This window comes from Vipera ursinii, assembly GCF_947247035.1.
Source record: "Vipera ursinii genome assembly, chromosome: 2".
Classification (NCBI taxonomy): domain Eukaryota; kingdom Metazoa; phylum Chordata; class Lepidosauria; order Squamata; family Viperidae; genus Vipera; species Vipera ursinii.
Genome location: NC_139513.1, coordinates 199,166,291 through 199,292,814, shown reverse-complemented (window position 1 = coordinate 199,292,814; position 126,524 = coordinate 199,166,291). Strand labels below are relative to the sequence as shown.

Genomic DNA, 126,524 nt, shown 5'->3' with positions numbered 1-126,524 from the left:
TGCATAGACCTTCTCGCCCTCAGGAGTTCCCCCCTCTCCTGGGTTCGTCCTGCCTTCATTACATCAAACCTCGATGACGGGCCCGACCTTTGGGCCTCTGAGAGATGGCCAGGCAGGGTCAGGGGCCTCCATTACAAGACCAACAAGAGGCCCCTGGTTAAGTTTCTTGTTAAGTTTTTTGTTGGGTTAGGGAGGGGGGCGGGAAAAGAGTATGGCTGCTCGGGGAAGGCAGGCCTTCCGAGTGCCATAACGCAGGCCAGGCTTGGTGAGAAACGAGGACCAGTCGCCGACAATATCCAAAGGTGCACTGACGAACATCCTATTCCCAGGATGGTGGGGAACGGCAGAAGGTGCACAAACAGAGGGCCGCATCATCACCGGGAGTGTCATCTCCGCTCTGTACAAGCGGTGAGACGCTCCGACCCTCTGTACTTCCCCGGAGGACCCGGGAGCGAAGGTGTGCAGCCTCCTATGCTGAGGCTGGTCTACCTGAATGCCAGGTCCGTAGCTAACAAGGCACATCTTGTTCGTGACCTAGTGGAGAGTGAGCACGCGGACCTGGCTTGCATCACGGAAACCTGGCTGGGCCAAGAGGGTGGTGTCCCTCTGGTTGACCTCTGCCCGCCAGGTTTCCAGGTGCTGCACCAGCCTCGGACCCACGGGAGGGGCGGGGGAGTGGCAGTTATCATCAGGGAATCCCTTAGCCCGCGAGAGATCACCGTCCCTCAGATGGTCGGGTGTGAGTCTCTCCTACTGAGATACGGCCCGGGAGCGCAGTTGGGCCTGCTGCTAGCATACCTACCACCTAATCGTGCAGCAGCAGCCCTGCCTGAGCTACTCGATGTCCTCTCAGGGTTGGTGGTTGAATTCCCAAGACTCATGGTCTTGGGCGACTTTAACCTACCGTCCCTGGGAGGATCGTCCGATCTGGCTCGGGAGTTCATGGCTTCCATGACGGCCATGGACCTGTCGCAAATAATTTCTGGACCGACTCATGAGAGAGGCCACACCCCAGACTTAGTGTTCTTGTCTGGACGGTGGCGCGATGATATCGGTGGGGGTGCCACGACTGTTATGCCCCTGTCATGGACCGATCATCACCTCGTGCGGCTAGACTTCCCCTTTGCCACCCCCCGCCGTGGGTGCACGGTGCCAACCAGATGGTACCGCCCTAGGCGCCTAATGGACCCTGATAGGTTCCAGGCAGCGCTGGGGGACGCACATGCACTCCCTGCTCACAGCTCGGCAGATGCCTTAGTGGAAGCCTGGGAGAAGGCAGCCACGGAGGCTCTGGACCGAGTTGCACCCATGCGGCCTCTGACCCGGCGCAGATCCCAGCGAGCCCCATGGTTCACCGCGGAGCTCCGGGAAATGAAGCGTCGGAGACGGGGCCTAGAGAGCCATTGGAGATCCAGTCGATCCGAATCCGACCGATTGCGATTAAGAAGCCTCACCAGGTCTTATCTCGCTGCGATAAGGGTGGCAAAATCCAACTACTTTTCCACCCTCATCGCGTCCGCAGATAACCGCCCGGCTGCCTTGTTCAGGGTGACTCGCTCCCTACTGAACCAAGAGGTGAGGGAGGAACCCTTGCAGGGCCGAGCCGAGGAATTCGGTCAATATCTGCTGGATAAAATTGCTCGGATCCGAACCGGCCTGGACTCCAACTGGGCTGAGTTGGAAGAACAAGGCATGGACAGTCTTGTCGACGTCACCTGGGAGGAATTTGATCCTGTGACTCCCAAGGAAGTGGACAGGATTATGAGGAGGCTGAGCTCCTCCACATGCTTACTGGACCCGTGCCCTTCATGGCTGGCATATGCAGCTCGAGAGGGGACACGAGGCTGGTTCCTGGCGGTCATCTCCGCTTCTCTGAGTGAGGGTCACTTCCCCACCGCCTTGAAGGAGGCGGTGGTGAGACCTCTCCTCAAGAAGCCCACCTTGGACCCATCCTCATTGAATAACTTTCGTCCAGTCTCCAATCTTCGCTTCCTTGCAAAGGTTGTTGAGAGCGTGGTGGCGCACCAACTCCCTCAGATCCTGGATGAAGCGGTTTATCTAGACCCGTACCAATCGGGCTTCAGGCCGGGGTACAGCACGGAGACGGCATTGGTCGCTCTGATAAATGATCTCTGGAGAGCCCGGGACAGGGGCCATTCCTCTGTCCTAGTCTTATTAGACCTCTCGGCGGCTTTCGATACCATCGACCATGGTATCTTGCTGCGACGCCTCAGGGGACTGGGAGTGGGAGGCACGGTTCTGCGCTGGTTCTCCTCCTTTCTCCAGGGTCGCTCGCAGTCGGTGTTGGCAGGAGGACAGAGGTCGACCCCGAGGCCTCTCGCTTGCGGAGTACCTCAGGGGTCGGTCCTCTCGCCTCTCCTGTTCAACATCTACATGAAACCGCTGGGCGAGATCATTCGCAGCTTTGGAGTAGGGTACCATCAGTATGCTGATGACACCCAGCTTTTCATCTCAACTCCAAACAACATCAGTGATGCCCTCGACGTGATGTCCCGCTGCCTGAAAGCGGTCCGGGAATGGATGGGGAGGAACAGGCTTCAACTGAACCCGGACAAGACTGAATGGCTGTACGTACCGGCTAGCCAGGATACTCAGAACATCCCATCCCTTAACATCGGGGACGAGTTACTACCCCCTGTTGATAGGGCCCGCAACCTGGGTGTCCTCCTTGACTCGCAGCTCTCCCTGGAAGATCACATAGGAGCTGTGACCAAGGGGGCCTTCTCCCGGGTTCGACTAGTTCGCCAATTACGGCCTTATCTGGACCTGGATGCCTTACGTACAGTCACCCATGCTCTTGTGACCTCTCGCCTAGACTACTGTAACGCTCTCTACTTGGGGCTGCCCTTGAGATCCACTCGGAAGCTTCAACTGGTGCAAAGTGCAGCGGCGCGGACACTCTTGGGAGCCTCCCGATACTCCCATATCACACCTCTCCTCCGTGCGCTGCACTGGCTTCCAGTTGCCTTCCGTGTGAAGTTCAAGGTGCTGACAATGACATACAAAGCCCTACATGGCATGGGTCCGGACTACCTGCGGGAGCACCTTCTGCCAATGTCAGCGCCCCACCGCCCTGTGCGCTCCCACAGAGAGGGCCTCCTCAGGGTGCCACCGCTCAAGGAATGTCGGCTGGTGGCCCCCAGGGGGAGGGCATTCTCAGTGGGTGCGCCAGCCCTCTGGAACAGCTTGCCAACCGAAATCCGGATGGCCCCCGACCTCCGCACCTTCCGGCGAGAATTAAAAACTTACCTGTTCCAGCAGTCCGGCCTGGCCTGATAGCTCTTATTGGGGTCCCAGTTTGTATTTTACTAGTGTTTGTTTTTCATTACGGTTCATTCTGTATGCCTATCTTATTCTGTACACCGCCCTGAGTCCCTCGGGAGAAGGGCGGTTTATAAAAACAAATAAATAAATAAATAAATAAATAAATAAAATAATCTATGAAATCTGATTATGTGACAAAACTGGTTTTGCATTAGGGAGAGGCTTGCGTTGGATGAATGTGTTTGTGCAAAGAGACCGACCTGGAAATAAAAGAGATATATTACTTATTTATTTATTTTTTATTTTAATTCCATTTATATCCCGCCCTTCTCCGAAGTCTCAGGGCGGCTTACAAGCTTAGCAGTAGCCTTCATTCTATGTATATGCCTGCTTATTAGGGCTTTCACACACACCCCAAGCGGCATTATTACAAAGTCAGCTTAATTGCCCCCAACAATCTGGGTCCTCATTTTACCTACCTGGGAAGGATGGAAGGCTGAGTCAACCTTGAGCCTGGTGGGATGCGAACCTGTGCTAATTTGCAGGCAGCTGGTGTTACTTAAGGAGGCATTAGCCCACTGCTCCACCAAGGCTCTTTTCATCAGCCAATTGGAGATAACTAGAAATGGGATGATACCATGATATTAGTAGCTGTTCGGGTTAAATTATACGATGTCATTTGGACAGATTAGGAACCTCATTCGATTACGCCATTTTTCCACCTTTCTCCAACAATGGGGAGGAAAGCAAAAGTATTATTTGTTTGAATGTCCTTGGAGCCAGAGCTTTCCAAAAGAGTGTAGCAGGAAAAGGCTGTTTCGTGGAAGATTCCATCTTAATTTAGTTTTATCTCTGAATGTTCCTCTGTGCAGAAAACAGAAACAAACACCTTTTTTTGCAAGAACATGCTTTACAATCCTTGAATATGGAGGTGTTTTGAATTTTCTGGGAGGAGAGGAAGTGTATTTCAGCTCAGCTGTGACAGAAATAAGTATGCATAGAAATTGGTTGTGCCATGAAACATAAAAAAAAACATCTCAACTCATGCTTGTTTAGCAAAGAGCCTCCTTTGTATCCTGGTTCACTGACATCTCTTACCCTCCATCCAAATGAGAACTTGTGACCTGATGCAAAAGGAGGATGAAGAATTTGGATTTTTTTGTCATACAGGTAGTCAACCCAATTTTCCGAATTTTCAAGACAATCTGAATCCAAATCAAATATACAGGCAAAGCCAATGGGAAAAACCAGATTGACTTAACCACTGTACTACTAACTTAACAGCTGCAGTGATACAGTTAACAACCGTGGCACGAAAAGTCATAAAATGGAGCAAAATTCCCTTAACAAGTGTCTCGCTTATCAACAGAAATTTTGGGCTCAGTTGTGGTCATAACCTGAGGACTACCTGTAGTCCCATTAAGTAATTACAGCTAGAATTGTAAGAGAGAGAATGAGAATGATGGGGATTGATTTGGATAAATTTCAAGCCCCTTTCTTGCAATTACGAGCCCTTGAGGCGCAGTGGTTAGATGTAGTATTGCAGACTAACTCTGCCCACAGCCTGATCTTCACGGGGCTCAAGGTTGACTTAGCCTTCCGTCCTTCTGAGGTTGGTAAAATGAGGATCTGGATTGTTGGAGGCAATGTGCCATACAGAGAGTGCTGTAAGGCACTATGAAGCGCTATATAAGTTTAAGTGCTACTGCTATTTTTTTTTATCCCTTATAGATAAAATCAAATGCAGAGATCGCTTGCTAAACGTGAGCTTGCTTTTGTAGCCATTCAATATAAAGGGTCTGGGATAACCAATATATCTACAGTACGTATCCTCTGGAATAACCAATACATCTAGACATTGATTATTGATTAATGATGCACTATCAAATTGATGTTGACTTTTAGTGACCAGATAGATAGGTTTTCTCCATGATGATCTGTCCCTAATTTGGTCCTTCAAGCCTTGCAATGGTGCACCCACCATCCATTGTCAATGAGTCCATCCAACTTGCTGCTAGTCATCTTCCCTTTACTTCCCAGCATTACAGCCTTCTCCAAAGAGTTAGGCCTTCACCTAATGTGTCCAAAGTCGGATAATTTGAATCATTTGTGGCTCAAGTGAGAACTTTGGGTTGATTTGTTCAATGATCCGTTTGTTTGCTTTCTTGGCTGTCCATGGTATTCTCAGAAGTCTTCTCCACCACCAAAGTTCAAAAACATCAATACTCCTCCTAAGTTGCTCCTTGAAACTCTAACTTCCACTTCCATGGGAGAGAATACCATGACTTGCATCATTCTGATTATAATTTGATTATACATTTTTAAAATGTACTTTAGTTACTTCTAGTACAGCTTCCCTGTTTATGAATTTTGCCCATTCCTCATTTTTGATCTTGTACCTCTAAATCCCTTTACTGCAATATTTATGTCTTTCAGCTTCCTATAAATAGTATTGTAGTATTACAGAATATGAAATTGATTTTAAACAAAATTTTCCTTTCCCCAGCAATGAAATAATTGCCTAAGAACATTATAGGAGGAAAAAATACATATGACCAAACAAATGATTTGAGTACTGATACTATATTAAAAGCATGACTCTTGCGGGAATGCTAAGTGGATAATTTTCACTTTGATCCAAGGACATCTCCAAGCTATGGAGATGTCAAAAAAAAGTCAAGACAGGGGTCATGGTGATGTGATTGAAGCTCCATCTCACATGCATGCATGGCACAAATTTGCAAGACTTCAGTCATCTTATAAGAATTTATGGTATAATGCTAGAATCTTGGAGGATATATCAAAAGTTTGGGGGCAACCTCACATTAGCTTTTGTAATATCTCAGGGTAAATCTCAGGAGATGTTTCAACAAAGGCATCTAAGCTGTTGTATAAATATTTGTGATATCTGCAGCAGAGAACGCACCAAAAAGGGAGAGCCATTTTCTTCTAGCCCTGCCAACATATAACAATATGATGAATGATTGCAGGAACTAAGATATGTCTGGTCAAACAAAGAGAAGGACTAGGGGTAATATGAAAGCAGTCTTCCAGTACTTGAGGCACTGTCACAGAGAAGAAAGTGTCAGCCTATTCTCCAAAGCACCTGAGGGCAGGACAAGAAGCAACAGTAGAAGATCATTAAAGAGAGATCCAAACTAGAGTTAAGGAGACATTTCCTGACGTGAGAACAATTAATCAGTGGAATGGCTTACGTCTGGAAGTTATGGGTGCTCCATCACTGGCGGTTTTCAAGACAAGTTTGGACAGCGATTTATCCAAAATTGTATCCTGCTTGAACAGGAAGTTTGACTAGAAGACCTCCAAGATCCCTTTCAGTCCTATTAATTCTATGGTTATGTGTGTATTCTTTGCAGAGTCACTTAGTGAGAACAATTAATCAGTGGAATGGCTTTTGTCTGGAAGTTATGGGTGCTCCATCACTGGCGGTTTTCAAGACAAGATTGGAGAGCGATTTATCCAAAATTGTATCCTGCTTGAACAGGAAGTTTGACTAGAAGACCTCCAAGATCCCTTTCAGTCCTATTAATTCTATGGTTACGTGTGTATCCTTTGCAGAGTCACTTAGTTGGTCAGAAATCACCAGTTCTCTTGGAAAAGCCTACCTTTTAGAATTATGGTCCTCCTCTCTATCTCCCTCTCGGCCTACTTCCATATAATCTTTTTCTAGAGTTATAATCTGCATTGGTGTTCCTGGGCTTGATAATTCATTTTAAAAAAATAATACCTACTTAATATATGACCGTGAAAGCTTTGCCCTAAAGCAGAACTCTACCCTGCATCACTAAAGTGGAATGGGACAACTCGCCACAGCCAACTCACCATGAGACAACTTACTGCAGTTTACTCGCCACCGAACAACTCACCAGGGGACAATTCTATAATTCAATTTAATTATTTAAAATAATGTAAAACTTTTTTGTCATTCACATTTGATTTTGTCCCTCCTTTTGCATCCTTTAATGATTCTATTCCACCATTTCTTCGATATTAGCGTAACTCTTGTCCCACAGCAAGTTGTCCCACGGTGAGTTGGCCCTGGCAACTTGTCCTAGACCCCCTCTATAAGAAGTACTTTGGAATTATTGTCATAGCAGTTCTTCTGAAGATGGAATTTAGCTTTCAGAATAAATTGCATTGGCTTTCCAAGATTACTGGAAGTTCCAAAATATTTTGAATTCATTTGTTGGATGGCGCATCTTTACTATAAGCAGTATTCTCTCTTCCGCCAGCTGTATGTAGTGATGGCCATGTGGTTTTCTGAATGCCCTTTGAGAAAATACTTCTGCCCAGATATGCTAGCTGGATGTTTAATAGTAGCAACATTGTCTGAAAAGCAAGGAGTTTTTGTGTTGTATTGCCATGTGTTTCTCTAACTACACCACAGGTCTGCAACCCGCGGCTCCGGAGCCGCATGGGGCTCTTTCAGCCGTCTCCTGCGGCTCCCAGTCCTCTGCCATGTGCAGTCCAAAAAAAAAGTGGGATTAAAAAACTTCAACCAATCAATTCAAATATGCACAGTAGGTGCATATCTCACCTTGGCTCCACTCTTCAGTCAAACCCTGTTCTGCACATGCGTGCATGTACGCACATGCGAACACATTTTTTGCGGCTCCCAGTTTTTCCTTTTGTGAGGGAACCGGTTCCGAGTGGCTCTTTCACTGTTTCAGGTTGCTGACCCCTGAACTACACATTCAAGATCTGGAATGAGACTTGAAGACAAAAACCACGAGCATTTGAGAGAAAACCAAAAAGCAACAATAGATCATTTGTTTGCTATTTACATTGATAAGATATCTATAAAAGCAGAATTTCAGGGTGCCAAACTATATAATGATGATGATGATGATGATAAAGTTGGAAGGGACCTTGGAGGTCATCTAGTCCAACCTCCTGCTCAGGCAGGAAATGTACATAATGGAAGTAGTATTTCAAATGTGTGTATATTTGTGCTCTTTCAACTTGATTTTAATATTTTGTTTTATTGTATGTTTTGCCAAAATGCGTGTGATCTTGTGCAAAAACTTATGTTGTAGGGTTTGTGAGGGTTTTTTTTCCCTAAAACTCACAATGAAATGATGAAAATGGACTAGTATTTTTTCCAGGAATCTGCATTGGATCTTTGATTTATGCTAGTTTGTGTTTGTTCAACAAGTTTGGTTGATGCTTTTGCTTATGTTCTCATCCAAGTTGGGAAACAGTGCATAATTCCCACAGTTTTATGTTTTTGCTTGAATATACTGTAGTTTTATAATCTTTTAAGTCCCTCATTTTCTTTGATCAGATCCTGAGTCCAGTAAACAAGCAACCTGAATCTGACTCACATAGTCTTCTGCTCTGATATAAACATTACATGATACTAGACATTCTCTTTTTTAAGATTCATTTGGAAGAAGTTGTTTTATCAAAGCAGTTTTGCTTTCCCTCTTTCAACAAGGAATGGGTCACATATCTATATTTGATCTTTTTTGCAGAAATTTTGATTTTATTTATGTTTTATGAGATTTGCTCTTTATATCAAACGGGTGGAAGAGATGAATCCTCCAGGCATGGACCATTGTGCTATGTAACAGAATAACCAGGTTGTGCAGTAAAAATTACTTCATTCTTTTAAAATGACCTCTTTATTTGTCTTCTGGTGAGATGCTTCCAACTGCCTCAGAATTTTTTGATTCACTTTCATATCTTTTCTCATTAAATTGATGGTGTAGGAAAGTTCTGCAGGTAGTCCTCAACTTACAACCATTATTGAACCCAAAATTTATGTTGCCAAGTGAGACATTTGTAAAGTGAGTTTCGCCCCATTTTACGACCTTTCTTGCCACAGCCGTTACGTGAATCACTGCAGTTGTGGAAATTAGTAACACAGTTGTTAAGTGAATCTGGCCTCCCCCTTGACTTTGCTTGTCAGATTGTCACAAAAGGTGGTCGCATGACCCCAAGACGCTGTGACTGTCATAAATATGAGTTGCCAGACAGTTGAATTTTGATCATGTGACCACGAGGATGCCACAACGGTCGTTTGAAAAACAGTTGTAACAGTGCTATTTTAAGTTTGAACAGTCATTAAACAAGCTGTCGAGGACCACCTGTGATATCAGGCTATATAGCTGATTGTCAACAACTTGGTTTATAGGAACAAAAGAGGAATGTATAAAGTCACACTTCAGCACTGTTTTTCAAACCATGGCTTAATGCTGGCAATGTGTGATTTATATCATTGTAAAAGCAGGAAGGATATCTGAGCATTAAACTTGTTTCGGTAATCTCACAGTCTCCTGAGTGAAGGAAAGGTAGAACTTGCTGAAATTAAGCTGATTTATAGATTCTACATCTAAATGTTACCCATCCAGTGTGGTAGACAATTAACTTAATTCTCTCTCCAAAATTCAGAAAATTTACTTTGAAGTTCAATATACTTCAATAGAGGTTTCTAAATTATTTGTATGATTAATCATTCCACTTTTTATAATAAATGCTTAACAAGGGTAAAAAAGCCAAAACAAAATCTATTTTCTCTTATCGTTTTGTTTTGTTTTCAGGAGGCAAATAAATCAGAAACCTGATTTATACTTTGCACTACACTATGCAATATGTATGCGTGATCTATCTATTACAGGGCTTAGACAACATAGCAAATGACAAACGAGGTTGCCCAATATCCCTAAGCTACACTTACTAGGATTGGTATTACCTGCGATTCTCTAGGATTGCATGGTCATTCTGGGACAAACCTAGATATGCTGAAGGTGAGACTTTAAAAGAAGCAAATTCACACATTGAAACTGAATGAGTAACCAAATGATAAGTAATGAACAGCCAAGAAAATGAAAGATAGATGTGCATGTTTCTCCTGAGGGGTGTGTGGAAGTATTGGATGTTTTAAGACCAGAGATTTGCAGCACTAATTTCTCATGGAAAATATTAGTAGACATTGCCCTCCTGCTTTCAAGCACATTTTTCTTAATCTTTGTTAAGGAATTTGGTGTGCAGAGGTCAATACACAGTTCAGGTTACAACAGTAGTAAACCAACAGCAGAGCAAAAACAGTAACAGTAGAGATCAGTGAATTCAGAGAGAGAGAGAAGCTACGTTCCTAGCTTCCTCTTATGGCTATGAGAACACTTACACACCCATTGGCCAATTAACTTCTTAAAGCCATAGCATTATGGTTAATATATTTTCAACCCAACATTGTAGGCTAGCACCATATGCCTAACATTCTCCCCTTTGGGTAGAATAATATATAACTCTTACAATCTTATGCACATTCTTTCACAATTAGTATTGTGTTTCACAGCACTTTGTACCTTCGTAAAATGGTCTGCAATATTTACATCAGATGAACAATACTCTAGCTGTATTAATTTATCTTTGACACATTGTCTGACATTTAAATAACGAAGATCAGTATGTTTAGATCTTGTTCTTACTGCAGCATTATTAGCCATCTTTATCGCAGCTTGATTGTCCTCATACACAATAAATGGATCATTTACATTTAAACCCATATCTAACAATAATTGTTTGTACACTAGCAGTTCTGTACATAACACTGATAGACATGAAAATTCAGCCTCCATTGTAGACAAGCTTATGTGTTTTTGTCTGATAGATTTCCATCCAATCAAAGAATCACCCAACATTATAGCCAACCCTGAAGTAGATTTACGAGTGTTTGTATCAGAGGCAAAACTCGCATCTGCATATGCAGTAAGGATTAACTCACGATTTGGCTCTAAATATAACAGTAGTGAATAGTTTGCTTCAAATACCTTAATACTCGTTTAGCTGATTGCCAATGTCTAACAGTAGGATTATTGTTGTACCTGGCTAATTGATTTACACAGTAAGAAATATCAGGTCTAGTCCAATTACTCAAATACATAAGACTTCCTATCAAAAATTGGTACATAGTCTTATCAAATATAGGACTCTCAACATAAGTGTCCTTAAAATCCATAGCCATCGGAGTTTTTGCTGGTTTACACATTTCCATATTGTATCTCTTTAATAACTGAGATATCTTACTGGCTTGTGACACCTTAAAACCCCTATTTGTTTTCACAATATCTAACCCCAAATAGTGGCTTATTTCCCCAAGATTTCTAATTGTGAATTTATTTTCCAATCTTGAAATGATAGTTTGTGCTTCTAACTCAGTTTTTGTTATTATTGCAATATCATCTGTGAATAATAAAAGAAAAGATAATGCTCCGTTGTGTTCTCTTCTAAACAAACAAGGATGGCTACAAAACCTATTGCACTTAACTCATTAACTATACATTTGTTCCACTCATAGCCTGATTGTTTCAATCCATAGAGGCTTTTCTTTAACTCCCAACAATCATGGTTTCTATCACTGGTCAATCCTGGTGGTATTCTTAAATAAATAGTATGTTGCAATGGAGCATGTAGATATGCAGTTTCAACATCTACATGATTAACCATATATTAGTTTTTAGCCGCCCATACTAAAGCTGCTCTTAAAGTAGTTGCTCTCAGACTGGGTGCAAACACCTCGTCATAATCCTCAGTAGTTTGGGCAAAACCTTGTGCAACCAAACGTGCCTTATAGGTTATAGTTCCATCTATACCCTTCTTTAACTTATATAACCATTTGCAACCTATAGCTTGCTCACCAGGTGGCAGTTTTGCTTTCACATAAACCTTAAGATCCTGCAAAGAATTCAACTCCCTGTTCATTGCAGCTTTCCATGATGCCTGTTCCTTTTCAGGATACATCCTGATCTCATCATAGTTAGAAGGTACTGAACTAACTTGACATATTACACTAGCTTCATAGTGATCAGGTGGATGTCTGATGCGTGTTGAACGCCAAGGAATTACAGGGTTTTGAATGTCTGACTCCTTTCCTTCCTCTGATTCATCCTTAATCTCCCCTATCTCCTCTTCATCTTTTATATTTACAGGAGATGTATTATCATTACAAGTTACGTTATCATGGGAGTCCTCAAACACTAGAGGATCAGTATTAACAGTTACTTGCTCTAACCTATCCCAACCAACATGCTCAAGGAATTTTGCATTAGCACTGTTATATACATTAGTTGTGCCTCGTTCCCAGAAACGATAGGATCTATGGTTAGCTTCATAACCTACGAAGTATAATTGCCTAGCCCTATGTTGGCCTTTACTCCTGAGTTGTGCAGGAATGTGGACCCAAGCTGGGGTGCCAAACGTGTGCAGGTAATCAAGGTTTGGTCTTCTACCATGCCATATAGTATATGGTATTTTACCAGTAGAAGTATTAACAACTATATTCAGAACATGGTTTGCACCTTTTGCTGCCTCCCCCTACAGTCTATCTGTTAAGCCAGAATCTCTTAACATGGTTCTCATCATGGCTCGTAATGTTTGCCCACGTCTCTCAACAAATGCATTATGTTGAGGCCTATAAGGCGCTGAACGTTTATGCTCAATGCCAGCAGATTCTAGCATATCAACAAAACGCTTGTTTGTAAATTCAGTACCATTATCAGTAATTATGCACTGAACCTTTCTCTTTGTTTTTCTCTCCACGAACTTCAGCCAGTTTGCAAATTGTTGGAAAGTGTCTGCCTTTGACTTAAGCAGATAACAAAAACCATAACGAGAGTAGTGGTCCAGGATACTTAAAATATAACATGACCCTCCTAAACTTGGTTTCATGGGTCCAATTAAGTCAGCAAACACAACTTCCAAAGGTACAGTTGTTTTGAAGCTGTTTATCCTGTTTGCAGGAGTTGCCTTACTCTTTTCCTGATTACAGGCATTGCAATTCAAATACTTACTACATGGCTTCAGTTTAAGTCCTTGTACTAACTCAACTGTTTTACGTAGTGAGTTAAAGTTTACATGCCCTAACCGCCTATGCAATAAATGTATACATTCATCATGTGGCTTCTTGTTCTCACATATTGAGTTAGCTTTAACTGAACTAACCTGGTTACTTGTGAGAACGAATAAACCATTTTTCAAATTAGCAGTTACACAGGTTCCATTCCTCTCAATAGTGCATTGCTCCCCTCTGAATGTTACCACAAACCCAACCTTAACCAATTCCCTTACAGATAACAGGTTGAATCTTAGTTTAGGTATATATAACATAGGTAACTATTCATCAATGCATGGACAATAGGAATAATCTTCACCAGAGGCCTTCATCTTCCAACCGTTTGCCAGTGAAACATATTGGTTGCTGTTTTTCATATTAATAAACCTCTCTTTCTCTTTAGTAATGCATTGTGAAGCCCCACTATCAACAACCCACAATTCATTGTTTCTGGATGTTGGTTCACCAGAAATAGCCAAACCAATGCCCTTCTTAGCCTTCCCACTGCTATTTACATTCTGTTTTCTACCCTTTCTACAGAATTTGGCTATATGCCCTCTAGCCCCACAAGAATAACATTTCTTGACGTTGTAAGCAGTGGTGAATTGCTGCTCCTCTTATAGCTGTGTCTCTCTCAGCTGGTCTCTGATACGCCCCCTTCAGGCCTCTTCCAGCAGTTTCCCAGTAATGTTAGTCAACGTCAGTTCCTCTCTGGTCAGGACTTCCAAAGAAGAAACATACTCATCATAACTCTCATCCAAAGATGACAGAATAATGTAGACCTGATGCAACTCTGAAAAAATCAGCTCCTTTTCATGAAGCTCTTGAAAAGTTGCCTTCATGTAATTTAAATGGGTCAGCATATCTCCATTCTTCTGCAGACGAGCCCTAAACAGCTTATGTGTAAGGTGTATATGTGCACCCACACTGTCTCAAACATAAAGCCTTCGCAAAACATCCCAACACCTAGCAGCAGACTCCTCACCACGAATATGGACAAGCTGCTGGTCATTCAGTGTAAGTCCAATAATGCAAAGAGCTTTCTCATTGCTACGTTTAAAGTTGTCTAACTTCTTTGCAATGTATGGCAGTGAAAGCTGGACCATAAGAAAGGCTGAGCGCCAAAGAATTGAAGCCTTTGAACTATGGTGCTGGAGAAGACTCCTGCGAGTCCCTTGGACTGCAAGGCGATCAAACCGGTCAGTCCTAGAGGAGATCAACCCTGACTGCTCTTTAGAAGGCCAGATCCTGAAGCTAAAACTCAAATACTTTGGCCATCTAATGAGAAGGAAGGACTCACTGGAGAAGAGCCTAATGCTGGGAAAGATTGAGGGCAATAGAAGAAGGGGACGACAGAGAATGAGGTGGCTGGATGGAGTCACTGAAGCAGTAGGCGTGAGCTTAAATGGACTCCAGAAAATGGTAGAGGACAGGAAGGCCTGGAGGAACATTGTCCATAGGGTCGCGATGGGTTGGACACGACTTCGCAACTAACAACAACAACAACAACTTCTTTGCATCCTCTTCATCATCTGGATCCCAAGCAGTAGTATCTGGTGGGTTATTTACAACAGACCATAGTCCTTCCTTGCGCAAAAGCAAGCAGCATTTCGTGGACCAGGAAACATAGTTTGTCCCATCCAACCGGGTTATCCAGGAGATGCCTGACAACACTTCCTGTGCCATTTTACACCAAAATAGCTAACACAAACTCAGCTAGGATACTGTGTGTACTAACTCTCAGTACAGGCCTGGGCCCATAACCAGTGTTAAGGAATTTGGTGTGCAGAGGTCAATACACAGTTCAGGTTACAACAGTAGTAAACCAACAGCAGAGCAAAAACAGTAACAGTAGAGATCAGTGAATTCAGAGAGAGAGAGAAGCTAAGTTCCTAGCTTCCTCTTATGGCTATGAGAACACTTACACACCCATTGGCCAATTAACTTCTTAAAGCCATAGCATTATGGTTAATATATTTTCAACCCAACATTGTAGGCTAGCACCATATGCCTAACAATCTTCAAAACCAGAAACCTGTTCTGTCTAGCTATCTACCCATCTCCAGATGAAAGCTCAAACAGTCCAAGTATTTTGTGTTGATGCCAAGTTCTGCACTCCCACAGAATTAAAGCATACCTCTAGCTATCCGTAGGAATAGTTCCACTTTTCAAGAACAGTTTTATTCTACTGTAGGGATGCAGAATATTCAAATAATGCATCGATGTTCCATTTTTTTCATTGCTTAAATCTATTTTATATGTGGTATTGTAGATAATAGAGTTTGCAATGAATAATTTTGAAGATCTGGTATCACTTTAGTTCAGCTTTTGATTTCCTGAAGTTGCATGAAATCAACTGTGATACTTTAATATTCTCAAGCTGTACATACTAAAATCTTTTAGGGTTTTGAATACGCAAATGAAGATGTTTCCAGTGTAATCAGAAATAAATAGTGACATGGTTTCACACGTAGCTGTAAGTTGTAACATAATTTGGTTTGTGGCTTAAACTTGTCTTTTGCATTGTAGCCTTAAGCTGCTTGTCTCCTTTGTTGAAATGAAGAGTTCAGAAATTTTCTGCCTGGATTTTAAGCTTTGGCAATAATTTTGGCCGTGTGTTCTCTCTAAATAGCAGTTGCCACAGTCCCTGATTGGTTGATTTCCCTGGTTCTCTACTTCTTTAATAAAAGCCAGTTGCTTTCGTTTCCATGGGTGGTCTTCGGGAAATGGGGCTTTTATTGATAGAACTTTTTTTTTAATGAACCCACCTCCACTCACTGTGCCTGATATTTTCCCATCCAATGCATTTACCGGCAGAATGGTAGAAAAACAACACTATCCAGGTAGTCCTTGATGTACAACCATCTGTTTAGCAACTGTTTGAAATTACAGTGGCAATGAAAAAAAAGTGACTTACCAGTGTTCCTCATTGATAAGACCAGACCTTCTGGTTACAACTGTCATAGCATCCCCACAGTGACATGATCAAAATTGGCAACTGGCATCTAGACAATTGGCAGCATCGTGGGGGTGGGGGTGGTTTCATCTGATTGCCATCTGCAAACTTCCCAGCAGGCTTCCGATGGAGGAAGCTGGACTTGCTTAACGACCGCCTGATTCACTTAACAACTGTAGTGATTCACTGAACAGTGGTAAAAAAGGATCATGAAATCAGGCACAACTCACGTTAACAACTGCCTTGCTTAGCAACCAACATTCTGATCTCAATTGTGGGAAACTGGCAGAATACTTGTCAGTTTCATCTAGTTTAAAACCAAAACAAGGAAGGTCCACTTGTTGGTGATCCAGCCATGTTTCTTAAATAAAGAACTAGGTCTGGGATAGTGGTCCTCTTCAGCTATTGCTTGTCTTAAGAACTGGTACACTGGCTTCATGTGCAGATAGAATGAGATTTAGAGTACCACTTACTAGAGAAGTAACCTGAGATAACAAAAAATATATATGTTCTAGTGTATTTTTCTCATCAGATTCAGGTATCCTGAAAATGGCTTGTGAAGGGCAGCAGCAGCAGAATGACCAGGAGAGGGCAGTTCTGTGTAATGACCAAGAGGAAGACAGACATTGTGTAGAATCAGATCGCTGTTCCTCAACCACAGTGACTTTCAGATCTACGTACTCTAACTCCCAGAATTCCCCAGCCAGTCCTAACTGGTGAATTCTGGGAGTTAAAGCCCACATACGTGAAGATTACTGAGGTTGAGAAACACTGCTCTAGAGAAACTATGTGGATAGAACATCACTTTTGAAGTGATACGGAAAATATTATTGCCAGTGCTTTTTTTGTAAAAGAAAAAGGTGCCGGAACTCACACACGTCATACAACCTGCCTTGCCTACCCTACAAAGTTCCATCCAAAAAAGGTGCCGGAACTCCGTTCTGAGCGTTGTATGACAAAAAAAAAGCCCTGATTATTGCAACCGACTCCTTGTTGGGACAGAGGTGAGCTTAGGATGATTCTATTGGCTCAAGAGCTGTAAAATGTGATGGCTGAAATGTTGCCCATTGGCAATTGTGCAGAATGACCCTAAGGTATGTATCAACCTATCCTTACTCCTTTTAATATTAACTGAACTAGGACATGACTAGTTAAACAAAAATGCTGATGATCAGTGTTTTAAAACATTGTGAGGTCAATGTTCCTGTATCTGTGAAGGATAGGCTTATTTTTATCCAGAACAACTTAAAATAAATCAATAACCACACTCGATTTAGCACGTGCAGTTTAAACATTTTATTGCTTCAAACAGAATTTATCACTGAATGGGCAAAATGCAACACTCCCCCCCAATTGTTTTCCATTCACATATTGTTCCAAAACAATATCATTTTATTTATTTTTTTTAAAAAAACCTATGACACTTTAAAACATATGTGTCCAGCAGAAGATTCTCTGAGCATGTTTAGGCTGTTTGTTTCTAAAAATACCCTGGAGGGGACCTTGTATCTCTGAATGCCTCATCAGAGGTGATCATTGCCCCAGGTTTCAAAGGGAAAAACAAGAAGCTATAAGTTAAGTTGAGACCAGGTTGATGTAGTGCAGGGGTGTCCCACCTTGGCAACTTTAAGACTAGCAGCTTGAAAACATGCAAATGCAAGGAGATAAATAGGTACCACTTTGCTGGGAAGGTAACAGTGTTCCATGCACAGTGGCGCAGTCATGCTGGCCACATGACCATGGAAGTATCTTCAGACAATGCTGGCTCCCTTGGCTAACAGGGGAAATCTCTATAAGTTAGGTTGAGATGCTGGCTGGGGAATTCTGGGAGTTGAAGTCTACAAGTCTTAAAAAGTTCCCAAGGTTGGACACCCCGATGAAGGGGTTAAAAAAAATGGGAAACCATGAGTACTAGTCCTGCTTTTAGGCACAAAACCAGCTGAGTGACCTTGGGCCAATCTCTCTTTTTCAAGGCAAGGACAAACCACTTCTGAAAAAACCTTGCCAAGAAAATTCCAGGTACTTGCCCAGACAAGTTGCCAGGAGTCAACCCTGACTGGAAGCACAAAAAAGAAAAGAAAAAAGTTAAATTGTCCTTTACAGGTAGCCCTCGACTTACAACGGTTCATTTAATGACCGTTCAAAGTCACAATAACAACAGCACTTAGAATTATATACATCTTCACAGTGTATTACAGCTCTCTCTAAGGATAAGCGGTTTACAGAGTCAGCACATTGCCCCTAACAATCTGTGTCCTTGTTTTAATGACCTCAGAAGGATGGAAGGCTGAGTCGACCTTGGCAGTGAAAAATTAACTTATGACCATTTTTCACACTTATGACCCTTGCAGCATTCCTATGGTCACATGATCAAAATTCAGATGCTGGGCAACTAGTTTCATATTTATGACGGTTGCAGTGTCCCGGGGTCACGCAATCAGCTTTTGCGACCTTCTGACAAGCAAAGTCAATGGGGAAGCCGGATTCATTTAACGACCCTGTTACTAACCTAACGACTGCAACGATTCACTTAACAACAGTGGCAAAAAAGTTGTACAATGGGGCAGAATTCACTTAATCCATGTTTCACTTAGCAACAGGGGACACCTGCTGCCGGCATCAAGCTCCCTTCGTCCTGTGCGCTCCCACAGGGAGGGCCTTCTCAGGGTACTGCTGGTTAAGGAATGCCGGTGGGTTATTCCCAGGGGAAGGGCGTTCTCTGTGGGCGCGCCGGCCCTCTGGAACCAACTCCCCATGGAACTTAAGACTGCCCCCCCCAACCTTTGCTCATTTCGCCGGGACCTGAAAACTTGGCTCTTTCGAGCTGTCTGGCCCAGGCTGAGGGGTTTATAATTTTTTGGGTTTAGTTTAAATTCTGGGGACCTCATTTAATTAATTTTAATCTGATTTTAATTTTTGTATCTCTGTTTTTCACTTTCCTTGTAAACCGCCCAGAGTCCTACGGGAATAGGTAAAGGGTAAAGGTTCCCCTGCACATGCGTGCTAGTCGTTTCCGGCTCTAGGGGCCGGTGCTCATCTCCATTTCAAAGCCGAAGAGCCAGCGCTTGTCCGAGAACATCTCCGTGGTCATGTGGCCGGCATGACTAGACGCCAAAGGCGCACAGAACGCTGTTACCTTCCCACCGTAGTGGTCCCTACTTTTCTACTTGCATTTTTACATGCTTTCAAACTGCTAGGTTGGCAGAAGCTGGGACGAGTAACAGGCGCTCACTCTGCTACGTGGCACTCGGGATTTGATCCACCAAACTGCCGACCTTCTGATCGACGAGCTCAGTGTCCTAACCCACTGAGCCACCGCGTCCCTCTGAGCCACCACGGGAATAGGGCGGTATATAAATTTAATAAAATAAATAAATAAATAAATAAACAAACCGTGGTCTTAATTGTGGTCATGAATCGAAGACTACCAGTTATTAGGGCCCTCAAACCAGACCTGGGAAAACCCCGACGACTACGGTAGTAGGGTGGACGTCGGGCCAAGAATTATGCATGGTTCTTCCGTGTGGACCTTTTTCAGCCCAGGTGCCCTCGCCACCCTCCCTTGTATGCCCAAGCGGGCAAGAGGGGCTGCTGGGTCCCGCCACTTGTGCCTGACTGACGTCCTTCCGTCTGATTCACCTCAGAGGTCGGGGCGGCATCCAGACTGGAGGGCTGACTTTCCCACACACACACACACAGCCCGAGACGCGCCAAGAGGCTGGCACCGAGGGAGCCACGCTGCCATTCGGGCTCGAGGCGTCCGCGTCCTGCTCCTCACGCCTCCGGCTCAACTCGCTGCCAGCCCGACAGGAGGCGGCCTCGAGGCGAAGGCGGGCAGCGGCCCTCCGCGCCTCCAAGCGCCGCCCTCTGCGTCCCTCCCTCTCCTCCTCGGTTTCCTCCTCCTCCTCCTCCTCTTCGCCCACGGCCCGCCGTCTTTCTGGCTTTGCCTGGCAGCGCGGCGGAAGTCTCGCTCGAGCCGCCGCCGCCGCCGCTGCTGTTGCCGCTGGCGGCGCGTCCCTGGAGGCGGCCCGGAGCAAAGGAGCAAAGACGCGAGCGAGGGAGCGAGCGAGCGCCCCGCGTCCGCTTGGGAAAAGAGGGAAAGCCGCCTTCGCCCAAAGCGGGAGAGACTGCGCTTTATCCGGCAACGCCGGCAAGCAAGTGTCGCCGCGCCGCCTCAGCATGGCAGAAGGAGCCCGTTCCTTGCTGGGAGGCAGCCGCGGCTTGAGCCCGGCGTCCAGCCCACTGATGGGCAGAGGCGGCAAGAGCCGCTCGCTGCCCACGCCGCCGCCGCCGCCGCCGTCCTCTTCGACTTCTCTGCAGCAAACCCAGCAGCAGCAGCAGCGGCAGCAGTCCCAGACGCCGCCTGCCTCGCCGAAGCAGCCGCCTCCGCCGACGGCTCGAGGCAGCCCGCCCGGGCACTGCTTCAGGAGGGTCACCCTCACCAAGCCCACCTTCTGCCACTGTTGCACCGACTTCATCTGGGGCTTGGCCGGCTACCTCTGCGAAGGTAAACGCCGCGGTGCCGAAGAAAGCGTTCGTGGCGGGCGCGTGACGCGGGGCTGGGCGGCGGGGGGGGGGAGAAGACGGCCGGTCTCGCCACTTCCGCGGGTGGGGGAGCGCCCAAGGGGGAGAATGCGTGTCGTGTGGAAGGAAGCGTGTTCTCCCCCGCAGGGATGCCGCCGCTCCATCTCGTGGTTTGCCCAGCTGCGCAGTATCTTTAAGGACCTTTATAAACTGTGGTTAGTAAAACCCAGAATGAATGAGTTCTCCAATAAGGGGATTTTAGTGGGATATTTTTATTAGCACGTTGTTTGTAATTATGTTAAAGGGGAGTTAAAGCACATTGTGAATTTGGTTAATTGTATATTATGCATAATTTTTATTTAGAATATCATTATTGTAACTATAATCCTGTATTTAGCTCTGGGAAGTGGGGGTGGGGAAAGTGGGTGGGTTTGGGGTGGGAGGGATTTGGGGATATATTGTAAAATGTTGTTTTTGTAAAACTCTTTAATAAAAAAAAAGAATGAGTTCTCCAATAAGGGAGGGGGGCACTCTTTAAATCAACTTGGGTAATTGATGCAAAATCGATCGATTCCTCCTCCTCCCCCCCTCTCCCTCTGCACCCCATGTTTGAGGTCTTACGCTGAGAAATATTCCATCAGCTGATGTTTTCTTGATCTTCTTTCTACCAAGTAAAGCTGTCTGTCTCTAAAAAGTGCAAAGTGTTTCTTTTTTTTTACAGTTGCCCATTTTTTTATGTTTGCAGGGTTTTTTTTTTAAAGGAGGGAGGAGCATCCCTTCACTAATGGATGCCTGGCACACATTAATTGGGGGGTAAAAAAAACTTTTTCTGTCACTTCATCTTTGTCTACGCAAAAGCTTTCCCTGCTGGAACAGCAAAGGACTTGCTCTTGTTTATTTGCCAAACTAGGTTTTTCCTTTCTTAAACGGCTCTGTGGCATGGGCAGGTTATTAGCAGATAAAAAAAATAACTTCTCTTAAGAAAAAGAAAAGCTTCGTGCATTGTAAACGATGCAGAGGCAGGTAAAACTGTCAATGTTCTACTGATAAAAGTTTCTGTGTCTTAATGGTGCCTTGTCTGAAAGGCTGAAATTTTCTTATCTCTTCATTTTTATCCTGGGAAAAATACTTCTCTGCCCTGTTTTGCACCACAGATAAAATAGACTTTCTCTCACAGTATTGCCAACATTTGTCTTCTGAGGACCTGTATGTAATAATACAGGAGGTAAAAATTATCTCCTTATTTTTTTCTCTGTGGGCAGGCATAAATAATGCCTGTTGATTTTTAACCATGGCCCAGCACCAAGGATTTCTTGAAAGGAAAGCAAGGTTATATACTATGAGGACTTGCCTCTGAATTTGAAGAACCTATTGCACCCACTGCAGAACACAACCTGAGATACAGAGGTTTATCTCGTTTCCTTTCCATAAATTGGAGGATCAATCAAATGTGGAAGAAAGGGCAGTTTTAAAGCCAGTTTTGTACTTGATCAATTGTTTCAGAGGAAATAGCAGTTATTTATAGAGACTTGATACCTTATAATCTGCTGCCATCTGTAGTTGACATGATCAGGCCTGTAAGTGGGCAGTTGTTATGGCAAACATCTGGATGAATCTCTTTTTAATTACCACTGGGATGTTATTAATGAAAGCAGGTTCCATTTTTTTTAAAAAAAGGATATTGGAGAAGAAGTTAAAGTGAATATATACCGTTATAGGGATTGTGAGTGTGATGGAATACATACAAAAAATTTGCACAGTATATAAATATATTCTTTAAGGACTGGGAGCTTATGCATTGGAGACATTAGTCATACTTGGCTAATAAAGACTAAAAGAATTCTAGCTGTCAGTCTTGTTCTTGCACACTTGCACAGCAGTGTGCTGCAGCTGCCAAAAAAGCCAACACAGTGCTAGGGTGCATTAACAGAGGGATAGAAACAAGATTACATGAATACCAATTTATAACGCCTTAGTAAGGCCACACTTGGAATACTGCATTCAGTTTTGGTCACCACGATGTAAAAAAAGATGTTGAAACTAGAAAAAGTACAGAGAAGAACAACAAAGATGATTAGGGGTCTGGAGGCTAAAACATATAAAGAACAGTTGCTGGAATTGGGTATGTCTAGTTTAATGAAGAGAAGGACGAGGGGTGACATGATAGCAGTCTTCCAATATCTCAGGGGTTGCCACAAAGAAGAGGGAGTCAAGCTATTCTCCAAAGCACTCAAGGGCAGTACAAGAAGGAACAGATGGAAATTAACCAAAGAGAGAAGCAACTTAGAACTAAGGAGAAATTTCCTGACAGTTAGAACAATTAATCAGTGGAACAACCTGCCTTCAGAAGTTGTCAATGCTCCAACACTGGAGGTTTTAAAGAAGAGACTGGACAGCCATTTGTCTGAAATGGTATAGGATTTCCAGCCTGAGCAGGGGGTTGGACTAGAAGACTTCCAAGGTCCCTTCCAACTCTATTATTATTATTATTATTATTATTATTATTATTATTATTATTATTATTATTATTATTATGCTTTTATTCATAAAACATGAAACTCAGTCAACTGAACACTCAAATTGACTGGCACTAATGGTTGACACGAGTTGTTGCCAGCATCCTAGGTATCAACCAGGTATCTCCTTAAAATGTAAGATGTTCCAAGTAGCGCAGTTTTTTGTAGCTTTGCTGGAGTTATTGCAGGAAGCTGCTATTTCTTGATGTATTTTGCAAAGTTTTTGGACATAGTTCCCAGTGCCCCGATGACAATGGGTATCACTGTTACACATTTCATCCATAATCACGTAGTTTCGATGGCCAGGTCGCGGTATTTCGTATTTTTTTCCAGTTCTTTTTCTTTGGCTCTGGCATCTCCTGGTACAGCGATACCAATCAACTACGCTTTGGTTCTCTATGACTGCGATATCTGGCATGTTGTGTTCCAAATGGCGATCTGTCTGTATTCGGAAGTCCCACAAGATCTTCAACCTCTCATTCTCGACAACTTTTTCCACCCTATGTTCCCACAACTTTTTGGACACAGGCAAGTCGTATTTTTTACACAATGCCCAGTGGATTAGTTTAGCAACTCGGTCATGTCTAGCGTTGTTGTTGTTGTTGTTATTATTATTATTAATAATCATCGCACAGTCAGACAGATGTTCAGACTGGATTTGGCATTTTTGTCTACCTATTGAGTCCTTACCAAGGACCTGGGATAGGCAGATATGGATGTTTGATGGTATTACAGATATCGTAGCAGGATGAAAGCAGTTCCTAGTAAGGCCACCATTTGCAATTGACTAATGGCAAATTTGTCAGTGCCAATGGTGTTCAAGTGGTGCTCCAGTTGTTTTGGGATTGTACCCAAGGTGCCTATTACTACTACTACTACTACTACTATTATTATTATTATTATTATTATTTCAATATCTCTGTGGTAAGGTTTAAGCCATGGCATCTCTAATTATCATTGCCTTTTTCTAGAGAAGGCCTGATATCCTTGTGCAATCCTATTTAGTAATCTCAGTTTTACTAAGGGTTGCAATTCCTCTGTTTGGTACTATTAATACTTGGAGATGGGTAGGTCATCGATTAAGAGAAGATGATTAAGGGGAAGAGAAAGAAAAATGTTCATGTCAAAACCATTTATGACATGCCCAACCAAATTTCTTGCTTTATTGGTACATATGCTGGCAACATGAGCTTTCAGTCCATGTGGATTGAGCCCTTAATGTCCACCTAAGGCAGCGGCTCCCAACCTTTACTATACCCTGCACCCCTAGAACGCTTCTGATATACTTTCACACCCCTTACAAAAGTTTGAAATAATGTCAATGAATTATGCATATTCACTATAATATGGAAAAGCCAAGTTTTCGCACCCCCAGTTGGGAACCCCTGATCTAAGGTACGTTCATGGGATTCTTCTTTGTGGAGGGGATCCTAGGCTCTCATTAGAACAACTTAATTCAGCCAATGCCAGAGTTGAAGAATAATTCCTATACATGAACACTTGAAAGGCTTAGTCAAATGAGAAGGGAAATTACACCAGTTGTGGGGTGACTATAAATGAGCTAGCAAATTTAGAGTAAGACTTATGTCCATGTCCCTTCCAGATGCTATCTGAATCCTATCATGTGCTCTCTAAAAATTCCAGGATTTGTAGGATATACAATGTGGGAATATGTGCTTTTATTTTCCGCTGTCGATCAGAGTATGTTGTCACTCAACAATAATGAACTGCATTGTTTGTAATGTATCAGTTGTTTACTGTCATCTCCCACAAGCCTATATTTATTTTGGGGACAAATTATAAAGATGTATTCTGAAGATGTATTTAAGTTTTGTATTCTAAAGACATATCTATTTTGTTTCCTACAGAAGCATACAGGTACTCCTCAACTTATTATAATCACAATTGAGGTCAAAATTTCTGTTGTTAAGTGAGACATTTGTTAAGTGACTTTTTTCCCTTTTTTACAATCTTTCTTGCCAGAGTTGTTAAGTGAATCGCTGCAGTTGTTAAATTAGTAACATGGTTGTTAAGTGAACCTGGCTTCACTATTGACTTTGCTTGTGAGAAGGTCGCAAAAGGTAATCACGTGATCTTAGGTCACAGCAACAACAGTCATAAATATAAACCAGTTGCCAGCATCTGAATTTTGATCACACGATCATGGGGATGCTACAGAGGTGGTAAGTGTGAAAAATGGCCATAAGTCACATTTCTCAGTGCTGTTGTAACTTTGAACGGTCACTAAATGCGCTGTTGTAAGTCAAGGACGACCTGCATTTTTAGTCCTTTTTGAAGAATTCTCTACTGTTTTGGTGTCTTTATTTCAGGTTACTTTGCTTTTTTCTTTTAACTTATGCACGGTCACTCATGCGCTCGTGACCTCTCGTCTGGACTACTGCAACGTTCTCTACATGGGGCTGCCCTTGAGGACCACCCGGAGGCTCCAACTGGTACAGAATGCAGCCGCGAGAGTTGTGTTGGGAGTCTCCTGATACTCCCATGTTACACCTCTGCTCCGTGAGCTGCATTGGTTGCCAGTTGTCTTCCGGGTAAGATTCAAGGTACTAGTAATGGTGTTTAAGGCCCTACATGGCAGGGGTCCGGAGTACCTTAGGGAACACCTGCTGCCGGCATCAACTTCCCTCCGCCCTGTGCGTTCCCACAGAGAGGGCCTCCTCAGGGTGCCACCGATCAGAGAATGTCGATTGGTGGCCCCCAGGGGGAGATCCTTCTCTGTGGGCGCCCCGGAGCTATGGAATCAGTTACCGGTTGAGCTCCGGATGGCGCCCGATCTTCGCTCCTTTCGCCGCGATCTAAAAACATTCTTATTCGAACAAGCTGGCCTGGCCTGATGGGGGATTGGTGGGGTTTTTTATTGTTGTTTTATTGGGGTTTTAATATTGTATTGACTGTTTTTAGTGGGCATATATTTAATCCTTTTTTAATTTTTGTAACTTTGTATTTTTATTCTTGCCCTGTTCACCGCCCTGAGTCCTTTGGGAGAAGGGAGGTATATAAATATTATTAAATAAATAAATAAATAAATAAACCATTGATGCACCCTTGGGGAGGTCTGCTCAGATGATGCTTCAGAGGAAGGGGTTCCTTCAAATTTGTTTTGATTCATTCCTCCCTAAAGTAAGAGAAGCATGAGAGCATCACGGGTTCACATGTTGATCTTGACTTTGCTTCCCTTGTGTTCTTTCTTGTAATTCTGAAGGGAAGTTATCTTGCAGGCACACGGAACCTATCTGAAGTTTTGAGGCTGTATATTTCTCTGCTGTGCTGCTTCCTTCCTTCCCCTATTTTTATGGCTCTGGAAGGAAGCAGCTGTTTGTTCTTTGTGCATATATATCAGGATTGAACTTTCTTGATGTACTATATCGATCTGTCGTAATTAGCTGTGACATGGACATAGCTATGACATAGACATAAGATGGACTTGAACAGGAAGGTCATATCAACAAGAAGGATAATTCACTGTAGCTGAAATCCTGGGACCATGATTAAGCATTACTCATAGCCCTATTGCATAAACGTCCAGTGGGGTGTGTTAGCCAGGTAAGGAAATAGGGAATGTGAGTAATTTGCTGTATTGCTGGATAGAGTTGAGCAATATCGTGGAGTGTGCATGAATGGAAGAGTAATTCTCTTGCATCAGCTTTTGAAGAAGCTTAAAGCTAGTATCCAAGTGACTACTGTTTCTTTACCTTTTGTTGTATAACAAGAACGAAGTAAGAACTGATTCAAATACATAAGAAGAAGAAGTTAGCACATATTTTTTATAAATAATTGAGCAATATATTATTGGCAGAGGAGGAAGTTCAGCTAAATGCGAGCAATAGCCCAAGAGGACTCTTACTACCATGTCACAAAAATAATTGAATTAGTACTTTGTTTTCTTATTCTCTGCTCCTTAGCTGGTAACTACTGAAATGCTGTGCCATGAATTAGCCAAGAAATATCAGTATTAATGTGTTCTGTAGCAATGTAGTTCTTTGTGCTACCTGATTGAGGGATCGAAAATGCATTTTTAAATTCCTTTTATTTAGCTTGGTACTCGGAGTACATTGAAAAAGGAGAGCATGTTGTTTCTTCAGAACATTCTAAAAAAATATTCTGAATAATTTCTCCACAATTAGGGGTGTTCTATTTAAGTCACCATAACCATTTTTCTGTTTACATAATTTTAGTGATTATTATCTGAAAACTTTCTAACCTATGTTTGTTTGTTTGTTTGTTTGTTTGTTTGTTTATTTATTTATTTATTTATTTATTTGATTTATATACCGCCCTTCTCCCGTAGGACTCAGGGCGGTTCACAAGCTTTTTTAAAAACAATACAACAAATTACAAAACTTAAAATCAATTAAAAAGATTATATTGACCTTGAAATAAAACCCCAGTTAAAATACAATTAAAATCCCAATTAATATTCTCAGTCCAGGCCAGAGAGCTCAGAGAGCCAGGTCTTCAGGTCCCGGCGGAATGAGCGAAGGTCAGGGTCAGTCCTAAGCTCTACAGGCAGCTGGTTCCAAAGGGCAGGCGCACCCACAGAGAAGGCCCTCCCCCTGGGTATTGTCCGCCGGCAGTCTTTTACCGGCGGTACCCTGAGAAGACCCTCCCTGTGGGAGCGCACAGGACGAAGGGAGCTTGATGCCGGCAGCAGGTGTTCCCTCAGATATCCCGGACCCAAGCCATTTAGGGCTTTATAGGTCATCACCAGCACCTTGAATCTGGTGCTGGTGATTGTTAAAACTATCACCATCACTGTCATTTAAAAATATGATTAAATATAGAACATTGTGAAAGAAGTAAGGTAAAGGTAAAGGTAAAGGTTCCCCTGCACATGCGTGCTAGTCGTTTCCAACTCTAGGGGCCGGTGCTCATCTCCGTTTCATAGCCGAAGAGCCAGCGCTTGTCCGAGGACGTCTCCGTGGTCATGTGGCCGGCATGACTAAACGCCAAAGGCGCACGGAACGACTAAACGCCAAAGGCGCACGGAGACAATAGTTCAACCTTCTTGGTGATAGTCTTTTTATTCATTACCACATCAGTGTCATCTCTATTAAATGTGACCTGTATTGTTTCCATCTCTTAACCATGTCTTATGTTGACATCTCTCTTTTTATGTGTAAATTCACTATCTCCTTAAAGTCTGCTTTAATTAGGATTTAATATTAGTGTTTGAGTTGATAGGAACCATCTTCTTTCATTGTTACAATGTACATACAATACATGTTACAGAACTGATTAAAAGGGGAACTACAATTATTTTATTTATTTAAAATATTTATAAGCCACCCTTCTTATAGCGAACTCTGGGTGTCTCTCAATCAAACGGTAAAACAACATACAATGCCATATTAAAACTATAAAGCTAACCACTTGTACTGAAAAAAGAGGAAGGTTTGATTTTAAAAAAAACAAAACGTAATTAGAGATCCAGGGGGAGAAATGTGCAGGAAAGCCATGGCAATTCTAGACAGCACACTAAAAAGCAGAGACATTACCTTGGCAACAAAAGGGCATATAGTCAAGGCTATGGTCTTCCCAGTTGCAATGTATGGCTGTGAAAGTTGGACCATAAGAAAGGCTGAGCGCCAAAGAATTGAGGCCTTTGAACTATGGTGCTGGAGAAGACTCCTGCGAGTCCCTTGGACTGCAAGGCGATCAAACCGGTCAGTCCTAGAGGAGATAAACCCTGACTGCTCTTTAGGAGGCCAGATCCTGAAGCTAAAACTCAAATACTTTGGCCACCTAATGAGAAGGAAGGACTCACTGGAGAAGAGCCTAATGCTGGGAAAGATTGAGGGTAATAGAAGAAGGGGAAGACAGAGAATGAGGTGGCTGGATGGAGTCACTGAAGCAGTAGGCTGAGCTTAAATGGACTCCAGAAGATGGCAGAGGACAGGAAGGCCTGGAGGAACATTGTCCATGGGGTCGCGATGAGTCGGACACGACTTCGCAACTAACAACAACAACAAGCACAATTCACCTGTCATTAATTTACACTAGAAACTCTTGTGCTTATATACAATGAAAGAAAGACTATGTAAAGTGTGCTACTGCCAGTTTCTGATTCAGCATACAATGGTTTGGAGCAGCTTTCCTCAGCAACCTTGGCTACGAATTCTAGAAGTTGTAATTTCTGTATTATCTGGAGAGTGTCAAGTTGAAAAAGACTTGGAGGAGAGTCTTCATTTCTGACATTTTCTTGATTAGTATCAGATTTCTTTTCTTGGAAAGTTTTGTGTCTTTGTTTGCACTTTCCTTTTCTTCCTTTGCAATCACTTTTGTCATACTTGTTATGTTGTTCCGTGGGATTTGAACTCTTGCATAGCATTGTGCTTGATTTATTTCAGCTACTGGTAATTCTAGTATTAAGCAGAACTTCTCTGATACTCATTTAACATTGCCTCACTTTTTGCTATCCTGCAATGGCAAGCCATTTCTGTATTGCTGCTGAAGGAAATGACATGAATAGCAACCACCTGGTAACTAGGAGTCAGGCTTTTTTAACCATCAAGGTGCATTCAATTAAATTTCCATTTAAAGCTTCGCCCTGTACAAAGTTATATACAAAAACAATAAATAATTCAGCCATGAAACAATTATTCAAGAACAAATCTTAGAGCTGTATATTTATATTATCAGATTCCGAAGAATGTCTCTATTAATCAGACACAGGTAATCCTTGACTTACAACCAGTTGCTTAACAACCATTCAAAGTTACAATGAACACCCCCCCCCCCAAAAAAAAATGCTGCTCAGGACCATTTTTAAAATTACTGTGGTCTCATACACACACACCTCTGTGGTCATGTGATTGCATTTTGGGCACTTGGGAACTGGTTCAACTTTATGGTCATTTGCAGCATCCCGTAGTCACATGACTGGGATTTTTTTTTTTGCCAGTTTGTGGTGTTTGCCTCTGGTTTCCGCCAAAAAAACATCCACGGGGAAAATTTATTTGGTTAATCTCCTTTGCTTAGTGACCACAGCAAAAAAAAAATACCAAAGAAGTTGGACTGGTCATGTGATGCCTCAACTTAACAACCGCAATGACTTACTCCAAGCTGAATTATGGTCATAAGTCAAGGACTACCTGCGTATAGAGTCAAGTGCAGGAGTGCCATCTACCTGGTTCAATTCAGATCATTCAGATCCACGGTTTAAAAAGTTGAGTAAAAATTAACACCCAAGGTGGAGGGGATACACTGGGAAAGACAGGCCTAAGAATGCACTGACTCCCGGAAGAAAAAACATTTCTGGTTCTCAGTTAACTGCAACACCTTGATAGGCACTTGATGCTGAGTTCTCCTAAAATATACAGTGAGAAAGTATCAGCCCTGAGAGGTACTCCGGACAATAATCACTAACGATGAGTACCAACTATACCTTTATTTGTAAGGCTACAGTAAAGAATTTTTTTGCAAGTCTGAAAATACATCTCTTCCTCCTCGCTTTTGCACCTCAAGAAACTAGGGAGGCTCACTTCTGAGACCCTTGTCACACCCTACTGCTTCTCTAGGCTAAGTTGCCTCTTATCTCACTGTTGCCTAGACTGCTGCTCCATCTTCTCCTCTTCCTCTCTCTCAAGGATATTCTCACAGGTCATTACATCAAGTAGCTTTCTTCCCTACTTGGAAACAGGGCTCTGGTCGGCGTTTGGGAATGAAAAGTGTATTTTGGCCACTGCTTGCTGGTCCTGGTTCTACGCTCTTTGGAAAGTATTTGTTTTTTATCTTCTATTATGCTGCTTAGATGGACAGGTCATCAGAATTAGATAGATAGATAGATAGATAGATAGATAGATAGATAGATAGATAGAAGGTAAAAAAGGTTCCCCTGCACATGCGTGCTAGTCGTTTTCAACTCTAGGGGCCGGTGCTCATCTCCGTTTCAAAGCCGAAGAGCCAGCGCTTGTCCGAGGACGTCTCCGTGGTCATGTGGCTGGCATGACTAGACACCAAAGGCGCATATTTTTCTACTTGCATTTTTACGTGCTTTCGAACTGCTAGGTTGGCAGAAGCTGGGACGAGTAACAGGCGCTCACTCTGTTACGTGGCACTCGGGATTCGACCCGCCAAACTGCCGACCTTCTGATCGACAAGCTCAGCGTCCTAACCCACTGAGCCACCGCGTCCCTTCAGATAGATAGATAGATAACCTTTATTGTTATTTTTTTACTGTGGGCACAATGGCACACATTAAAAATGAAATTTAGTTGCTTGCTGTCAAGGGTGCACATGCATAACACACATTTAAACATACTATACTGTATATTATACAACATATGTATAGACCTACACCCTTACGTATAAGTAACATACGAATATTAATCACTGTCCAACTTGAATATATAATGGAAGGAGGAAGCTTTAGAGTTCACAAGGTTAATGCTGTATGGAACGAAACTGTGAGTGAATCTGGATGCTCTGCTTCGGATACCACGGAGTCTCCTCTCAGGCAGGATTCAAGAAGAGTAGGTATGGGCTGCTCTTGAGGTTGGAAGAAGATATGGCTTCATCCTTCAGTCCTGCCCCTGCAAATAAATCCCATGGCATCTCTTGGGTTTCTTTTTGTGAGAAATCGGTGCAGCTTGGAATTATTGTTAGAAGCAGTTCATGCTTAATTAAATAAGATCTCTAGTTAAGTATATTCTGTTATTTTATATTACATACCATATTTTCCGGCGTATAAGACGACCCCCTACTTTTTCTGTTAAATTATAGGGTTTGGGCTAATAACTCAATATTTCACTTCCTGGCACACAATCTGCATATTAACAACTCGTTTAGCGTTAGTACCCCTTTTTTATAAGTGCCACGATGTTGCTAAAATAAAAGAGGTAAACTTCGTGACCCTCCCAGCCCATGCATAAAACAGAAATGAAAAGTCTTAAGCCTTTCCGTTCCCAAATACCAAGGTTTCCCCTGAGTTTTGCGCAGTTAAACAGATGGCATTTGCATATTAATGTTTCTCCACAGAGCACAAAATTCGCCCGAATTAAGGAAAGTGGGGAGCTAAAGAATCTGGGGCTACAGGGAATACCTCAGGCATGACAGGCAACCCTGGGAAACACGAGGACTGTAGCGGCACCCTCAGTTCGAACAATCTGATCCAGAAAGCGCCCGGAGGCTCCTTCGTTACTTCTAACAGAACGTCTCCAGGCCCACGTCCCGCCCGCCTCGCCTTTTAAACCCCGCCCCCTTTTCCCCTGTAACGTTTCCCTGCTCCGCCTGCTCTGTGGTTTGCCCAGCTTTGCTCCTTCCCCGCCAAATGGGCGCCTCACCTTCTTTCCTCTGAGCTCTCTCGCTTGGTGCGCTGCTGCTCTCAGTTCTGCACTCTGTGACCGGGCAAGCGATTCTTCTGGTCGGTGCAGGTCAGGTGGTGCCTCGGCAGGAGCAAAGGTGCTCCCTTCCTACTGTTGAGCGGCGCATCTCTGGGGACCGCCTGCCCCTCCTCTTGTCGGGGACCTGACAGCCAGTATTGGAAGCGCCAGCATGGCCAGTCCTAGAGAGAGCAATGGCGGTGGCTGTAGCAGCCGCCCCATGATCTGACGAGAGTTTCCCCTATCACCCGTTCGCTGTTGGCCGCTTAACCACAGGTCGCCATCGCCTACCTCTATTCACCCAGCGATCCCGCCGTCCAGCAGAAAAGATCAGAGAGGTGAATAGTATTTTCCGGCGTATAAGACGACTTGGCGTATAAGACGACCCCCAACTTTTGAGAAGATTTTCATGGGTTAAAAAGTCATCTTATACGCCGGAAAATACGGTAATCTGTATTATTTTTTTCCCCTGTAATAACTTGCAAAAAAATGTCTCATTCTGGTCCTTAGACTCGAGACATTTTGTTGAATTCTTGCCCAAATGTAGTTGGCCTCTTTCAGTAAACAAGTACTTCGTACCATTGATATAACAAAAATTACGATGAAAGTCAAAATTTTATCTATATTTGTCTATAAGTCAAAGGCTTATATTTGTCTATAAGCTGCATGACAAAAATATTTCTTAAGGTGAACATACGGTATCTTAAAAAATGAGAGAGCTAAATTTACAGTCATTGTGGGATGAGCAAGCTAGCATATGGAACTAATATAGACATTGTTTGTGTAGCATTAATACTACTTGATGTGATTGCTGTAATGCTTCAGTATGGATACTTCCTCTGGGGCACAGACCTGCCAACAAGTATTCTCATCTTTCCTTTCTTCTTAATATTTAGCTAAAGATGCAGAGCTGAACTTTAGGTGAAGTTAATTCTTTTGGATCTACTTTACATTGAGAAGCGTCCTTCCTTACCCCATACGTATTGTTATCGTCTGTTTGTATAAAGGGAAATTTGGTAGCCTTTGTAAATTCCACTAGTCAGAGTAACTAACCGAATAGGGGCATACCTGTGCAGGCAGAAAATGAAAGGGATAACACATCACAAAAACATACTTGGCAGAAGTGTTTTTCTGATTTCTGATTTTCCTGGTACGACACAGCACTGTTGGAGATCCTTATAGACCAGGCATGTCCAAAGTCCGGCCCGCGGGCCATTTGCGGCCCGCGGGGTGGTTTAATACGGCCCTCAACAGCCCTCCCTGCTGTATGTAAATGCGGCCCTCCCATGGCCCTTCCTTCTGATTGAGGGCCGCCCCTTTGGGAGCTGCTCCCGCCTCCCCCGCCGAGGGGCCGCCCCAGGAAGCGCAGGCCGCCCCAGCTGCCGCCAGCCAGGCTCCGGGGCTCCACACAGCTTCCTCCGCCTCCTCCTCCTCCTCCGCCAGGCCTGCTCGGGGCCCGGGGTGGCTCCAGTGCGCAGGGGAAGCGCGTGGAGAGCGGATCGCGCCCTCATCCCGGCCGGAGCGCAGCCCAGAGGAGGAGCCGCTGGGCCGGGCATGCCCTGAGCGGCCAGGGGTCTCCGGTCGGGCCATGCGGCACTGTGGGTGAGGCGGGGGTGGCCGGCGGGGGTCTCGGCCTGCCCGCCCGTCACGCTGAGCACCTTCCCTGCACGCTGCGGCTGCCCATGGCGGCGGCTCCGGCGGCGCTGGGGCTCCCGGGCACCGGGGCTCCAGCGGTGCCGGGCTGGCCGCTCTAGTACCACAAGGACCTGAGCCGGGTGGCGGCCGAGGAGCTGCTGGCGTGGGCCGGGCGGGCCGGCAGCTTCCAGGTGCGCGACAGTGAGAGCGTGGCCGGCGCCTTCGCCCTCTGCGTGCTGTGAGTCCGGGGACCCGCGGGCGCCGCCTTGGGAACGGGCCACAGGAGGGAGGGAGGGGAGGGGGCCAGGGTGCGCCTGCAGAAGACTCCCCCCCGAGGCTGGGCATTCCGTGGCGGCGGCCCCGGAGCCTGGAGCGGGGTCTGTCCAAGCCTCCGATTTCTTTCTTTCTTTCTTTCTTTCTTTCTTTCTTTCTTTCTTTCTTTCTTTCTTTCTTTCTTTCTTTCTTTCTTTCTTTCTTTCTTTCTTCTCTCTCTCTCTCTCTCTCTCTCTTTTCTCTTTCTTCTTCCTATCTCCTGCCTCCATTCTATCTTCTTCCTTCCTTCCTTCCTTCCTTCTCTCTTTCTCCCTCCCCCCCTCCCCCCATTCGTCCTTTCTCCTCCCTGTCTCCTTCCCTCCCTTTCTCCCCCCCTCCCCCTCTCAGCCCTGCCTGGCGCTGGAGTCCCAGGGGTGACCTTCCGCCATGGTCGAGACGACTTTTTCGGCTGCAGAAATGTCAGCCTCCCGGGACGGGCTGGGCGACCCCCCGGTGGGGAGAGGTGACTCCCCTCCCCCTTCTAGTGGCTTTCCTGACTCCGGCCACGCCGATCTGCCGCTCCTCCGGTGGGTTGAAGGGCCGGACCGCCGCGCTCCTTCCCCTCGCCCCGGGCTTGGTGCGGCGTCTGTGCCGGTGCAGCGAGGCTGACGGTGCGCGCCTGGCCTGGCTGAGCGGGAAAAGGGCCTGGCGGGCGGAGTCTCTGAGCTGGCGCCAGGCAGAGCACAGCGGGCACCCCGGCCAGCCACTCCCTCGGCGCTCTTCCCTCACCGGACCGCGGCCACCTCGCCCTGAGCGCGTGCTTGCTTGCCGCCTCCACGTTGTGAGCCCGGGCGCCGTTACCAGGCGGCGCCCGCTTCCCGCACCTTTTTCTGTCTGGCTGAACCGCCACGCTCCTCCCCCCACCGCGGGCTTGGCGCGGCATCTGTGCCGGTGCAGCGAGGGCGCGCCTTCTTTGCCGCCGGAGCTGCCCCGGCTTCGAAGCCCTCTGGCTCCCCTGGGCAAAGGTGACGTCCAGGGAAGGGCGGGTGTGTCTGTGTGTGTGTGTGTGTGTGTGTATGTGTGCACGTGCGCGCATTCTGTGTTTCACAGCCATTTTATGGGCTGGGATGTGGGGAGCTAGACAGGGGTAGTTAGGGCCCTGGCCTAGCAGAATTTGTGAAGTGGTAGAAGTGTGTGAGCTGTTACCAGAGAGTCTGACCTTGTCAAAGTAAGTTTGACAAGGTCAGACTCTCTGGTAACAGCTCACACAGTAAGTTTTTTTTAAAATTTATTTAAAATACATTGTGAAAACTCAGCTGTCAGTTGATCTTATGTTATAAAATGAAAAGTATGCCATTTGCAATTAACTTGGCATAAAATAATTCATTTGCATTTAATTGTAATTGTTCAAAGAATGTTCGGAAAAATGTTCGGCCCTCCAGCATGTTCACTTCATCCAATCTGGCCCTCTTTGAAAAAAGTTTGGACACCCCTGTTATAGACAGTGCTTTTTTTGTAAAAGAAAAAGGTGCCAGAACTCAAACACATCATACAACCCGCCTTGCCTACTCTACAAGGTTCCATCCAAAAAAGGTGCCGGAACTCCGTTCTGAGCGTTGTATGAGAAAAAAAGCCCTGCTTATAGATATTTAGTATTTTGTAAGCCTGGGGCTCTGGTGTTCGTTGCAATGTGGAAGGATCTTAACCTGCTGCAGAATTTTATTTGTGGCCAATTTATTGTGCTTTCAGTTTTATAGGGCCTCTTTAGAACTAACTGGGCTTTTATAACACACTATAAAGGCCCACTTTATTCCAGGATTCTAAACCAGATCCTGTTGGTGTTTCATAATTGCTTCACAACATACTGGAGAACAGCAATATATCACAATGAACTGACAGAAGGGCATTCTTTGCTCTGAATCCAAATCTACCTGAGTGGGAATATTGTCTAATACTGGTACTTAAGAGATGAAACCTGGATAGCAGCCCGTTCTCGCTGCAAATAAATTTTCTAGCAATTGTAATTTTCTGGACAGCTTTCAACTAAGCCCCAGTAGTGACTGAACAAATAGCACTATAGAAATAGCTGTGTTTATAGTACTTCCAGTTTTCTAAGAAACAGAGCTATAAAAGGATTTTGCCATATAGTTAAATTGCAGTGTGGAAGTCTTTATAAAACTGTTTGTCATGTTTATACATTTTTTTTACTGAAATGTGGTTGTTTTTTTGAGACTGTTTGGTTCTTAAGTCTTCTCCATTTACAACAAAGGCATGAAAACTTTTTCAAACTGCATTTGGTTTTTGTGAGACATCCTGGGAATTGTGCTCCAAAACCTGGACTAAGAAGTACGCAGAACTATGTCAAAAGATAAGTTTTGATTTCAATTTTACTTGGCTATAGTTTAAAATGATTTTTTAAAAATAAATATAGCTAATATGATTCCCCTATAGAGAATTTTTTCCCTCTCCTGTCACTTGAAGACTGTCTGACATCAACTTTTTCGGAGATTCTGGCATATTACGTGCAGCGTATAAAACTGTTAGTTTTCCGTTTCCATTAAATCATGTCAATGTGGAGGTGAAATAGCAACTTGTGGTCTAATTTTGGAAACACTTATTTGGGATTTGCTGAGTCCTTGTAATAGTGGTCTCCAACCTTTGCGGCTTGGTGGCCTGGCTGCGGGGGGGGGGGAGGGAAGAGAACTGGGCTGTGTGAACGGTGGGCCGGTGCATGCGTGCATGTTGGCCCGCCTCTCACTCGGCTTGATTCTGAATAGGCCACAGCCTCGGGAAGTTGGGGATCCCTGCTTTACAGCTTCTTCCTTTCTTTTCATTCTCTCTTCCAATAATATTGTTGTTCTTCCTCTTTCTTTCCATATGTTGACATGAATGATGAGCACAGTTTTCTCCATTCATTAGCAGCTGTCCATCCTTTGGGGGCCAGAAGCTCCTATGTGTTCCACCTAGGAAAGCGCAAGCCACTACTTGCTTGGTTGCCTGGAGGTAGTTGCTTCTTAAAATAGGAGGCTACATTGCTGGAAAATTACAAGAATACTCTACATTTCTCTAACCCCTTTTTGTCCTTTTCAGTAAGATCTGAAAATTTTGCCCAGCCAGGATTATATGTTTGCTATCAAGGAAGTTGAAGTGTATACAAGAAAAACAGACTCAGCATTAATAAAAGACTGTGATATTGTTTTTTCTTGTTGAACTTGTGAATGTAGTGGAACTCAGCACAATTAGTGAATGGAAATAAAAAAATGGAATAATAGCTCTTTTGAATTGCCTGTTCCTTTGCGAGAGAAAGTTTGAATTACACCCAGCGCACTTTTCTCACACCCACTCAGTGAGAAAAACTAGAGCAAAATATTTTATTCTGGATATTTGGCTCTTAGAAACAATTACAGCCTTGTTTCAAAAGGTAGAAAAGATGGTTAAAAGGGAGGAGAATGCATTCATTATTTTGCACCAGATGGAAAAGATAAATATATGGAAAGTAGGGCTTATGTAGTTTTTAATTGATGTATAGTAGAATAAATTAATCCAAACTTGTGTAGAATGTCACAGCATATTTGGGTAAAATTGGGCTTTGTTCATACTTGTGGCATACTGGCTAAAATGTATAAGTTTTCCAGTATTTGAGGGACTGCCACAAAGACGACTGGGTCAACCTATTTCCCAAAGCATCGTAACTCCAGAGAAGAAACAATGGATGGAAACTAGTTGAGGAGAGAAGCAACCTAGAATTAAGGAGAAACTTCCTAACAGCGAGAACAGAATTGCCCAGTATTGTTTTTATTGTTAACTGGAGATATGGTGCAGGACACAGCTGTAACTAAGGCCGGTAATCTACTGTACATGCAGCTTTTTTACTTTACCAAAAAGTGTTACGTGAAAACTTTGATCAAAAACAAAATGTGTGATGGAGATCATAATATGCTATTCTGGTTGGCATATGGAAGACTGTGACTTGGAATGTAAGATGTTGCATGGTAAAAGAGCATGGATTGGAGTGAAATCAAAGAATGAAATGAAAGATAGAAAAATTGATACTTTCTCTGACTGTGAAGGGAAGGATACAATAGATCTGTATAAAGTCAGTCTGATTTTGTGGAGTGGGATCGGTAAATGCACGCAGGAAAGTGAAGATGTAACATTAATTATGAAAAAAGTCTACAGTTCATGATAGAAAGTATGGATTGGTGTCAAGCAGATCAAGGGCTTTCAAACTTTTTCAGGCTGCAGAACCTGTTTGTTATATTTTTTTTCTTGGAACCCCTGATTAAGAGAAGTGGGGTACAAAGTGTCAGCTGACATGCTCCATCCCTTCTCTTGCATCTTTAGAGAAATGGCTATGGATGCCTGCAGCATTGAGGCAGGGGTGGATGGCTGTGTGTTTTCAATGCTGCTTCTTTTTTCCTCTCCGTTGGTCACTTTCAGATAGTTTTTTCCCCTTAGTCCTGTGAAACTCATTCAAGTCTTCAAACAACTGAATTATAAAACCCAGTTCAAACAACTCACATGGTTATGAATGCATATGAAAATAGGAAGACATTGGTTAGTGAGAAGTACATGTTGTGTTCCAGTGACTTGAAGATTTGTTTTGGGGAAAAATAGTGTAACATTCTGAATTAATTCAGAGAAGAAGAACAAAACCTGTTAGATGATGAAATGAGTGGCAGGAGTGAGATGAAATGTACATAAAATAATGAGACATCCATAGTCCCAAGAGTAAATGCAAGTAACATTTTTAAAAAATATCTGCTTAGAAGAAGGCATGTTTCAAGTATATGGTCGAATCAAAATTTTATTCATGTTTACACATGGGAAAGGAATTACGGTAACAAAAACCATGCTGATTTGATTGTTTACTATAAAGACTGATATAATTAATAAAGGATATAAGAGGTTCTGAATCCTGGACAGGGCATTATCTTATATAATATCAAGACTGGATCTAGGGAAAAATGACATGAAGGAAAAAGAAGTGAAAGAAACTAGAGTAGAATTTATTTATTTATTTATTTGATTTATATACCGCCCTTCTCCTGAAGGACTCAGAATAATAACTGCAGGAAGAAATCAGAAGAGTCCTTTATGGAACAGACGAATATAGAATAATTTCCCAGAAGAATGAATGGAAAGTGAATGTAAGAAAAAAATATATGGGGCAGCTGCTTCAAAGACAGTAAAAAAGAATTACATTAGAGAATGCCTCAGAAGAGTGCCTAATGAAAAGTGAAAAAGGATGCTTGATGGAATGATGAAGTGAAACAGGCTGAGAATGAAAAAAAAACAAACCATGTAAGAGAATGATGGCTGCAGTGAATGAGGTTAAGGGGGAGAGATCTTGTGTGATTTGTACAGGGAAAAAATGATAGTTGCAAAGGATGTAGTCAAAGAGAGCAAAGAAGTATTAAGATTAAAAGAAGGAGAGAAAAATGCACTGTGATTTTGATGGAGATGTCATTTTCTTAGAAAGAGCTTTACAGTCGAACAGAGGGCACCTAAGAAATGGGAGTGGATAGCATCAGGAATGCATAGGTGGTGGACTTAATATCAGAGCTTTTATGTGACTTAGTCATGCAGAAAGGATGAATGAATGAAGCCTGAATCACAAATCAAATATATGAAGGAAAAAAGAATGAGCGAGAAGAGGGGAAAACCAAGGAAGTCATGGTTGGATGGAGTTAATGAGATTCTCAGAAAGAGAGTGGTGAGAAGTTTAAAGGATAAAGGCAGTGTATGAAGTGGTACACAAACAAGGTAGAAGCAAGGCTGAAAGGTATGGAGAGGAATAATGAATGGTAAAATCAGATTTAACTACATTTCCTGTTTCATGTCTTATGCCATAATTCCTTTGGCTTATTATTTTCTATTTTCTGTGCGAATACGGTTGAAAAAAAAATGCCATGCATTACGAAATCTACTCATTTACCTGGCATGTGACTCTTAAAGCAGCTGGATTTTATTTATTTTTTTTACAATCATGTGGAAATCGAAAAAACATTCAGGTGTTCTAATAGAGATAGTATAAACAGTGCAGCTGAGTTTATTTTACACATTGTCCTTTATTTTAATAGGGAATATTTAACTGCAGTCTTTAAACAGTTAACTATAGGTTATAGCAGACATGTCAAACACAAGGCCCGGGGGCCGGATACGGCCCACGAAGTGGTTTCATGTGGCCCGCAAAGCCATCCTGGAAACAGTGAGGGAACGGCCCCTGCTGCCTTGGCCCTGGCCCAGAGACCCTCCTTCTGCCAGGGACCCTCAGATCTGTCCCACTCCTGCCCAGGCCCCCATAGGCACCCCTGATGCGAACGATGTAGAGCTGGCTATGCCCACCCAGTAGGCCATACGCACTCTAGCCACGCCTACCCAGTAGGCCACGCCCACCCAGGCCACACCCACCCGGTCCCCTGAGGGCAACCGCAATGCTGATGCGGCCCTCAATGAAATTGAGTTTGACACCCCTGGGTTATAGCTTTTGTGATATTTCACGTGACTTTTCAGTGGCTTTTATAACAATTACAGTTTTTGTGATATTTGAGTTTAATTGCCAAAAAGCCAAATTGCAGATAAGCTGGAGACTAAAGATTTTCTCTCCAAGATCTGCATAATTCGGTGTTCCCACCCTATAAGATGGAGTTAGATATTTAAATACTATTATTTAGTATTCTTTTGTTCCTATTTCTTTATGGATAACCAAGGTGTTCAAGTTTCTTGAGAGGGCTGAATGAGTATGAGTCATCCTCTCCAATTTTCTTTCAGTACTATATGCCACTGAAAGAAATAACAGTAAATATATCTGTTGCTGGCAATTAAGCAGGTAGAGCATTGGCCAAGAAATAATAAATTGCAGAATTTTTGTACCTCGCAATATCTCAAGTAAGGGATAGCAAGAGAGGGATAGCAAGAGAGGAGAGTGCCTCTTCTCTGCAGCTTCTAGATTGGTTCTAAAAGTAGCTGAAACATTGGGGTAAAAAAACCCAACCAGTGCCAAATATTAAGCAAATTCATAGGGGAAATTCATCTTTAAAATTCTGCTCTTAACCTAGGCAACTTTAAGATGTGTCAACTTCAACTCTCCCAGTATTCCCCAGAGGGACATACTGGCTGGGGGATTCTGGGAATTGAAGTCCACAAATCTTAAAAATTGCTCAGATTGAGAAAGACTGGTTAATGGATTTATGTATTCCCTACTCTCGTTTTGTCAATGTATCCACGTTTATCTCTGTGTCAGCACTGGGAACCACAGGCCAGGTTGCACATGCTCTGAGTCACATGATAGGAAGGAGGAGGGGTGGGGGCTTAGAATGGAGGGTTGGTCAATAGCATTCCAAATTTTCCCCCAAAGCCTTCTCTTACGGCAGACATGTCAAACACAAGGCCCGGGGGCTGGATCCGGCCCGCGAAGTGGTTTCATGTGGCCCGCGAAGCCATCCTGGAAACAGTGAGGGAACGGCCCCCACTGCCTTGGCCCTGGCCCAGAGACCCTCCTTCTGCCAGAGACCCCCAGATCTGTCCCACTCCTGCCCAGGCCCCCATAGGCACCCTTGATGCAAACGATGTAGAGCTGGCCATGCCCACCCAGCAGGCCATACGCACTCTAGCCACGCCCACCCAGTAGGCCACGCCCACCCAGGCCAAACCCACTCGGCCCCCTGAGGGCAACTGCAATGCTGATGCGGCTCTCAATGAAATTGAGTTTGACACCCCTGACTTACGGGGATGAATTGGGGGGATTTTTCTGGAATTTTTTTCTGAGTAGCCTCAAGCCAGTTTTTGAACTTGCTTTTTCTTTTGCCAGCTTCTCCCACCATTGCACGTAGTCCTTGACTTATAACGAGAAATTACAACTGACCTCCCCAAGGCTACTTATGACACAGATTGGAAATTCTGATGGTTGCCCCCTCAGTGTGTTCACATGATCACATTTGTACACTTGGTAGCCAGCTCACATTTATTCACATGACCATGATTTACTATTTTTTTTTTGCTGGAAACCAGTGTTTATTTCTGATTTCTAATAAAAAAAATCCATTGCAGACACCATAGCATTCTCTTAACAACAGCAATGGTTCACTTAATGACCACTGCCAAAAAGATTGTAAAATTGGGTGTGGTCGCATGGTAACCTGCTTAACAACTGGCATGGCTTACGGCTGTAATTCTGGACTCAGTTATGGTTGTAAGTTGAAGATATCTGTATCATCTTTTCAGATTTTGGAGAGCTATTCTGTTGATAGACACATGGATAGAAGGACAGAATTCTTGAGCCCCTTTATGTAATTTCTTTCCAACCTTCAGTTGGGTTGGGAAAGAATATGTCAAACTTTTTTGAGCTCCCTATATTCTCCATAGAAAAGCTGTTTTTTTTAAAAAAAAATCGTGTAAACTCTTGAGCTATGTGCCACGTTGCAAGGGAGGGTAAGCAGTTGGAAGACCTTGCCAATTTCACTCAGTCAGTCAGTATACAGCTGGAAGGGACCTTGGAGGTCTTCTAGTTCATCCCCCTGCTCAAGCAGGAGACCCTACACCAGTGATGGTGAACCTTTTAGAGACCGAGTGCCCAAACTGCAACCCAAGACCCACTTAAGTATTGTTGGGTGCCGGGTGGGCTTGGCCCATTGGGTGGGTGTGGCCCATTGGGTGGGTGTGGCTGCAGTGGTAATGGCAGACTGGGTGGGATTAAAAGATTCAATCAGTCAATTTCAACTTTGCGAGATCTTTTTTTCCCCGCAAGAACTTGAAATTGATTGATTGAACCTTTTTTTTCCCCACACGGCAGTGGAGGCCTAAATCGAAAAGGTTTTATAAAACCCAGCTGAAGGATTAGGACTGGGGCGACGGCGCGCGTGCCCACAGAGAGGGCTCTGCGTGCCACCTGTGTCACACGTGCCATAGGTTTGCCACCACGGCCCTACACTATTTCAGTCTCTTCTTAAAAACCTCCAGAGATGAAGCACCCACAGTTTCTGAAGGCAAGCTGTTCCACTGGTTAATTGTCCTTAGTGTTAGGAAGTTTCTCCTTAATTCCAGGTTGCTTCTCTCCTTGATTAGTTTCCATCCGTTTCTTGTCTTGTCATTTATGTACTTCAATGGAAAAAGTTTCATGACATTCACTGCTTTAAGACAACCATTTGTGAAACAGTAAGTACCATAGTATAAAATTTATTAAAAGAACAAGAACTTTTGTGGAATTTAGCCAGAATTAGTGTTGTTATTGTTGCTTTTCTTTGGAACTTTTGTCAGCATCTACAGTTTAAAGTAATAATAATTTATTAAATCTATGTGCTCCCAGGTCCTGGCACCTCCGAGCAGTTTTAAACTAATTTTAAAGTAATTAAACTTTAAAGTAATTAAAATTATGGGAGTAATTTTAAATATTTTTAAAAAACCTGACTGCGTGGATTTAAAGTGATTCTAAAGTAATTAAAATTATGGAAGTAATTTTTAAAATTGAATTCTAGCCCAAGTTAATATTTATACAACCATTCGTTGCATGTCTCATGCTGAAATTAAGTTCTGCATAACTGGATATAATTGCCTACTATTTTATCCTAGATTAACAGCACAGAAAATGTAGCTGACTGTGACATTGCCCTGATTTATATAACAAATGAATAGCTGGGGGAACCTATCAGTGAAATATCCTACCATTTAATTAGGAAACAGCAGAATATGGTGTTTTAAGAACAAAGCCCTGCCCCTTTGTTTGGGATTACAGTCTTGATTGCCAGAGTGAGGCATGTATATGCAAATAAAAGAGAAATAATAGGACTGGGGGGAGGTTTCATTGGTTTGGAAAATACTACAGAGAAAATAGAGATTTTTTAAAATTCACATTGAATGATTTGGAATCCAGAACAAGATCTTGTAACATAATATAACCTTGTAGCTGATTGTTTGGGAGTGTTTTATTTTTATATTGATGATTCTCCAGAACATCATTGCAATATGTAGTTCAACCCTTAGGAGAAGTAGTTGGAGGAATGCATGCACAGATGTTTTAATACAGTATTTCTCAACCTTGGCAACTTTAAGATGTGTAGACTTCAACTCCCAGGATTCTCCAACCAGCAATGCACCCATGGAGAGCCATTTTAATTTCTCATTTAACATTATTTTTAAAGTGTGGGTAGTTATGGCAATGTTCTCTTCTGTTTCACTTATTTTTTTTTAAAAAAGTGATAGTAATGTGTCATTTTTCTGAGGTCATCCACTGCATTATAGAAAAGTCTATTATTCATAATAACGGTTAGAGGAAACTCTGAGAAAAGGTTCCCGATTCTGAATTTCAGTCAAAATTATGCAAATAAATAAATAATAAGTAAATATATATTTAAAATGGCTCATTTATATAGCATTGCAAACTTGCTTTCCTAAACATTTCAACAGAAGTTGTGTTTACATCAGCATGATTTCCTAAGCCAGACAAAAATATTTGTCTTTGTTTGACATTTATAAAATATTCTTTTGGATATAGCAAGTTTTGAAATTTGTCCTTTTTGATTGCCGAATTATTTTATTGCTGTTCCATAGCAACCCTTTTTATAAAATCAACTTTGGAATAAAGGAGGATTCTTCAAATCTTAGTTTCTAAGGGAGAAAGTCAGAAGCCTCACTCCTCTTGAACAGGGATTCCAGATGTTTTTTTTTAATGAACAGGTTCTGCATCCTGCAGTAATTTTAAACCCCTTGGTTTAAGGTGCTACAGCAAAGAATAAAATCTATGCATTTAAGACTTTAATATTTTTTCCTCTATTCTGCTTTCTGCTCTCTTGAATTACATTGCAGTGTTCTCAAGTGATTATCTGAACCAAACACTTTACAAAACTTTATATTTTCTTTTTGACTGTTACTTTAGCTGGCAGAGAATTTAATCAGCATGACGTAAAACAAATTGGAACGGAAAAATTAACTGTTAATGGTATTTCACCTTAACATCTAGAGACGAAAAAAAATTACGCTTCTCTGTCTAGTAGCTGATAATTTCAAGGACATATGTGTTATTTTGAAGAGATCATGTAATGAGAGAAATTATTCTGTAAGCAAAAATACAAATTTATATAAAGATATCAAGACACATATTTTTCTGACAGAACAATTAATTAGTGGAACAACCTGCCTCCAGCAGCTGTGAATGCTCCAGCATTGGAAGTTGACAGCACTGGACAGCCATTTGTCTGAAATGGTATAGGTATAGGGTTTCCTGCCTGAGCAGGGGTTGGACTAGATCAGGGCTTTTCAACCAGTGGTACAGGTACCACCTGTGGTACATTGGCACCTGGCAGGTGGTACGTGACCATCCTAGAAAAGTAGTGGGGGAGGGGAATGAGCTGAACTGGTGGGAGCACCGCACAAGCCTGAGTGAGAGATGGCTGGAGCTGCAGGGCTGTCAGGGCTCAGTGGAAGCGACAGGATCAGCGCTTCTTCGGGGTTGTCAAGGCTCAGTGGAAGTGCCAGGATCAGCACCAGGCTCCAGCTGGAGCTCGGCACTGATCCTGGCATTTCTTCTGAGCCCAGAAGAAGTGCTGATCAGCTGGAATGTTGCAGCATCTCGAGGGTCTTATGATTTACATTCAGATGCTTGGAAACTGATTCATATTTATGACGGTCACAGTGTCCCAGGGTCATGTGAAGTGCTGCAACCACCCAGCAGACGGGGGGGGAAATAAAAACCAAACACCACCCCACCCCACCCCCACTGCCAATTCTCAACAGAAATGTCACAACAATGAAAACCTCGGACAGGAGGAAGAGCGCCGCCGGGTGGGCAGGCAGGCACGTATCTTGCTTGGCTGTACCTTGGGGGACACTTTTTTTCAGTGCCATTGTAACTTCGAACAGTCACTAAGAGAACTGTTGTAAGTCGAGGACTACCTGTACTTCACTTTTTTCCTTTTTTTAATTTGGTCATCACGTTTTTGCACCTTGCTAGGAGACTGGTGGTACTCGGATGTTGCCATATCCTAAAAGTGGTACAATGGGTGAAATGGTTGAAAAGCCCTGGACTAGATGACCTCCAAGGTCCCTCCCAACTTTATTGTTGTTGTTGTTATTATATAGTTTATTAAAAATGTCTGCTTTATTTTTATAACCAGAAAAATGTCTTAAGGTTAGTTTTGTGTAATGATAGAAGTTACATTTATATTGCTCTTTATTTTCTATTTATTCTTCATACTCACAGTTGGAATAGAGCCTGTTGGAAATTTGGAGAGGTTGGGTTTTCATCTGCATAAGTTTGAGTTTACGTTGCCACGTATATTATACCTTTTACTTGTAGTTTAAAGAGCATAGAATGCTGTGAAAGAGACAAATTCAAAGTCAGTTTAGAAAAGAAACTGAAAATAAAATATTCAAGAGTATAATGCTAATTTTAATACAATGATATACTGGAAAATTATGTATATCTCTTTGTTCATGGATATCAGAAAACATTCTACAGAAAATAAACTTAAAGAATCAGGGAGTGGAAGCAGTTTTTCCATGAGGAAATGCCATAACTTGAAGGAGTTATATTTTTTATATTTTAATTACATATTTTTATTCATTGAATAAAGATAATAAGATGCTTTTCTCCATATTTCATATTATCTGTAGAAAGCATTCATACAACACATTATATTGCATCTTAATGAATGGGCGAATTGGGACTTTTACCTTTGTCTGTTTCTTAATACAAATTGACATGTATATTTGTTTTCCACAGTTTGCAATTTTATGTCTCATGAGAAGTGCCTGAAGTATGTGAAGATACCTTGCTCATCTATTGCTCCAAGTCTTGTAAGGGTAAGTTGCTCGTGCCTTGGGAAAAGCTAAATATCCAGTGGAATGTAACTGGATGCCTAGCACATGGGAGATTCAGATTCTAGTAGTCTGTCATCAGCCACAGTATCTGACTGGGTGACTTAGATCAGTCACTTTCTCCAGCTCAACCTACTTCATAGGGTTGCTGTTGTGGAAAAGTAGGTGTAAGTGCTATGTACTTCTTGAGCTCCTGTGAAAAAGGCAGGTTATAGATTTAACAAATGAATAAAAATTAAAAGGAATCCAATAGGACTGTGCATAGATGCTGTGATTCAGAGCGTGTGAAAACAGTAATATATCTGGAACCCTTTAAAATGGCTTCATCTTTTCCTGGGCTAACACAAATCTGCCCTCACAGCTAATAAACATATCTGAGAAAAGGAACATTTTGTTTAAGATTTTTCTTATAATGCTGTATAAGGATCCATGTGCTCCATATCACTTTTGCACTTTGACTCTTGATAACTTGCTTAGCGATACTATGCAATTCCTCTCATCTCATTCTCATGAAAAACCTTTCCTCCTCACTTGTCTTTGGGTGTTATGTTAATGACTTTAGAGTCTTGGACTTTAAAAGAGCTACGGTAATTTCAATAAACTTAGAGAGAGCTTGGGAAGGATTCCATGGATGAGAATCCTAAAGGGGAAAACAAGAAGCTTGGGAAATTTTGAAAAGTGAGATAATAAAAGCCCAGTCTAGCACAATACCGACAAAGAAGAAAAATAACAGCTCTCAAAAGAAACCAGCATGGCTGCATAAAGAACTCTCTGAAAATTGAAAGACAAAAAGGACAAGTATAGAAAGTGGAAAGAGGGGCACATAACTAAGTCAGAATATCAGCAAATAGCCCGAGCCTGCAAAGATGAAGTGAGGAAAGCTAAGGCTCAAAATGAACTAAGGCTTGCGACCAAAGTCAAAAATAACAAAAAAAAGCTTCTTTCAACATGTAAAAAACAAGAAAAAAGTTAAGGAAATGATTGGTCCATTAGTGGGGGAAAGTGGCAAGAAGGTGAAAAGTAACAGGGAGAAAGCAGAACTATTTAACTTGTTTTTTTGCATCTGTCTTTACACAAAGGGAAAAACCAGTCCAACCTATCAAAAAACAGTGCCATAAAAAACAGAATAGAAACACAAGTTAAGTAGGCAAGAAAATGGTAAGTGAGCACCTGTCCAGCCTAGACGAGTTCAAATCACCAGGACCAGATGGATTACACCCCAAGGTTCTCAAGGAACTGGCAAATGTGATCTCAGAAACATTGAACTATATTTTTCAAAGATCCTGGAGCACTGGGGAACTACCAGAGGACTGGAAGAGAGCTGATGTAGTTCCCATCTTCAAAAAAGGGGAAAAAGTAGATCCAGGAAACTACAGACCTATCAGCCTGACCTCAATACCTGGGAAGATTCTGGAAAAGATAATCAAACAACGAATCAGCGAACAACTAGAGGCAAACAAAATCATTACTAAAAGCCAACATTTGTTTGTCAAAAACAGATCATGCGAGACAAATCTTATTGCATTCTTTGACCAAGTGACACAATTAGTGGATCAGAGGAATGCTGTGGATCTAATTTACTTGCACTTCAGTAAGGCATTTTATAAAGTAGATCACAACCTACTACTTGATAAGATAGAAAAATGTGGGTTAGACAGCATCACCACCAAATAGATTCGCAGCTGGCTGACCGGCCATACTCAGTGTGTGGTCCTCAATGGAACTGCATCTGCATGGAGGGAAGTGTGTAGTGCTCTGTTCTGGGCCTGGTGCTCTTGTTCATCAACAGTTTGGATGAGGGGATAGATGGGGAACTCATCAAATTTGCAGACGACACCAAGCTGGCAGGAATAGCCAATACTCCAGAAGATAGGCTTAAGATACAGGAGGATCTGGACAGACTTTCCAGACGGTGTCTGGAATTGGGTATGTGTAGTTTAATGAAGAGAAGGGCGAGGGGTGACATAGCAGTGTTCTAATATCTCAGGGGCTGCCACAAAGAAGAGGGAGTCAAGCTATTCTCCAAAGTACCTGAAGGCAGGACAAGAAGCAACAGATGGAAACTAATCAAGGAGAGAAGCAACCTAGAACTAAGGAGAAACTTCCTGACAGAACAATCAAGCAGTGGAACAACCTACCTCCAGAAGCGGTGAATGCTCCAACACTGGATGTTTTTAGTATAGGGTTTCCTTCCTGAGCAGGGGGTTGGACTAAATGACCTCCAAGATCCCTTCCAACTTTATTATTATTATTATAAAATGGAATAATAATAAATGTTACTTTGATTGTCATGACATGTTTATGTAAAGGACAATCACTACATTATATTTTCCCCTCAATTAGATCTGTTGGATAGTTTTATGTTCTATGTGACCCAACAAACCATGGTTGAAAATCCTGGCTTAGCAAAAATTGGCAATATGCTATGTTAATGTGTACAATCAGTGTTATATAAGGGTAAACAAACAGTTTGTATCCTGCAAAAGTACTGCATATGCATTTAAGGTTATTATTTTCAATATTTTTTTATGCCTGAAAATATTCCTTCTATTTTTAATCTAAAGATATTGCTAGCTTTATTTACTAGAACTCTAATTAACATTAATAGAAAGTTTACTTTCTGATATATAAATTTTTCCAGAATTATATTTATAATTTTGATAATTCTGGGATTTTAGAAGTGCATTCATTGTACTGCATTGCAGTGACATTGTATGGTCACTGCAAGTGATTGTAAGCTATGATGATTAAAATGAAAATAGAAACTTTTTGATGTATATGTATAGTTTGTTGAAGTACTAGTCTAGTGCCTAAAGCTAAGCTATTTTTTTCTTTTTTGTTGCATAATATATGAAACCATGTTATATGTATTAGTGTTGTGTGGGAACTAAATTACCAGGGCAAACTTAAATATACTGCATAAAAAAAATACTGATTTACTTTTGGAGGGAATTCACCCTGATATAAGTTAATATCAAATTGACATACTCCTATATACAAGAATACAAGCCAATCATTCAGTGTATGTAATTGCTATTTATTATTTATTGGGAATCTTGTTTTGTTATTGGTGGTGGCCATTCCATTGTTGCTATAACCAAATCACGAATGGGTTGGAGATCCCAACTTACTTTACTACTCTGTCTGGTGATAAAAGTTGAAGAACATCTTCAGATGATGAAATGGTATCACCAGAAGGAGTACAAGGTGTGCTTTTTATTTTGATTGTTGTGCTCTTTATAAGCTATATTTTTATTCAAGGATGCAATATCCTTCCCACCCCCCAACTCCCAGTAACTTATATAAGAGAAAAATAGACTGATAAACATTGAGATGGTAGTATACAGTATGTGATGTGGATATAGGCCACAGGTTTAATCTGTGACATTTTTGAATGTTTTAGAATCTTCAGCCCTAGAAGATATTATAAAATGTCTCAGCTACTTCTATTTATTAAAACGAGTCTCCTCCAAATCAACTTTAATTCTTAATGACTTCATAGATATGTTGGCCACAGTAAGGAAGTGGCTTGTTATTACCTTCTTCGGAGATGTTTCTCAACTGCTCTATTTTCGTACCCATCCAAGTACTATCCAGACTTAATGCTGTTTGCTTTCCAAGCCAAGATGTGGTCCCTATTAATTACATTTTCCTAACGAAGTATCTTCTTTGGTAGAGAATAGCTGTGGATTAGCTGCATGAAGCAAATATTCAACTTGATTCTTAATACTTAAAAAAAGTAACAGAAAGCTTAACAGCAATTTATTTCGTGTGTGAAAAATGTTTATTTATATACTCTAATCCCATTTCAGATTATATAAAGTAGCTATTTTTGGAAGCTGTGGCACATGAAGGGTGTTAAAGACATTTTTCCTGATGGATTCTTAGACCATATTAATATTGCAAATCATAAACTGCATTTTTAAATTATAATTTCAAGGTTGATGAAAATCTGGCAATGGATCAGTTTCAACTAAAATTTTAGCTCCATGTTAATTGAAACTGGACCATCTCTTTATCTTACTGAACATGTCACTCTGAAGCAGGATATGGAATTCAAGGTCAAATGAAGTCTTGTGAACTCAGATGGTTGGCATGAATAAGATAAGTTTTGTGTCAACAATTTTCAGAGAATTATGGAGTTAGCATACTATGACTAATCTTTGTTCCTTGGGCTTAGTTACAAGCTGGCTCTAACTCATGATATTTAAGAAGCTTTTTGTGTATTGGTAAGTTCCAATGCATATTTTTGTGTATAAGTATGCATATGATTCTTCTTGGGAATTTCTTCTCAAATAATACTGAATTCAAAAATCTGTTCATGACTTTGTGATATTGGTTTGACTGAAACTGTTATCCCACTGCTGCTTTAAAATAACTTGCATTCTAAGTACATTGCTTTTTTACAATATTTTCAGTGTTGCTCAACACTTTTCTTTCTCCTTGATATTATTTAATTGCTCTAACACAATTGGATGAGTGTCTAAGATCTGTTGTGAAGGAAGCAATGGAATGGAACAATACCATTTTTCTTCGTTTATATTTATAAATATTCTTAAATGGATTGCTTTCGGAGTGCTGCAAAACACTCTAATAAACTACAGCATTTAAACAGAACTTTTGAACCTGAAAAGATATATTTTGATTGAAGTGAACACAGCAGTTGAATAAGCTCTGATCGGAACATCATAAGACACACTGGGCAGTTTGATAAACAGAATATCTTGACGTGAGAAAGCTCACTTTTGTGTGGATCAGTTGTTTATCAACAGTGGGCAGACTATTGGCTGTACACATATCCCCAATTGCCCCTTTGAAGCTTTGATCCCTGGAGTGGGGGAGACCTACTTTTTCAGGCCATTTTTAAAGTTTTAAGGGAAGGAGTTAAGGTTTGCCCTTTCAATTCCTGGTTTGTTTTTCAGATTAGAATGAATTAATGGGGGAAAAAATCTCTAGAACTTCACTTAGAAGTTAACTACTGCTATTAGCATCTGAAGCAGCACTTCATTTGTCTACAATACATATTAAATGTTCAGATGGTTTTTACCACTTCTTAAGCAAACATTTGTTTCATATGTCTAAGCCCTGAGCTTGAATGGAACTGGCTAATTCCTGATTTCTCATGTTGTAGTCAAGTGTCTTGCAAGTCCTGATTTTGAGTAATCAGAATAATGTAAAAAAATTGAGCTTGAGACAGGGCTTGTCCCATTCACTTGTTTAACGCCTGCAGTTGAATTCTGCCATTGTATCTTTGTGTTTTCAAGATCGTTCTTAGTACCGCCCAAACAAAACTCCTTCCAAATAAAATCAGAAATGACACAGCTGTTCTTCTGCACTTTGCTGAAGACTAAGGAAATAGACTTCGAGAAAGTTGGCACATATTCAACTTTTTTGTTACCCTAATGTTGGAAAACTGTTGACTGGCTGTTTTTGTCTATTTTTCAGAAACTAGATTATCTTTGTTTTTGATAGACTCTTCAAGACAGTCCATTAATTGGATTCTGTGGGAGAGTTAATTTGGTTTCAAATCCTGTATTCCTTTGTTTTCTTCCTCTTTGCCCTCTTAGAGGGATAGGGAATGAGGACTTGACTGTTAATATGTTTGCCATCCGCAGAGTTATATATAATAACTCTTTTAATAAAATATTGCGGTCTGGTTTAAATTTTAAAACCATGCATATATGTATGTGTGTGTGTGTGTGTGTGTGTGTGCAGTATATATCTTTGCATTATATATGCAACAACTATGCAACTATTTAATGGGTTACATTCCTGGAATAATGTTGTGTTCAGTTATTTATGCTATCTGTGAATGCTAATACTTGAGCCAGAGTTTCTCAGCCTTAGCAACTTTGACCCGTATCTAGTAGTGCTACCTGGGGATTTCTGGCAATTGAATTCCATACATCTTAAAGTTGCTAAGGTTGAGAAACATTCCCTTTGAGGTGTCTGCTCCAGTTTTCTGTCCTATATGTTCTGAACGTCCACAATGTATGTTTATGCTTATTTCTATACTGTTTCCATGTTTTATTATTCATAGAATGCTCATATAACTGAAGGATATTTGTTGAGTAGATGGCTAGTTTGGAAAAAAAATTACATCAAAGCCTTTTTGCTAAAGCCTTGGATGACACTAATGTTCATAAAGTTTGTTAGAGTTTTCCCCCCATATATGAGAGGGAAGTATAATCATATATTAGTGTTATTTAGAGCAAAAAGAGCTGTTTTAATGCTTGAATGGACAATTCCCTTCTTTACAGCCCGACTCTATGTTGGTATTTAGTATGTAGCTGTGTTAGGTTTCTATTTTTATTTTCCATCATTTCTGGAACATGACAGGAACATTCCCTATTTGCTCTACGTGGGAAGACAAAACAAAATTGAGGGTTATTGAGTGGTTATTGAATGCTCTGAGTTGGCTCAGGAATTCTGGGAGTTGAAGTCATGCTGGTTCAGGAATTCTGGGAGTTGATGCCCATGAGTCATAAAAGAGCCAAGGTTGCCTACCCCTGGTTTAGTCACACTTCATTTACCTTTGAAAACCAAATGAGACAGCAATTAGCTGAGGGGCTTTGGGTATGTCTCTCAACTGGTCGTCTAGCTCTTCCCCAGCTTTCATCTGCCCACCAGAAACTCCAGTTGTAAGGTCCATTTCCAATCCTTGTTTTTCCTTGGTCACCTGCTTTCTGTAGCTAGTGTGATTTGCCTGAACAAAACTCTTACTCTTATTGGAAGATGGGTAACATGGAAGATGGGTAACATATTTGTAGCAGTTTAGTGATATGGCTGGGAACAGATAGGCAGGGAGTTGTGTTCTTCTTTTTTAAAAACAAAAACTTATTTCTTCCTTTGCTGCAGATCAGGGTTTTTTTATGTACACTTGGTCCCAAGAGTGACTAATTTAATTCTTCGGATTTCTGAAGAGATGTATTGATTTACTCTATCCAAGATACGAATTGGGTGCATCTTTGACTAGGCCAGGGGTCTACAGCCTTGACAACTTTAAGACTTGTGGACTTCAGCTCCCAGAATTCTGGGGGCTGAAGTCCACAAGTCTTAAAGTTGTCGAGGTTGTAGACCCCTGGACTAGGCTGAACCATTTCAGTGGGATGACTTGGGATTGGCCCTTTGATATTGAACAGCATTGCGACAAGGTTATAATGTATTAGGAAATCCTGTCCAGGACAAGTGTGCTAAACATTGGTCTTATCCTCACCCAGTGTGTGTGTGTGTGTGTGTGTGTGTGTGTGTGTGTGTGTATGACTTCTGCAGAAGGGTGACTAAAATGGTTTTTTTTTGTCTCTAAGGGCCAACATTTTTACATCGGTTTAGGAAGCTGAAGGTCGCTTGGTTTCTTAAGAGATCTCATACCCAGTGTAAATAAAACATCTATTAGTAATCATTGAATTCATGCTTACAAATTAATATTCCAAAGAAAATGTTAGTGTGATGTAACCTCCATCCAAAAATTGCACAAGGTTCCCCCCCGCCTTTTTTTTTTTTGGTCCAGCAGATTTTTCTGAGTCTGCAGGCAAACTCAGCAAGCAATCTGAGAAACCTATTTCTAGCATCTTCCTTTAAAACTACATCCTGACTTTTGCATTTGTATCCATGGGGGTAGGGGAACTTGTTTTGGAAAGAGACTTCCAAGTTGTAAAACTAGGACAATAAGTACTGTAGACAGACAGACAGACAGACAGACATAAATGACTGACATAAAGCTAAGAATTCTCCCTATCTCTGCTTTTATCTGTTGCTTGGCTATATCCTCCTGTTGAAATGTTGTGGGCATTTCAACAAAAGTATATCCTTTTCAAACTTTATAGGATCCTTCAGTCATGCTTATATTTCTATTCTGAATAGGATAGCACAGGGGTCTTCAAACTTGGCTGTTTTATGACTTGTGGACTTCAACTCCCAGAATTCCTCAGCTAGTGTGCTTGGTTGAGGAATTCTGGGAGTTGAAGTCCTCAAGTCATAAAAGGGCCAAGTTTGAAGACCCCTGGGATAGCACATGGATTTGCTTAACTCTTTCAAATTTATATTATCCTTATATATAAAATGTCTTTTAATCAAGTGAACGGCAGCTGGTTTTTAATTGCCAGAGAGATAAAATGTGCTATAATGGCATTTAGTTTTTTTCCTCTCTCTAAGAAATAATTAGTTAAGAGGTACATATTTTACATTAGTTCTTATACTTCATCCAAAAACAATATTTATGTTAACCCCATTTATGGATTAATATTTTATTTCACTAGTTTGCAGCTACTTTTACCCATCTCCAGTTTAGATGTTGATTGTTTACAGTGCGAATATAGAACATGAAACAAACCTCTTTTGAAGCCAGAATTACATTTTTCAGGATTCTGACTTCAGATTTATGTGTGTTTATTGATATTAGAAAAGTTCCCTGTTTTGAGCGTCTCTTGAGATAATGCTAGTGTCCATTCTTTCCTGTTAGTATAGCAGTTATTAAAATGTTAAATTGTAGGAGGCTTGTTGAAATTATGCTCCAAATCTTGCATAGTTCTTTGTGCACTTAATATGTAGTTTTTGTGCAGATAAGTCCTAGGTCAAATTAAGCCAGAACGTATTCTGTGTAACAGTTTAGTATGAACTGACTTCCTGCAGATTTTAGTTAGGAGCCCATACACGCATAATATATGTGTCTTTGTGTTTGCGTGTGCATTTCAGTCATGCGTATCATTGTTTAAGCCTGTCAGCATAATGAGAGTTTGAAAACCAAGGGAACCCCCTACCAAAATAGAAACAGGAAGTTTAACTGCTGAAGATAGCTGAAAATAGAACAGGCATCTTTGTCCCCCAAACAGCTGTTAATGCTTCCATTTTCTAGAGCAGACATGTCAAACACAAGGCCCGGGGGCCGGATCCGGCCCGTGAAGTGGTTTCATGTGGCCCGCGAAGCCACCCTGGAAACAGTGAGGGAACGGCCCCCACTGCCTTGGCCCTGGCCCAGAGACCCTCCTTCTGCCAGAGACCCTCAGATCTGTCCCACTCCTGCCCAGGCCCCCATAGGCACCCTTGATGCGAACGATGTAGAGCTGGCCAAGCCCACCCAGTAGGCCATACCCACTCTAGCCACACCCACCCAGTAGGCCACACCCACTCTGGCCATACCCACCCGGCTCCCTGAGGGCAACCACAATGCTGATGCGGCCCTCAATGAAATTGAGTTTGACACCCCTGTTCTAGAGTTAACCCACATTGTTGTTTTTGCTTTGTGGACTTTTTAAAAATATTTTTCCTATGAAAGCTAATAACGCTTTTTAACAGTGTTTGTAAGGCATACATATTTTCATTTTTCTCTGTGTTATTTCTATACCTTTTGGCTTAAGGACAAAATGGAGAGATCTAGGGTGTGAAAGTTGTAGAGCGTACCTTATGTGAGCATAGTGGCCCTGTATTTTTTTTAAATCCCATTTATATCCCGCCCTTCTCCGAAGACTCAGGGTGGCTTACAGTCTAAGAAGCACAAATCAATGTGCTTAGCAATAGCCTTCATTCTATGCATATGCCTGCTTATTAGGCTTTTCGCCCCCCCCCAAGCAGCATTTTTACAAAGTCAGCTTATTGCCCCCAACAATCTGGGTCCTCATTTTACCTACCTCGGAAGGATGGAAGGCTGAGTCAACCTTGAGCCTGGTGGGACTCAAACCTGCACTAATTGCAGGCAGCTGGTGTTACTTAAGGAGGCATTAGCCCACTGCTCCACCAAGGCTCTGTTTGCAGGATGGTAAATAAACACTTGGGGCAAGGTAGTCTGTATTCTGGGAGTGTACAAAACAGCATTTCAGTTTTATATTTTAACAAAATAACAGAATTGGAAGGGACTATGGAGATCTTCTAGTAGTTCAACCCCCTGCTCAAGCAGGAGACCCTATACTATTCTGGACAAATGGCCATCCAATCTCTTCTTAAAAACCTCCAGTGATGGAGCACGTACAGCTTCTAAAGGCAAGCAGTTCCACTGGTTAATTGTTCTCACAGTTAGGTCGTTTCTCCTTAATTCCAGATTGCTTCTTTCCTTGATTAGTTTCCATCTACTGCTTCTTGTCCTGCCTTCAGGTGCTTTGGAGAATAGGTTGACCCCCTCCTTTTCTTTGTGGCAACTCCTCAAATATTGGAACACTGCTATCATGTTACTCCCTAGTCCTTCTTTTCACTAGACTAGACATACCCAATTTCTGCAACAGTTCTTCATATACTTTAGCCTCCATTCCCTTAATCATCTTTGTTGCTCTTCTCTGGACTGAGTCTCAACATCTTTTTTATATTGGCAACCAAAACTGGATGCAATATTCCAAGTGTGGTCTTACCAAGGCATTATAAAGTGGTACTAACACTAATGATCTTGTTTAGTATTAGTATCATAAATGTACTTGATGAACATGGTGTAAGGTGAGAATATTTCATAGATTATACAACAGCAAGCCCATGGTAGCTGAATATCCTTGTTGCATCCACATTTGACCTTTTCCTGTGCTAAAATCCTACTTAGATTTGGCTTGCATATTATGCTCACCAGGTCTATAGCATGATGCTAAGCTCATTCTCCTTCCACAGCTTTAGTTACATGGATATTGGAATTTTCTTGCTTCAAATGTTGATGAACTGCAAACCTTTCTATCATTTGACAGTGGCTAATTTTAATGGTAATTTTTGGAAACAAGCCATCTTTGCAAAATATGGATTGAAATTGGCTTCCTTTCACTAACCAAATGAAAGAAGAATGGCATTTTGATGGTTTGTGTGATCAAATAAACTACTTAATTAAAAAAATGGAGGTGAGAGCTTTCAAATCCTTCTAGCTTATGTCTCTTGATTATTTAAGGACTTTGGGATAATGCAGCAAAATTCCAATATTAAATACATGCCTGAGGATATGATTCAGTGTATTAAGGACAATTACATGGCTTTAAAGCAAAGGCAAGGATGAGATTACATTATCTCTGCAAAATGATCTTAATGGATTATAAAGACCGTGTTCTAGAAAGGGCTTTCAATAATAAACAAAAACCAAAAATTGATATTGCTTGTATAATTAAAGCAGCTACTTATCTATAGTGATGATTAAGTACAAGAATAATTGAGGCTTTATGAAGTGAAGGAAGTAAGATTAATTTCAGGGACAAATTTGGCAGAGGGGGTGAAGAAAGGGATTAAATCAAGCTGTTAGAACTAGATCCTTCTACTCATTTTCTGAGAATGTGTGGTAATATGCATATCTTGATGCAGAGCTATTTTTGTCCATTCACCAGAGCGTCAACAGAAGGCTCTGATTATTGCCATCTTCGAGAGAAGTGAAACTACTCAATAGTAATTGCATCATCTGATTGCGTAAAGTCGGGAGAACATTCCTCTTGCAATGCTTTGTGCAACAGAGAGACTTTTTATGCCTGGGTTGTTAGGTCAGACATGGCTGGCACTATCCCACCCTTATCTTCAGTGGTGGAAATATGCTGCTTGGAAGTGGGACACTGCCTTTCTTTCTCAGCTGTATTTTTTTTGTTGTTGTTGCCTTTTTGCATTTCTGCAGTGCAGAACTACATCCTTCAATGGCAACTTCATTTATGTATCTCCTTAAAGGGAGATTTCTTTCTTGGCTGGGTCGTGTAAGGAGGCTTTTAATTTCCTCCCCACCTGATTTTCTTTAATGCATTAACAGAACATTGCTGTTGTGCCTCAACACAAGTACGATGTTTAAAAACTTTTTGTATACCAGCAAGCTCAGCCTTCTTTTTCTGGTTTCACCCGAGGGGAATTAGACGTGGCCCATCAAATAATATGAGGCTGCAAAATTCATAAGCGTTGGCCACAGTCTAGTGAATGAGGATGATGGATCTTAAGGCTTTCAGTTCCTGGAAATGGGATAGTTCTTACAGAATAATTGCAGGTGGATAGATCTGATATGATTCCTCCCCCTTGGAAGTTTGCCAGTTAATTTATTCGGATCTTTTTTGTTCATTTCATTATCAAAGAAAAAGAAGTTCCAGATTCCAGCAGTAGAACTATGACGCCTCTGTACATTTGTTATTGACACTCTCTTTATATCAATAATAAATAGGCCATGTCAGAACACTTTCTGGTGGCCCTGCAGTTCTTGCCAATGCAGGGAGATAGGAAATATTAAATTGGTCTGCCCCAAGTGTCTGATAAACCTAATTGGATTCCAGAAGGAACCTTGGTCTGCTGAATGCTTCCTAGTGTCTTCCTGGAATGAGAGGGCATCGGGACCTCTGGATTGCATCACACTCAAGCAGCTTCTCCTTACCCAGGGATCTTGGAACTCTCTTTGGTTTACAGACGAATTGAGGGAGATAAGTATTTGAAGAGATACCTGGAGTGTTATTGAAAACCAATGAGAAGTGGCTTCCGGTTTGCACACGCGGCGCTGGCAGACGTGCAGGGAGAAGCTCCCCCCCCCCCCGCACCATCTGGTCTTTCTTCCTCGGAGAGCCTGGAAAAGGGTGAAAAGTCGCCCTGGAGGGGCGACCACAGTGAGGAGGCTCTCTCTCTGCGATTGCAGAAGGGCGGCAGCCCTCTGTTTGATCCGTAGTTACTCCTCTGGCCGAAGAAGAAGAGATCGGCCAGATCACTAAGCCGTTCCCTGCTGAAAGCCAAAATCACTATCAAGCACAATGAAGCAATCTGGAGGATTTGGGTGAGACCTTACCTTTCCTACTTCCCTAATTACTTTCCTGTGGGACTTTCCTGTAAATCTTTTCCTCCCTTCTTGAAAGATCGGTGACTGCTTACTTGGGGATTTACAACCTTAAAGCCTCAAAAGAAATCAAATGACTAAGCTAAATAACTAAGTAACCCTATTTGTACCTCTGGAATTTTCCGGCCATTAAAAAGTTTTTATTGCTTATTTTTACGGGGACCTACTACCCTATTTACTGCTAAAAATGAATTAATTGGATAAAAGACATATTATATTAGTCTGGAAAAGGATTATACATGCTGTGACAAAACCTGGTATAGCAAGTAAACCTTTTTTTTTTACTCTAAGATCTGGCTTTTAACAGATTTGTCCTTGACATTATCTTTAAAGATAAAAATTGGGAACACCTGGCACTGGTAACAACCTTTAGGAATAGTGGAGGTGGACATTTATTGACTTTTATTAAAATAGCCTCCACTAAAGGCCTATCTGTAAAATACTAAAGAAATGGAAGAATATATTCCAACGCTTGACTATAAACTCATACTTGATAATTTTGGCAATGACTGCAGAAATAAAAGCCAGATTTAAAAACAGATCTGACAGCACAAACTCACCTAATGAGACTCTTAATTCAGTTGACAAACTGACAAACCAAAAACGAACAGAGGATGAGGAAATGAACAACAAAATAGGGGGCTTCAAAGTACAACAAGTACAATCTCCTGAGAGCCTTGATCCCCAAACTTTGATTTCAACTATAAAACCTACAATCCAACAAACAACAGAAGCTGAAGAAAGCAATACTAAGATGGATGATGCCAAAGGCCTTTAAATACAGTACACTAAGACTTTAACCAACCAAACAATAACTACAACACCAGACATGACCTCTTACCTAATCCAGATGGATTTGAAAGGAGAAGACCAAATTGAATTAATGACAACTGCACTAAGCTAAATGTGGAGATTGGATTTACTGGAACGAAAATTTACTCTCTATGAAAAATTGATAATTGGATGGTCTCCCTGGATTCAAACAAGGTGTGTAGGAAGAAAGGGAGACACATTTGAAAAGCTAAAGGCAAAGATATGGAAGCCTGCCTGGCACAAGAAGAAAGCTAGAGTTAGATTTTTTAATAAATGAATTTTTCTTCTTTTTCTGTTGTAAGTGTTGGGACTTGCAATAATAAAGCTTAATTTTTTCTTTCAACTGGCCAAGGGGAACGGTTAAAAGATATAAACTTGAGTCTATATTTAGGATCTAGATTTTTAAGGGAATGAAAATTAGCCACAAACAATAAAACATACTTTATTAATTATAGATGAATTGTAAGGATGACAAATAGAATATGTATGTATTTCAGATATGATAATTACTATATAATGAAATAGATTAGCTATCAGAACATAACTTTGAATTATAATATAGAATTTGCAATGATATAATAAAAGATATTATTTTAAAAATTGATGAACTATTAAGGTGATAAATAGAATATATTTGTTGTAATGGTAGAGGTAAATTTTTTTCTTAATGGGCTAAGGGGAATCTTTAAAAGATACATATTGATTTTATACTTAACTTTTAGACCTTTAAAGGAAAGGAAAGTTAGCTATTAGAATTGACTTATATTACAGAATTTGGAAGGATACAACAAAAGATATTTTTTCAATAATTGGTGAACTATTAAGATGTTAAACAGAATAAACTGGTATAAAATAAGAATGCACTGAAATGAACAATGTATGTATTTTAGACAGGATAATTACTATATAATGAAATGGGGGGAAATGTGGGCTACCCGAAAATTAAGTTTTTTCCTCCCATATATTATAGGCTAGTTTGGTATATCCTATTCCAATTAGGTAAAACTCAAAAACAGGACATGGATATGTATATGTGAAAATATATTGAAAATTGTTATAATTGATTGTGTTACAATTAATTTGATTAATTTGACTATGTTATCATAACTAAGGGAATCGGAGAGGGAATTCTTGTTGATGTAGATAACAACTTGAGCTATCTACAAATGACTTTGTTATTTACTATTGTTTACTTTTAACTATCCAACCACCGTATTGCTTCATAAATACCTGGATGTAAAACTAAAAAATCAATAAAACTTGTATTAAAAAAAAAAGACCAAGGAGAAGTGAATTAGATCCAGTATAGAAGTGGGCTTTGCCGGTTTTCTCTTCCTCTGCGGAAGGGCGGGAAAGAAAGTTGGGCGTCCTGAGATGTCTCACTCTAGGAGGCGACTCCGGTTTCCCTCAGTGGCGGAGGAAGACTTTGGAAACTGCCTTTTCATTTACATTCATGGGAATAGACCATCTCCCAAACCTCAGCCATCCTCTCCACAGCACACTGCAGCTGATCCAAAGCGCTGCCTAAAACAGCGAGGCAGACGTGCACATAGACGCGGTGCAGTCATCCTCCTGCAACATGCAGCCTCTCCCTGTAAATGAATGAAAAAAGCAGTTTCCAAAGACTTACTTCTTCACCGTGGGTAACCTGAATTGCTTGGTGGGGTGGGGCGCCAGTCGGGCTGGCCCTTGTAGTGAAAAAAATAAGACAACCTCCAAAAATAAGCCCTAACGGGTCTTTTGGACCCAAAATAAATATAAGGGCTTATTTTCAGGGAAGCACAGTATTTGGTAAGATTCTGGAAGGGAAGGCTGGGAAGGGAAGGGAAGGCTGGGCTAGAGATTCCATCAACAAAAAAATAGACCTCATGATCAAGTTTTCTTGGCCATGGCCCCCCTCCTTTGGAACAGCTTGTCTCTGGATATTTGAACCATCCATTCCCAGTTAACATTTTCAAAATTATGGAATCTTGAAGACACTGTTCTTCAAGAAGGCATTAAGAAAAGGTTGAAAAAAAATACATTTTCCCTTAGTGGTGAGGACTGATGGCAATTTGTAACAGTTATCTTCTTCCCCTATTGTATGTAATACCTTGTAAAGCAGCTTGGAGTCCTGGGAAATGGATAGGTGTGTAAATTGAAGCAATAAAGAAATAAATGAACCAGTAATATTCCTTTTTCTCCCATTCTTAATGGATGGAAGAGGCTCAATAAATTGTTTTACCACTTACTTTTATTCAGTAGCTCTCACCCTTGTCCCGTATTTCATCACCCAGGCTCCATATCGCAATGGTAGGCAGAAAATACTTTTCATTTACTCTTGTCAAAGCAAGCTGCTTGTTACTGGTCTTGTTGCTGTGTGGCATTTGTGAATAATTTTTGAATTGCATATCCCCAGTGTTTTCTCTCCGCCCTATAGTTCCTGCATTAATGTACAGTACATTGACCATCAGAAAGAATATTGCCCTTTGCTTGTAATTGGCCTGCTGTTGCTTTGGGATATTTTAGTTAATTTTTGATAGTTTGTCGAACTACGTAAAAAGAAATGTTTAGTAAGTGGGAAGCTGCCCTTAAAGATAAAGTTGGCATTTCCTAGAGCAGCTTGAATTTCTTCCTGTCTTCTTACGGTAGATTTAGTTGTTTCATACATTAGACGATTTATATGAGTCACTGATTGACCTTAGGCCTTGCCAGTCTCACAAAGCATTATGCAAATAACAGTGGATATTAAAACTGTGTGGGTTGTTTTGTACAGCTTGGGGAAAAGTGGGCTGTAATTCTGGTAAGTAAAGAAATCAATATATAACCCACCTTTCTCAAAATCTACCAGTGCCAATGCCAGTAATGTCATTATGAAATATTTACAAAGACTGTATAGCAAATCTACAAATGCTATCGTCAATATGCAATCTTATTTCAGAACGTTCTACTTTAAAATCCAGCATTAAAAAAATGTTTATGTATTAAATTTCTATATTACACATCTCACCTCAGCTGACTGCCAAACTAGCTGGTTTAAAAGCAGAATTAAGGTGGACATAGGATTATATTCACCCAAGCCAAGAAATTGGAAATTAAAACAGATGCCTCAATTATAGATATATCTCATGACATTAATCATGTCATACAAAAGATTTAAGTCAATTTGGTAACATTTTTCAGCCAAGGATAAATTTACATTTTGAGACTTGGTGATGAGTGCATACACAAAATGGCAGATGTATCTCCCAATTTACAGTATAATTACCATTGCGGACCTGGGCAGTCAGAAAACACATGCAAAGTCAAATCAGTCCAAAAAGAATCCCCCTTGCACAAAATCTTTGTGGAGAAAGTTGTATAAGATCTACACCCGGTGAACAATCTTTGCTTCCCCCAGATTTGGGCTGACTAAAGAAAGGAAAATATGGGTAGGTGGAAAACTAATTTCAGATAAATATAGCTTTGATTCTGCGGTGTCATTATTGATTATGGGGAACTTATTTGCCAAGGCAGCAACCTTAGTTTCTAAAATGTGGAATTTGACTGAATTTGAGATAGTTTTAATTCTGGACTTTTTCTAGTGAATTTCCTTGACTTTTGTCAAGGAATTTATCATTGTTTGTAGTTCCAAGCTTGTGTGATAAATAGGATTTGTTAATGATGCATAGTTCATATTTTTAATGTTTCAAACAATAAACAGAATTAATTCTGTTTCTTAATGAGAAGAAATTAATATAGTATTGGTTGACTATGTGCCATCACGGTGGTATTAACTGTTAGCAACCACATAGATTTCTTGGCTTCTGCGTGCTGTATTTATATACTTGTGGAAAAAAATGGAGCCTTGGCTTTGGATTGGGCATTAACCAAATGCATAGCAATTAAAATGTATATGCAACATAAACTGCTATGCAATATGTAGTTAATCCATACATTTTCTCCCGACAGGTTCCAGTTGCACATTGTTTAGGACCCATAGGACATTACAAGAGAAAATTCTGTTCTGTGTGCAGAAAGCAGTTGGAAAGTCCAGCATTTCGCTGTGAAGGTAAGCTCCCAAAAGAATTGATTACACTACTAATCTGCATAGCTTAATTTCACTGTTAACTCTTTCCCTCCTGGTTCCGATCTATGTTTTTATGTGAAAAGGAAATGTATGAGTGCTTACTTGATCCTTAAAGTCTTGCTGGGAAAAAAAAATTCAAAAGTAAACTTGTATTCTCCTTTGCAATGGAATTGTGTTTGTCAATGAAACATATCCCCTTGTGTTTTATGGCATTCACCACTGAATGGGGTTCGCCTGGTGCGCCAGTTGCGGCCCTATCTAGACCGGGATGCCTTGCGCACAGTCACTCATGCGCTCGTGACCTCTCGTCTAGACTACTGTAATGCTCTCTACATGGGGCTGCCCTTGAGGTCCACCCGGAGACTCCAGCTGGTGCAGAATGCGGCCGCGCGAGTTGTCTTGGGAGTTTCCCGATACTCCCATGTTACACCTTTGCTCTGCGAGCTGCATTGGCTACCGGTTGCTCTCCGGGTGAGGTTCAAGGTGTTAGTGATGACTTACAAAGCCCTTCATGGCATGGGTCCGGATTACCTACGGCAACACCTGCGGCCGGCGTCAACTTCCCTCCGTCCAGTGCGCTCCCACAGAGAGGGCCTCCTCAGGGTGCCACCGATCAAAGAATGCCGATTGGTGACCCCCAGGGGGAGGGCGTTCTCTGTGGGCGCGCCAGACCTTTGGAACAGCTTACCGGTTGAGCTCCGGACGGCCCCCGACCTTCGCTCCTTCCGGCGCGATCTCAAAACTTTCTTTTTCGAACAAGCTGGCCTGGTCTGATGGGATGGGGTTGGGTTTTTATAAATAGTTTTAATTGTAATATGTATTAATTTTAAGGGCATAATGTTTCATGACTTTTTAATTTTTGCATAATATTTTTATTGTGTATTGCCCTGTTCACCGCCCTGAGTCCTTCGGGAGAAGGGCGGTATAGAAATCAAATTATTAAATTATTAAATTAAATTAAACTTACGTTGTATATAAGAATTAGAATCCTTTATTTGTCCAAGTGTGATTAGACACACAAGGAATTTGTCTCTGGTGCAGAGATTTTCAGTGTACATACAAAACAGCAGCATCGTCATTATCATCTTCATCATCATTCCAATAATGGGGGAGGAGTAAAGAAGATAAGAATAAGAATAAGTGATAATAATATAGCCATACTACACTGTGAAAATTAAGTGTTTAGCAGATCACCTAATTTAAATAACTTTTAAATTTGTATTCAGAATACTTTTAAAGGTTATCCTAGAAAGAAGTAAATATAGAGATGTACGTGGATAAACATGCAGAGGAAAGTTCATTTTGCTTTCCCCCATTTATTTCAGTGTGTGAGATACATGTACACACAGACTGTGCCCCCTTTGCTTGCAGTGATTGCCGTCAGTGTCATCAAGATGGTCATCAAAATCAAGTGAGTATACTTCTAACTCAAGGGTGTCAAACTCAATTTCATTGAGGGCCGCATCAGCATTGCGGTTGCCCTCAGGGGGCCGGGTGGGTGTGGCCTGGGAGGGCGTGGCCTACTGGGTGGGCGTGGCTACAGTGCGAATGGCCTGGGTGGGCGTGGCCAGCTCTACATCATTCGCATCAAGGGTCCCTATGGGGGCCTGGGCAGGAGTGGGACAGATCTGAGGGTCTCTGGCAGAAGGAGGGTCTCTGGGCCAGGGCCAGGGCAGTGGGGGCCGTTCCCTCACTGTTTCCAGGATGGCTTCGCGGGCCGCATGAAACCACTTCATGGGCCGGATCCGGCCCCCGGGCCTTGTGTTTGACATGTCTGTTCTAACTGGTTAACGTTTTTGCATTTTTACCAAAGTAGAAAAACATTAAATGTTATCCGCAGTGTGCAGTGTTAGAAGGAAAACTAAAACAAGAACAAAAAGAAAAAAAAATGAAAAAAAATTGCTTGTGACTGTGTACGCTTCTATGTTTATGTGTGTGTGTATATCAGGGAGTGTTACATACAGGATGTATACAGACACATTAATGTTAAAATATCATTAATGTAGTTAATTACGTAATGGTGATGAATTTCAATAAATTTCCCAAACTCTTTGTTATTGGATTACTTTTCAGCCGAATAAATTTCCACCACCTTTAAATAATGCTGATCAAGTGAAAAATGCAGATAACAACCAAAATTAAATTAATTTATGTCCAGAATCATACAGGTGTAATGGGCTGTATAGAAATCAGTAGGCAGGCAGGCAGGCAGACACACAGACAGACAGACATATAGGCAGGCAGGCAGGCAAGCAATTGAGCAACGTTGCCAAAAATTTTTGGAAACTTTTGACCAGAGGAAATATCTAGTACAGCATTGCTACTAAAGTGGTAACCGATTGCTTGGATACCTTGTTGACTAAATCTAAGTTAAAACCTATTCATTGATAGTTTAGTTTAACAGATCCTCTTTTAGTAGATTCCAGATGCAACAGACAGAGTTTCCATTCAGTCATTCTTTTGATGTAACAGGAATGTCCTGCTGAAACATAATATTTAAAACAAAATGCAAAAAATACATATTAATTTTTCCTGCTTTGCATTGTTCAAAGTCCTTTGCATAATAATATCATTAATCAAATAAGGTAAATTACACCATTCTCCTCCATTTATGCTATTATGGAAATAGTATAAATCAATACAAATTGCATAATTTGTATTTGAAGGATATTTAGGAAGAGCAAACATGCCAGGTGAAATATAGTGCATTAAATCAAGCTTACACTACATAGCGTACTGAAAGTTTAGAATTTAATGCCTCTCAGGGATTGCCTTCACATTCAGTTCAATACCACAGAGAGCTCCAGTGAAATTCATCAAATTAAATTCCCAACCAAAGAAGCCAATACAGTGCTAGGCTGCATTAACAGAGAGAAGGGATAGAATCAAGATCACATAAAGTGTTAATACTGCTTTACAATGCCTTGGTAAGGCCACACTTGGAATACTGCATCCAGTTTTGGTCACCACGATGTAAAAACAGATGTTGAGACTCTGGAAAGAGTACAGAGAAGAGCAACAAAGATGATTAGGGGACTGGAGACCAAAACATATAAGGAACGGTTGCTGGAATTGGGTACGTCTAATTTAATGAAGAGAAGGACGAGGGGTGACAAGATAGCAGTGTTCCAATATCTCAGGGGCTGCCACAAAGAAGAGGAGGTCAAGCTATTCTCCAAAGTGCCCGAATGCAGGATAAGAAGCAACGGATGGAAACTGACCAAAGAGAAAAGCAACCTAGAACTAAGGAGAAACTTCCTGACAGTTAAAACAATTAACCAGTGGAACAACCTGCCTCCAGAAGCGGTGAATGCTCCAACACTGGAAGTTTTTAAAAAGAGACTGGACAGCCATTTGTCCGAAATGTTATAGGGTTACCTGCCTGAGCAGGGGTTGGACTAGATGACCTCCAAGGTCCCTTCCAATGTTGTTGTTGTTATTATTATTATTATTATCCATCCAAGTTCCCAAGTTTGATCCTGTTAGGGGAAAACATTATGATGCCCCCTCTTAACATAATTCTGCTTCTCTTTGTAGGATATGTACCATCATCACTGGAGGGAGGGAAATCTTCCATCAGGCTCACGTTGCAAAGTTTGTAAGAAAACATGTGGCTCTTCCGACGTGCTCTCGGGTATGAGGTGTGAATGGTGTGGCATCCTGGTAAGCATATTAAGGGTTAGGCAAGTCTCCAAGGAAACGCAGAATAGATATATTCAAAAGAAAAGAAAGCTGTTTTCCAAAAGACCTTTACAATAACTGCATGGAACAAAACAATATCAAAGTGTACATTAAACCGCAAAGCGTCTACCCTGGGAAACCATCATGGCCTTTGTGGGTGCTCCCTTCTTTAATAATAAAAATGGTTATTTAAATTCGTAGAAGGTATTGGTACGACATAAAGTTAGAGGCTAAATGTTTAGCCTTCAGAGCAAAACATTTGTTCCTTTGAACAGCAGCATTAAATAGAAAACTGGAGCTTGATTTGAGGTAGAGAAATAACCTATGATTATTTCCACCGTTAAAACCTAGTGAGCAGAGGTGGGGATGGTCAAAAAAATCAAGATGGTGACCACAAAGGTGTGATTGAACCTGATTCAGTCTGCCGGTTTTTTTATGGCCACCATCTTGACTCTTTTGACCACACTCTGTGGATATCTCTGTAGTTGAGAGAAAAGTGCATTAGGAAGTTTTGGCAAGGTTTCAGCATACAAGTGGTCCTCAGTTAATAACCACTCATTCATCAACTGTTCAAACTTACAAAAGCATTGAATGAATGGTACTTATGACCAGTCCTTAAAGTTCTGGCTGTTGCAGTGCCCCATGGTCATGGATCTGTGATCCAGTCACTCAACAACCAGCCTGGATTTCCATGATCATACAATTGTGATTTGCTGGCTCCCCCCAAGCAAAATCAGTAGGGAATTGGAAGTCATGGTCATGTGAGGTCCTCACTTAATGACCTGCAGTAATTCACCTACCAGTGGTAACCGGGACTTGCCAGAACTGCTGTTGCTTAGCATTCCAGACATAGGATTTTGCACTTTAGAACTGCATTGCTTAGCAACAGAAATTCCAGCTCCAATTATCGTCATTAAGCGAGGACATAGGTGTGTCTTCACTTTTACTGTTAAAAACAGGCCGTTAAAAGTTTCACCTGAATTAAACTTGAAAGTATTTTTTGTATTCTACTGTCAGAACTTGAAACCATCCAGACACACAAAATATCTTTTGCGCTGTGGAGATTAAGGAAGTGAAGGCATGTGGTTAATCTTTTATCTTAATTAGCAAATGAGATAGAACGCATTCTAACGATTAGCAATCCAAAATTCCTGGATGTTTTGTTGGCTACTTATTAAATCAAATAAGCTTCAGAATTATTAGCATGGTGTTTGTGTGTGTGTGTCTGTGTGTTTGGTTAATAAATCTCTACAGATGGTAACATTTCTGCTACCGTATTTCATCCCAAAATAAGACCCGGTCTTATATTAATTTTTGTTCCAAAATATGCATTAGGGGTTATTTTTTGGTTAGGTCTTATTTTGGGGGAAATTACGGTACTAAATGCATCCGTCTGGCTGACAATCTTAACTGGGACATATTTTGGGGGTGGGGCTTATATTATGAATGTCCTGGAAAAGTCATGCTAGGTCTTATTTTCCGGTTGGGTCTTATTTTGGGGGAAAGACGGTAATTATACATGGGAAGGAGAGTGCCCATTTAGTCTAGTGGTTAAGGCACCAGGCTAGAAATTGGGAGACTGTGAGTTGAAGTCTGGCCTTAGCCATAAAAGTTGACTGAGTGACCTTGGGCCAGCCTAACTCACTTCACAGGGTTTTTGTGGGGAAAATCGGAGGAAAAAGGAGCATTAGATATGTTCTCCACCTTGGGTTGTTTATAAAAAACAATAAAGGTGGGATATTAAATAAATAAAAGTTTTAAGAATAAGAAAAAGTAAGAAAGACTAATAGACTTAGTTTGGCGCAATGGTTAAAGCAGGGGTGTCAAACTCAATTTCATTGAGGGCCGCATCAGCATTGTGGTTGCCCTCAGGGGGCCGGGTGGGTGTGGCCTGGGTGGGTGTGGCCTACTGGGTGGGCGTGGCTAGAGTGCGTATGGCCTACTGGGTGGGCGTGGCCAGCTCTACATCATTCGCATCAAGGGTGCCTATGGGGGCCTGGGCAGGAGTGGGACAGATCTGGGGGTCTCTGGCAGAAGGAGGGTCTCTGGGCCAGGGCCAAGGCAGTGGGGGCCGTTCCCTCACTGTTTCCAGGATGGCTTCGCGGGCCGCATGAAACCACTTCGCGGGCCGGATCCGGCCCCCGGGCCTTGTGTTTGACATGTCTGGGTTAAAGCAACAGGTTAGAAGCCGGGAAACTGAGTTCTAATCCTGCCTTAGGCACAAAGCTGGCTGGGTGACTTTGGGTCAGTTGCTCCCTCTCAGCCACAGGAAGAAAGCACTTTAAAAATGCTGCCAAAAGACCTGCAGGGACTTGTCCAGTTGTTGCCAGGAGTCAAGACTGACTTGAAGACACACAGACGTACACAAAAGAGGTCTGATAGCGTGGAGTAGAACTATAGAGTAAGAGTCATCTTAAAAGAGCAGGTAAATGTTAGCTGGCATTTCTGATGATATCAGTACATATTTTATAAAAGAACAGGAAACATTCTGGTGTTCAAATCATTTCCCCATTCTTTGTAAGGAGACTGTGATTTTCCTAAGGGTGAACTTTCTTCCTCCATTAAAACAGTATTTAGTTGTGAGAATATAGACACTCACATAATTACCCAAGCTCACAAATGGTTTAGGATTTGTGAGAAATTAATAGTGCCTGTAGTTACAGCTAAAAGAATGCTGAATAATACAGTGCTGAAAATACAGTATTTAAGTGTTCTTAACTCTGAGCTGCATAGCAGGTTTTTGGGGAAGAAAAGTATTAACTTTGATGAAACTCCCACCATTTTTATTGTCTGTTTGATCTCTGCCACTGTAGAATATCACGAAATTACAGAAGACAAAAAATGTAAGTGCTGCAACCCGTTGGCCATCTGACACACCTTCTTAAGAACTTGATGTTGTGTTTTCTGTAGGCTCATGCCGCTTGCTATGTGATTGTGCCTCCAGAATGTACTTTTGGAAGATTAAGGAACATGATTCTTCCCCCAAGTTGTGTGCGATTATTTTCTCGGAACTTCAGTAAAATGCACTGTTTTCGAATATCAGAAAGCGTACAAGCAGAGACAGGTAAAAGTTCAGAATGGGTCAGGTTAAAACTGTTTCAGTACAATTGTTTTCTCTCTTTCTTTCTCTGCCTTTCTCTTGTATTCCACATATTGTTGTTAAATAATATTATGACTTGATTTGGTCTATTACAGGTGGTTTTTGTTTAGTGACCATAATTGGGACTGGCAACTTGATCGTTAAGCAAAGGAATCGCTAAGTGAAGCCGTTACTGTTTTTGTGACCTTACTTCAGATTTCCTTTGCTTTACAGGCTTGCTAAGGTAGTAAATGTGGGCGCTGGTCCCAAAGTTACTTTCCCATTACCTTTGTAAATGCAAACAGTTGCTGACCTCACAAAATGAGGACTACCTATAATATGTAATCGTCAATGTAAATTGCTATTCTGGCAAATGATTTGGTGATTATTTTTCTTCCAAGAAACATTTTGAAACATACCGTAGGTTTCAAAAAAAAAAAGGTATGAGTTGAAATGTCATACCCAGTTCAAAATATCAGGAAACTGTGGTTTTGGGGGTTTGGTTTGAACTCACTAAATATAAGAAAATGCTTTAACTCTTTACTGGAAAAAGAGGACGATGACAGAAAACTAAATTAGTATTTTGGCAAAGTAGTAAGCCATTATAAAATTTAAATTCTTAGTTTATCAAAAATTGTATACTACAGCCTTCCTTCCCTTTGTCTTAACACATAGATTGAAAGGATAGTTTTCACAATTCCTAGCCAACTAACCAATTACAAATTTGTAGGGGGAAAAAAGAGGTTACTATAGCACAACACGGGATAGATTTGGTGATGGGACAAGTATGTATACTTGTTTTTTACATGATTTATTTGCTTGGGTTATCCTGAAGAAACACTTCTTCGGAGTCTACAGCCATATTTTGCTGCCCCCTACAGTACATCTTAGACCAATATTTTCATTTTCAGGAAAAAAAATATTTATTTTATTTAGCAAATTTATATAGCTGCCAATCTCACAAGCATGTCTTTTTTTTTTTAAATTCCATTTATATCCCGCCCTTCTCCGAAGACTCAGGGCGGCTTACAAGCTTAGCAGTAGCCTTCATTCTATGTATATGCCTGCTTGTTAGGGCTTTCACACACACCCCAGCGGCATTATTACAAAGTCAGCTTATTGCCCCCAACAATCTGGGTCCTCATTTACCTACCTCGGAAGGATGGAAGGCTGAGTCAACCTTGAGCCTGGTGTCTTTTGGATGACATATTTAAAAACATCCCCTTCCCCCCACCATTCAGTTGTGTCTGATTCTCAGAGACTTTCTGGAAAGGTCCCTGCAGTTTTCTTTGCAAGGTTTTTCAGAAGTGATTTGCCATTGCCTCCTCCTAAGGGCTGAGAGAAAGTGACTGGCTCAAGGCCACCCAGCTGGCTTTGTACCCAAGGCCTCACAGTCTCCCAGTTTCAAGCCGGATGCCTTAATCACTACACCAACTGGCATGCCAATAAAATTTAATTGCTTAATTAAAACAAACATAAATAAAAAGCCAAGATACTTCCTTTTTAGAGTTTTGGTGAGTTTTTCCCTGGGCTGTCGTCTACCCATTTGTATTCTTTAAGCTCTAAAGTAAGCATTTCCCAACATATTACAGATTTACCAGCCGCCCTTTTTTTTTTACCACCAGCCAATTGTCAACAGACATCAATGTTTAAATCCATCTAGGTGGCCAACTACTGCATCTTAATTCATGTTCCCTCCCAATTCTTCTTCCCCAGAATTTAACACACCGCCTCTGAGTATGTTTCTTTCTCCTCTGTGTTTCTTTTTCCTCTGTGGGAACACTATTCTGTGAGCAGCTAAGCCAATTGGTAGTCTCAGCTTTGTCCATCAGTTAAGAGAAGGGATGGCAGAATCTGGGGATGGAATCAAAAGAGGAATCAGTCTGGAGTAACTACGTAGCCAAAAATACACCCAGGTCCACCCTCTCTTGAATCCTGTTGACCCTTATTTAGCACATTTATCTTGCACTTAAGCATGAGTAGTAAAAATAAATAAATCAGTTAATTGGAATTTCATGTATAATCCTGACATCAGCTGTCCAACCAAAACCATGTATTTTAAGTTTGTGGATTCAGGAACCCCCAATAGGAAGCTGAACATAGATTTTTGCAATATCATTTTCTTGTTCATAAAAATAATACATAAAATATAATACATTTGTGCCAGGTTCTTTGATTCAGGAGCAGAATGTTCCAAGGTTAATGAAGTTTGCACATCTCTGCTGTGGAATAGTTTTGTTGTGGCTATAGGGATTTTTAATCCCCCAAGGGCATAAATGTCATTAGTATCCTGATTCAGCACTTTTCATTATGTAGTAGATTATGTCAATGCCAGAAGAGCAACATTGGCAGTCCTTCTTTCCCTGAATACTGCAGTATCTTTAAAGCAATACATTAACTCTATGCATCCGCCATATAAAATGCTTTTCTCAATTTTTCTTTCCACAGATGATGACGTTGATAATTCAACACAGTCATCACTAAAAGAATCCCAGGTTTCTGCCGATTCCAGTAAGTGGCAATATCGTCTCGCACCCCCCCCCCCCGGTTGGTCTAATAAATGTAGTAGCTGATCTTTCCCTAAGCCAGGGGTAGGCTCAGGAATTCTGGGAGTTGAAGTCCATGAGCCATAAAAGAGCCAAAGTTGCCTACCCCTGCCCTAAGCAAACAATTTTTCTATCTCTGCTCGACTTCTTTACCAATTCTCTGTTGTGGGTATTTCAGAATCTTCATGCGGCAATGATTATTTATAAAAACAATGTGCAGTGGCTTTTTTAAATTTATTTTATTTTTTTATTTTGTTTTATTACATTTATATACCGCCATTTCCCGAGGGACTCAGGGCGGTTTTTCTAGTTGTCTGTGCATTAATCCCAATTAAAAAGCTCTTGGTTCAGTTTATTTTATTTATTTATTTTATTTTAATCCCATTTATATCCCGCCCTTCTCCGAAGACTCAGGGCGGCTTACAATTTAAGCACAAACCAATGTGCTTAGCAATAGCCTTCATTCTATGCATATGCCTGCTTATTAGGGCTTTCACACACACCCCAAGCGGCATTATTACAAAGTCAGCTTATTGCCCCCAACAATCTGGGTCCTCATTTTACCGACCTTGGAAGGATGGAAGGCTGAGTCAACCTTGAGCCTGGTGGGACGAGAACCTGCACTAATTGCAGGCAGCTGGTGTTACTTAAGGAGGCATTAGCCCACTGCTCCACCAAAGTTGAATCTTTGTCTCCATGATTCTGTGTATCACCAAATGTATTTGAATTCAAAATGTCCTGTCTTCCTTACAAGTCCATCAGTCGTGATAAAACGACCCTTCATGTTGTCTGCATTACATTTGTAGGCTAGATAATTTTTCTGAAGTCATATATCAATGGTACATCATTTTATAAAGAATTCTCCTTTAGATTATAATGTGAATTCCAATCCTTTCAGCTACTTTTTCCCACTGTTCCAATAATGTTATGTCCCAAATTCTCAGCCAGTTTTATTTTCTTTCACGTGTTTTGTTTTCCATTTCAAATTTCAGCAAGAGTGCATACATTTTGAATCATTTGTACATGATTCAAATTCTGTCTTCTATTGCTCAATTCCGAATGTCTTGTTAACTGCCTTAAATCTTTCTCTTAACTGTGCATTTGTTTGTTGTACTTTTCAGCCATGAGGTCTCCAAAAATGATTTAAAACTCTTGCATTTGATTTAAGGATGGGGATCACTTTTTCCTCTCTCGTATAGCCTTCCTGTTGATTCCAGAATCTTTTCATGCACTAGATGCAGAGGTAGCCCCCTGAGCTTTTCATGCTGAAGATACAATATTTGAAGGATCATCCCTTCCCACATTAGAATATTTGGTGTTTTTCATTGTAAACAACCAGTGGCATAGCGTGGGGGGTGCAGGGGGGGCCGGCCGCACCGGGCACAACATCTGGGGGGGCGCGCTCGCACTCGCAGCTCTCTGCCCCTGCCTGGCTCACTCACTCTCTTTCACTGCAGTGCTGGCTGTGCGAATCCGATCCGAGCCGCCGGGTCGCCGCCCACTGTGGAGGAGGGGGGTGCCAGGCGTGCGGTGCGGTGCACGGGTTAGGGGGCGCAAATTACTTGCCCCGGGTGCTGACAACCCACGCTACGCCACTGTAAACAACTATTCCTCCTCCACATGATATATTTTCTGCTAGGGCACGGGAAACGCCATGTGCTTTCACGGATTCTGCAGTACTGCTTGAAGTTAAATCCAAAATATTCCAAGTAGAATGCATGGTCCTATTTTCCACCCTGTGTTCTTTAACACGAACTCAGTAGGTGAATAAGGATACGGTATATGAAATCTGAGATAATCGTAGATTCTGATGATTTTATTTCTAATTTCATAATCCTCTGGGTTTTGGACTGTGCTATTCTTTCTTCTCCCAAAATTTAACTGTAGATTTTTGGGCTGAAATATAAATCTGAAACTGCCTTAACTATGAGAGAAGAGTGATTTTATGAAATCAGATTGTGTTTTACAACAGCGTATATTTTAAAAGCAACTACTTAACCAGCATGTTTTTAAAAACCTTTCCAATACCTTTATGGTTATATTGAATATTTAGCAGGATTTAGCATTCAGATTTTTTTTAATATATTATTAACATTTTCAGAAATAGGGCATAAAGTAACAGAATCTCACGGACTGAGCCCTAAAACATTGTGAAGCCTCTAGTAAGAAAGATTCAACATTATTATTCCTGATTCACAGTATGTTTTTTATTAATTTTGTTTTATTTTATATGAGCAGTGTTTTGTGCACATGCTAATTGGTTTTAGTTTTTTAAAATTCTATGTGTTTCTGTTCTCAGAGAATTTCAAACTATTTAAATATTTCAAATTACAGTTTTGGAGGCTTATTTTACTCGTGTCAATATTTCTTTCGTCATTGGGGCCTCCTAAACTTTGTTCCCTGAGCTAAAAATAAGAGTTCATAGCATGAAGTGCTGAAGATCATATTGGTTTTATCAATTTTATACGCTTTTAAAAATTGTGCTGTGACTCATTTTTTTGCTGTATAAAATTAAAATTATTACTGTCTTAGGATGATGAAAATGTAATAAATATTGTCTATAAATGGAACGTGGGTATGACTGTGGATGTGAAGCTCTTTTTCTTAAGCAAGTCTAGACTGTGTGCACTATTTGAATGGAGGCTTATATAGAAATGGAGTTTAGCATTATGGCACTGATGGTTTATATTTATGAACCCTGGTGGCGCAGTGGTTAGAATGAAGTATTGCAAACTAACTCTGCCCACTGCCAAGAGTTCGATCCTAATGAGGCTCAAGGTTGACTCAGCTTTCCATCCTTCACAGGATGGTAAAATAAGGACCCAGATTGTTGGGGGACAATATGCTGACTCTGTAAACTGCTCAGAGAGTACTTTAAAGCACTATGGGGTGGTATATAAGTGTAAGTGCTATTGCTGTTGTTGTTGCTGTTGCTATTGCTATGAAGACTGGCAGACTTGTACAGCCATAAATCATGGTGTTGGGTAATTTAGCATTGGTTCTCAAGATCTGTTTGGATCCAAATGTAGCTAGGTCATGCAGGATTGTAAATGAAAAGGTGCCAATGAAATTTCTAAGGGTTTAGAATAATGGAATCCCACATGTCTTTAAGTCCACATGTCTTAAAGTTGAGAGACACTGCACTTAAAGGACTTCTGACTGATGACTATCTAGCTTCTGATTAAAAAATGTGTAGGTCTTAAACATAATTTTGTCCAATTCCCTGATCAATGCATGATCCACTAGACCAGGGGTCAGCAACCTGAAACAGTGAAAGAGCCACTCGGAACCGGTTCCCTCACAAAAGAAAAAACTGGGAGCCGCAAAAAAATGTGTGGGCATGCATGTACATGCGCACATGCGCAGAACAGGGTTTGACTGAAGAGTGGAGCCAAGGCGAGATATGCACCTACCCTGCATATTTGAATTGATTGGTTGAACTTTTTTTAGTCCCACTTTTTTTTTTTGGACTACACATAGCAGAAGACTGGGAGCCGCAGGAGACAGCTGAAAGAGCCGCATGCGGCTCCGGAGCCGCGGGTCGCAGACCTGTGCACTAGACGCAGGGGTAGGCAACCTTGGCTCTTTTATGACTCATGGACCTCAACTCCCAGAATTCCTGAGTCAGCATAGTCCATGAGTCATAAAGGAGCCGAGGTTGCCTACCCCTGCACTAGAGCAATGTTTCTCAGTGGGAACCTCAAGACATATGGATTACAACTGTCGGAATTCTGGTAATTGAAGTTAACGTGAATTAATGTTGCCCAGGTTGCAAAACACTGCAGTAGAGAAGACCTCTGACTGATGATTTATCTAGCTTCTGATTATTTTTTTATATTTTTTTATTTTAATTCCATTTATATCCCGCCCTTCTCCGAAGACTCAGGGCGGCTTATAAGCTTAGCAGTAGCCTTCATTCTATGTATATGCCTGCTTATTAGGGCTTTCACACACACCCCAAGCGGCATTATTACAAAGTCAGCTTATTGCCCCCAACAATCTGGGTCCTCATTTTACCTACCTCGGAAGGATGGAAGGCTGAGTCAACCTTGAGCCTGGTGGGATTCGAACCTTATGGAGCTTGTAGCAAAGCAGAACTCTTCATATGGTAATCTAGATGGCAGCTAGTACAGCTCAAGAGTGGAAGAGAAAATGTTTTTAAAACGCATCTGAGAAATCTTTGCTCATTTCTTATAGACCGTATGATACTCAATGTAGCCTCTTTGATCATGTAAATCGTAGAACTGCAATCACAATCCATTAATATTGCAATTAAGAATTTCGTTTCAAAAACCTCAGCAATTTGGAAGCGTATGCTACTTAACTGTATTTCTTGTGTTATATATTAGAATGCTTATTTTTGTTTTAGGTAAGCAAATACTAAAAATATACGATGGGAATGACGCAGTAAAACGTAATCAGTATCGTCTCATTACAGTTCCGAGGATTACAAAAAATGAAGAAGTTGTGGTAAGAATGCCAACAAACCAAACTGACTTCTCTGTTTATTGAAAATTTGTTGTCACTGTGAGTTGGGGGTGGGGGCACCAAGAGAGGCTCAGCCAATCTCAATGTATAGTTTGACTACAAAGGTTCATTCATTCATTCAAAATTCTGTAGAATTTAATTATGCTTGTAAAAGAGAGTAAAAATTTGGACCAAGTATTATTCTTTTATGGCAAAACAGTAATCAGTGAGAAAGTAATTACTAGCTGGTATAATACTGACATAGATATCTGTTTTTTTATCTCTGGTCTTTGTAATAAACTTACTTGAGTTAACCTCTGTTTTAAATTTTATCTTAATTTTCAATATATTTAACAGTATTTGCCATGTGCGTAATGTTGCTACTTGTATTTTGAGTTTCGATTGACTTTAAATAGGGAATCAATATTTGGAGGTTATTAAGTTATGCCTACTTAATGGGAGGGGACATCTGGTTGCAAATTGTTACTGTACCAACAAAGGAATATAATGGAACGGAACAGAACAGAATAGAATCTGGAAGGGACCTTTGAGGTCTTCTAGTCGAGCCCCCTGCTCAAGCAGGAGTGCCTATATCATTTCAGACAAGTGGCTGCCCAGTCTCTTCTTAAAAACCTCAAGTGATGAAGCACCCACAACGTCTTAAGGCAAGCTGTTCCACTGGTTAATTGACCTCAGTGTTAGGAAGTTTCTCCTTAATTCCAGGTTGCTTCTCTCCTTAGTTTTCATCCGTCGTTTCTTGTATTGCCTTCTGATGCTTTGGAAAATAAATTGACCCCTTCCTCCTTGTGGCAGCCTCTCAAATACTGGAATACTACTATCATGTCCCCCCTAGTTCTTCTTTTCTCTAGACTGGCCATTCCCAAATCCTGCATCCGTTCTTCATATGTTTTAGTCTCCAGGCCTTTAATCATCTTAGTTGCTCTTCTTTGCACTTTTTTTTCCCCCAGACCCAACATCTTTTTTGTAATGTAGTGATCAAAACTGGATGCAGTATTCCAGATGTGGCCTTACTAAGACTTTTTAAAGTGGTACTAATGTTTCACATGATTTTGATTCTGTGCGTCTGTTTATACAAGCAAGGATTGTATTAGCTTTTTTGGCTGCTGCCGCACATTGCTGACTCATGTTTAAGTGATCGTCCACCAGGACTCCAAGGTCCCTCTCACAGTTACTGTTTTTGAGCCAGGTTTCACCTAATCTTTACTTGTAACTTTGGTATTTCCTGCCCAGGTGTAAAACCTTGCTTTTCTCCATATTAAATATCATTTTGTTGGATAGGGCCCATTGTTCAAGTCTGTCAAGATCTTTTTGGATTCTGAGTTTGTCTTCTGAGGTGTTGGCTATTCCTGCCAGCTTAGTGTCTTCTGCAAATTTGATGAGATCCCCTTCTATTCCCTAAGTCATTTATGAGGATATTGAAGAGTACTGGGCCTAAGTAAAGCTTCTGTGAAGCTGAGTTTGATGACTGGATGTGTCCATCTTGATTTCTTAGTAAATTTAGGAAAATAGATTGCTGTTTTTTCTTTCTTTCTGAAATGTCATTGCAATTTCTCAATCTATTCTGAGGCCTCGGGTTGGAATGACAGAATAATCTCCCATCCCAGGGCTAACTGGGTTTGTTCCCACCTAGCATTTGCAAGAACAATCTAGGATGGGGTACATTGATAATTGGGGTACATAATAATGTATAATGATAGAACTTGCCAATATTGAGGAAAGATTAGAATTTCACTTTTTTCAATCTTATCACAAAACGTCTCAGGGGAAATGTAACTGCTGATTGGAACTGTATATTTGACATAAGTGAGGGCTGTATCGCCATTCCATTCAGGCATATTCTTTCGATTTTTTTAAAAAAACAAGGATTTACTGTTGTAGGAGGCTGCGCTGAGGGCGTACTACATCAATGATGATCAACAAGATTACGAACTTCAGACATTCACTCAGCAGGCCTTGTTTTGTGACGACATCATTAATAGGAACGATACAACTGAAGAGTCGCAGCCGGGATCTGTCTTTCGAGAAGCAATTCCTGAGGCTTGGGTTATCAGAGCTAAATCTAAGGAGAACGAAGTCATAAAGATTTATCCTGGCTGGCTGAAGTGAGTCGTCTTTTTCTCAGCAAATTCCAAATAGGAAGACTCTTGTTGCACCTTTATTTACCCAAAGAGATGCCCCTCTCCCAAAATATAACAGAAAAAAAAAATCAGCAGAGAAATCAAGTTAACCATGGGTTGCTAAATCCATCAGAAACTAGTTTTTGAAGGAGTAGCTGTGTTGGGAAAAGAAGAAAGAGAAGAATATGATTAAATGGGAATGAGGCACAGGGAAGAAAGAACTGGACAAGGAAGGGAAAGAGAGAGAGAGAGAGGGAGGGAGGGAGGGGGAAAGAGAGAGTCCCTGTCCAGACATAACATGGATTAAATTATTGAAGCAAACAGCTCTTCCAAAGCAGCTGCTAATCTTCAGGCTAATCTTCAAAGGCATCCATGCCTTGCAGCAACAAATTACTATAGTCCTATCTAGCTCCTGTATAGATCTCTGCTTTTAGCAGCTGCTTCTATATTTGCCATGGAATGCAAGAGTACCTCTCCCAATTCATAGATCCCCCTTATATGAAGGATACAAGAAGGTTGAAGTTTAAGTCTTCCTTGCTTGGAGTTCTGTATCTGGGGACTGTCTGAACATATCCATGTGGCTTGTTTGATAACATTTCTTGTTGGCTTCCTGTCCAAGTATTAATAAAGTCAGACAGGAGTTGCTAGCTACTATGGCATGATATCAAAGTACTGAGGTTATTTATTCTATAATGCCCATCTTATACAGAAACAACTTTTAAGGGTTAGTTAAGTACATCCAGGTAGCCACTACACTGCATTATTTTAACACCATTTAGGATATGGAAAGCTCTTGTCTTTTCCTTTTTTATATGGTTTAACTATACCAATAATAGCAAAATTGAAATTAATTTGTACACCCACTTTGATGGGATTGAAAAAAGAGTGGCTCCCCCCCCTCAAGTCACATTCAGTGAGGCTACAACCATTATATTGTTGGCTCAGTTTTTGGGGAATAAAAAGCCTTTGCCAAATCCTTGGAAACAATCTCTCCATACTGAATCATCAGAATTTGGTGATAAAGCGGGATGGCCCTGAAATATCAAAAATAATAATAATACTTATTTGTTTTATTTATTTATTTATTTGTATCTTGCCTTTATTATGTTTACAAATAATTCAAGGTGGTGGACATATGTAACACATCTTACGCCTATTGTCAACAACACACAACAACATCCCTGTCAGGTGGGTTGGGTAGAGAAAGAGAGAGAGAGAGAGAGAGAGACAGACAGACAGACAGACAGACAGACAGACAGACAGACAGACAGACAGACAGAGATGGGCCCAAGTCACCCAGCTGGCTTTAATAGTTAAGGTTGGACTTAAACTCATGGTCTGATTTCTAGCCAGAGGTGTCAAACTCGTGACGTCACGTGATGTCGCGTGACGTATCGGAGCTTTCCCATTGCCAGCAATGGGGTGGGCGTGGTTTTGTTGTGATGCATCCGGCCCGTGGGACGGCAGTTTGATACCCCTGCACTAGACCAAACTGACTCCCTATTTCTTTGAAGCTGATACCACTCACAGTATTAATAACAAAAAGAATCCACAAAAACATACAATTTGACCAGAAGTACAGGAGACAAAAATGTCTCATGGTGATACAATGCAACCTTTTCATTTCTGAACTGTTAATGTGAATTGAAATACAATTAGACTTTGATATTCACAAGATTCCATAGATACACGGAACTGTGATGCGGTTCTTCCATTTAAAAAGTGATTAAAGTAGACTTTTGAGAAAAGTGTACAAAAATGTGAATATTATTGACTAAAATATAATACATTTGTTGTTCTCTACCCAGAATCACCTTCACTGAGATGGGCAGTTATATAAATTTAATTAATAAATAATAAAAAAGTAAAAAGGAAAGAAAAAAGGCCTGGAAAATTGTAAACAAAAAAATCCACCGCTGTCTAAATGTGAAGATAGTGCTCAAATATGTTCTTTTTTTTTGCCTTTGTAAAAAACATCCTAAACTAATTAAAATGTTGACAAATCACACATAGCACCGATCCATTCTTTAGATCAGGTAAGGCTAGTCCTTGTTTACAACTACTCATTCAGCACTTGTTCGAAACTACAACAGTGTAACTTTATAGCTATTTATGACCATTTATGACTTTTGCAGCATCCCTCTGTCACATGATGGCCATTATAATCAGTATGTATTGACCAGTGCCTGAATCGTGGGTTCCCCTCCCCCTTGCAGAACAGAGAGATTGAAAAGGGAGAGATTGCAAGAGAGTAAGCGGTTTGCATTTCCACGTATGGAAAGTGATATAATTGTGCCAACCGCAGGAAGGAGTCAGGCAAAGGAGGAATTTCGTACAGAAATCACTTGCTTTATTTCTTTCCCCTCTCACTTTGCTGATTGGAGAGATTGAAGAGGAAGGGATTTCAAGAGAGTACTGTAAGTTATTTACGTAGAAAAAGAAAAGGCTTTTTCCAAGCCTCCGGAGCTCGTATCGGGCTGCCAGGGGGCTGCAAAATCACTCCATGGCCATGGATCCAGGCTCTGGAGGCTTGGAAAAGGCCTCTGGAGCCCACATTGGCCATGGAGGGATGGCGTGAAATCGCTCTGCAGCCATACATCCGGGCAGCAGAGGCCTTTTCGAGGCCTCTGGAGCCCAGATCGGGCTGCTGGGGGTCCTCAAAATTGCTCTGCAGCCATACCTGTACTCCTGCTGGCAGCTTAGAAGGAACTGGTTCTTCTGTTCAAAAAAAGGTGCTGGATCACCGTTCCGTGCGTTCTATGAAAAAAAAAAAGAGCCCTGGTTGGAGTGCTATAAATTCAGGAGTCTTAGACTTTGATTATTTAGTCTAGCAATAAAGATGACGTGGCCTTTTCCACCTGATGCTTCTTTTTTAATGATTTATTTAGAAAATCTGTCAGATAACATAGCAACAACCTTTACACATTTTTTGCCACTTACATAATTCTCCCACCACCCCTTGGCTTTCTGTAAAGCACAGTGTTTTTAAGGAGAATATGAGTCTCCTGCAAAAAAAAAACAATTGTAGTTCCCAACATTTTTAAATTTAGCCAACACCTGTTTATGCTGGTCTGGAAAAAAAAACACTTTACTTTGCATGTTTCAAAGGAAATTGGTCAGTGGATAACAGGTGAACAAGAAAAGAAGCAAAGCTATATGTATTCGTGCCTGGACGATAAGGAATCCTAAGCAGCAGCAATTATTAAAATCAAAACAATATATCTTTGCATTATTTTGTAATCTTTAAATCTCTTAAATCCTTAGCCAGTTTTTCAGAGTAAGCTGGCATTCTGTGTGCACCATTGTTCCAGCAACATCTGCCGAAATACGTAACAGCTTCTTTTGTTCTAAATGAAATACAGTGTGATATATTGCCATACTAAAATCGTTTATTCACTAGCTTTAATCACTGAAATAGTAACTTTTAGTTTTTAAAAACAAGCAGTGATTATATGCATTTGAGGATGGTTTTTAAAAAGGATCTAACTAAACTTTAACCTTGTCGTACTAAATAGCTATTCTTGTGTCATTGTTGTTGTTATTTTTATTGTTGCTTTTTATTTTTATGATTTATTTTATTTTTATTTTGCATTCCTAGACTGCCTATCTCCCGCTATGTTTGCCACCCAGAATCATGTTTGCTTGATGGGCAATTACATAATATCAGACACTAATTATAGGTGTTGGTAGCAAGTCTGTGAGTTAAAAATCAGATTTTAACCAGCTGCAAAGAAAATGAAACGGAGCAGAATGCTATAGTTTAAGAGCAAAACAAGAAGAATCTTGAAATTCCTTCATGATTAGCATATTTATCAAAACGGAATCTTCAGTGGGTGCCACAATAACATTAATAAATAATATGTTCAAATAAATAACAAGTTCATACAGACACTCTCCTATGACACATTCAAGTAAGGTACATGTTATATATATGTTAAGTTTTAGCAGCTTATTTGATAAACTGCAGGATCAATATCTCACAATTTGATAAACAGTTCTGTTGTAGAGAATGAGAAAATATTGTTTCTGTTTCTTTGATTCTCCTATCTTGTATATAAACATTTATCCAGGGTTGGAGTGGCCTGTGTCTCAATACGTATATATAAGGGAAGCACCACCGAAATGGTAATTAAAGAAGTTCTTCCACTACTTGGATGCCAGGTAGGCAGTAATAAAAAAATAGTTGGTTCTTCCAGGGTTTGATGACTTACATTTAATTGTCTTACTCGATTTGTAATCCTACTGTGATTCCAAACAAGAGGCACAAGCCAATAGCTAGGGAATTTCATTGCTGGTCTATTAGAGCAGTGGTCCTCAACCTTTCTGGATTGGCGAACCAGTGGTGGTGCAGAGATGCAATGGTTCTGTGTGAGTGGCAGGTGCGCGCATGTGCTCCATTTACATGAGCAGCAGGCATGCCGCCCACCGCTTCTGCGGCCCGATTCCGAATGGGCTGCAGCCTGGTACCGGGCCACGAACTGGTGGTTGGGGACCCCTGCATTAGAGTTTTGATATACATCTTCTGTTTCTCCACATCCTACAAAGTCCGAGGAACTAGATAGTAAGGCTGCTATGTTGACCTTACTTGATAGAAGAAAAATGGGAAAGGGAAGCAGAATAGGGAAAGTCAGGATAATCACTCTGTTGTTATATTTTATACATTCTCTAGGACTCCCTGTCAGGATTAAAATTTATATTATGATCTTGTTAAAGGGAGTGAAGGTTACAGAGAGTGGGTCTTCTTCTGCATAAGATCCAAAAAATTTGGATTAAGCTTTTCCTACTTGATATGTGGCATGAGAAATCAGGATAAGATCCATGAGGATCGAGTTTTGGTACTTTTATAAATACTAACCGTAATTCACATTCCTTTCTTCAGGGAATGGTGCATCTATGAGAGTTTGTCTACTGAAAACAGGCAATTCCCACATTTTTCTCTAATGGACTGGATCATGTTCTGCTTAGAGGACCCAAAATAGTTTAAACTAATGTTTAAGGCTAAGCCTGAAGGAGAATGATCCTTATCCTCGTTTCCTTTCTGTGGCTTTTTGTTTCTGCATTGATTCTTGCCAAAATGAATAATCCATTGTTATTTAGCCACAGGCGAAAATGGCATTGAAGTTCTACACCTGTCTTGTTAAGGTCACAGGGACATTTGGGGCAAAACATGCTCCACTTTAGATTGTTGGTGACTGAGCCCCACTCATTGTATACAGTAAATTAATATTTAATGCTTTGGCACTTACTTATGTGGTGGTCAAGAAAATCTGTCTTTCAATGTCTAATAAAAGTCCACAACATGTTGTTTTTCAAACTGCAATGCAAAATGTACTATTAAAATGAATACATTTTAATTTTCTTTTTAAATCATAAAAACAGTTTTAAATCCTATAGTTTACTAAATATTTATTTTAACCTGTCTTTTGGCAGTCAGATTGCTTCCAAAACTTCAAATTGGTGGAAGTCCTTATGGGCTCCAGACAAGGTGAGATATACTGTACTGTTCCACTATGTTATGTAAATGTAATTTAACTTCAGTTTAAAGACCTGGATGTCTGATTTTCTCTCTTTTTTTTTAATTGCAAGTTCCTTTACTTCTAAGAAATTTCCATACTGGCAATTTTGACTGTTTTAATTAATAGCATGATAGCTTTCAATTAAAAAACAATCAGTGAAGATTTTTTTTTTTTAAAATTCTCCTTAGTTCAGCGAATGGTGCTGGATGATCATGAATCAATTATCAGCAGATTACAAGACATCAGAAAGGTAAACAAGGAAACTATACAAACTCTTATGAATGTTTCTAAAAAGTCATGGTACAAAGATATTTAGGCAAAATGACTGGATTCACACATAAGAAGATCCCACAGTTGCTGACATTTCTACTTAATAATTTATCCACGTGGCTTTTCTAGCAAGGTGCTGTCACTTAACCAATCAAAAAACTCCAGAAGGAACAAAATTCAGCATTTCACCAGTGCTGGAAATCTGGGTTTGTCCCTCCTTTAAAAAAGCCAGTGGTTGGCAAAAAACAACAACAATGTAGTAGCTCCAAATCCTGGTTTATTTGAGGAAGGAGGCAAAAATCCTTGTTTGCTCTTGCTTCTGGTGGCTGTGCTGGTTACATGTCACTTATAAAATGCATTTCTGGTTTACTGTAGCAACAACTATTGTGACCATAAGTAAATAGTTTGCTATTTTCTTCATTGTGTATACTTGGCATAGAATTTTAAATTCCATGGTATTATTCTAAAATATTTGGGTGCCTGTTCATACTAATGGCACTCTTAACTATTTGTAGTTTCCAAACTTTTGCTAACATGTAGGACAGATTGAAAATGAACAAGTAAATCCAAAAGCAAACTTCTCTGCTGGAGAACGATCCTTCATGGTCTGGAAATTTTTGTTTCAGCAAGATGGTTATAAAAATCTTGACCTTCTCTCTGTATGAAATGTGTTTTAAGGTGATGAAATTTATTTTTTTCCTGACACAGACATCATTACGTCAGATGAACCAAACAAGATTTTACATTGTAGAAAACAATATATCGACTGTGCGTGTCCATCTGTTTGTTGGTGGTCTACCACTACATCTTACTCCAGAAGAATATACAAAAATCCTCAAAGATGAGTTAGCCATCAAAAGTACGTCAGACACCCCCTTCCCCCATGTCTTTTTTAATCTACATAAAACGAAAAGTGCTTTGATATTTTTAAATGTGCTCAGATGTCATCTGTTTTGGAAATTACTTTTCATATTTTATATACATGCTGCAACTTGTAGAAAATGTTTTAACCAAAGACTCTTAATTTAATCAGAGGCAACTACCCTGACACTTACTTTTACTATTTATAAATTGTTCTACCCTTTCATTTCTCCTTGAATTGAATGACAGCCACTGACTTTCCATTTTTGTGTATATGACTTTACATGAAAGTATTATTAGGTGTAAATGTATTACATTTATAAGTCAATTTTAGTTTTGGGGGGAAATTGTAGAAAATAATAAGGAATACTGATTTGGTGTTAAAGTAATATCCCCTTAAGAACAGTAGGTGTGAAGACTGGTTTCTTTTTAAAATTAACTAAATTAGAATTGACTATTTTGGATAATGAAGGAGAACTGGAAATTTATGAGTTGGGTTCATTGCTGGGTGAAAATATATTGGATTCTCTCCTTTGTTAAACACCAACCTGACATGTTACACAACCGTTCTGTCCCTTTTTCTCCATCACATTTCTGAAAATCAGTGTGGGTTGTGTATCTGATCTGTTGGGTCCTCAGAAGCTCAATTGCAGATATGAAAATTGTGCCCGTGGTTTATGGAATGTTGCCCATCCAATCCTTGCTGACAGCAACTTAAATTAATAGTTAGCTTATGTGTGATTTGTGCTTGTTTAACTAACATTCCCATCAGTACTATTTGGAATTAGCTTTGTTTTATCACGAACCAGTTGATCCTATTTACTATCCTGAAGCCTTAGCTTAAAATCCATGGACAGTTTGTGTTTAAATTTCACTCATTCAAATAAACAAAATTGGCCTTTTAAAATATGTCTAAAATGAGACAGCATTAACTTATTAGCTACACACTTTTCTTTCAGTTAGAAAAAAAAAGTTTTTAAAAGGGATACTTGGGCACTGATTTTTTTTATTATTATTATTTCAGCAAATTTAGTTTCTGTGAGTCACATATATTCATCCCAAGGTAAGAATATAATGTTTTAATTCAAATTTGGAAGCTGAACTGTTGGACGTTCTGTGTCACTTTGGCTCATGCATGGTGTATGAGAGTTACTTCACTAGCTCTCCTTCCCCTTCCCCCTAATGCTCTTTGCGTGTAGAAGCATGAGCTCTTCCCTAATTGTACTAAAATGTATTGATGTTTAATCTCCTAGAGAACATTATACTTTTAAAAAAATATCTAGTGTAGATGGTACCATGGAAAGAGGTGTTGTTTTCCCGAAATAAACCCAGTCCCCAGTGATCCTAATACTCAATGAAGTTTTAGATTCGAGTGACTGAGCTTAATAGCATACAAATACTAAATTGGGACAAATATGGTAACTCAACTGTATTATACATAAGTATGGGCATGTCATATTAAATATATTCTTCATTTATTATAGGTGCTGTTGTACTAAAAATTACTTGTTTTGCCGAAGCTGAAAGGCTATATATGTTAGTTAAAGATACTTCCGTCAATGACAAGGCATTAACTGCAGTTATACTCCCGGAAGTTCTGGTAAGATCCATTGGCTGGCTATAGTAACATAAGACATTAATTTATGACCTAATTATACAATTCATGTTTATTTAGCATATTTTCCTCTGATGTTTATTTTTGTTTTGTTTTGTTTGTAAGACACATATATTGCTTCAACCTAGTGGCTTTCAATGCATTAAGTCATATAAATTATAGAGTTTCTGTATAACATACTTGGCACCAATAGGAATTTATCTCTGAAGGTCTTCAGAGAAGCAGTTAGGTCTCTGCAAACCTTTGGAAAGCCATGAGTGGGCTACTTGTACAGGTAGTCCTCGACGTACGACCACAATTGAGCCTAAAACTTGTGTTGCTAAGTGAGACATTTGTTAAGTGACTTTTGTCTCATTTTATGATGATTCTTGCCATAGTTGTTGCAGTTAAATTAGCAACACGGTTGTTAAGTGAATCTGGCTTCCCTATTGACTTTGCTTGTCAAATGGTCGCAAAAGGTGATCACATGACCCCAGGACACTGCAACTGTCATCAATATGAGCCAGGTGCCAAATGCCTAAATTTTGATCACATGACCATGGGTATGCTGCAACAGTTATAAATGTGAAAAATGGTCATAAGTCACTTTTTCAGTGCCGTTGTAACTGAATTGCTGTAAGTTGAGGACTACCTATATTTTGGGGGGGGGGAGGAACTGTTTCCAATGTGGGGAGCTGCCATAGACAATGTCCATTTCCATGACCCTATTAATCACACTGCACACTAGATGAGGACCTTCAGCAGGCATTCCCTGTTTGATCATAATGGTTACACAGACCCAAGATTTCATGTATACCCAAGTCCCGAGGCACGTAGGGCTTTTTAATTAACGATCTGCACCTTAAGTGCACTTAGAAACATATGGACAGCTGTAATTGTAGCTCCTATAGTTAAGTAGCAGTAATGAGATTGCCCATAACAACATGGGGCGACACAGCTTGCACTAATTGAAATTTCTGTGTCATTTTCTATGATAGCCACATATAAAAGGAATAGCATTAATCTAGGAGTGAGATGCCTACAGAATGAGGATCCTCTTCAGCTCTAGGCAAGGGTACAGCGGGACAAAGAACCTCCTGATCAGGATTTCTACTTGTTCTTCCATCAGGAACCATGAGTCCAGAAGGAATCCCAAGATAAGGGGAACATTACCTGTTCAGAGCAAAAATTGTTTCTAATCTGGAAACATTAAACTACTTAATGAATTGTCACTCCATTTGTCTATGTTATTTCCTATCCAGATCCTGGTAGACCCAGGTATTGGCTTAAACTTCCACCATGTCCCCCATTTGAAGGAGAATGGAGATAGATATTGATGATATTTTATCGCATACTGGTGGATGACCTCCTCTACTGCAATAATTGCAAAATAAATAAGAGAATAAAAGAATAACAGAATTGGGGATAACCTCAGATATCCTAGTCCAACCCTTCCTCAAACAGGAGACCCTATATCATCTGAGACAAATATTTGTCCAGTCTCTTCTTAACAACCTCTAGTGATGGAGCACTCACAATTTCTGGAGGCAGGTTGTTCCACTGATTAATTGTTCTAACTGTCAGGAAATTTCTCCTAGGTTGGTTCTCTCCTTGATTAGTTTCCATCTATTGCTTCTTGTCCTGCCTTCAGGTGCTTTGGAGAATAGATTGACCCCTCAAATTTGGGGACATTTCTATCATGTCCCCCCTAGTCCTTCTTTTCATTAAACTTGACATACCCAATTCCTGCAACTGTTCTTCATATGTTTTAACCTCCAGTCCTCTAATCATCTTTGTTGCTCTTCTCTGCAGTCTTTCTAGAATGTCAACATCTTTTTTATATTGTGGCAACCAAAACTGGATTCAATATTTCAAGTGTGGTCTCACCAAGGCATTATAAAGTGGCACTAAAACTTTACATGTTAGTTAAATTAAATTAAATACTTAGAATAAGTTACTTAAATTAAATACTTAGAAGAGAAACATATTAATTAGTTGGTATCAAGGAAATAATCCATTGCATGTTACTGACTGGATATTTTACATAATTGAGTTGTTCCTTAAAATCCAACTGGACTGACATTCTTTAAATAATGAATGTTCAAACATTTGCCCAGTATAAATAGTATTAATTAAATATGTGCTCTCTGGCATAGAGGTGATAGAAATATATTCTAATAATCAGAGCAAAATTTTCTTAGTGAAATGAAAGTGTTCTCATTCTATAGCAATTTAACTTGTTAAATTAAATTCAGCACTATTTTGCTATTCCACTTTGAGCGCACAGAGAATTTGAAGAATTAACAAATAGAGGCATGGAAGAATTTACTGTCAATTAGGAAATGTGTTGTTATAAACAAAGAACAGTTGTGTTTGATTTGGGCATTTAAAATAGTAAGCTATTTTGGTTCAATCTAAAAGAAAAACAGCTTTGCCATTTAAAAGCTTGAAGGAGCAGTTCCAGTGTGCTTTAAATAAGAACATTAGCTATTTCTGGAGAGCATAACCGTGAGTTAATTTAGCTTTGCAAATAACTGTATATTGTTGAATACTGTCAGTATTGAATTGGCAATTGATCAGGTAGGCTGAAATCTCTTGAAAATGTAAAAATGAATAGTGGTTACATTTTCTTATATGATAGCAGCATGAGATCTTATTTCCTGGAATGTGCATCCTATGACATTTAGGCATGCTTTGATCTTTCTTTTATAAGTTAGACCAATCACATGGGTTCTTTCTTATCTGACTGAATTTTCTCCCAGCCATTCCTTGATTTGTACTTGGTGTACATACTGACGTTCACAAGCATTTGTGAGATTATTTCTGGGGACAGTAACTCCTAACCTGCTATAGTTTGTTTACTGGGTCTAAGTGAATCCTTTGTTTCTTACGATTTGCAAGAGATCTGAATTCAAGATAGGAACTTTAAGAATTCCATATTAAACAACAGGTGCAAGTGCAAAGATCAATCTTATAGTAAACCCTTTGAAAAATCCCCACCTTAATTGAAATTGTTCAATAGGATTATGCAAACAGTTAAGTCTTGTTTTACAAGGTTTCCTGTAGATATAAATCAGATTTCAAAAAGTTTGCCTTCATTTCCAAATTAAAAGAGATAGGCAGAGTTTTATTTCTGCTCAAGTGAACACTTGGTGCATAATGCTTGTCCTAGGAGAGCATCCTGATTTTTGCAGGCAGAAAAGAGTTGGAAAAAAATTGCAGTCATACATTGCAAAAGAGTTTATTTATTGCTTATTTCTACATGTTGCTCTTAATGATTCATTTTCCTTAGGAAATTTAAGTCAAAGGAGGAGAGAGATGCAGAATTGAATAGAGAGGGGAATTTCTTTCACTGAACTTGGTGTATGTGTGTTTGTGTGTAGAAAAAGCAAGGTGAACATGAACTTGTTCAGATCCAACTTGATTAATAATTTAAAAGTTACATAAACGATCTGCTTTGTTCTCAGATCATTTGCAAGAAATTCAGAAATGTTTAGTTCTACTTTAGATTAATGAAAGCTTGGAAATGGAAAAAAAAACCCTGGGATTGATCTGAATGATGGTAGTTGAACAAGTCAGCTCTTTGGATTGTGAAGCTGTTTTCTGTAAAGTAACCATAATTACATTTAATCACAAACTATGTGTAAACTCAAATACTTTGGCCACCTAATGAGAAGGAAGGACTCAACTGGAAAAGAGCCTAATGCTGGGAAAGATTGAGGGCAATAGAAGAAGGGGACGACAGAGAATGAGGTGGCTGGATGGAGTCACTGAAGCAGTAGGCGTGAGCTTAAATGGACTCCAGAAGATGGTAGAGGACAGGAAGGCCTGGAGGAACATTGTCCATGGGGTCACGATGGGTCGGACACGACTTCGCAACTAACAACAACATGTGTAAACCTGTGGTTAATCTAAAGTAGAAGCACAAACTTTTATTTTTTTTCCAACTTTGACAGAAGAGGAGAGAAAGGAACAATGCAGGTTTATTGTGCTTATGAAACCAGATTTACACACAATTGTTTGAAATCAATCACAGTTTTCTAGTATAAAACATGGAATAAAGTAGAGGAAAGGGTAGTCTCGTCAAGTACCCCACAATAAAAATAAGAGAGTTAATCTAGTCCATTTTCATTTATGAAAAAAGTGAAAAGTGATTATTTCTGATTGATATAGTTTGTTGTAAGCCCATAGAGTCTTCCAGTCCTCTGGGGATTTGTATGTACTACAAAAATAAAATAAGGATAAAATCAGGGTTTCTTGCCAGCAATTTGCTTACAAAGACTTGTAGGGATTTTGAAAATTACATTCCATCATGGCTGCCGTGGAGGATGCATTATTTATTTATTAATTCGGTTTATATACCGCCCTACTCCCAAAGGACTCAGGGCGGTTTACAAGGCAAAATTTAAAAACAATACAATATAAAATAAAAATAAAAATAAATTAAGTCTAGCCGCAAAAAATTAAAATCACAATTTAAAAACATTAAACCCCTCAGTCCAGACCAGATAGCTCAAAGAGCCAGGTTTTTAGGTCTCGGCGAAATGAACGAAGGTCGGGGGCAGTCCAGAGTTCCATTGGCAGTTGATTCCATAGGGCAGGCGTGCCCACAGAGAACGCCCTCCCCCTGGGGATCGCCCATCGGCAATCCTTGACCGGCGGTATCCTGAGGAGGCCCTCCCTGTGGGAGTGCACAGGACAATGGGAAATTGACGCTGGCAGCAGGTGCTCCCTCAGATAATCCGGGCCCATGCCATTTAGGGCTTTATAGGTCATCACCAGCACCTTGAATCTCACCCGGAGGGCAACTGGAAGCCAATGCAGCTTTCAGCTTCCTGTATAAAGGTGTGCAGGTGAGGAGTTCTGTGAGGTGAAGCCCACAAGTCATAAAAGGGCCAAGTTTGAAGACCCCTGGTATAGTGCAACCACAATCTCTCTACCCAGTGCCTCCCCAATGGCGGGGAAGCAAGACACTGAACTACCCAGCAGAGCAGAAGGAAGACAACAGCTGGCACCCTTGGCAAAGAACACTCACAGAAACAGTTTTCATTTGCTAGGACCAATTTAAGCATCTGGCTTCACGTACTGTGACTCTGTGAATCCAGTTATTTACAACCCTTGCTTAACTGTGTTGATTTGGCATCATAAATCTTCAGCTTGGCTTTGGATTCAGCTTGACCTGGAGTTCAACTTCGTCCATCTAGGTGCCTATCTGTGGTTATTTGTTGTTTCATTGTTTTTGCTGTTTTTGCCTTTTACCCCACCAACTTCTGCTGCCTTGCTGTCAGAATTTGCAGGCTACTCGTCCCCTTAATTGGGAAGCCCAGGGATTGTGTCTTGTCCTGAAAGGTTGCTAAAAAAGCCAAGATGTGAAGCGTTGAGGTCACTGAGAACATAGTCATTTACTGAACACAGTTCAACCCTGAGCTACGAATATTTTCTTCTTTTGGTACAATGAAGAATGGGCTACTTATCTGAAACTGAAGCTCTTAAAAGTTGTAATCTGTGTCTTCATACATCCTTCCCTGCTTGGTGCTGGCGACTTCAGGATTTCACACAGGATTTGCTATGTTGGTATCAGGTAGAATTAAAGGGATTTAGCATGAAATGCAGCTAGCTATTCATTGTATGTATGTATGGAGGACAAGACTCGAAGCAAAGCATGCATACACTATAGCAGATTCTGAATGGGCTTTGTACAAGTGGCAAGCCCTTTGGTGAATTCACCAAAGGCTACTCAGCTTCATTGTAGGTAAGTAATTGGTTTGTGTGGTTGGCTGTTAAAGTAGAATAAAATGTAATGAGCACTGATGGTCTGTTTCTGAAAGTACCTCCACCTAAAGACTGGGGTATTGAATTGAAAGGAAGTTAAGAAACAGAAGTGACTCTACATCATAGTTTATCTTTTCATTTGGAAGCTCAGACCAGTGATTAGTATAAATCATGGTGTCAGAAAGAAACCTCTACTAGAGCCAGTTGTAATTAGAATCCAGGAGGAAAAGAATGATTTGGGTTGACAATATTAATCCGTTCATTCTCTCTAAAATAAACTGCTTGTCACTGCTGTTTTCCATTTTGCCTAAGCCAACGAAAGATAGTCTTTAGGGATAAAGGCAAACTGTTCCTGTGTTTAAGCAGCTGCCTAGGACAATCAATGCCTTACCTTTGATTCCAGTTGCAAAACAAGCTTTGCTCACTTTGGAGTAAATGTGGCAGAGATGGTTCAAGATATATTTGTTTGTTGTCGCTTAGCTTGATTTATATGGATGTCCAGCTGACAAAAGCAAATCTGAGCAGCTTATATTTGGAGAGAAACATGAAAAACAAAGGAACTAAAAACAAAGCACAACCAATGCCTGGATCTGAAAAGAGAATAACAAAATAAAAGCTAGCAGAATAATTGAGACCAGCCATAGCTTTCATTCTGGATGGGTTCATCTCACAGTCTGGCCCAGTTTCCAGGGGAAGAGCAATATATTCAAGGCTTTATGGTGGGCTGGTAGGATCAGACCATTTGATCTGCGGGGGAGAAAATATTCCAAAAGCAGGTGCTATGACAGAGAAAGCATCACCAGGCCCCACCCAGATGTCTTTGTTTCTATCAAATCTCATAGAGTAAACAGAGACAATTGGAGATGAGCAATCCTACAAATAACCTGGCCTTAGGTCATCAAGTGCTTTTATAGAGGGTAACCAGCAACTTGAATTACATCCATGAGCCAACATAGTTCGCAAACTTTTGTCTTTGTTCAGTCACTAAGTCATGTCCAACGCTTTGCGACCCCATGCACCATAGCACACCAGGCCACCATGTCCTCCACTGTCTCCCGGAGTGTGCCCAAATTCATGTTCATTGTGTCAATGACACTATCTAGCCATCTCCTCCACTTCTCCTTTTGCCTTCAACCTTTTCCAACTTCAGGGTCTATTCCAATAAGTCCTCTCCTCTCATTAGGTGGCCAAAGTATTTGAGTTTGGCTTCAGTTTCTGTCCTTCCAAAAAACAGCCAGGGTTGGTTTCCTTTAGAATTGACTGATTATGGGGAAGCTGAGTTCCACCACGTGTTTATTGGACCCGTGCCCTTCCTGGCTGGTTTATGCGGCTCGGGAGGGGACACGAGGCTGGCTCCAGGCGGTGATATCTGCATCTTTGAGTGAGGGTAGTTTCCCCGCCGTCTTGAAGGAGGCGGTGGTGAGACCTCTCCTCAAGAAGCCTGCCTTGGACCCAGATGTATTAAACAACTTTCGTCCGGTCTCCAACCTTCGCTTTCTTGCGAAGATTGTTGAGAGCGTGGTGGCGCATCAGCTCCCTTTGGTCCTGGAGGAAGCTGACTATCTAGACCCGTACCAATCGGGTTTCAGGCCCGGGTACAGCACGGAGACGGCATTGGTCGCTCTGGTGAATGATCTCTGGAGGGCCCAGGACAGGGGATGTTCCTCTGTCCTAGTCCTATTAGACCTCTCAGTGGCTTTTGATACCATCGACCATGGTATCCTGCTGCGGCATCTCAGGGGATTGGGAGTGGGAGGCACGGTCCTTCAGTGGTTCTCCTCCTACCTCCTGGGACGTTCGCAGTCGGTGTTGACAGGGGGACAGAGGTCGACCTCGAGGCCTCTCGTTTCCAGAGTTCCTCAGGGGTCGGTCCTCTCGCCTCTGGGCGAGATCATTCGTGGTTTTGGAGTTTTTTATTTCGACCCCAAACCATCCCAGTGATGCCCTCGACGTGATGTCCCATTGCCTGGAGGCGGTTCGGGTCTGGATGGGGAGGAACAGGCTTCGTCTCAACTCTGATAAGACTGAGTGGCTGTGCGTGCCGGCATCTCGGGAAACTCAGATCGTTCCATCTCTTACTATGGGGGGTGAGTTATTACCCCCCGTAGATAGGGCTCGCAACTTGGGAGTCCTCCTAGATTCACAGCTTTCTTTAGAAGATCATATAGTAACTGTGACTAGGGGGGCCTTCGCCCAGGTTCGCCTGGTGCGCCAGTTGTGGCCCTATCTAGACCGGGATGCCTTGCGTACAGTCACTCATGCGCTCGTGACCTCTCAGTTAGACTACTGCAACGCTCTCTACATGGGGCTGCCCTTGAGGACCACTCGGAGGCTCCAACTGGTGCAGAATGCAGCCGCGAGAGTTGTGTTGGGAGTCTCCCGATACTCCCATGTTACACCTCTGCTCTGTGAGCTGCATTGGCTTCCAGTTGCCTTCCGGGTGAGATTCAAGGTGCTGGTAATGACCTACAAAGCCCTACATGGCATGGGTCCGGAGTACCTTAGGGAGCACCTGTGGCCGGCATCAACTTCCCTCTGCCCAGTGCGCTCCCACAGAGAGTGCCTCCTCAGGGTGCCACCGGTCAGAGAATGCCGTCTGGTGGCCTCCCAGGGGAGGGCGTTCTCTGTGGGTGCGCCTGACCTGTGGAACCGTTTACTGGTTGAGCTCCGGATAGCTCCCGACCTTCGCTCCTTCCGACGTGATCTAAAAACCTATTTGTTTGAACAAGCCAGCCTGGTCTGATGGGTTTGGGTTTTAATTATTGTTTTTAAGTAATTTATTTATTGTATTTGGGCACTATGGTTTAATCTGTTCTTAATTTTTGTATTTGGTATTTTGGTATTTATTTCCCTGTTCACCACCCTGAGTCCTTCGGGAGAAGGGCGGTATACAAATTGAATTAAATAAAAAATAAAATAAATAAAAATTTGATATCCTTACAGTCCAAGAAACTCTCAAGAGTCTCCTTCAACACCACAATTTGAAAGCATCATTTATTCGGTGCTCAGCCTTCCTTAAAACCATATACTACTACAAGGAAAACCATGGCTCTCAAAAGAGTGGTGTTACATGAGTGCACTGAGTTGTGTCCAACAGCTACTTGTGTTGCTGCATTCTAGGCTAATGACAGCTTTTGGGTATCTTTCAAAGGTAGCCCAGTGTATAGCACATTGTAGTAGGAGGTAACCAGAGCACAAATGATTGTGAACAGAGCCTACCAATCTAAGAAAGGACACAGCTGGTACACATGTGCACAGAGGCCTTCATGGACATGGCTGCCACCTGCTTCTCCAGATGTTTTATTTTTGATAACTCAGCCCCAGTATATCAAGGTTACCAAAGGTCTTAGCAATAGCTATCCCTTAGAGAAGTCAGTTGATGCCCCATTTTTATAACTAGGTAAACTAAGATAGATAGATAGATAGATAGATAGATAGATAGATAGATAGATAGATAGATAGATAGATAGATAGATATAGATAGATAGATAGATAGATAGATAGATAGATAGATAGATGATGGATAGATAGATAGATAGATAGATAGATAGATAGATAGATAGATAGATAGATAGATAGACAGACAGACAGAGAGGTGGGTAGCATAGACATTGATGGTGATGGCTTGGCATACCAGGCAATTTTAAGTTTTATACAGTATGTGTCTATTATTGGTCTGGAATAATTGTGCTCTTCTTTACTGGAAGTTGGGTGCAAACAGTAAAAAGAAAACTTTCTTTGGAAATCAATAACATATATCTTTGTGCCTTTTAAATTCATGACCAACACCTCCCCAAAGCCATGCGAAAAAAGTTCTTAATAAGTACATTTAGATTGTTAGGAACATTGGGTTTCCTTTTTTTTATTGTCTTAAGCATCATCGTGTAATTTGGAACTTTACCTAGCTGGTTCTAAATGCTATATTTTTAATCACTTCTCCTTTCTTTCTTTTTTTGTTGTTGTTTAGCAAAGTAAGCTTCCTCAGAACTGCTGTCCTTTACTTGTATTTGTGAATACCAAAAGTGGAAGTCTTAAAGGTCGGGATTTGTTGTACAGTTTTCGAAAACTGTTGAATCCTCATCAGATCTTTGAACTAACCAATGGAGGTCCGCTGCCTGGGTAACCTATTGTTTCTATTCAATACATCTTGGCTGTTTCATGTGTTACTTGTTTCGAGCGATATTTTTCCCCCCTTGCTGTTTGGTTTCCTTCGCTCTTGGTCTTGCAAAGCTGCCGAAGCCCTGAGCAATGGCCCAATGGAAATTGCTCAGTGAGTGACCTTTTTAGTCTGCCCGCACCCATTTGGAGAAGGAATGGGAAGATAACATTTCCTCATCTTAACTCCTTTTGTTTCTTAACCTTTTGGGTTAACGTTTGGCACTGCGTAATGGCTCAAGAGTTTGAAAATCTGTAACCTTGGTTAATTAGGTGATCTTGCATCGTTTCAATATGGATGAGAAGATGGTGTTGCCAAGGAACGTCTTAAGATTTTGCAGCTGCTGTGTTGGGATTTCCTAATTCTGTCTTCGACCAGACGTTTCTGACGCCTTATCATCTGTTTATTTTGGAAGGTTACTTGAATTGGAGTGTAAAGCTGCTGTTTGGAAAATGCAGATCCGAAGCTTTGGGCTAACGATCCACAAAGACTTTGGAAGCCAGCCACCTCTTTCAAAAGCTTTTAGTGCTGTAATTAGGAAGCATCACAGTGTGAATAGCAATGTGGCTGAGCTCGGACAATATTCATGCCAAAAGGTTCAATAAAAGAAGGAAGAGATGTTTAACCCTCCTGTCAAATAATAAATTTTTGCACTCTTTTCAATAGGCTTTAAAGTCACTTATTAAAACTGTCGGGGTGGGTTGAATAAATGCCATTTCTATTTTTGCATTGGGATTTGGCAGCGGTTATTCCAAAGAAAAGAAGCTAATTTGTCAAAGAGACGGTGATGTAAAGAATGAAAAAGAGAGAAAGCTGAAAACTCTAGGCACTTACCCTTAGTTGGAAAATAGACTGAACATTCATTACATGACCTTTTTCCTGCTTACATACTTAAATTTTGATAAAGCAAAATGAAAATGAAGCATTGCATGTTTTTTTTTCTACTTGAGCTGTATGAAATACACGCACATGTTCTATAAGCTTGTTTTTATGAGTAGAAACACAGAATTAATTTTAGATTGGATTGAGTACTTTTTTTTTTAAATTTTGTATTATCTATTGGTGATGAGGGGTTTTTTCCTAATAGCCAGCAAACTACCATATTTTGGTTTGTTTCTTGTTATCACATGCAAATCTGTCATCTTTTCATTTTGAATGCATATTACATAGCTGGAAAGTGATACTATAAAAAGTTACCGGGCACAGTTCTGTTTTGTTCAGTGTTTAACAGATTTGTAGAAGGAAGCTAAATAGAATTTCAGATGACAGAGCATTGTATGAAAATTAAAGGGTTATATTCAGCAAAACAATAACATTAACTTTCTGTCTTTACCATGATCAAATACTTTTATTGTTCAAGCAATGCACTTGAGTTTCAAAGGCCAAATTTAATTTAATTTAATTTTAATTTATTAATATTTCTATACCGCCTTTCTCCCGAAGGACTCAGGGCGGTGTACAGGGCAAGAATAAAATACAAAATTACAAAAGTTAAAAGTAATTAAATACATGCCCGTTAAAATAACAATTAATACATAATAAAAAACCCCAATAAAATAATAATAAACCCCCCAATCCCCCCTCAGGCCAGGCCGGCTTGTTCGAACAAGTATGTTTTTAGGTCGCGGCGGAAGGAGCGGAGATCGGGCGCCGTCCGGAGCTCAACTGGTAGCTGGTTCCATAATTCTGGGGTGCCCACAGAGAAAGATCTCCCCCTGGGGGCCACCAATCTACATTCTCTGACCGGTGGCACCCTGAGGAGGCCCTCTCTGTGGGAACGCACAGGGCGGAGGGAAGTTGATGCCGGCAGCAGGTGTTCCCTAAGGTACTCCGGACCCCTGCCATGTAGGGCTTTAAACACCATTACTAGTACCTTGAATCTCACCCGGAAGACAACTGGCAACCAATGCAGCTCACGGAGCAGAGATGTAACGTGGGAGTATCGGGAGACTCCCAACACAACTCTCGCGGCTGCATTCTGTACCAGTTGGAGCCTCCAGGTGGTCCTCAAGGGAAGCCCCATGTAGAGAGCGTTGCAGTAGTCCAGACGAGAGGTCACGAGCGCATGAGTGACCGTGCATAAATCATCCTGGCTTAGATAGGGCCGCAATTGGCGCACCAGGCGAACCTGGGTGAAAGCCCCCCTAGTCACAGCCACCATGTGATCTTCCAAGGTGAGCCGTGAATCTAGGAGGACTCCCAAGTTGCGAGCCCTATCTACGGGGGGTAATAATTCACCCCCCATAGAAAGAGATGGAATATCCGAATAAACCCGGGATGAAGGTATGCAAAGCCACTCAGTCTTGTCGGGGTTGAGCTGAAGTCTGTTCCTCCCCATCAAGACCCGAACCGCCTCCAGGCAACGGGACATCACGTTGAGGGCATCACTGGGGTGGTTTGGGGTCGAAAGAAAAAGTTGGGTATCATCAGTGTACTGATGATACCCAACTCCAAAGCCACGAATGATCTCACCCAGCGGTTTCATATAGATGTTGAACAGGAGAGGCGAGAGGACCGACCCCTGAGGAACTCCACAAACGAGAGACCTCGCGGTCGACCTCTGCCCTCCTGTCAACACCGACTGCGAACGTCCCTGGAGATAGGAGGAGAACCACTGTAACACCGTGCCTCCCACTCCCAATCCCCTGAGACGCCGCAGCAGGATACCATGGTCGATGGTATCGAAAGCCGCTGAGAGGTCTAATAGGACTAGAACAGAGGAATGTCCCCTGTCCCGCGCCCTCCAGAGATCATTCACCAGCGCTTACCGTATCTGTGTTAGTCAGGAATGAGTTTCTGAGTAGTCTAGCCCCATTTTTTTAGGCTGGCAGGATATTTAAATCAACCATTCTTGAACTCTGAAGAACATTTTAGCATGTTTAATGCTCCCCTAATAGTTGTTTTTGAGGGCAAATGTAATCTGAAAATCTAAGATTGAGAAGGATTTTTTGGCCTTATAGCTCATGTCCTATATTGGGTTTATAAGGATACAAAGGCCCATTCTATCATTTCATATTTATTTATTTTTTAATTAAATTTAAATGTGACCCATCTCGCCTAGGTGGCTTGCAACTAAGTGAAACAACAAAATAAAACATTAAATATTAAAATAATAAATATTAATGTTAAAATGTCCTTAAAATTAACAAATGATAGGAAGGGAGCAGAATGCATATGGGATGAAGGTGAAGTCTTACTTCAAAAAGAAGGTCATGTCAGTTCATTTTTTTGTTTATTTTTTCCGTTTTTGGTTCTGTTATGTTATAATATGAAAAACCCTCTTTAACACAACCAGATCTTCTAGAACACAGGTCTGCAACCCGCGGCTCTGGAGCCGCATGCGGCTCTTTCAGCCGTCTCCCAGTCCTCTGCCATGTGCAGTCCAAAAAAAAAGGGGTGGGACTAAAAAAGTTCAACCAATCAATTCAAATATGCAGGGTAGGTGCATATCTCGCCTTGGCTCCACTCTTCAGTCAAACCCTGTTCTGTGCATGCGCGCATGTACGCACATGCGCACACATTTTTTGCGGCTCCCAGTTTTTCCTTTTGTGAGGGAACCGGTTTCACTGTTTCAGGTTGCTGACCCCTGTTCTAGAATGAAGAGGTAGTACTTCATCATTCTGTGAGTTATCTTCATACTGTTGTCAGTATCTCAAAAGCACTCAGACCAGATCCAGAAATTTACTTTTTCGTGCATTTCCCAGGAGTCTGACCCCAATGAGATGTCTCAGTTCTTTCTGTTGACCTTCAAATTGCTTTTGGAGCTGGAAGGGTTGTTGCTGGATTTAATTGAAGTCCAACCTCTCCTTGCCCACATAAAATTCATCTGGTTCTTGGGATACCGACTTCGGTCTATTAAAAAAAAAAGAAGATAACGTGAGCCTATTTCTGTTTTTAGTTGGCTGGATAAATTTAAAGAAAATTGTATGCATGCTTTAATTCACAGTTGTGCTTATAAATAATATTGTCCTTATTGTTTTTTATACATTGAAGATTTCATGCCTTCTCTCAAATTCCGTATTTCCGAATATTGGTGTGCGGCGGTGACGGCACAGTTGGATGGGTGCTTGGTGCCCTGGAAGAGATCAGGCACAAGCTTTCCTGCCATGAACCGTCTGTGGCTATTTTGCCTTTAGGAACAGGTGAGGCTTAAACTGCGGATTTTAGGAAGAAGAAGGGCAATGGATGAGGTTTCCCATAAGCTCATAGATTCTATCTTTCCGTAAATTAAATTAGCAGTGGTTAACTGTTACAGCAAACTGATGCCATTAGGCTATTTCCAATGGCAAATTCAGCAGACATCTCATTTTAACTTTGTAAGTGATAATTAAAAATGTTATTTGAATCGAAGGCCTTGTAGATGTGGCAGAACCACAACTCCTGGTAGGAGTTGTAGGCCAGGGGTGTCAAACTGCCGGCCCGTGGGCCGCTTGCATCATGCAGAGGCCGCGCCCACCTCATCTCTGGCAGTGCGGAAAAAGTCGCGACACATCACGTGAAGTGGCGAGTTTGACACCTGTTTAGTAGGCCTACTGAAATTCAGGTTAACGTAAAGGCTTTTTTTTCCCCTTTAGTAGATTTTTTTTAACAAAAACATGCCCTTTTTGATCAGGTAATGACTTGGGGAGGGTCCTGCGCTGGGGTCCTGGCTATGGTGGCGAAGATCCGTACTCCATTCTGGTATCTGTAGATGAAGCTGACGATGTGCTTATGGACCGTTGGACCATCCTTTTGGATGCTCAAGAGTCCTTGGAAAGCTCAGAAAATGGTATATTGGAGCCAGAACCTCCTAAGGTATTTCTCAATTTTTCCTCCCTCAAAGTACAGCAATAACAACATAAGTAAAAAAAAATAAAAAATAAAAAAGGCGCTGAACATCCAAAACTTCTTATATAGAATGATCTAATAATTCAAGATGAGTTGTTGTATTGTAGTGTCCTTCTCAGATGCCTGCTATTTATTAAGTAGATTTGGGGACTATAATTTATAGCGTTCTCTCCATTTTCTCTTCAGTTTCTCTTTTTTTCACCATAATTAGTCACTTTCTCACTCCCTATTCCTCTTTTCTGATGAATAAGCAGCTCATGATGAAACTTCCTAACTTAAGGGCAATGCAGTGTTGACAGACATTATGCACAGAGGATAAGTTAAATGTATATATAATTAATATTCTGATTACTTGTGAGCAATGTGATTTTATTTTGAAAGGCGTATAAATTGCTATGGTGCTTTGTTACCTATTTTCCCTAATTAGAGGCCTGCAAAGCTATAAAATATGGTAATTAGAATACATGTTTGATAATTACCAAATTGCTTGGGTTTCTTTAAAATCCTTGTAAAATGGATCACAGATTACTTCTCGTTCCTTTTTATAAACCAATAAAGCAACAGCTGAGCATACTGTTTTATTCTAGGATAAGCACAGTAAACTTTACATTATCTGCATAATGTAAAATTAAATCACCAGCTTTCTTAAGTAGCTTCTTGAAATTCATTGTGTGAAGAAAGTGAGGGATTTAATGTGCCATACGTCATAGCTCTTCAAATAATTTTCTAAGGAAGATTATTTATTTGTATATCAAATTTGGAGACCATCCATCTCCCTCACAGCGGACTCTGGGCGGTGTACAATTAAACCATAAAAATATAAAATATATAAATAATATATTCCGGTAGGCAGTTAAAACAAGAATAAAATTAACAGAGTTAAAAAGGCAGAGGGAGGGCTTCCATGTGAGCCTCAAGTGAGTCAGCAGAGCCAGGTTTGAAAGGCCAGGAGAGTGGGGGCCTGCATCATCTCTGTGGGAGAACGTTCCAAAGGCCGGTGACAGAGAAAATTCTCTTATGTTAACCTGGTTTTCCCAGAAATCACTCAGAGGAGGCTCCCTTCCTGGACTCCAGGAAGATTATGTTAATCTGGTTTCCCCAGAAATCACTCAGAGAAGGCTCCCTTCCTGGATTCCAGAAAGATTATGTTTTTTTGTTTTTTTTTTTTAATTTTTTAAATTCCATTTATATCCTGCCCTTCTCCGAAGACTCAGGGCAGCTTACAAGCTTAGCAGTAGCCTTCATTCTATGTATATGCCTGCTTATTACACACACCCCAAGCGGCATTATTACAGTCAGCTTAATTGCCCCCAACAATCTGGGTCCTCATTTTACCTACCTCGGATGGATGGAAGGCTGAGTCAACCTTGAGCCTGGTGGGATGCGAACCTGCACTAATTGCAGGCAGCTGGTGTTACTTAAGGAGGCATTAGCCCACTGCTCCACCAAGGTTAATCTGATTTTTCCAAAATCACTCAGAAGAATCATGGCTATAAGCAGGGGTCCAATCCTTCCTTCATCAAATCCAATGATTTGACTTTCTTTTTATTTGGTAGCAAAAGCTGCGGGGATATGACAGACTAAAAACAAAACATAACTTTGGCAGTGTAGAAAAAGAAGAAGACAACAGATAAACTGGATGCTGAGAATTGAGAATATTACTGGATTATCCTTGGAATGCTGTGACCTCTATTGAAAAAAACAGGTCAAGATAAGAGATTTGTCCTGTTGAAGAGACCAGAAATTGAACCTAACTAGATAGGATCTGCTTTATACTGTTGTTCTTTGGAGAGTTTGTAATAGAGATGTTCCTGTGTATTTGTTAGAAATAGTTTGGTTCAAAACGTGAAACTTCATTTCTACTTTTTTTTGTCAGATTGTACAGATGAATAATTATTGTGGCCTTGGAATTGATGCAGAGCTGAGTCTCGGTTTCCATCATGCCAGGGAAGAAGAGCCAGACAAATTCAATAGCAGGTATTTGGAATATTTTGAGAAAAGGAACAACCTCTCCCACTAACTGATAATTATTGAGAACAAACATTCATATATTTCATCTCACTAATTCAGGTGGTGTTTGACTTACAACTTTAATTGAGTCTGGAATTATGGTCGTATGTTGCGCTGGTCGTTAAGTGGGTCACCACATGACCACCTGATTTTTCAACCTTTTTTTGCAATGGTCATTAAGCAAATGTGACACTCATAAAGCAAATGCTGTGGTCATTAAGGGAATTCATTGTCCAAATGAAGTAAACACCAGTTTCTGGCAAACCACATCATAAATTGCAATCGTGATTGTGGGACTCTGCAAATGGCTGTAAATGCAGTCTGGCTACCAAGTGCCCAGAATGTGATCATGCGAGGCCCATCTACTGGAACAACAAATCTGGGTAATAGCTGAGGAGCTAAGGTGGACACTTCTTGAGCTTCTTTCAGGATGGGGGAGAAGGAGGCAATGAGGTGTCACCACAGGAAAAGACCTTCTTATAAAAGCTCACAGAATTTTTTTTGGTGATGGGGCTGAGTAGGTACATATGTGAGAAGACAACTTCTTTAGGTGACCTAGTCCTAAACCATTTTGCTCTTTAAAGGTCTAAAGCAGCACTTTGGATTGGACCTGGAGCGGGAACCAGCAAAGATGACTTAAGAACTGAAATCATTTGTTCATATTGGCCAATTCTAAGAAGCAGTCTAGCTGCTCTATTTTGAGCTAACTTTGAGTGTCCAGACCATTTTTAAAGGCAGCCCCTTCTACAACACAACAGAATATCTGTTACAAGACTATCTCTGCTACCATAACTTAAGGATATTATTAAAAATGGTTATCATGGCAACTCTAACACTAGTCAGTGGTAAACACCATATTTCATACTTGTCCAATGAGAAGATCATGTTTCTGCTTATTTGGTGCCTCAGATGCCCAGCTACATGTCTATCTAGTCTATCTTGGCTGATCTTAGACAGCTAAGCAAGGCCAGACCTAGTTATTATTTGGATGGGAGAACATCTGGAAGTTCAGTTCTCTGAGTTAGACTAGAACATTTATATATAAAAAAATCTCAGAAGACGGTAATACAGATTGCTTCCTTATTTTCCAAGAAATCTATGAGGTTGTGCTGAGCTCATCTGAGCTTGAAGGAGACTACCATTTTCCCCACTTTTCCCACTTACAGATCCACGAGTAGGTATGTGTTTGATCCCATGGCTGCTAGTTTTGCTCAGATGCCTTTAATGAAGGCTTTGTCTGAGTCTTTTGAAAATCCAAACATACACTATCAGGTCATCTCTATCTGTAGTCTCAGAAAAATGAGACAAGGCTTGCCTCTTCAGAATGTCAGTGGCTCTTCCTCCAGTTCCCCCCCCCCCCGCTCTCTTTGACAATTTTCTTTTGAATAGTATTTCATACCAATTTAGATGAATGGAGCTAACTGGCTTCCTGTAGGTAGGAATGACAGAAAAAATGATGCAAGATACTGCCAGTTGTGTTTTTGGAAATAAACTCAACTATCATATATAAACATATCCATTGTGTTTATTCACGTGAAAACTGCCCTCCCGAACTTATGGCCATGTCAGAGAGAGGGAATCTTAATGCAGTTCACTGGGTAGCAACCATTACTGTCATGATAGCTCCGTCTCTTCTTCCCTCAACCCACTACCTGCCAGTGGCATTAGATTACAATTCCCATCATCTGAAATAATCATGGTGGCTGGGTTGAAGGGTGGATAAAAGATATGATGTAGAAGACTTGAGTTATTTTTTATTCTTTTAGTTAAAACTCCAAAAACTTAAAAAAAAAACCACTTGAGCCCTGTTTTTCAACAGTCCCCTGCATATCTACATTCATCACAGTTCCTTATGTAAACATTTAAAGATTAAGCCATTCTTTTTTCACATTGAATTCCATTTCCAATGAATTGCTCACAGATCACTGTTTTGGTTCTTCAATTTAGAAATGTATTATGTCCCTCTGAATTTTGATGCATCCATTTAGCAAGGCCTGATTTGAGTCCACATTCCAGTGTATGAAATTGGTCTTCATATAAGAGCAAAGGTGCTGTGCAGTCTAATTGAGACTGAGACTTTGTCATTTTTTTTTATAATGTGCAGCCTGGTTCCATTTCAGGATTGATCTGCTAGAAATTTACTGATCTAAGTGAGGAAAGCAAGACTCCCATAAAATCAGAGAAGGAAACTGTTGTGTCAATCAGCAAAGCACAGATGTACGTATCACAGAGCTTATACCATTTTTATAAAAGAAACCCAACTTTTACTTCTAGGCTACATAACAAAGGCGTCTATGTAAAAGTTGGACTGCAGAAAATGAGCCATACCAGGAGTCTTCATAAAGAAATCAAACTTCAGGTGGACCAGCATAAAGTTGAGCTTCCAAATATAGAGGGTCTTATTTTCATAAATATTCCCAGGTAAATAACTAGACATCTGGCTTTGGATTTGCTTTTTACTAAACAGCGCTTACGTTAGTGTTTAGGGCTGCCTTGTTGTAATAGCTAAAATTGCTTTATTAATAAACAGCTCTTAGGTGCTCTTGTATTTGCTTTACACTCTGAATTATGTTATTCTACTATGGATTTAATAAATAAATGTGAGTTGTTAATGGATAGGAACTTCAAGTTCATATGCTTCTTGTTCTTCTGAGGGATGCTTTGGTTAGACTAGCCCTGATGATGTTACCTGGTTTGGGTAATGAAATGTCTGGAAGGAAACCACCAAGCTCAGAGAACACCAAGCACCCCTCATTTCAACCCCACGCTACAAATATTCTCCTGTTCTTCTTTTGTTGGGACTGCAAGGATGAGGCACTATTTCAGCTGTATATTATCTTGTTTCCCAGTTTAAATATAGTATACTGGAGCTGTGGAATTTGGTCTGATGGTTAAGGGACCAGGCTACAAACCAGGAGACTGTGAATTCTGGTCTTCCCTTAGGCATGAAAGTTGGCTGGGTGACTGAGCCAGTCTCTTTCTCTCAGCCCCGTCTCCCCTCACAAGTTGGGAAAAATAGGTGAAGGAAATAGTATTAGGTATGGCTACTACCTTATGTATAAAAATAATAAAGGCAGGATGAAAAAAAAAATCTTAACAAGCCAACTTTCTGGTTTATCTGATTTTAGACACGATGCTTAGCTACTAATTTAAAATAGGAGAAAATATTTTGACCCACACTTGGCATTGCAAGAAGATCTGCAGGCTTAAATGATTGGCTAAGCGGTATTCCTGTAATGGCAAACTATGTCATATTGCACTAAGTTATAGGCATATAGTTTGCCATGCCTGTAGGTATCATTGCTATAGCCTGCACTCATTTAAAGAGAGAGAGGCAACTATTTCACAGAGATCCAAAACAGTTTTTAAAATTTGTGAAGCGTGGTGACATGAAACAAATGGACTGTGTTCTAGCTGTTCAAACTTATTGTTTCTCCTGCCTTTGTCCATTCAGCTTCACTTCTGACCACACGAAACTGCCTTGTACAGAATCACGCCATTGATCTCTTGTGCTCAATAGTGCCAGCTGCCCAGAGCTTTTCATTGTCTTGTATGGACAATTCCCCCCTTTACCGGCTACCCAAAATCTTTTCATCAGACGACATCAGCAGCAAGATTCTCAGATTTCTAAAATACAGAAACACTGAGCCTCTTCTAAGAATTCTGTTTTTGGTGTTTTTTTAAAAAATTTTTTATTGCTTTTATATAAACATATATTTAAACAAAAAAAATACATATAAAAAACAAGACATGACATAAACAATACAATCAACAACAAAAATACAAAAAGAATACTTAACTTCCATTATTCCTAATCTTTCTAATCATTTTCAGGTGACTTCCTCGAATCCCCCCTATCTGCGTTTCTTCGTTAATCCTCATTAGCAATTTCTATTTCATAATTTTAAATCGTATTTAATATCTACCTATATTTAATTTCTTATCATTTAACAATCATTATTTCATATTATCCTTAATACTAAACATTAAATTCTAAAACTACAACCTATAAACACCTCCAAGTCCATTTCAAACTAGTTGGTATAGCAATATTTCTTCAAATAATCCTTGAATTTTTTCCAATCTTCTTCCACCGACTCTTCTCCCTGGTCACGGATTTTCCCTGTCAGTTCAGCGAGTTCCATATAGTCCATCATTTTCATCTGCCATTCTTCCACCGTTGGTATTTCTTGTGTCTTCCAATTCTTAGCTATCAAAATTCTCGCTGCTGTTGTGGCATACAGAAAGAAAGTAACATCTTTTTTGGGAATTTCTTTTCCGACTATACCCAATAAGAAGGCTTCTGGTTTCTTAATAAATGTATTTTTCAAAACTTTCTTTAATTCATTATAAATCTTTTCCCAGAAGTCTTTTACTATGGGGCAAGTCCACCACATGTGGTAAAAGGTTCCTTCTACAGCTTTACATTTCCAGCATTTGTTATCATATGCATGGTAAATTTTTGCAAGCTTAACCGGTGTTAAATACCACCTATACATCATCTTCATCATATTTTCTTTCAAAACATTGCATGCTGTAAACTTAATACCCTTTACCGGTTACCCAAAATCATTTCATCAGACAACATCAGCAGCAAGATTCTCAGATTTTTAAAATACAGAAACACTGACCCTCTTCTAAGAATTCTGACAATTTTTTTTTTTAAAAAAAAAAACTTAGTCAAATCTATCTTCTGTGTACAGGGAAGAAGGTGTTATAAGAATGATTCCTTCTGTTACCATTAATATGTCCATTATTTATAGATACAAAGAAATATTAGAGATATGAATATAAACTTCACTAAACCAGCATTTGTTCAGCTTAGCTGGATACATGCATCATACAAAGCCAAAATCAGACCTATCATATTATGATGTAGTACAAACTGTGAACCCAGTCAACATACGGATTATTTGTAAAGACTTTAAAATGACCCCTGAATATATTAAAGGACAGACAAATAAATAAGATGAAACTAATTTTTAAAATAACCAGGCAACTGCATTTTAGTCAGTTTCTACTTTTTTCTCATTTTTAAAGGGTTTTTTTTTTTTTGAAAAATGTATTACCAATCTCTTAATCTGACATGATCCGAATAACAGATCTGGTTTATTAATTATACTCACCTCTGAATAAATTCTTGTTTGTTTCTTTTTAAATGCTAGGACATCTTCACAGGTTGACTTGGTACCTCAGGACAGAGGTTTTCTTTTTGTGGCCCAGTCTTTAAATATCTTTGGGTTAATGTAGGATTTATGACTGCTTTCATTTTACCTAAAGGTTTGTCTGCTGCTCTCAAGCGCCCTCTGCAGGTCATTAAGACAAGAGCAGATACCATATCTAAATGTTACCTGGTCTTCAGATTATTAAATACTTATTATTCTCTCTCAAGTTGCTACAATGCCCCTGTATGATGCCAGTAATTACAGTATCAGTGGAGAAACTACATGTACTATATGTACTGTTTGTACATTTGCTCCATAGTAAATATCTTACAGAAATAAAAAGGTATTAGAGGTTTAAATATGATTTGTCACACAGTCAGTCAGATGTTTAGACTGGATTTGTCATTTTTATTTACTTATCAAGTCCTTCCCAAGGACCTGGGATAGGCAGATGTTGTTTGATGTTGTTAACGGTTATCATCACAGGATGTAAGTCGTTTCAAGTAAAGCTGCCTTTTGCAGTTGACTGATTGTGATTTTGCCAATGCCGGTGGTGTTCAAAGACATGTTCCAGTTGTTGTTGTTTTTATTATTATTAGTTCATTATTTTTAATCATTCAGAGATATATGTGCAAGATGATCAGCTACATGAATTTTCTAAACAAGTAAATGCAGCAAGGTTATATCATTGCTTTGTTTCCAGTTGGGGATCAGGGGCTGATCTTTGGGGGTCTGATAACGACAGTCGGTTTGAGAAACCAAAAATTGATGATGGCTTGTTAGAAGTAGTTGGTGTCACCGGAGTTGTTCACATGGTAAGTCAAAGCACACTTGATTTCCCTTAATAGTTTTTTTTTTAAAAAAAATTGGATCTTTTTGTGGGGTGTAATGGATTTATTTTGTTTGACTTGACTTGAAACAATTGCCCTTGTAAATTAATTGAGTTTTATATTGAAACACAAGGCTATAGGAATATAATATGGTGCTGACTACGAGGGTGTTCAGTGGGATAGTTTAAATGGAAGCATATTTGGAAATTATAGAACATAGAATCATAGGGCTGGAAGGGAAGCTTTCAGGTCTTTTTTTTTTATTATTATTATTATTATTATTATTACTATTATTATTATTATTATTATTATTATTATTATTATTATTATTATTATTATTATATTTTTATACCGCCCTTCTCCCGAAGGACTCAGGGCGGTGTACAAGGCAATAAATATAAAAAGCGGAATACAAAAGTTAAAAAAAACGATTAAATATTTAGCCCAGTTTAAAACAGTATTAAAACATATTAAAACCCCAACCCTAACCCATCAGACCAGGTCAGACTGCTCGAATAGATATGTTTTTAAGTCGCGCCGGAAGGAGCGAAGGTCGGGGGCCGTCTGGAGCTCAACCAGCAAGCGGTTCCATAGGTCTGGCGCGCCCACAGAGAACGCCCTCCCCCTGGGAGCCACCAATCGGCATTCTTTGATCGGAGGCACCCTGAGGAGGCCCTCTCTGTGGGAGTGCACTGGATGGAGGGAAGTTGACGCCGGCCGCAGGTGTTGCTCAAGGAAGGAAACTTTATGTCATCCCTATCAAATGGTTGTCCAGTCTATTTTGGAAACCTCCAGCAATGGAGCACCCACATCTTCAGGGGGCAAGCTGTTCCACTGATTAATTGTTCTCACTGTCAGAAAATTTCTCCTTGCTTTTAGGTTATACTTGGGAGAAATTCCATGTGTGATGCATATATAAAAAAATGTAAAAGAACCAGTATTTATGAGTTTTACCCAGTGATTGATCTCAAAGGAGACTTGATTTGTTTTTGAAAAGTAGTGTTCCGATTAGTTTTTTTCCCCCCACAATAGGGTCAGGTTCAAGGTGGCCTTCGTTCTGGCATCCGGATAGCCCAAGGCTCTTACTTCCGTGTAACACTTCAGAAGCCAATTCCCGTCCAAGTAGATGGTGAGCCCTGGATTCAAGCACCAGGTCAGATAATTATTTCTGCAGCAGGACCAAAGGTAACTTATACGTTTGGTAGACATTTTATCATTACTGTAGAAAAGCAAAAAAAAAAAAAACTAACCATGTTCAGGTCCTGTACATAACAGACTATAGCCAGATGGATCTGGTTGAAATAGAATGTATTTTAGTTGTTAAAAATGCCAACAGCTGTAGCCTTTTTCCTTCAGCCTTTTTGATCTGCTACGACTGGAGGATTTCTGGGTTAGCTAAGCAGAATTACATCTCAAGAATGTATGTTACCAAGAATAGAATAAACCTGCATGTCAGATGAATGTCTTATCATGTATTCAGGATTTTGGGGGGTAACAGAATGGAAAACAGATTAATCAACCCTGAAAATCATAGTAAGCTGAAGATGACATAGTGGAGACCAACTAAATATGATAATTGATTTATTGCTCAAGGTCATGTTCTCACTGTACCATTTCAGGTTGCAGGCTGGAATACACATAGCTAACTCTTCCTCATGTAATATATGCATACATGGAAAACTAAAATGTGAGGTTCCAGCCTAACCTTTTCTCTTTCTTTCCAAATATAGAGTTTTCTTTGAGTACAACATTTTTCAACTTACTGTAAACTCTTTCTAACAACTTGAAGTTAACTATAATAGTTCCAAAAGATATTTGTTATCGTAGCCAGAGCTAGTTTCTTTACTCTAGGATTCAGTATACTGAATCAAATGAACATCTGAATGAACACCATGTTGTTTCTGTATGCATAGCTTGTTGTCAAAGGTTTCCCCTCTACCTACCACTCTCTGCATTGCATCAAATGTTTTATATTTAGAACATGTCCAGTCGGACAGGATGATTGCTTCCCATGGCCATATCTAGCGTATCTACTACAATTCTTGGCTTATTGGGAATGCCAGGTAGGGGAGGCTGGTGTATGCTAAGCCATGCCTTAGGAACATAAGCTAGTTCTTCTCTCTCTTTAAGATTTTTCCCCCTGTATAATTGTCTGTTTTTTAATTGTCAGATAACTTTTGTATGTGTGATCTTTGATTGCAGGTTCATATGTTAAAGAAATCAAAACAGAAACAGAAGAAAACTGGAAGCATTAAGGATTCAAGAACTGAGACCACGTTGGCTGACGAAGCAGGGCGCTGACGGGAGATACTCATAGTCGAAATGCTGCACATCTACTGTAGATGACACTTGTCTGGCAAAATACTGTTGCATAGTTCAGGTCATTTATGAGCCTGTCTTCTTGTTCCATGTTCATTGTTCAGTAACGTGTAACTGACATGAAATGTGATTATACACATGAGTTGATCAGAGGAGTTTGTATTAGGGAGCCTATTGAAGGATTTAAGCTAGTCCAGAGAAAAATAAACAACTTGGGTGAGAATAGAAAAAAAGCCAATAATATAATTTGTGAACTAGTTCTTGAAGTAGGGTAGACTTATGACGATTTAATCCAGGAGCACAGTCCAAACTCTGTTCCACTGGGCCAGCTTCATTGCAGATTTTTTTTTCTCCTGATCTATACAACCAGGGATCCCATTGTCTTCTCCTCTTCACTTGGGCAACCCACAGGTTACTCATATTTTTTTTAATCAGTAATTGTTAAAACACACAACAGAGCTCTCATTGAAGAATTGGCAAAGAAAACGTTTAATAGAATCCCGAAGAGGGAGAAAGCTTTCCCATAATGGCTAGCTATGCTCTGTTTTGAGTTGTCGTCTGTGCACCGCAAACACTTTCACTACACTACCATAAGAAACTTTTTAGAGAAAAGAAAGCTCCTGTAATTTTGTCTCTTTTTTTATAGTTTACAGATTTTTTTTAATATAAAACCTACAAGCTTCGGCTTTCTAATGTACCGTGTGTGTTTCTTTTCTCTGATTCTGATCTGTAAGTCAAGTGTTCCCAATTTCATTCTCTAACCTTCTCTTTCTGTCAGCATTCACACTGTTGCTGAAATATCAAAACTCAGAATGGGTACAAAGCACAATGTAGAAAATTAAATCTATTTCAACCTTTATTTGATAAATATTAAATGATAATGCAGAAAATGAAATATACATTGGTTTATTTTCAGTTAAAATACCTTTTAACTTTTTAGAAACAAATAATGGATTTTGTTCTCTGAATGTGATAATTGTACTGATGGTGCCAAATATCCTACATAGAGAGTTCCTTGTGATTAAGAAACATCATCTGTCAGTACACAGACATTTTGTACTTGCTTTCATGATTATCATTTTGGGGTGTCTTTTTCCTGTATAACAATCGTTCATAGTTTTGGCCATCAACTCCATAGAGGTAGCCAGTGGTGGGATTCAGCCGGTTCACACTGATTCGACAGAACCAGTAGCTAAATTTTGCTAGGTTCGGAGAATTGGCTTAATGCACAGTGCTTCCGGAAGTCCAGTCTAGACCTTGGAGGAGGCCTTCCAGGCCTGAACAGCCCACCGGAAGTGCATGGGTGCCACTTCTGGAAGTCTGTTCTAGGCCTCGGAGGCCCAGGCCTACATCCAATAAGAGAACCGCTTGTTCAGGTATTTGAATCCCACCACTGGAGGTAGCCCTTGACCTATGACCACAATTGAGCCCAAAATGCCTGTTGCTAAGTGAGATAGATGTTAAGTGAGTTTTGCCCCATTTTACGACTTTTCTTCCACAGTTAAGTGAATCACTGCAGTTGTTAAATGAATCTGGTTTCCCCGTTGACTTTGCGTGTCAGAAGGTCACAAAAAGTGATTACATGACCCTGGGACACTGCAACCGTCATCAGTATGAGTCAGTTGCCAGGTGTCCGAATTTTGATAATATGAGATATTGCAATGGACGTAAGTGAAAAATGGTCGTAAGTCACTTTTTTCAGTACTGTTGTAACTTCAAACAGTCACTAACTGAACTGTTGTAAGTTGAGAGCTACCTATGTACCCTACTCCCCCCAAATGAGAAGACTGTTTAGAGGCTAACAGAAGATAATTTGGAGCTTAGGTCCCTCTGCCCCATTTTGGCCTGGGTATGTCTGAAATAAGTTGCATTTTTAATGAACTGCAACTTTCCATTTCTTCAAAATTTAGATAAGCTGTAGTTGACCGCAAGGAAGGTTTGACTTCAGTTCTAAATTACAGTTACTTCTAAGTTTCAATTAATCAAAACAAAACAGAACAAAAGAGTGGTATGAAGACTTCTTTGTGACCACACCAAAGGGGAAAATGTCGTATGTAAGTCCAAGACCCAGTTGATTAAATGATGGAGAATGTGTGGTTCTCTAACCATTGCTGAACTCAAGACTCCTCATGTGTTCCTCATGGAAGACTTACCCATAGCAATAGAAGAAAATCAGACAATGTTCAGTAAACGTGAAGCCCAGAGAGTCTGCAAGATTTCCTTTTGTTTAGAAAAGATGCATTTTCAAAAGTATTATCATTTTGCTGCTGCAAATATTGATCCTGTATTTTCCTAGGAGAGAATAGGGGTGTCTGGAAAACATCTGAAGTGGATTCACATAGTGTGTCCTTGCAATGTCGATAATACTAGTCCATCCTCATCTTTGTCAGCTGTGGATCTGTTTCAACGCTCTGTGTGTCTTGCATCTCTCGTATATCTGTATTTGCAAATAATTGCAAAGAAAAATTGTGTGGTGCTCACTAGTGCTCACTATTGTTCTTTTAATAGACTTTTTCATGCACCAGTCTTGCAAACAGTGAGAGCGTGTTTGCAGTATTTCCATCTCCATATCATGCCATCCAGTGTTACATTGGAGAATGGTGAATATTTTGTAAAAGGTGTTATTATGATACTATCAGTTGCTTCCCCCCCCACCCAACATGTGACTTTCTAGTTTCTTGACCATAAAATGTTGCGCAGAAATGAGAATATTTGTTTAAAATGTTTGTGAAGTAATTCTTTGCAACTAAATGTGCTTTATTTTGGGAGTTAGGAGTTTTTTCATAACATTAAAATCATATGTGAGCTTTTCTTTTATCAAATCTTAGAACCTGCCCATAATCCAAAGAAGGGTAAAAGTTATTTGGGATGCATGTGTGTGTCTGTGTGTTAAGAGCAAGGAGAGATACTGGGACCATGTTCTGATGATATGCTCATCATGGTTTGTCCAGAACATGCTTTGCTGTGTGTGATTCTTACCCACGGCCATCCCCACTTCATCCTTAGTTGCTTTTGGCCTACTAAGGAATGTTTTAAAAGTTCTAATGTCATCTGCCTGTAGTAACCTCTCTCTGCTACTAAGCAACAAAACAAACTGAAAACAATTCAAAACAATTTTTCATACAGATAAATAAAAGGTGCTGGAAGATGATGCTAGGATCCTTAAACCTTAAATCAACCAAGTCTGTGAGGTGGGAACCAGCATGCCGAATTGGACTTTACCGAAAATGATCTGACAAACTCAGAATGAAAATCAAATTTAGCTATTTAAGCACAAGATAATCTTAGATCTTTTTTCTTCATCATCTTTACCTCTTTTTGTGTTTGTCTCTGTGTGTGTGTGTGTGTGTGTGTGCCTTCAAGTCAGCTTTGATTCCAGGCAGCTGGAATCCCTGCAATTTTCTTGGCAGCATTTAACAACAAAAACAAAATCCTTCTCACCCCTATGGGTAGTATGTGTCTTCCTCAATCTCGGTCTTCTGCCAGAGGCCTGGGAGTTCGAAAGATCTGTGCAATATCTTAGCTGTTTCTAGCATTGCACTCTTCTGGACCTCTGACATTGTTCCTGGGATCTGTTGGACCACTTTGGCCTTTACTTTCCACGTCTGCTCTAGTTCTTCCTTCAGGTGCTGGTACTTCTCCAGTTTCCCATACTCCTTCTTCCTGATGTTGCTGTAACTTGGCAACTACTACATCTATCACCATTGTTGTCTTTGGGTCCTTGTCTATGATGTCTAGTTGACTGACCAATTCCTGCTTGTCTGGATGTGGAAGTCCTACAGGATCTTAACCCTGTTACTCTATTATCCATTACTTATTGTGAAATTTCCCATCTGGTCTAGCCCATGCACTGGGCAGATATCCCTACACACAATGCCAGCTACTTGGTTATGTCATTCAAATATAGACATAACAAATATAGCTACTTGGTTATGTCATTCAAATATAGACTCTTCCAGTGTGCTTCTTACATGTTGCCACTGTGTGTTGCATTATCTCCGAGGCCTGTCTACATAGTCTCTGCACATGGGGGGGGCCTCTCTAGTGTGGTAGACACCTTCTTCTATGATTCTGTACCCTTAGAAGAGAACAGTCTTTCCCACTAATCAGTAAAATGAGACAATTGGATTCAGTTCAAAGAATATTGATGTAACTAGTCTACTGCATCCCAAGTCATGTGGCTGTGTTTCTTTAATAGAAAACCTGCATAGCCAACTATTTGAAAAGTCTACCTTAACTGAAAATAATTACAATTAGATGTGTTCATTGCACTAAGCCAAAACTGTTGCTTGCTTTATTTTATGTGCCATGTGAATCTGGCCATTGTTGGTTGCAAATCATGGTTTGTGATGTAGTATGTTTATGGAATAAACCATGGTTAAATAAATTGCAGCTTAGCACAATCTGTGAATCAGTCTAATTAGATCCCAAGTTTGTAGCATTTGATTCCAAAAGGAGTATGTTTGTGTGTGGGGGAGTGAAATTGTAACACCTTCTGCAATTCCTTAATATTTCTGCATTTTCCCCCCAGAATCTCATAGCTGCCCTCCACATATTCCATCTAAACATAAGCCATTTCATGCTATATTAGTTTTCATGTAATTTAAAGATGCTGTCCACTTTAGCTGATCTAAAATAGGGCTTAGCTTTATTTCTTTTGTCTGCATGAAACATGCATGTAGTTTTGATTGCACTACTTTTTCTGAGTAAATTTACAAAAATAATAACAAAAGAGCACATTTTCCTTTGACCATGACATGTTTTCTGAAATTCACTGTCCTTTAAATATTATTCATGAAGCAACCTATTTTTAGCTTTTGAGTTTCTACGCATAAGATATCTGCACTATTTTAGCATTTTCAGCAAAGAAACGCACTCAGATTATATGCAAAAGTATTATTTGGACACATATTGCTTAATATTTTTATACATTTTCACTACATTGCTGATCATAGCAGAAATGCTAAAAATTGTCTTATGTGCCTTTCATGCTTGTGCTAAACTGCCCTTTTTACAACTCTGGAGCTCTCCTAGATTGCATGCCAAGTTTCAGAAGCACAATTTTTCAGCAAGTGTAATAGAATCATGGCATGAAATAAGTTTCCTCAATCTTCCAGGAGTCCTTACTGCCTTTCGCTTCCTTAAAACTCTCCATTTCCTAACGCTGAAGGAGAAAAATGCATGTGTACTGGCCCTGTTCCTCCAGTGACAATACCTTGCTGCCACTCCATGTTTCCCGCTGACCTTGCCATCTAAAGCTGCTGTCTTGGTTTTACCTCGTCATGACTATGTCCTTAAACCACTGGTAGGCAACCTCGGCTCTTTTATGACTCATGGACTTCAACTCCCAGAATTCCTGAGTCAGCATAGTTGACTCAGGAATTCTGGGAGTTGAAGTCCATGAGTCATAAAAGAGCAGAGGTTGCCTACCCCTGCCTTAAACAGTGTGCTATGTTTTGTTTGATTTTTTTGAAGTGCTGCATTGATGTACTTGGGCATTAAAAAAAGTAAATTTCTTTGCACTATGAAAAGCTTCCCTCTGCGTGGCGTGCCTTGACATTTTCTTTAAGAGATGGAGAGATTTTTCCTGCTAGTTCCTCTTGAAACCCATGAAACATCCAAGTAGGATGATGTGATTGGTGGTGAGGATTAGTTTTTTTCTTATTAGATATAAGCTATCGTCAGGGCTTTTTTTGTCATAGAACGCTCAGAACGGAGTTCCGGCACCTTTTTTGGATGGAACCTTGTAGGGTAGGCAAGGCAGGTTGTATGACATGTGTGAGTTCTGGCACCTTTTTCTTTTACAAAAAAAGCACTGGCTATCGTCATAACCACGTTAGTGTGACTTGGCCTCAGACTGTTATAGCCTAATGCAAATGTCACTGACTCTTTGCAAACGTTGAATTGGGGATTTAACAACATAGTCCCTCTTGCCTTTTTTCTCCACTGAGCACTAACTTATGGCTTGTGTCATTGGAACACCAGAACAGAAGATGAGTTAATGCAAATGATAATTATAGTTTGCTATCTGATTTCAGATTTACGAAGTAACTATTGGTGTATATGTAATGTTCAGCCATAGGCAAATAGAGGTAAAAATGGGGGTACAAGTAGTCCTCTACTTATGACCACAGTTGAGACCAGAATTTCTGTTGCTAAGCAAGACAGTTGTTAAATGAATCGCACCTGATTGTGTGAACTTTGGGGGGGGGGTTGCCACAATTTTTAAGCAAATCTTTGCAGTTAAGTGAATCATATGGTTGTTAAGTGAATCATATAGTTGTTAAGTCTTTCCCTGTTGACTACGGTCACGGTAAGCCATTTGCAAAGGTTGCAAAGGGCAGTCACATGGCTCTGGGATGCTGCAGCCTTGCAGTTGGCATGGTAAATACATGCCAGTTCCAAGCACTGAAATTCTGATCATGTGACCCTGGAGATGCTGCAGTGCTTGTAAGTGTGAGACCCTGTGGTCGTAAGTCACTTTTTTAAATAAAGTGCTGTTGTAACTTCAAATGGTCACGAAAGTAATGTCTGTAAGTCAAGGACTACCTCTTCTGAAAACGGAAGCACATGCTCCTGATTTTCAGGTCATGCTCTGCAAGAGGATAGTACAGCATCTGGGGTGAGGATCTAAATCAGACATGTCAAACTCGCAACGTCACGTGACGTCGCACAACGTATCAGGGCAGTTTTGCCATTGCCGGCAATGGAGTGGGCGTGGCTTCTGGATGACGCATCCAGCCTGCAGGCCGGGAGTTTGACACCCCTGGTATAGTTTCTTTGCTAAAACAAGTGGGCGGCTAGAACTCATATTCTATTTTGAAAGCAGTGCATTGCATTCCTCCAGGTTTGTTTTTTTAAGATATCAGGAATAATTTTTAACAAGGAAGAGTGAATACATCTTTGTATTTGTTCACTATTATGCACTTAAGAGGCCACGGTGTCAATAGGCTGCTTAGTGTGCAGACTGGACAACCTTTTCAGAAGTAAAATATACCAATCGTTGTATAAGCCCAGATCACCTTGACAAAAATGTTAATAATTGAAATCACTCTCGACACAGGCCTCTTCCGAATTAATTTTACATTCTTCCTATTAATGTAATAATAATATTAATAATATAGACGTCTCTTGTTTACATGCTTCCTTAATTTTGCACTTGCAAATATCAGAGAAGCTTTGTCATAGCTATTACAAAGTTCTTGCCTGGCCTTTAAAATCCTAGATGAAAACAATGTGCATTTTAGGGTCCAGCACATACCGGTAGTTAAATTGTCTGCTTTGTAATTCTGTTTTATTTGTTAATGCTTATTTATTCCCCACCGTGACCTCCTGCTGGCAAATAGACTTAGGCACAGCAAGTACTTCTGTAAGATATTAATAAATAAATTGAAATTTCCCTGCAAGCTTCTATAAAAATTACTTTTTAAAGTTATGAACGATTATAACTTTTAGTGCAGTATCAGAAATAAGAATTATAATAGCCATTAACATGCACTCAAAATACAGGGTGTCTCTGCCTGAAATTGCAGTCTCTGCATTCCAGTTTTATAATTTTGGCAAGCAAATTCTGTTTTGGTCCTATAAACGTTTTTGTTCATTTTATGGACATTAGTGTAGATCAGGGGTGTCCAACCTTGCCAACTTTTAAGACATGCTGGCTGGGGAATTCTGGGAGTTGAGGTCCACAAGTCCTGAAGCTGCCCAGATTGGACATACCTAGTGTAAATGAAGTCTAAGCGTAGGAAAATTGGCTATTACAATTGAATTAAATAGGACTTACACAAACCCATTCAGTGTGCTGGACAGCCAGACTTTTGGGGAGTGGATGGAAATTGAAGTTCAAGACATCAGGTGAAAGGTAGATTGGGGAAGGCTATTTATTCCATTTCTGGATCCCATTTGTACATTTGGTGCCTTTCAATTCCATAGGAACAGATTATCATAATCATTTTGTTCTTTTAATAATTAATCACAGTAGGCTGGTGATCTTTGAAGAGCCCACCTGACTGTTGTGACTTTTGACGCAATTGAAAATCCGAGTGCTGCTAAGTGGGGTTTTTATTTTGCCAGACTGCTTTCTCACTTGAAATGGCTTACTAAACTACAGTTTGCTTAGAAAAGATACGGGCACCTGCAGTTGTTGCCTACCACAATCACCTTGGAAAGTGATTTTAGAGAGTGGGAAATGATCCACAGAACCCAAATGAGGATAAAATCAGCTTGATTTTAGTAACTTGGACAGGTTAGGTTGTGACCTTTCAGACTGGAATAATTACCAGACTTTTTTGGGTGAATTTGGTGGTCTGTTAATTTTCATTAGATGGAAACCCCTAAATTGAACATGAAAGCCCAATTTAATGTCATTTGGTGAGTGTTTTTAATATTTACAGGGTTATGACTGTTGATTGTAAACTTCCATGTTAGTGCACTGCTTTTCATTGCTTTCTGCATTTGATAGTAAAATTCTATTTTTTGATTGATCTCTTAAGATGCTCTCCAAAGCTGTATGTGTAGCTTTTGACTCGTCTGAAGATTCAGAGTCTGTAGCATTTGTATTGACTTAGATATTGACTAAATATTTCTAACTAGAAGGTTTATATTTTCTGAAGATAATTTATAAGGAGAGATTTATATGCAGTTGCAGAAATTTTGATGGAGATCTTGAGTTAAATATTTATCAATAATAAAAAAGTAAGAGTCTATTTTGGGGGATTCCCTGATTTCATTTGTAAAAGGTATGTCTACCATATTTTTATTTCAGCTAGCATTTCAGCATTTCTAGTATATGTCAAATTTTCTACACAAATATTGCTTCCATGCAGGAAATCTGTAGCACTCATAGATATGCAGTTGCATAGAATAGACATATATGCTTACGTCCTCTATATTTGAAGATGGTTGGAAACCCTGTTTGATATCCATTGATCATTTACACTCTGACCAGTACATAAGTATTTCGCTATTAAGTAGAGAAATGGAATTTGGTATCTATAAAACTATAAAGGAAAATATTTTGTGGAATGGATGTTTTAAGTGCATGTTGTTTTCTGCATATTTCTACAGATATGAATTGCTGCTAGCTTTGATTTTCTGTCTGTCTATGCATGCAATTACAATCTGTCCACTTAATAATTTTGTATAAATGAAGCTTGTTGAGCCTCTTGATTTCTCTGCATGAATAGAGGGGTAAAGAGTAAGAAATAAGACTTTGATGGAGATGCCTTGGGCTAAGCAGCTAAAGCATTTTTAAAGTCCAGAACTCCAGATAATGTTCAGAAGACAGACACCTCCCTAATTCATTCAGCTATAAGGAGGGGGAGGCGCAAAGTTGACTCAGCCTTCCATCTTTTCGAGGTCAGTATGGGGGCAATATGCTGACTCTATAAACCGCTTAGAGGGAGTTGTAAAGCACTGTGAAGCAATATATAAGTCTAAGTGCTATTGCTATCATCAAATACCTTGTTGGCCCCACATAAAATTCAAATATGTTTTTAGAAAATAAAATTAGTCACTGCAGCCTGTTCTGCTTGGAAAAGTGCTCACTTTCCTTAATTGATCTTCCTGGGATATATCTATTCACTTCAAAAGCTGGCCTGCCTTTATGTGTAGAAGTAAGGGAACAAGCATGATGCAAGATTATCAGATGGGTAAATTTGTATATACTAATTTGGCAAGCTTAAATAAATATTTGTTCAAGAAATGAGTGAGAATCCTAACTTGCTCTGTATCAAAACAAAAATGTAAAGAAGTCACATAAATAATGCTGCTCACTGTTTTGTAACTAACATAAAAGGTCTCTAAAAATGTATTGACTTCTATTATATAAAGGTGAAAGAAAAATTACTTGCTAAAGCTCTAGGTAAGGGAAAAAAGTATGAAAGGTAAGAAAAAATGTCATTTTCTTTCGTCACAATACAGTACACTTATACAGAATAAGCTGTGCAATCTAAGTCACTTGGCAGCAATTAAAAATTTAGTTAATTTTACTGTAGATAGCTTATATTATGATTGCAACAGGACAGCTATAATCCTATTTTCAAAATTCTGTTTTGCTGGTCAGTGACCAAAATAAATAAACCATAAGCCTGTTAGGGTTTGTGTTTTATATACTCCTAGAAGTCTCTGCCAAGTTTTCCAGAATAAAGGACCATCTTACACTGATATTTTAGGTGGGGGGAAACCTTTTTAAGCATTTATATTTCTGAATCTTTGATCCAAGATATGGTTTCCAAGAAATTTAGGAAAATTATATAATTATAGCAGGCTCAGATGGGTTAACTTGATTAATTTAAGACTTGTAGACTTCAACTCCCAGACTTCCCCAGCCAGAAATCACTCAGAAAGATTGCTTTCCCGATCAAACAGGCAATGAGGCACAGATGGTCTCCATTGCTTTGCTTTTGCATAATTCAGTTTTTTTCTAAACCGAATTATGTATTTACTTATACAAAAAGCTTTTTCAAAAAATCACTTTGATTGCTATATTGCTAACCAAGTAAGCCTCTACTTCCCATGTTGCCTGAAGATTCAGTTACATATTTTATACCGCGGTTTAACTATTTTGACTCAAAAATTCTTTGGAACAAACAAGCTGGTAGTTTCCTCCCGGAGATGCCTACAGTCTTTCTTGGTCAACTAGGGCTCTCTGACTTTGAAATTACTGGTAAGCCAGTTCAGGAAAGAAGATGAGTGGTGAAGCAGTTCAGGGGATATGATTGCCATTTGAGAAGAACTAAATTGTGTGTCTGTGTGTGCATTTGAATGTATCTAATATACAACCGCTCACTGCTGTGCTATTTTTGACTTCAACTGAAACATTAAATATTTTCTCTCTGGGTATGCTCTTGTGGGTTGACACCAGTGGTGGGATTCAGCCAGTTCGCACCAGTTCGGCAGAACCAGTAGCTAATTTTTTGTGGCCCAGGCCCAGAACGGGCTTCCGGAAGCGTCATCTACACAGAGAACCGGTTGTTCCCATATTTGAATCCCACCACTGGTTGACACACCCCGATTCTCATGCGGTTGGAGTGCGCTTTCCTCATTCAAAATGAGAGGCGAGAAAGTTCTAGAGAAAGATTTAAGTTTTGCAGCAGTCAGTCAAATGCACTTTCTCCTTATGGCGCCAGTTGGACTTGGCACCCATTAAGGTTGCTGTGAGATTTGTATCTTCCTGATTTTTTTCCTCCATTCTGCTGCCCTGCGTTGCCTTGGTTTAGAAGACCGGTTGTGATAGGCCTTTGTCGACATCAGCATTGGATTAGTGACCCTGTCCCGGGATCCCACAGGAGGCAGTGTGAAGCATGTACAGTATTCATTGTCTAAACATGGCACAGAAGGGAGCCTGTCTTTGAAAACTATGGAGGTAATGCATTGAACGCATTCTATTAAATAAGCTGAGCAAGATTTTGTGGCAAAAGCCTACTTCTAGCATGCAAATCACGTGTGGCCAACGGAGTAGTTTGCCTTTTGTGCCGTGCTTGCTTTTTGCAGTATATGTGCTTAACAACTTGCTCCAGAACAATAGTGAAATTCTAATAATTAGGAGAGCGTCCCCACGGTGTGCTTAAGCAGAAGCTAGCAACGCACATCAACTTGTTTACTTGTTTCTTCTATATGAGTTTTGTTGTGTGCCTAGTTTTCTACTTAATCTGTCTTGCAAACTCCTTGTCTTGTCTTTGAAGTAGCAGTCCTGAAATGCAATGACTGTAAACATTATTTATAAGTTTATGCTTTTTTTTTTGTTTCAGTATTTAAATACGTTTGTCTTCAGGTTATAACCTTAAGAGATCTGTATATTTTTGCTAGGTATTTATGTTTGGTGGCATTTTGATTGTATATTTTGCATTGATTTAAAATATTCTGTATCGTAAGTACATTGTGACTACTGGATATGCCTAGAAATTTTTTGTTACAAATATAAGAGTTAAATTTCTGTTGTACCTATCTCTTGTCTATTGTGTTTTTACGTTGCAGAAACACTCATATATCACACTAAACCCTAAACTTTAGTATAGCGCAAAGTGGAGTCAAACAAACCATATACTGTTCTCTACACGGCTTTCTAGGAAGCAAAAGGAGAGATTACTCAGAACTTTGCTGCAATTTAGCAGCATTGCCTAAGATTAAGTTCTATTTAATGGAAAATCCTTGTTTCTAACTCTGAAAAAGTGTCTTCAGTAATGGCAAAAGGGGAATGAAGCTGCCTATTAAAATGGCGCATGATTCAGTCTTCCCCTCCTCTATATCTATGAATATCTCTTTTCATTTTGTCTCCCTGCTCCCAATATTGTCTGCCTGTTCACCATTAGTCAAGACAATGCAATAGCTTAGCATTTATGTCAGACATGTCAAACACAAGGCCCGGGGGCCGGATGCGGCCCGTGAAGTGGTTTCATGCGGCCCGCAAAGCCATCCTGGAAACAGTGAGGGAACGGCCCCCACTGCCTTGGCCCTGGCCCAGAGACCCTCCTTCTGCCAGAGACCCTCAGATCTGTCCCACTCCTGCCCAG

At 40.5% G+C, this 126,524-nt stretch overlaps 1 protein-coding gene across 1 annotated transcript; it reads left to right on the top strand.

Annotated features, from left to right (window-relative positions):
• Positions 1-20,087: 20,087 nt before the first annotated feature.
• Positions 20,088-115,040, top strand: DGKQ (diacylglycerol kinase theta). The gene is made up of 23 exons (XM_083353724.1): positions 20,088-20,604; positions 47,084-47,163; positions 64,664-64,763; positions 66,107-66,192; positions 68,319-68,444; positions 71,373-71,532; positions 73,990-74,052; positions 78,457-78,557; positions 80,454-80,677; positions 84,763-84,853; positions 86,123-86,177; positions 86,397-86,458; positions 87,187-87,337; positions 88,364-88,402; positions 88,824-88,939; positions 98,673-98,824; positions 102,855-103,003; positions 103,474-103,655; positions 105,565-105,665; positions 107,973-108,119; positions 111,567-111,678; positions 112,726-112,878; positions 113,896-115,040. The coding sequence occupies exons 1-23, from the start codon at positions 20,277-20,279 to the stop codon at positions 113,992-113,994; spliced, it is 2,877 nt and encodes a 958-aa protein (XP_083209850.1). The 5' UTR covers positions 20,088-20,276; the 3' UTR covers positions 113,995-115,040.
• The last annotated feature ends 11,484 nt before the right edge of the window (positions 115,041-126,524 follow it).

Coding starts and splice junctions, on each gene's coding strand:
- DGKQ (XM_083353724.1), top strand. CDS start 20,277: ATGGCAGAAGGAGCCCGTTCCTTGCTGGGAGGCAGCCGCGGCTTGAGC. Junction 86,178..86,396: donor CCTTATGGGCTCCAGACAAG/GTGAGATATACT, acceptor AATTCTCCTTAG/TTCAGCGAATGGTGCTGGAT. Junction 88,940..98,672: donor TTATACTCCCGGAAGTTCTG/GTAAGATCCATT, acceptor GTTGTTGTTTAG/CAAAGTAAGCTTCCTCAGAA.